The sequence below is a fragment of the Pseudorca crassidens genome, chromosome X (genome assembly GCF_039906515.1).
Source record: "Pseudorca crassidens isolate mPseCra1 chromosome X, mPseCra1.hap1, whole genome shotgun sequence".
NCBI classification, from domain to species: domain Eukaryota; kingdom Metazoa; phylum Chordata; class Mammalia; order Artiodactyla; family Delphinidae; genus Pseudorca; species Pseudorca crassidens.
Window position 1 is genome coordinate 9,572,532 of NC_090317.1, and position 144,179 is coordinate 9,716,710.

General features: G+C 39.4%; 2 pseudogenes; one reads left to right on the forward strand and one right to left on the reverse strand.

Moving 5' to 3' along the window:
- Positions 1-3,383: 3,383 nt before the first annotated feature.
- LOC137217316 (heat shock-related 70 kDa protein 2-like) lies at positions 3,384-78,893 on the forward strand (annotated as a pseudogene).
- Positions 78,894-111,195: 32,302 nt separating this feature from the next.
- LOC137217317 (ubiquitin-ribosomal protein eS31 fusion protein-like) lies at positions 111,196-115,350 on the reverse strand (annotated as a pseudogene).
- Between the last annotated feature and the right edge of the window lie 28,829 nt (positions 115,351-144,179).

Genomic DNA, 144,179 nt, shown 5'->3' on the forward strand with positions numbered 1-144,179 from the left:
ACACTGTGCAGCTAGATAATGAAATTAAAGCTGGAGAAGGTCTCGATTTATTGCAGTGTTTCCCCCACCTCTTGGAACCTTTAACACATGGCTCGCTTCTTTTGTTAAGTATTTTACTGACAGTTTTAACAAAATGTCTTTCCTCCTTGTACATTTGAATTAAGAGTAAAGTGACAAGCAGCATGAAGAATGTAATAGAAATTGCTATCATTCCATCATTCCACCATCTGATGAAACCAAATCTACTTCTTGCCTTACACTCTATTACTGACATAAAAATATATGTACTTTGAAAGTTCTAACATGTCTCTATTACCTCTAAAATTTTGTAGCCTATGTAACATAAATAGAACTTCAAATCCCTATTCTTTAAGAATTTAATTCTCAGGAGAGGAGCAATGATTATTAAATATTTAGCATGGAATTGAATATAAACCATATACATGAGTTACGTACAGAATTTTGTAACTTGCTCCATTGGCATATAGCAATAGTCTTTTTAAATTCACTGTTCCTTTTATTCCTCCACAATTTTTCTATATAACCTTTTCTACATAATCAACAATAATCTGTGTATAATTTAACCGTTGTACTCATTCGGCATATTCTTCGCTCTTATTTCTGTCCTCAGGAAAATGATTTCAGGCAAGGTATGAATGTTGGTATAAAGATATTATTGGCATCTTTTAAAAGTACTTTCCCTGTCGCTAGTGATAATTTTACTATGTACAAACATGGAACAAAACCTGTCATTATTTGTTTTAAAATTCCATATGACTATTATAACACTTTTAAAAACTGTCCCGAGAAAATACTCTCTCCAATCCCCAAGAAAAACATACCCCAAAATGTTATGTGCAGCAATGTTTATCAGGGTCAAAAAATGGATTCAACATAAACGTCTAATCATAGAATCAAGAAAATCGTGTTACATCCACGCTGTGGAATACGCTGTAGCCATTAAAATAAAAATTATGACCATTACATAATTATCTGAAAAAAATAAACATATTAGGGTGTAAAAAGCCAAACATAAATTTGTATCTATATTATGATTACAGGTATGTGAAAACAAGGTATGTATGTATGTATAGATGTATGTATGTACCTACACGAGAACTGGAAAATAGCAAGGCATAGTGAACACAGGTAAGCTGTTTGAGGTGTGGAATAGGAAATTTTTACCTTAAAAATGTTTTCACTGTCACTGTTATGAAAGTGTTTAATTTTTTAATGTATTTTGAAGTTTCAATATAACCACATTTCCCCTAACCAACAGCTGATGATAATAGACTGTAATTAATGCAGTATTTTATCCTATTTAGCCTCTGGTGTTGAACTCGGGCAGCATTCACGGGCTGTTAAGTTTCATGACTCAGTAATGACAGAGCAGCTTCTTAAAGCCTTCGTGACCTCCAAATAGCTAAAAGATATGTTTAGATTCTCTGCTATTAAAGAATAAATAATCCAACCCATTCTTTCAGGAGGGGAATTTATTTAGGCAACTAAAACATGTAAAAGAGGATTATCTACATGTTATTCATTGTTCTATATCACATAGATGGAATGGGAGCTAAATACCTTACATGAGTTTGACAAAATATGTATGTGATTAATTAGAATACATATTGCTTCTGTCACAAAATCCTAACTGAATTCAACTTAATCTCGGGTGGCCTCGTCCAGCAGCGGCTTGAAGGAGGATCTCAGTTCCCCGAACAGAGACTGAAGACAGACCGTGGCAGTGAGAGCACTGGAACCCTAACCACTAGACCACGAGGACCAGTGACAAGTGGCTAGTGACAAGGCCCTGGCTCGTGTGCTTTGTAGAAATGAATTTCAGCAAAGAGATGGAAAGTAGTGAAACAAGTAAAGTGCTTATTAGGAGGAAAAAAAGAGTATGTGTGAATACACACATGGGTGGTCTCAGAGAGAGAGTCAGTCTTCATGGTAGTTTGAATGATTAAATGGGGCATTTCTTCCGGGTTTCCTTTGGCCAATCATCTTGCTATGCCTGGTTCTTTTTTTTTTTTTTTTTAATGAATTTGTTTTATTTATTCATTTGGCCACACTGCATTGCATGCAGGATCTCAGTTCCCCAACCAGGGATCGAACCCACGCCCCCTGCAGTGGAAGTGTGGAATCTTAACCACTGGACGGCCAGGGAAGTCCCATTGCTTTGCCTGGTTCTGAGTCCATATTTGGTTTATCTCAGTGTCCTCCCATGTGTGTGCGTGCATCCCTTAGCCAAGATGGATTCCAGCGCAGAGGCCTATGGGTAAGTTGACATCACCTATTATGGGGTGGCGCCCCCTCCCTTTTGAACTCCGAGGAGCCTTTCTGTACGTGTGTAGTCAGGAAGGTCTCCTTGACCCCGAGAATGAGGAATATGTGGTCTCTTTATCTTTGAACTGGGCAGGGCTCTGCTCATCTCTGCTCCCGCTATTATCTTTGCCTTGGAGTATCTGTCCACAGGGGACAGACTCCAGCTGCTCAGCCTGGGCCCCATCTATCTCCTGCCTCAAGATCATTCAAGTTTAGTCCAATGGAACTTAATGTTTTCAACCTTCTATCTTCTTACATTGGCATTATTCTAAACCTAGTTCATATACAAATATTATCAATTGTTCCTACACTGCAACTCCATGCACAAGGACAGAGAACTTACGAATTAGTTTATTAGTTTACTTTTTTTCTAACTGCTGTAGGAGAGCAAAATATGCCACCCCAAAATGTGTCTCTTTGACATGAGGATTATTTTAAGCTGATTATTGTTAAGAGACAGAAAACTCAGGAATTTTTTTTCTTTATACCCTCTCCTTAACTGCCTAGAAGAATTTAGATAGGGAGCCTGTACCTGGAAGACAGCATCACCAAAGATAACTTTGTTTTACATAAGAAAGACTTCTCCCTTGGCATGGCAAACGTTTGTTTACCAAACATTACTTCTTCCCATCTTCTCCTTGCGAATTGTCTTCCTCCCCTTTGAAGTCTCAAACCCCTACCCCTCCTCCTTAGTTCAGGGTAGCATATAAACCTCAGTTGTCTGACTGCCTATGGGTCTCATATTCTTATGGGGTCCCATTAGAATTCAAAATTAAATTTGATTTTCTCCTACTGATCTTTCTCATGTCAACTTAATTATTAGACCAGCCAGAAGAACCTAGAAGGAAAGAAGAAAAATTTTCCTCCCCAAAACTACATAGAAAATAACATACCACTGTGTATGGTGGGCAGAATAATGACCTTAGAAAGATGTCCACATTCTAATCTAAGGAACCTGTACCTGTGGTACCTTACATGGCACAAGGGACTTTGCAGGTGTGACTAACTTAAGGATCCTGAGATGCGGAGACTATTCTGGTATTTTGCGTATAGGCTGAATGTACACAAAAGTCCTTATAAAACGAAGGCAAGAAGGTCTTAGAAGGAGGTGCAAGGATACAAGCATAGTCAGAGGAGAGAGATTTGAAGCTGCTACATCGTTGGCTTTGAAGACGGAAGAAGGGGTTATGAGAAAAGGAAGGTAGGTGGCTTCGAGAAACTGAATAAGGCAAGGAAATGGATTTCTGCCTAGAGTCTGCAGAAGGAATGCAGCCTGGCTGACAAGCTGATTTTAGCCCAGTGAGACACATTTCAGACTTCTGACCTCGAGAACTGTAAGAGAATACATTTGTGTGTTTTAAGCCCCTCTGTGTGTGCTAATTTATTGCAGCAGCAATTGGAATCTAATACAATGTGTTTCATAATGTGTTCCTGAGAAGCTCATGGAAATTTAAGTTTTGAAGGTTAATTGATAGTTTTTAAGCGTGCTGGGGAAATTCACTATTTCAAGGAAGGTCAAGAATGGATCCAATTTTTTAAAGCAGACTCCTTTCCCATTGTGAAAATCCACCTAATACGTTTTATATACTTACATTGTTCTTTGCCACATTTTTCTAATACAGAAAACATTAAAATACCCCAGATAAAGCAACAGATGTTGCCTAGACAGCATAGAAAACTGTGAGATTCTGGATTTTGAAGCCTAGAATATGGGTTGACTGTTTCAGACCTTCAGGGGTCACTGGGGTATTGCTGGTGGTGGCTGTTGTGAATGTGTTTGTTTCTTGTGTTTCTCCTTCCTGAGGAAATCTTAACCCCTGTGTACAGAAAGCCTTGCCTAGGTTTGCCTCTAGATTCGATGCTTGCCTCTGGCAGTGGAATTCCTAACAACTGAGCAAATCGGAATGAGATGGGGATCTCATATGAATCAGTGCCATTTAGGAACTCACCCACTTACTGAACAAAAGGACCAGACCCCGGGTGGGAACAGAAGTGCTGATTAGGAAGCATAGGTGGCTGTTTCTAGCAGTTAGAATCAAACTCCTTTTTTCAGTGTAGCCTGGGGACATTTTCAACTCTGACCTTCCTCATTACTCTGTAAGGAAACAAAAATGTTTCCATAGCTCTAGGCTTCTACCCCACACTGTAGCAAAGGTCAAAGTTTACTACCACTCTAGCTAATTTCATGAAAATAATTTTTGTTCATTGTGTAGGAAGCAGCCTCAACTTTGTGCCATTGCTGCACTATGAAAGAAAATGCCATGAGAAGACTCTTGGAACATTCAGCAAGTACTTTTTATAGATTCTATTCTACATAAAAAGTGCCAGCATGTAGAGTCAATTAGGAATTAGTACAAGTGGGCAACAAACCAAACAAAGTTGAAAAACATTGAAATATATAACTATTTCAGTTGTTCTGTTTTCTCCCACTGCAGTTTATTAATTGGGTTGTTAAACACATGTCTGCAACTCCTCCTGAGCTGGAATTGATCATTTACCTAACACTATTTTCTAGTATCTCAAAGGATACACGGCCTGTCTCATGATTCTTCAGAAATTCATTTCGAGTTAATTGGCAAGTGAGGAATTCTGGACCATTTGATGAATGTGTACTGTGTGCCAGGCCAGGGATCTGCAGTAGGGACCAGGATTGCTGGACACTGACCTCATGCTGATCAGAGTGTGTACGACTTGTTGAGGCAATTTGGGAGCGTGACTTAGAGGTACAGACTGAGGCAGCAGTATAAACAGACAGATTTGTCTGCTTCTCTGGCACATTCAGCCCCTATAATATAGTCCATTTCTGTCTACAAATGAAGATATGTTGACCCGTCGTTTGCTGCTGGTAGAATATACCTTGGACTAACTATTGTTATAATCTCACATTCTTTCTCATTTTTAAGTGAGCATTTTCTTATTGTAATTTTTAAAACAAGTTTATTGCATTATAATTTATATAATAAAATGTACCCATTTCAAGGGTGCAGTTTAATGAGTTTTGACAAACATATATAGTCATATAACCATCACCAGAGTCAAGATATAAAATATTTCTATGACCCAGAATGTTTTATCCTGCCCCTTTGAAATCAGTTTTTCTTCTCCCACAGTGTTCAAGACCTACCTGCATTTTGTCAACATAGATTAGATTTAACTTTTCCAGAATGTCACATAAATGAAATCAGACAGTATGGGCTATTTGTGTGTGGTTTCTTTCTTTTAGCGTAATGGCTGTGAGATTAATCTATGTTGTGTGTGAATTGAAAGTTCATTCCTTTTTATTGCTGCGTAGTATTCCACTGTATGGATGGACCACAATTTGTTTATTCATTCACCAGCTGAAGGACATTTGGGATGTTTCCAGATTTGGGCTATTGTGAATAATGTTGCTATGAACATTCATATGCAGGTTTTTGTATAGATGTGTTTTTATTTCTCTTGGGTACATGCCTAGGAGTGGAATTTTGGATCATATGGTAAGTATATGTTTAACTTCGTGAGAAACTGTCAAATTGTTTTCCAAAGTGGATGTACCATTTTTCAGTTCCACCAGTAATTATGAGAATTCCAAGTTGTTCCATATTCTCATCAATACTTCCTGTCATCATTCTTGTTCACTTTAACCATTCTAGTGTGAATATAGTGGTGCCTTTTGTGGTTTTAATTGGCATTCCCTGTTGACTAATGACGTTGAGTATCATTTCATATTCTTACTGGCCATTGATATATATTTTTTGTTAACAGTGCACAGATTTTTGTGGTTTTTAATTGAGTTGTTTACCTTTTTATATTCAGTTGGAGATGTAGTTTATATATTCTGGATAACTATCTTTATTAGATATATGTGTTGTAAATATTTTTTTCCCTGTCTGTAGCTTGTCTTTTCATTTTCTTAATGATGAAGAATGACTGATTTTTCTAGGTATTTGTCTGTTACAAACATGTCTAGGTGAAGTGATCAATGTTGCTTTTCAACCTGCCTATGTGATGAAAGACTCAAAAAGTCTAAGACTCTTAAATTTTAGAGTAATAAATTCTAATTGAGTGACATTTTCAGGAACTCATGAAAACAAACAGGAACACAAAGGTAATATTAATATTTTTGACTTGACATAATGAACAAAATCTTCCTTGTTAAAATTCTCCTTGCAAGAGTATGGGATCAGAGATTTATGCCTAGAGTACTATCCTAATGCAATTATTTATTATAGTGTTTGTTTAGATATTTCATTTAAAATTGAAGAGGTACGTTGAGTTCATGTTTTAAGTGTAGAGTTCTCCTTTAACCCCCTTCATCCAGTACAATTCTGCTAGTATTGTGGAAAGACAAAAACAAAGTTTTAACATTAAAGTAACATTTTTGTCACTCAATGCATCATTTTATGATTTGTCCTTCACATATTTTTTTCTCTTTTCATAGAAATTAATAGCCATGTTATAGTTATTCTTTGAGGGATATGAAAATTAATATTGTAAAGGTTTAAGTTTGGGATAAATGTTTCAAGTAGGACATTGATCTTTTCATTTTTGATAAAGATGATCTATATTCTATTAAAATCCACATGCTCTGGATGGGCAGACATGTTTGCATTTTCTCCATTTTTACTGTACATTTCGTTTTCTGTCAAAAGGGAAAGAGAGGTGAAAAAGGAAGAATGATCAACAAGTATATTTCCCTTATAATTTATTTTCATGGCTGATGTTGAAGAAAAAGTTAAATAAAAATTAAGACTCTTCCTCCTCTAAAAAAAATATTAATGAAGTAGTATTCCAATGTCATAAGATAAAAAAAGAAAAATTTAATATCAACTTGTTTTCTGCATATATTTGTGAGTAAAGATGAAATATTGCTTGGAGAGTTGAAATTCTCAACATTGCTGTATTCATAGTTCTGATCATTAATTTCTGAAGAAGAGCATGCATAATTTGTGATACATTTTGCCTAAAGAAGTTTCCCCAAAACTCCACAGGGAAAACCCAAAATAGAGCCAGATTCATCAAACAGGACTGCTATTTTCCATTCGTACCTTTCCATGTTTTATTTTTCAGTGATTCCTAAAGCAGTTTCTCAAACTCCAAAGCAGGCTTAAAATTCTTTGAACATTGGCACAAATTAATATTAACAGTAATGAGTTCATTTGTGTTTCAGTAGTGGATAACTTAATTTCAGTTATTAAAGTACAATCCTGAGGGTAGGAGAAAAGCATCAAGGGGTCACCAGGAAGCAGGACAAGGAAAGGGTATCCAACATTTAGGCTCACTTATCAAACTTTCTCTTAGGCCACCTTTCTTTCCAAGTGTCTCTGACTGTCTATGTTATGTTCACGCAACTTCCTCGGGAATCTTAGCACCGTGCAAGACCATTTAAGTAGGATGTAATGGAGAGGTCCCTGAACTCTGAGTCAAACCCGTCAAAATCTGTATCTTGGCTCTGTGAATGCTACCTTGCTGAGCTTCAGTTTCCTGGTCTGTAAGATGGAGATGGCAAGATGTGCTTCACATAATAGTGAGGACAAAATGAGATAATGTATGTGAGGGTATCCAGCCAATGGCAGGGGGTTATATTACATATAAATTGAACATAAATTTGAATTCAAACATAATGAACTTAATTGAAGTGACAGAATTTTTTTTTTTTTTTTGGCATTGCAGAGATTTGTTTGCTTCAAGTCAGAGTTGGAAGAGACCTCAGAAGTCACGTTGCTTAACCCTTAATTGAAATATGTGTTCTGGCAACGGCCTCCCAGACTGGTGGTAAACTGTGATCTGCTAGGGCATCCCAGTTATGAGAAGCTACTGCCCTCTGAGGCATTCCACTCCATTGTTTAATAGCTCCTCTTAGAAGCAATTCCTACTTCATTCATCATTCAACAGATATTTATTAAGCATCTACTATATGCCAGGCATTATGGATAAAAAGGTAAGACTGACAACCTTTGCTCTTCTGGAGCTCACAGCTTTATGAGGATGACATATAAATGGATAGTTACACAAGTGAGATGAGTATTGTGATGGGCATGAGGGCTGTGCAAATGCAGATAAGGGCATAAGTATGGCCTCGCATGGGGGTTGGATGGTGAGAAAAGGCTCCCTAGAGCAGAGACTTGAAGGATGAGTAAGTTCTCCTTGCAAAGAACAGGGGAATGGGTGCTCTATCCCAGCAACTGAAGCAACAGGAACAAAGGCAAGAGGTGAGAGAGAAGATGGCTTGTGTGGAAAACTGCAGGTATGACTAGAAACCGAATACGAGGGGCATTGTAAGGGCTAAGACTTACAGGTGCCTGGTCACGAAGAGGAAACTTTGGTGTACTAACAAGCTGAGGCTTTATCTTGAGGGCACTGGAGACTCATTAGAGTGTTTTGAGAAGAGGAGTAGAGTGGTCAGGTTTGTGAAGAAAGTATAAATGAGCTCCGCAACTCTTATTGCAAGAAATGGCACAAAATTCAGTTTCAAATAGAATTAAATTAAATCTGGCTTTGAGCACCCTCTCCCCCTTATCAGGATGGCAAGATTCTAATATTGCTCATGTTTTAGGAATTCTCACTTTTTTCTAACTTGCATAGATTCTTCATCTGTTTTTTATTTAAGTTGTTCAGCTACTGTTTCAGGGTGAATTCAGGGTGATTTTTTTACCCTTTTTTTTTTATTATGCTCATAATATCAAATTGTGCTTCACTAATTAATACTGAAGAAAGTTTTATAGGCAACGATAGACCTACAGAGTTCAAAATCTATTGAAAAACCAACTCTAAAGTTTCCAGAAAGAGATAATTTCACATGTGGTTGGTTTTAGAGCTCCATGTGTATGAACTGTACCTTATTTAATATCCTTTATAATGTACTGTGGAGTATGCTATACAAGAGGAAATTGAAAGAATGGTGTGCTGGTCTCCCTGTTCTCTCCAAAAGGCTCACGCTCTCTCTCCCAGGTCAAAGGGCTTTGATCTCCTCAATGCCAGTCCCTCTCAGGGGACACAAACTCCAAAAGGAAAGTCTGTGTACGTGAGTGTCTTCCAGGTATTCTGTAACTTTGGGTTTTGAATCTAGTGGACACAGGGAAAAGATTGTCCTTAGCAAAAGAAGCTGTGGAGAAGGAAAACTAATTTTCCCTCTACCATCTAGATTCTTTGCTGAGACCCCCTTGTAATAAAAAGACAGCTTAACGGAAGAAAAACAAACAGAAGTTTAATAATATGGACACCTCCTGTATACATGACCCAGGAAACCTGAAAAGCTCTTTAATGACCCAAGCCACCACCTTAAATATCATCTTCAGCTAAAGACAAAAGAAAGATGTTGGGGGTCAGGGGAGCCAGTTATGCGAGGTGACCAGGAAGAGCACAGTGAACAAGGGAAGGTTGTTGTAAAGATTTAGCTGTTTGCCTTCTCCATTGATAAATTTCTAGAGATTAGAATCTTCCTCCTCTTTCTGGTATAGACAGAGAGACCTTACAAATGGAGATTTCCCTGACAGATATAAATGTCCCTTACAAAAGGGTAACTTCTACTTGGTTTTCAGAGCTTCTCCTGTGCCTGTAGTTTCTCAAAATATCCTGCCCAAAGTCATCCTTATACCAAAGAGGCATACTTTGGGGTGTCAAATTCTCCCCTTTAAAGCAAACACCCAAAACACAAAGAGTTTGATTGCCTTCTTGTGTTGGGGGAGGAAAGTATATATTTTCCCCTGATATGGAGCAGAATATTATACCCCAAAGTGTGCTACTTTGGCATGTGGATTGTTTTGAGCTGAAGGCAGTTAAGATGCAGCAGACTCAGGGAAAGCTTTACCTCTCCCCTAACTGCCTAAAAGAATTTGGATTAGAGGGCCTGTACCAGAAAGAGACCCATTACCAGAGATAACTTTCTATGTCAGAAAGATTTACCTGCACCTCATTGCCAACATTTGTTTACTAAACTTTTGGTATTCTCAGCTACTTGTGAATTGTATTCCTCCCCTTTGAAACCCCATACCCCATCTCCTTCCCCTTGGTTCCAAATGGAATATAAGTCTTAATTGCCTGACTGCCTTGAGTCTTCATGTTTTTGTGGGTGTCCTGTATACATGTAATTAAATTTATTTTGCTCCTGTTAATCTGTCAATTTGATTATTAGACCAGCCAAAGAACTTGAAAGGGAAGAAGGGGAACGTTTACACCACTACACCCCACTCTTTCAAAAGTACTTCATCAACTGTAACAGAATACAAAGCAAAATCCTAATAAGTTATCTAAGCACAGTTGCTTTGAAGAAAGTTCAGTATCATATTCAAGAGCAGGATTGGGGTAATGTGGTTTGAGACAGACTGGAAACTTTATAAACTAGTCAGGAAATTCACTCAATACAGTGCCTCAGTAAATATTTGTTACTCTGTGCCAAGCACTGTTCTAGGTACTGACGAGACAGAAGTGAATAAGCGAGATACAGATGCTTGCCCTCGTGGAGCTCACATTATTTCTGAGGATGAAATCAAATAAAACAAATTAGTTAAACACATAGTATGGCAGATTGTGATAAGTGCTATGGGCAAAGTGAAGCAGAGAAGGGAGAGTGACACTCGGGAAAGGTGAATTTTGTATAGGGCAGTCAAGAAAGACCTCGCTGAGAAAGTGACGTGTGAGTGAAGACCTGAAGGTGATATGAGAATAAGCTGTGAAGATATCAAAGTGGAGAGAGCCTTCCAGGCAGAGGGAAGAGTACACACGTAAAAGCTTTGAGGTGATAGGGCGTGGGTCTTCTTCTGGGCTTTTACTTTTATGTTCCATGAGCCAATCTCTCTGTCTCCGTCTCTCTCTCTCTCTCTCTGTTTCTCTCTGTCTCCCTCTCTGCCCATACCACATTGCCTTAATAGCTATAGCTTAATAGTAAAGTGTGTACATACCCACCTTATTTTGCTTCTTCAGTAGGTTCTTAAATATTGTTTGACTTTTGTTTTTTCATACAGATTTTAGAATCAGACTGCCAATTTGCTTGAAACGCCTTGTTGGGATTTTAATTGGTATTTAAGAAAATCTATAGGTCAATTTGGGAAGAAAACCTTTATGATATTGAATCTTTTCCTTGAACATGGTAAATGTCTGTAATTATTTAATTCTTATTAATATATTTCAATGCCATTTTACAATTCTCTCTATACAAGTCTTGGTTATCTTTTGATAGATTTATTCTGAGGAAGTTCTGTTTTGTTGATATTATGGAACACATCCTTTAAAAATATATTTTCTAATTCTGCTTCAAGTATATAGCAGTGTAATTGACTATAACATAGTGACTATGAGCTTTGTTACTGGAATTAGCTTACCTAGGTTTGAATCCTGGCTCTACCACTATTATTGTGTAAATTTGTTTGAATTACTACAATCCTCTGTGTTCAGTTTCCTAAAGTTTAAAATAGGAATATCTTGTTGGGTTGTTGTGATTATTAAAGTTAGTTAATGTAAATAGAGTACTTATGGTATCACCTGACTCAGAATAAACACTATATAAATGCATATACTTCTTGTTAATATTATGTATTGATTTTACATAGTGTCGCCATACTAAATTCTCATTATTTCTCATAATTTGAGGTAATTTTTGCTTTTCTCTGTAGATAGTAAACCATATCATTTGCAAATAATGACAGTTTTATTTCTTTCTCTTTAATTCTTATACCTGTGGTTACTGTCTTCCCATGTCTAACTGTACAGGCTGGATCCTGCAGTACAAGTTAGAATAAAAGTGCTGGTAGTGAACCTCTTTGTCTCTTTCTAGATTTTAAGGAAAATGTTTCAGATGTTACATCATTAATAATAATGTTTAGTATAGATTTTTAATAGATAAACTTTTTTCAGATTAGGTCAGTTCTTAAATTTATTTATTTTTGCTGTGTTGGGTCTTCGTTTCTGTGCGAGGGCTTTCTCTAGTTGTGGCAAGCGGGGGCCACTCTTCATCGCGGTGCGCAGGCCTCTCACTATCGCGGCCTCTCTTTTTGCGGAGCACACGCTCCAGACACGCAGGCTCAGTAGTTGTGGCTCACGGGCCTAGTTGCTCCGTGGCATATGGGATCCTCCCAGACCAGGGCTCGAACCCGTGTCCCCTGCATTAGCAGGCAGATTCTCAACCACTGCGCCACCAGGGAAGCCCTAGATCAGTTCTTTTCTATCTGTCTGGATGCTTTGGAAGACCCAGCCCTTCTCTTCATGGAAAATTGGAATCGAATAGGCCAGTTCAACCTCAAGAATTTGTTATTTAGGGAATTCCCTGGAGGTCCAGTGGTTAGGACTCGGTGCTTTCATTGCCGAGAGCCCAGGTTCAACCCCTGGTCAGAGAACTAAGATCCTGCAAGCTGTGCAGCACGGCCAGAAATTAAAAAGAATCTGTTATTCAGTGTTTTCATGAAGTGTGGTGTGAACTGTTTATATAATTTCTGAATTATTAATCTAGCTGTTATAATAGCTAGTTAAACCCTAGAGCTTCAAAATAACAAAACCAGAGTAACACAATTTTTAGACCTGTGCAAGGAGGTTCAGTTAGTGGAGAGAGCGGAAGGTTCTCATTACATCGCAGCTTTTAGCAAGGCTCCTGTGCGGCGTTTAACTGTGAGAATGCACTTGGAGGTACTCAGTGAAGCTGTGTTATGAATTAATAATGTTCTCTGGTGACCAGACATTTCACTACATTTCTGCATAAACTAACCACTCGTAATAGTGGCTCTGCCTGGAACTAAATGCCGTGCACAGTAGAAATAAGATTGGGGAGCATCATTTTAAAGACAAGTTTATAAAAGGAAATTGCTATCATGCTTTCTTGAAATTTTAATTATCCAATATTAGATTCTGAATTTAACAACTGTTTACCTTTAAGAAAATAATGCAGTTATGTTCAGAGCAGTTATTTTACCAGACAATAAAACTATGGGAGACTAAAAAATTCTCTCTCGTAATTCACAGAAAACAAGGATGAGAACATATTCTAAAGGAAAAATGAAAAAACATAGAAGTTAATGCGTTAGAGGCTGCCAAGGGAGTCCAAACAGCATTAAATATCAGCGGAGAACAGACTTGACTTGTTTTCTTTCTAAATTACTTTTCAATTCCCATCCCAAATGTTGCACGTCAATATTTTAGTGGGTTCCATTTTAAAATTCATCAAAGTACATACATATGGCACAGACCCAGTTCATCTGGAATCCACGAAGTTCAAAGGCTTCGTATTATCTTCAGAATGCTGGGATGAATAGAGCAAAAAAATTGGCTTTTGAAAATGTGTCCCTTTACATGAAACACCCCGGGCTCAGGAGTATTAGGGGAGTTGTTTTGAGTTGTTTGCATATAAATTTGCAAAACTTCTTTTCATATGAATTACAATGGAAGGCTAGGATTTTCAGTAGACCCTCATTTGATGAATAAGCATTTACTGGGTACCCATGTGTCAGGCTCAGTGGTGAATCAGTCGAAGTTGATGTCTGGTAGAACTCACAATAGATCAAGAATGACAACAAAACAAACAATTACAGTGTAGTATAAATGTTCATAAAGGTAAGCTCTGAGAGCTGTGAAAATATTGTGGGAGACACAGCTACCTCTGCCTGGAGTGTTTGGAATGGGGGCAGGGAAGCCTTCAGAGAAGCACTGACTTGTGAATTAGAGACTGAAAGAAGCGCCTCTGATTGCCAGAGGAGCAGGGCCAGCTTTATGGGTATGTCACCTGTGTAGTCACACATGGCCCCATGCATAGAGAGATCCCATGCTTGGCTTAAGTTCTGCTGTTGCCATCTTGAATTTCTTATTTTCACATTTTCGTTTTACATGGGGTGTTGAAAATTATGTAGTCAGTCCTGCAGAGGAAATAGGGGACTACAAAATATCTACATATTCTGCATCCTGAAGGGGCTACCAGACTGGGATGGAAGTAAGTGGCTCAGAAGAACAAAAGAAAATAGTATCATACAACAGACTGAATGCTGTAAATATATGGATGAAATGTCAAGGCAAGTCAGAGAAAAGATCAGTTCATTTTTCCTGAGGTGGGGTGGGATGGAGAAGAGAGTACTGAGGTACCTCAGCGAAGAAGAAACAATTGAATTAGGCCTTAAAAAATGCTTTGCCTATTTCACCAAAGGTGAAAAAAGGCATTTTAGTCTGAGAAAATAACATATGCAAAGAAAGTATCCATTCACTGAACAAATATTTATTGATTGCCTGCTGCCTGCTGTGTTCCACGCACTATTCCAGGTACTTGGGGATAGAGCAGTGAACAAAACAAAGTTTCTTCCTTGATAGAGCTTGCATTTTAGTATGGGAACTGGACAGTAAAAAAAAGTGAATAAACTTACACCATCAGATGATAGGAAGAAAAATAAAGCAAGGTTAGAGGGTAGAGAATGGGGGAGGAGGCTTTTAAAATGCGGTTTCTGAGGTGGTGACATTTGAGCAGAAACATGAATGAGGTAAGAGAGCAAACAATGTAGAGTGAACAGCCAGCAAGTCCAAGGTCCTGAGGCAGGAATAGCTTTAAGATCTAAGACAATATGGATGTCAGTGTGAGTGGAGCTCAGTTAGGAAGGGAGAGGGTGGCAGGCAGTGACAGCAGAGATTAGACAGGGATCAGGCCATGACGGCCCTTACAGGCCATGGTAAGGACTTTGGGCTTTATTCAAAGTGAGATGGTTGCTATTAGAGAATTAAGAGCAAGGGAAGACTATTTCTAGGTTGTATTGTGAAAGGTGACCTTGGCCCCGCTGTGGATAACAGGCTGTAGAAGGGCAAGAGGAGTGGAAGCAGACAGGAGATGGTGGTAGTGACGTTGTCTAGAGAGGTCACGGTGGAGGCACTGAGATGTGGTTAGATTTGGGTGTATGCTGAAGGCAGAGGCAACATTATTTGTTGCTGGATTAGATATGGGGTGTGCAAAAAGATGCTTCCAAGGATTATGGATGGCCTGAGAAAATGGAAGAATGGAGTTGCCACTTACTCTGGGAAAGTCTTGTACACATTATGCCCCAAGGTGGGGGGCTGGCTTAGGTCATGAGAAATAGAGTTTAAAATGTGTGTAAGTAAAGGATGGGAAATGTGGCTGAAAAAGATAGGTGGAAACTATCTCAAGTTGGGTCTTATAGATTAGGAGGAGTATGGACATTATCCTAAGGATTTTAAGTCTCAAAATAGCATAATAAATCCTTCATTTCAGAAGGATTATTTTGACTGTCATGTAGAAATTCTTTTGGAGAGGTGGTAGAGGGGTCAATTAGGAGGACATAATAGTCCGCAGGAGAGATGGTGGAAGTGCTGGTAGTTGATTTAGAGAAAAAAGGATGAATTTGAGAGAAAGTCATGGATTCTTTCATACGTTAAATACTTTCGAGCACCTGTTTTCTAGGCATCATTCTTGGGGCTTGATGATATGCCAGTGAATAAAACATAATAATTTTGCCCTCATGAAACTTACATTGTAATGAGAGGAGAAAGACAATAAAATAAACAAGTAACATATGAGGGAGTTAAGATAGTGATAAGTTCTATGGAGAAAAACTGTAGCTGAGAAGGAGGATAGTGTAGGAGAGGGGTTGCAGTTCTAAATATGGAAATCACAGCAGGCTTCACTGAGAAATTGACATTTGAATAAAGATCAAAGGCTTTGATTTTGAATTTCTATAAATCCGTTTATTCCACAGATATTTGTTGAATGTATTCCGTGTCCCCAGACACTTTGTTAGGTACTGTCGTTCAGTAGAGCTTTATTTTTATTTTTCCATAACATCTGGAAGCATAAACAATGCAAATTATATTTTTAAAAGACCTTGATGATGTTTGCATTGCAACTGTCATGGCCCTTTGGGATGTTCGAAAGCTCTCACATATCCTTATGGAATGCTCCCACAGAACAAATGCCACTACTGGAAGAGCAGTTACAGGAACTCAGGGGAGGAATTAAAACATTTGGCCGCTGCAGTGAAAGACTGTTGCAAACTAAATAGGGGTATAAACTGAAGTTTAATCTGATGATACTGTTCTTTGAAAATGCCCGTATAATTGAAATAATGTAGGAAATGACTTTGTAAATTATAAAGCCACATCTCATCAGAGACCTTCCCTAACAACAATATCCAAAAAAAGCAGCAGCCCACAAACGCCACTCTCTCCCTTGCTTTCGTGCTTCATTTTTCTCCATATCACTTATCGCCAGCTGACATATTATCTATTTCACTAAGGTATTTGGGTTTTTCTGTTTCTCTCTCCAACCAGAATGCAAGCTCCACGAGGTCAGGGATTTTCTGTTGTTCACTGCTGAATTCTCAACATTTAGTACAATGCCTGGCAGATACTGTAAACTTTTATTCTTAAAAAAAATTAAATTGTTAAACACATCGATTTTAAGCAAGAAGAAGAAGAAGAAGAGGAGAGGAGAACATCTAAGAGGAAGAAGACTAGGAGGAGGATGTTACGAGCTCCCGACCCAGTAGAAGTTGGCACTGGTAATACACTTTGTGAGGTACATCTGTACAGTCGGGGCCGATCCCCTTTGGTCTGTTGTCATGTGTTTTGGGAATAGCTGGCCAGGTAGGGTGGCCAATCATTCCAGTTTCCCTGGACTGAGTCCCAGGGCATGGGACTTTCAGTGTTAAAACTGAGAACGTTTTGGGCAGCTCAGGAGGGTTGGTCACCCTCTGGTCATGCATATGGGTGCCATTTGAGAATGCAAATGTTACCAAGTTAGCACGATGTGGCCTTCATATTCCAGCTCTTCTACTCATTCATCTTATGCATTTGCTGTTCCTTTCCCACCATGAGGCCTCTATTTTAAACATCTAGGGAATAAAGATTGGGGCTAGCTGGTTTCTAATGGTTCTTCCAGCTCTAACAGTCTAGTTCTTATTGCCATACATAGGAATTGAAGCCATTATGCTGATCTACCACAGTGACCTCAACAACTGAGCTTGCTAGCCAACTGAATCCAAACACTTAATTTAAGAATTGAAATAACATCTCTTGCCACTGAGAAATGGCACCTACGTGTGTTTTTAAATTTTATTCCAGAACACATAGCACCCAATATTCATGTTATGTTCCAAATTCAAGTGATTTGTGTTGGAGCTGACTCCAGTAAGATTTCCCCAGTGCTTTTCATGTGGTCCTTGTTGCCCTTAGGCCGATGCGGGAAGTGGAGAGTAGGCTGTTATTTTAGCGACTCTGAGGAAAGACTTCTTTCTGCCCCAAATCTTCGCATATTTGTCCTTGGGGCCTTAAAGTCTGTTAATGATGGTATAAGGTGTATAAAGGAAATACATCTCTATGTATCATAACACATTCACATTCCCTCATTCAAAATAGAGTATAAGTGTCTGACATTACAATTTTTTCTCAGCATAGATAGGGGAGAACAGGAAGACAGAGGACTAAAAGCCCAGGAATGGGAAGAGTGCAAAGAGCTTACCTTTGAATCGGAAAAGGCTATGGTATCAAACCACCATTTTGCCCAAGATATCCTCAGGGACCATGTGTCCCCAGATGCTTGTAACCCTCTCAGGGCTGGGTGCCTAGATCAGTCAAGTAGTATTTTTACAGTGACAACCTTCTATCTCATGCTCCTTATTTTTTTTTTTTGCTTTTTTCCACCTCAGACTGATTTACTACCTCAGCCCTGACGACACAGACATTGACCTGACCTACAGTCCTCATGAGTTCTCTTAACTCTAATCAATTCCCAGATCATTCGCATCAAATTCGGGCTCGTACATAACTGCAGGTAATATTAGATGTCAGAATGGAGATAAAATATTTACTGTGGGTAGTAGATTTCCATGGAAAGAGTGAATTTTTGTCTGTCTTGCTTTCTTGCCCACTTTTAGTTCAACTTCTACATGTACTTTGCCAATACTCAGTCATACCTTTCTTGACCTTTCCTTCTGGCCCTGCAGTCTATCTGGGTTTTGCTTCGATACCTCTTTTTAATCCATTTCCTCCCTTCAGTATCAAATTGCTTTGCTTATAGCCTTTTCTTAAATAACCCTCGTCTCATATTTTCAACCGCAATTTGGAGATACCATGTTTGGGATACCAGCCTTCAATTTGCCCTTATTTTTCCGAACGTAGTAGTTTTATGTTGGCAGACTATATAACTAAAGGTAACTGTAGTCACATACTCATCAGATTTCTCGTTTTGGCAGTGCCTCAGAGACCATTTATTCCCAATTCCATATATGGTGCTTGAATACCTTTTGGTCCGTGCTTGAATGTCTCGACTCATGGGAGCTCAACACTTTGGGAAGCAGCTTAATGTAACACAGGACAGCTCCGTCTGTTAGAAATATCTGCCTTACTTCTGAACGATGTCTGTTTCCTAAGATGGACAGCTCATGGATTCTAGCTCTACCCAGAACAAATCTCTCCTGTCCACGTAATAGCCCTTTGGAGGGTTGAAGGGAACAGTGTCATTGTGTCCCACCTGAATCTTACCTTCTCCAAATTACATGGTCCTATTCCTTCCCAAGTTCCTCATATGACACAGTCACAAGTCCCTTCTCTATCACTGATTCTCTTCTCTGGCCATGTTGCTGGTTATGGCACTCATTGCACAGATGCCTGCTAGAGCTCATGGAGAATACTTATACTGTTACCTCTTCGTTGCACAAATTTTGCTTCCACCACGTAAACTTGCAGTAACCTGGTTTGAAATTGATATTACACTAGTGATTCTCAAATGGTCACCCCTGGACCAGCCGCATCAATATCAGCTTCGCCCGGGAACTTGTTAGAATACGAATTCTCAGACTGGACCCCAGACGTATTGAATCGGCGACTGTAAGGGAGAAGCCCAGCAAACTGTTTTCACAAGCCCTCCTGGTGCTTCTGATGCATGCTCAAGTTTGGAAACTGCTGTACTCTTGACTGAGAGTCAACCCCCTAAATATCTCTTCCACGTGCTGCTTCTATGTCAGACCTCTGACATATTTGGCTTATGTTTGCCTAATTCTACTGCATTTCATTAGATTCATTCCACTGCCCCATTTTGTCAAATGCTTGTTGGATTCTGATTCTAGGAGTGACATCACCAAATGGTGACGTAGGTTCTTTCTGACTCTGCTCCCCTCACAAGAAGAACAACTAATCATGGACAAGACACCACTGAGAGAATTCTAGAATACAGGAGTGAGGCTGAAGCAGCCCCCTGTACCACACAGACCAGACAGATGGCATTAGGAGGGTAAGAGGGGCGGCTACGTGTGCACTGCGCAGCCCTCCCCAGGCTGGCAGAGCACCACACCCAGAGGATTTGGAGTCTGTTCTGCAACATACTTGCTAACACTCACAAATGTGGCTTTCTGTCAACTGCGATTTCGATAAACTTGAATCAAATATTTATTTTTTAAAAGGTTTCATTTTTCTGTAGACAAAGCTATGTTCATAATTTTCCTCAGAGGAGAGAATATGTTTCTAAGTCACAGCAACTGACAGCTTCTGAGGGGGACTGTGTTCTAAGTAGGCTCTTGTGTTTTGATTTACTTGTGTGGAGAAACTCGAGCTTGAGGCAAGTACTGGAGAAACATGTTAATGGTTCAGAAAGGGGCAGCCCATGGTCCAGAATGGACCTCTAGTCCACGCAGTGAACAGGGAGCAGCTCTGTGGTTCTCAATCAACCCTGACTGCACTGGGGAATCACTTAGGGAGGTTTCGAAAATAGCGTCCCTAAGGATTGGATTCACTTGGTCTGGAGTCAAGCCTGGATATGGATTTTTAAAAAGTAGTTTCTGACAGGAGTCGAATGTGTAGCTGGGGTTGAGTGAGAAACACCGAGATAGAGATTTCTAGGGACTTCAGCATTTAGCTGAGTGAGATGGGAACCACGACAGAGTTTTGAGCAATGGAGTGGCGTGACCTGACTCACGGGATGGTAGAGGAACTGGTTTCCCTGCTGAGAAGAGGATAAGATGTGTGACGCAAAAGAGATGCAGACAAAGTGCTCTGAGCACTCACAGAAATGAGAGCTCGCTGCTCGGGGCTGATTAGGGTGTCTTCATAGAGGAGTAGGCTGTGAAGTAGATTTTGAAGCCTGGCAAAGTAGACACATGAGAGGAATTCCAAGCATATGAAACAGCATGAACAATGTGGGAATATTTGCAGAATGGCAAGGACTCATGGCTATTAACACTGTAAGTCCGAGACAAGAAGACAGGTGCGTTGGGGCTATATCTTTGTAGGTCTTAAGTGCCAGGTTCAGTGTTTTAAAGTTTTTACTACAAGCTAAAAAAAAAAAAGCGGTTGAGAGCTTTTGAGCAGGAAAAGGACACTATGGAAGCTGTTTGACTATTTCCTCCCAGCTATCTCCCCCACATCCAATTGCTTATTAAAAATCACGATTGTGGGCTTCCCTGGTGGCACAGTGGTTAAGAATCTGCCTGCCAATGCAGGGGACATGGGTTCGAGCCCTGGTCCGGGAAGATCCCACATGCCGTGGAGCAACTAAGCCTGTGCACCACAACTACTGAAGCCCGTGCGCCACAACTACTGAAGCCCATGCGCCTAGAGCCCGTGCTCTGCAACAAGAGAAGCCACCGCAGTGAGAAGCCCGCGCACCGCAACGAAGAGTAGACCCCGCTCACCACGACTAGAGAAAGCCCGCACACAGCAACAAAGACCCAACACAGCCAAAAATAAAAAAATATAAATAAATAAATTTATTTTTAAAAATCTAAAAAAAAATCACGATTGTATCTCTGACATTTCTCCCAAATTCATCCTCTCTTGTTCATGACTACTATCACACCTTCTTGGCTGAAGTCCCCGTTCTCCACATGGGCAGTGGCAACAGTCTCCTCACTGGCATGCCTACATATGCTATGGCTTCTAGCTAATCTGTGCTGCCTACAGTATACTTTTAAAGCGTAAGTTTGGAACATGTTATTTGATTTCTTAAAATTTGTACTGGCTTCCTACTCTCCTGACTGTTGCCCTTCTTAAATGGTGTAACTGAGACATTTCTCCCAATGAAAGAGTATGGACACATACTCCCATGAGTTCAGTGGTTGGAAAGGCCTGCTTATCTAAGTGTGAATTTTCTTTGAAGTTTCAAGATTTATCTTTGCGATGTGTGTAGATGTCTGCACTCTACTTTATATGTCAGTTGAATATAAGCATTTTCCTTATACTCTTCGTATAAAATTGATATTTCTGCAAGACACATCAAATTTGCACATGAGCTTCAAATATACCACTGCACTGTCTTCCTTTTGTATCTCATTGCATTCAAGACTCTTTCATTGGTTCTAAGATTCTTCACCAGCTTTTCTCCTGTCCCCCAACACACACACACACACATACACACACGCGCGCGCGCACACACACCCTAACCTTCCTTTTCTCTTTACCCTACCAGCCACACAGAAATTCTTAGTTGCGTTGTATCACAAGAACTCCCTCATGTTGCTATACTTTTCAAAACCATTGTTTTCAACGGCTCTATGATATTTCATTGGCCATCCTCTACTGTTGAACATTTAGGTCTTTACAATTTAGAGAGGTTCTAAATTATCTTCACGTGTGTGTGTGTGTGTGTGTGTGTGTGTGTGTGTGTGTATATATATATATATATATATATGATAAATTTCCAGAAATGCAATTACTAGGTCAAAAGCAATAAAGAACTTTGTGATTATTCATACTTATTTCCAAATTGCTTTCCAAAAGTAATGTAAAAGAGTACTGGCTTCTCTGCCCCTTACCCTTCTCAAAGTTCTTACTAGTACTGTGGATTAGCATATAAATTGACAGATCTTAAGGGCTTCCCTGGCGGTCCAGTGGTTAGGACTCCATGCTTTCACTGCCAAGGGCCTGTGTTCAATCCCTGGGCAGGGAACTAAGATCCTGCAAGCCATACAGCCAGCCAAAAAATAATAACAATAACAGATCATAGCTTGTATCTCATCTTTGTTTTAGTGTATTTTCTGATTCTTTGGGTCATAATATATGTTTGTTTGGTATTTGCTTTTTGCTTTTTAGAAGTTGTTTAATTTCCTTTGCCCATGAGGCAGAGTAAAACGTGTGACCCAAAGTGTGCCATTTTGCCACGTGGATTGTTTTGAGTTGAAGACAATTAAGACCAGCAGACTCAGGAACAGCTCTTTTTTTTTTTTTTTTAATTTTTTAAAATTTGTTTTCTGGTTTTTTTTAAAATTTTTATTGGAGTATAGTTGCTTTACAATGTTGTGTTAGTTTCTACTGTACAGCAAAGTGAATCAGCAATAGATATACATATATCCCCTCTTTTTTTGGATTTCCTTCCCATTTAGGTCACCGCAGAGCACTGAGTAGAGTTCCCTGTGCTATACAGTAGGTTCTCATTAGTTATCTATTTTATACATAGTATCAATAGTGTATATATGTCAATCCCGATCTCCCAATTCATCCCACCACCTGCTTCCCCCATGGTGTCCGTACGTTTGTTCTCTACGTCTGTGTCTTTATTTCTGCCTTGTAAATAAGATTGTCTATACCAATTTTTTCAGATTCCACATATATGCATTAATATATGATATTTGTTCTTCTCTTTCTGACTGACTTCACTCTGTATGACAGTCTCTAGGCCCATCCACATCTCTACAAATGACCTAATTTCATTCCTTTTTATGGCTGAGTAATATTCCACTGCAAAAGCTCTTTACCTCTCCCTTAATTGCCTAAAAGAATTTAGATAGAGGGCCCATACCAGGAAGATAGCAAGTATCAATGATAACAGTTAATATCAGAAAGACTTATCTGCATGGAATGGAAACATCTGTTTACCAGCCTCAGTTGCCTGACTCTTTGGGTCTCCTGTCTTTGGGGATCCCATAAGTACAAAATCTGTTTTTCTCTAGTTAAGCTGTTTTATGTCAATTTGATTATTAGAACAGCCAAAGATCCTATAATGGAAGAATGGAAAACTTTTCCTGTCCTGCAGTTTTGGTGCCCAATGTGGGGCTCTACACTGGCTGGACGCTGCTCACTTTGGGGCTGCTGCAGCTGAGAGATCCTGGGACTGCTGACAGGAACCAACAGAAGGTAAGAATTCTTACCATGACAGTCTCTTGGATCTCTGCCTGCATGGTCTGGAGGAAGTGAGACTGGTAAGAGTCCTTTTCTCTCTCTAAATTTAGATTAGCAGGAGAAAATATTTGTGTGAACTAGTTTCTTAGGTATAGCAACTCTGGTAAAGATTTGTTATGAGTCCTCTTGTTTTCTATTGTTCCCTTTCCTCCCAGAGAAGGTCTTTGTTTTCCTTTGTCTCTGTCTTTTGTGACATTTGTCATACCGTAGGGTAGAACACAGGCATAGGTCCTATAAGCCTGTTGTTCAAGCTGGCCTCAGAAATTGGTAAGTTCATGCTTCCCACCAGATCGACATCTGTTTAGACAAACTTTGGAGTAGATGCCCTGTGTAAAACCAGATGAGATTTTTCTTTCACCTTGTTCTGTGTCCTGAGAGCTTGGCCTTATGACGAGTAAGAATATTGTCTCTGGTTTCCACCAGCCAGAAGATGCAAGTACCAACTTCCATTTTGATGGCCAGTCGAATCCACTGGGATTCTGAGATGCGAAGTCACACAGCATTCTCTTTGTTCGGCTGTGTCAGCTGTCAGGAGAACTTGTCGTAAGGGGTCCTGGTCCACAGGGGACCTTTGTTGTCTCAACCATCATTGCCTTGTAGTACTGGAAAAGTCCCATTCCAGTAGCACCCACCGAATGTCACAGATTAGTGGGTCTGTGATTGGGGGTGTCTCACATTCTCATGGGCAGCTGCAGACACTGCACTACACCATTCTTAGCACGTAACAAAAGTCTTTGCTTTCTTAGGCTAACCTGGGAATGAACTTTCTGGATCTTGTGAGGGCTGTATCTTTTGTACTTTCCTTTGAGATGCCTCTTGGGTCCATGTTAAGCCATATAGAGGCTTATTGATTTGAGTCACTATTGAGATTAATATAAGATCCTAGTTGTCAATGGCCAGACTACGGATGCCTTGAATTGGCTGTATTTGAAAGAAAACAGTTTTTAGAGAGCTCTCATCCTAAGTATCTTATTTGTACCTATGGAAAGGCTGAATTAAAAAGTGGACACATGGGGCTTCCCTGGTGGCGCAGTGGTTGAGAGTCCACTTGCCGATGCAGGGGACACGGGTTCGTGCCCCGGTCTGGGAAGATCCCACATGCCATGGAGCGGCTGGGCCTGTGAGCCATGGCCGCTGAGCCTGCGCGTCCGGAGCCTGTGCTCGGCAACGGGAGAGGCCACAGCAGTGAGAGGCCCGCGTACCGGAAAAAAAAAAAAAAAAAAGTGGACACAGGAATATAATGGCTGGTCTTAGGGACTCCGTTAATAAGATGAAAGAACAGAAATTAGAACAAAAACTAAAGTCCACGTCCAATGCATATCGTCCTTCTTAAAATCCAGCCCCATCTCCTCAGCAAATTCCCTTAGGTCCCAGACTCCTCCACCTTCCCCAGAAAATCCCTTAAAAACCCAGCTGCCTGTTTTAGCTTCCCTTTCCCTACAGGATTTACAGAGAGCACTCCAGCCTAATCTCTAGGCCCAGGGTATACAGTTTACGCATGTAAAGGGTGAAAGCCATTAAGTAAATTTAGCAAAAACATGGGGATGGACAGTAAGACTCACTTTCTCTGCCAGCTTCAGGCCTTCCTGTGCAATGTTCTTTGTGGATGTATCCTGGATTCCCTACGACAAAGAATTCACATCCTCTGGACAGCAATAGATCTTTTAAATTGTACAGCCCTTTTACCTCCACTTTTAGACGATCCTACCACATTTAGAGAGGAATTAGAAATATTAGTGGCCATTCACAACCCCACTCATAAGGACCTTAATTGGCTGCTGAAGGATATTTTTCCCAACCATAATTACACTATAGTTAACAGACAAGCCAGATGGCTTCCTGGGGGAAAACATCTCTCACAGAGGAAACGGATGACCAGAAATTCTCCCAGGCCCTCCTACAAATGATCAGGAAAGGAATCAGCTGGAAACCAATATTCAGGGGCTTATAGGAGCAATAGTAAATACTTCCCCTCATCTAAGGTGGATTGGTCTAAGGTTAAATCGTACACGCAGAAAGAAAGACAGCATCCAAAGGCCTTTGTTGAATGCTTATATAGACTTTTCAATGCATACTGCATTAAACCCCAAAGTTCCAGAACATAGAAATCTTTCCATTTCTGCCTTAGTAGGAAATTTTCTCCCTGAAATAAAAAGGCAAATTCAAAATAGTATAGTTGGGTGGGCTAGTCAACCTCTAAGTATTATAATGGAAGCAGCTGCCCAATTCTTTGAAGGTAGCTTGCAGAAATGAAGGAGGAAAAAAGGAGTTAAAATCAACAATTCTTGGTTTGCAATTTGAAGCTTTAGAGGAACAAAAGCATAACTCTGAGAGGAACTCAAAGACCCCCTCAGATCCTTTCCTATTTGCCTCCAGACATTTGCAGATGTAAAAAATCAGGACATTGGAAGTGCAATTGTTGTGCATGTAAGAAAAAGAAAGAAAAATTTAAACAGTAATTACCCTAGACTTCTGATAGTGGACCAATATACCCCCAAAACGCCTAGGAGAAAACGTGTATTCTTTCTTTGTCCCTTGAAGGTGTAAATCTTACCATGTCTTTGAAATATAAACACCCCAGGCGATATCTAAAACACTGCCCACACTTAACCTGAGACTGCAAAAAAAACGAAAGAGAAGCTTTTTAAAATACAAACTGCTATAAAGGCTCCCTTGCCCAAATCTAGTCCACAGACTCCATAAGATTACTTGTCAAAGGCAAATACAAATCCTAAAAGTCTTCTCTACAAATTGTAAAACGCTTTAGCAATTTGAGCTGGTAAACTTAACCTATTCCAACTGCCAGAAACATAATTTGGATCTAATTGTGGTTTATAAACTAGTGAGTTTTGTATTATTGTACCTGATTCATGGCTAAAATTTTGGAATGGAAGCTATAGGGTCTCTGTGTCTATCTGTGTGTTTACATGTCTACGGATGTATGTTACATGTATGTGATATTTTACTACCTGGGGAAGGTATTCTCAAAATTAATTGGTAAGAGATTGCTACTTAATTGGCTTAACAATAAGCACTTATGAATTAAGTATTCCTAAATCTCAGAAATATAGAAACTAACCCAAATATTTTTCAACTTCATGTAGTATAATCTTTGGTAAATAAAAGCTAGTTTAAGTTTGGTTTAATTAACATAGGTATGCCTCCAGAGTTATCAGCATTAAATATGCAGATAAACAACTTTTATTCTACCTGAGTTTACTAGTGAAATAAGTTTATGTTATCTGTATTATAAAATTTGTCTGCAAGAACGGTAGCTTGGGATGATTGCTGACTTTGACTAGTGTCTAATAAAGTTTTCATGGGTAGTCTAAACATAAATGTAGGGAGGAAGTGATTTTAATAGATGTAAGTGGGATGAGAGTTTTTAGGTGAACTTTTCAACAATAATTATGTTTTCTGATACGTTTACTTAGTTTCTCAAATCTCTTTGGTAACTTACACCCTTAGAGTTTTTCTAAGTTAAGCTAAATGATGGAAATTCATTGAATTTAGATCACTTCCTAATAAGATAAAATGCAGAAACATTAATTACTGAACATAGGTTTATCTACTTTTGGTTTCTTATTACATTATCACAGAGAAACTAAATATATTTGGGTCTCATAGTAAACATGTGTTATGCCACATTGAAAATTTGTACTATGAGGAAGTGTATGCTTCTAGAAATTATGAAACTTAGTCACAGAACTTGCCAATATAAAGAATGCTGGTATAACAGGCAGTTCACAATTGCTTACTTCTTACTTTTCACCAGAAATTAAGGTTTCTAAGGTTTAAAAATTCTAATTCAAAATTTAATTAATGTGTATAATTAAAACGACTAGAAATAATAATGGAAACAAGTTTGTATATGAGGAAGGTAGGATGGTTTTTTTTGTTTTTTTTGCGGTACGCAGGCCTCTCACTGTTGTGGCCTGTCCCGTTGCGGAGCACAGGCTCCGGACGCGCAGGCTCAGCGGCCATGGCTCACGGGCCCAGCCGCTCAGCGGCATGTGGGATCTTCCCGGACCGGGGCACGAACCCGTGTCCCCTGCATTGGCAGGCGGACTCTCAGCCACTGCACCACCAGGGAAGCCCGGTAGGATGTATTTTTGACTAAGAAGGTGTGAGGTATGGCGATGTATTTTTGTTAAGGGAAAATGAAGTTAATTTGTCCTAATGTAAAACTGGTAATTTCAGAGTGGGAAAGAGGATAATAAAGGACAAAATTGTATAGAAAGTTGGGAAGAGAGAGGAAAAGAGAGAATTCTACCTGTGTAGTCAAGTTGGCTAAAACTGAATTGCTATTATAAGGGTTTTTTAAATAAGCTTTAATATCAGTAGTGTGCTTATGTAATTTTCCTTCATATACTAATAGGACAAGGGTATTTTTTTACTACTGGTCTGCTTTTGATAAGAGATTATAAAAGATTGTTTTTACCTTTTAAGTAATCTACCTAGAAAACAGAGATTCTGTGTTTTATCAAAATAATTTTCTGTGTTTCATGTTGCCCTTTTCAGATCTTTGATTACCTAAGAAAACTGAGCCTTCTCTATTAAGAGCTAAAGTTGTTATATATATATATATATATATATGACTATGTAACTTTCTGTATTTGCCTGCAAAATCTTTAATTTTCACTTTGGTTAACTGGATAACTACATATTGTTTCACAGTAACTATGATCCTGTCTAATCAAGTGTTTTAAAACCTTTTTGATATTTTTGACAAACTTCCCCAAACTCAAATTCTAAATGAAGTCTTTTTTACCTCGAAGTGACTTTGGGGTTTTGCAGAGGGCCCCTGGAACGTCTCAAAAGATTTGTTCTCTCTCTTTATTAAAGAATAGAGACGTTATGCTAATTAGGCTTATTTGGTGTATTAAATTACATGGGAATCATTGTCAAACAAGTGATGATAAATCTTCTTAAGTTATATTGTATGAGTGAATGTTGTTAATACAACTGTTCTCAAAATTGTATGAAATTCCTAAAAATCTGATATGTCCTGGTATGTTATCACTTGTAACTCTAGTTATTATCTTAAAACGTTTTGTATCATAGAAATAACCAAATTTCCTTGTCAATCGCATTATAATGAACTCTCATCTGATCTTTAACCATTGCCATTTAAAAACCTTATGTCATTTACAGACAGTTATTATTTTATACTGGTGCTTTTGCAAAAGTATTCCTGCAAAAGAGTTTCATTTTCAGACAAATTCATGGAAAGGACTCTGACAAGTACTCTGAAATACAGTATTCTGATGACTTTCTGATCATACCACTGAATTTGGTAAGAAATTACAGAACTCTAATGAAAAAAAAATGATGGCTTCATAAAACTGCTAACAAAAGATCAAGATCTATACGAGTTAATTATATGGAACTGAATGAACTGATTATAATTTTTATGACTTTTTATTTAAAACATCGTTGGTTCTTTAATGTTTTGTTTTGGTTTTTGTTTTCCAGGTAAAGGAAATATTTCCTCTTAAGCTATCTATAACTTACAGCAATTTAGTGAAATGTATCTTTGTGAACAAAGGTAAAATGTTTATCTTTTTCTCCCTACCTGATCCCTCCAGAATTTGGAAACTCATAATGAGTTTTTTATTTTCATGGCAATACAGTTATTTGCATAAGTTCAATAAGAATCTGTTCTCCTTATGACAGGATACAATTGGAAACATTGGTTATATTACCAAGGATTTGACTGGAATATCGTATTTGAGAGGGATATGCGTAGGCTCACATATGACCTGACAGCTTTAAGGAACTAAGATTGACTTTATGGAGCCAATAAAGCCTTTTGGAAAAATCAGGCCTGGGAACTTGCTACAGGGTTCCCAGCAGCCTTACCAGGTTAGTAAGTAAGGTCACTTCCTGCAAGCCCAGGAACCTCAGGATATTCGGGGGACCTTGTGAAGAGAGGAGTTAACCCAAACTTATAGGTATTTCAGGCCTTAAGTGTGACGGTGAGTGCTTGGTTTGGCTTCCTAGCCTGAGATGATTTTAAGAGTTCAATATGAGATTCCTTATGAAAAGCTCTAGCAAGGCAGATTTAAGAGTCTATAAGGTTAAACACTATTATTGCTGTACTTATGTAAATAATCTGGACAACTTTATTAAAACTAGACTTAATTTGCAAGCAAAATTAGTCTTATTGTGGCTATCTTTGATAGAAATGGGGGTAATTGTAGAGAGAAACATCTTCCTCCCCTTCGAAGCTCCAGATACCTACCCCCTTCTCCTTAGCTCAGAGTAGCATCTAAGCCTCAACTGCGTGTCTTCAGGTCTCATGTCTTTGGGAATCCCATACATATGAAGTTAAATTTGTTTTTCTCCTGTTAATTTGTCTTATGTCAATTTAATTATTAGACCAGCCAAAGAACCTAGAGGGGTTTTCCGCCCCTCTATCACTTATCTACTTGGGTCTTCAATGGTTTGGATAATCTCTATATATATATTTAGGATATTAATCCTTTGCTCTTCGATTTTATAGACTTGTGCATTTGGCCAAAAGAAGTAGCAAAGCTCTAGTCCGTACTTAGAAATGCCAAACATTACAGTTTCCTAGGGAAAGTACTTCTGGGAAAATGGTACTGGTGGGAATGTCTGGTGGTTGGTATATTTTCAGAAACCATACTGTAATTTCACACACAAAAATATTTCTCACTGCAGAGTAGGTTGGTATCAAAATCTGAGCTCACCTTATGTTTAATTTATCATTGTTCCTCCACTGTTCTCTATGCAATGCAAATTTACTCATAATACTATTCTCAAGACTGCTTCTAGCTTGACTACTTTTTCCAAATGAATAACACTAACTCACCCAAACTGTTGAGGTATTTGGCTATTTGTGAACAAAGACCATGTGGTGTACAATTACTCATATGTGTTTTCTGTTCATTCATTAGGATAATGATTATGAATAATGTTTTCGCCCAAAATAGGTTTTTATAAAATTCTCAGAAAGTCATCTTCCATCATTAATTTATGGTTCAGTTTAAGTTAAAAAGTATAATCATAATATCTTTGATTACTAAAGTCACAATAGTATTCCCTTTGGAACAAACACCACAGCATCACTAGACCTGTTGATATACCTTTCTGGAGCCCATAGAAAACTCTTATCTCCAGGGAGCATGGAGGTAGAGGTGGGAGATATTTCAATTTTTTTCTCGAATTGGGCATGTTCTTTTGCTTTGTAGGTGTCTGACATGCAGTTATATCTCAAATTCCCGCCTCTACCTCCCATGCCAACCTAGACAGAACTGGAAATAGTGGTGACTGTGGTTGCAGTGGTGGTGGCTGGGCATAAAAGAGGCTGTTCATCCTCTCAGAGACAATTGTAGTGATGGATCTAGATTCCCCTACCCTGCTTTTACATCCCTTAGAACATTTTTACTGGAAATCCAATAGGAAGTGGAAGGGATTAGATTATCATCACAAATCCTCATGGAAGTTTCATTTTAGAGGGAAGTTTAATTTCTGTAAGATTTACGTGGACAGAAACTGCCACAACCCAATCGATCCTATTTCTGAGGACAATTTCCATGACATTTTTTCTAGTTTAGAACATTAGAATATGGTTATTTTTTTTAATTATGAAAGCAGTAAATGCTTATAAAAATTTTAGCATTTCTAAAATGCTAAAAGGTATAAAGAGATCATCCATAACTCTGTGCTCCAAAAGAATATTATTAACATCTTGGTAAATTTGATTCATGCCACAAATATTTAATGGAACACCTGCCGTGTGCCAGGAACTGATTGGGCAATGGAGGTAGATCAAGGAATAAAACAAACAGAACCCCTGCTCTCCTGGAGCTTACATTTTAGAAGGGGAGAAAAACAATTATTAAATAAAATAAATGAATAAATAAAATAATGGCAAATAATAGTAAGCATTGTGAAGAAAAATGTACAATGTAAGGGCAATAAAGAGTGGTGTTGATACAACTATAAATAAACAGACGGGGAGTCTAAGGACATGATATTTGGTATTGGAGCTGGATGAAAAGAAGGATGCAGCTCTGTGAAGATCAGAGGGAAAAGCATTCCAGGGAAATGGATTGCAAACCCTAGTGAGGTCAAGGTGGCTGCAGCACTGAGAGACAGAGGATGGTGGAGAAATAGGCCAAAAAAAGTTTTTATCTCATTGTAAAAGTGATAGGAAGACATTATAGTGTGTTAATCAGGGGAGAAAAGTGACCTGATTTATACTTAAGGAGATAGAATTGAGTGACATATAAGATGCCATCATGCTGGAACTTTCCGGAGTTGGATTTCCTGTTTGCTGGATCCCATCTTTTTCTTTTTTGGTCTCCTCCCTTATTTTGGTGTAGCAAATTTTCCATAGCTTTACTTTTTAAGGTGAAAGGAAGTTAAATTTGAAGGCACTGCTTATCTGAAAATATATTTACTTTCCTCACACTGTTGATTGATATTTTTTCTCGATGGAGAATTCTAAGTTAATATCATTTTCTGTCATTTCAAAGGCATTGCTCCATTATCAATTAGCTTCCAATAATGCTGTCGAGAAGTTTGATGGCACTATAATTCCAGATTCTTTGTATGTAACTTACTGTTCCAACCCCTCTGTAAACTTTCAGACTTTTCTCTTTATCCCTGGAATTCTGAAATTTCATGCTCTGCCTTGGTATGGTGGCTTTATCATTCAGTGTGCTGGAGAAATGGCAGAACTCTACAAATTATAATCTCTTGTCTTTCAGTTCTAGGAATTGTTATTGTATTTTTAAAATACGTCTGGCCTGCCTCTTTTTTTCTTCCTCCCTCCCTTTCTTTTCTCCCTCTGTCCTTCCCTCCTTCTCTCTCTCTGTAACTCATTATAATTTGGATATCTTAAATCGTTTCTCTAATTTACTTATCTTTTTTTTTTTTTTTGTCTACTATGTTCCCGATCTTTGTTTTAAGCTCCATTTTCTGCATGATATACTGATCCTTTTTTTTTAATTTATTTTTATTTCTTTATTTTCTTTATATTTTTGGCTGCATCGGGTCTTAGTTGCAGTGTGCAGGATCTTTCATTGCTGCACACAGGCTTCTCTAGTTGTGGTGTGTGGGTTTTCTCTCTCTGGCTGTGGCACGCAGGCTCCAGGGCACGTGGGCTCTGTAGTTTGTGGGACGCGGGCTCTGTCGTTGAGGCATGCGGGCTCAGTAGTTGTGGCATGCAGGCTTAGTTGCCCCGCAGCATGTGGGATCTTAGTTCCCCGACCAGGGATCGAACCCTCATGCCCTGCATTGGAAGGTGGATTCTTTACCACTGGACCACCAGGGAAGTCCCAATATACTGATCCTTATTGCCCAGTTTCTACCAAGGTTTTAAAAAATTTGGAATCATATTTTTGTTTTCTAAGACCATTTTCTTTTGGGGGGCAATATTTCTTTTTTAATATTATCTTGCCTAATTTTATAGATTTAATATTTTATCTTATTTATCTGAGATTGTTAATGATGAGTTTTGCTCCTTAAATTATTTCTCTTTCTTCTTTGTTTTTTCTTATGTTAACTTATTAAGGTATCTATCTTGCCTTTGGAGAATTTTCTCAAATGTCTGTTGTCCTTTGGCCGTCTGCATATTTGAGAGTCAGGCGATAAAAATATATTTGGAAATTCTGAGCAAATACATTGTGCTATTCACTGGTAGACTTCAGTGTGGTAGATGCCCACATGTCAGGACCTGTAAGTCATTTATCCAGAAATGGATATTCTAATCTTCCCCCTTGGGATCTAGCCTAGAATCTGAGAACTGTGCTGGTGGAGGGAGATCAGATATATATATTTATCTATGTTTTCTTATGTTCCTTAATGACTTGATGCTTTATGTATAACTCTTTAATCCATTTAGACTGTATGATAATATAACGTATCATACATATCATAACATAATCTAATCTAATCTAACCTAACATAATATAAATCAGTTTCCATGTATGTATAGTCTAGTGGCCTCAGACATAGAGCCTGTGTTTGAATCTTGGCTCTGCCACTCACTAATCACATGACCTTTGGCAAGTTACCTATTCTCTCTTTGTGTCAATTTCCTCTCTGTAAAATGAGGATAATAATAGAATCTATTAGGTAAGGTTGTTGTGAGTATTATAATGTGTTAATACATGTAAAAAACTTAGAACAGTTCCTGGCATACAATAAGCACTATCTAATGATTAGTTATCATTATTAATTACTTTGTATCAGTATCAGAGTGTTGTAATATTACAATCATAGTGTTTTAAAACTTGTGGAAGAAGAATTAGGCTTTTCTCTGTGGCCTCATTGATAAGACTACAACTAAACAAAGGAAACTTTGAGGAGATGAATTTTTATCAAAATAAGGAAAAGAAGGGCTTTTCCAAACATTCTAAGTGCCCAAAGATGGAATAGACCATATCAAGATTTAATGAGGGCTTCCCTGGTGGCGCAGTGGTTGAGAGTCCGCCTGCCGATGCAGGGGACATGGGTTCGTGCCCCGGTCCGGGAAGATCCCACATGCCGCGGAGTGGCTGGGCCCGTGAGCCATGGCCGCTGAGCCTGCGTGTCCGGAGCCTGTGCTCCGCAACGGGAGAGGCCCCAGCAGTGAGAGGCCCGCGTACCGCAAAAAAAAAAAAAAAAAAAAATAATGAGTTTCCTGTCAATGGAAATGTTCAAGAGAATGTTTGTGAACACTTTTGTGGCACTGTTAGAAGGCATTCCTGGTAGTAAAAGACTAAATGCATTGAATGAACATTGAAGCACTTTTTAAAATGTGATATTTTACAATCCCAACACTGTAATCAGAGAACATGAATGCATCAGAAAGGCAGAAAAATCGGTGTCAACTTGACCCTAGTTTTTAATGACTCTACAGTTTCGACCAGGCAAAAATAGAAGGTCTTTGTTAAACTGTGATGGGGTATCGTATAGAACAGAATTGAAATCACATGCCTACAAAGTAAGAATTATGGAAAAGCAAGTTTAAGTATGAAGAAAATATAAGAACTTAGCTAAGTTTTGGGATGTCTAGGCAAAACTGGTTCAGGACCAAAGGAAATTAATTCAGATTCCTCCTACTCAGTTTTGTTTTGTTTTGTTTATTTTTTTAGGTTCTCATTAGTTATGTATTTTATACATAGTAGTGTATATATGTCAATCCCAATTTATATAATTTTAATAAAATGAATAATCAATGTCATTGTAGTAGGTATTAAATATAATGTTATGAGTGGGTGGCCAATGGTTGTGAAAAAGATAGTGTCGGGGAGAGGAACTTTCCCCCTCCCCCCCTCTTGAGTTCTTGTGGCTGGACTAACAAGAAAATTGACACAAGACAGATTAATAGGAGAAAAAGAAACAATTTTTAATTTGGGTACACAGAGGTCTAATAGAAATTGGTCCTACGAAGTGGCCAAAGCAGGCAGTTTTTATACTTTTTAGACAAAGAAACAATAAATTTGAGAGGAATTGAGAGGACAAAGAAATGTAGGTTTGGGGTGCTAAATTAGTGAAGACTCTAAACAGAGTTTGGGCTTAGGGTAGTCAATTAAAGAAGTGACGAAGTTTGTTTCTACAGAGGCTTGTAGAAAGATGTCTCTGGTGCTAAGGGTGTCCTGCTGCTTCCAGATACAGGGAGTGCACCTTTCACATGGAAGGTTTATCTCCTGCTTTCAGGGAGACAGCGAAGAGGGTCAGAATGTCCCTCTTGCGTACGTCTTTTCTTAAGTAACGTTAATTTAAAATAATCAATATGCCATTGAGGCATATTTTGGAGCAGCCTGTCCTGGGCCTCAACAATAGAAATCATTTAAACTTGAAAGCAAAATATCTTTCCTGGCTTAATATGAGCAAGTGTGTTTGCTAATGCTCTGAAATTGAGTTCTTTCCCAATACTTCAGTGTTGAGTTATATTATTTAAAGACACCTTCATCTCTAATTTTATATCTCTTAAATTTCATTTTCCTTTCAAATAATTACAGAGTTCTGTTAACAATAACACTCACAGTGACTGTTCTGTGTATTTTAAAGATCCTAAGTAAATACTGAGGAGATTGAAAGAAAATGACCCGCTGGGTGCCTGTGAGAAAAGTAATTCACTGGGGGGGAGGCATAGGCTTTGTGTTGTTTTCCCAGCCCTAGCTCTTTCTGTGTACCCAAAGACACACATTTATGACGTGCTTTGTTTAGGTACCAGCTGGAATCACAGAACCAGAAAGTCTTGAAATGAACCCGGAGACCTAGGCTAGGAATGAAGGTAGAGGACCTAAGACAAGAACACGGTTTTTGGGATCTGCACATCTTTTTTGGGGGGGGCCGTGCGGTGCAGCTTGTGGGATCTTAGTTCCCTCACACACCAGGGATCCAACCCAGGCCCTCGGCAGTGAAAACGCCGAGTCCTAACCACTGGACCACCAGGGAAGTCCCGGATATGCACATCTTGACTGAGCAATCTTGAGTATGTGCTTAACCTCGCTGAGCATCAGTTATCTTTATCTGTAACATGAGGATAATAATGCTGCCATAGGGCTGATGGAGGATGCTAAGACACGATGTATAAAGAAGCATTTGCATGGAGCCTAGCACATAGTAAGCTCTTAAATATTTGAACCATGAGAAGTCAGGTCAGTCCCTTTAAGACTTGGGAAACGGGATGGGATAGGAGGTCTTGTGCATAAAAGAAAGCACAAACCATATCTCCCTGCCTGGCAGAATTACAGTGGTCTCCCCTTGTCGGTGGGGGACACCTTCCAAGACCCCACCCTCAGTGGATGCCTGAAACCATGGAGAGTACCAAACCCCGTACTCATAGACTATAATTTTTCCTATAAATACATACCTATGCCAAAGTTTAATTTATAAATTAGGCACGGTAAGAGAATATCTGAATTGCACGCATCACTACCTTTGTGCTTTGGGACAAGTAAGTAAAATAAGGGTTACTTGGACACAAGCACTGCTGATGCTGCTCCAGTCAGTGTGATACCTGAGCCAGCTACTAAGTGATTAACGGGCAGGAACCGCTGGACAAAGGGAAAATTCATGTCCCAGGTGGATGGAGCCAGTTGGCATGAGACTTCATGAAGCTACTCAGAATGGCGTGCAATTTAAAACTTACGAATGGTTATTTCTGGAGTTTTCCATTTAATATTTTCAGACCACAGTTGAAACTGAAACCATAGAAAGCGAAATCACGGGTAAGGGGGGGACTACTATACTCTGGCTCTCCAGGTATAAAAATCAGAACCCCAATCATTCTCTCTACTCTCCCTCCAGCTCTCAATATTCCTGCATCTTCCCAGGCCTGCTGGAGGCAACTAAGCCACTCAGTGGCAACCTCCTCATCTAACTTCACTTGCTTCCTGGATGTCCCATGCCTTTTCTGGCTCACATCAGGACCTGGATTGGGCTTTATCCTCCAGGTAAGTATTTTGGGTTGTCCCTCTCTAAACCCTTCCCTACTTGCCCATCTCATGCGCTCTGCTTCTTGATAAACGTGTGCTACACTGGGCCATAGGTACTGAGCTATTAGATAGGGGGGCAAAGCCATCTTGGCACACAGTCTAAACATCAATACTCTCTGTTAAGTGTGGCGATATGGAAGCACACATCTCCCAGTCTGTGAAAATAGATTCATCAGCTTCCACCAATACTGAATTGACCCTGATAGATGTCTCTCATTGTATTATAATTCAGTGCTATAAAAAGTCATTTACAAACAGCCCAGTTGCATAACATCAAGGGGATGGTAACGTAAATTATGGTATACCCACATGATGGACCATTGTGCAGCTATTAAAATGATGTTTACAGAGTTTTTAATGACATGGGAAAGTGCTAATGATACAACGCCTAGTGAAAATAGGCTACAGAAATATTCCACATAATATGGTATAAAACCATCTGAGAAAATATGATAGATATGTCTGTTGCTATATATAAAATAGTATAATTTACAATATTAGGGACACATATACCAAATGTAAAATGTATTTGTTTAAGCATGCATATATGTGTATAAATATATATAATGTATTGGAAATAAACATGATGTTAACAGTGATTATCTATAGGTAAAGGAATTACAGGTGATTTTTTTTTTTAGTCTATAAATATTTTTCTTTTTCCCCTTTATGTTCTACAATATACAAGCAGTGGTTTTATAATCAGTAGAAAATAAGCATTCTTTATTCCAAACAGTTATCATAACCAAACTTAATTATGTTTGAGCTGTGAAATTAGTTCATTACCTAGGTAGTTGAGATCTGAATCTCTGACTGCATTTCATCTTGAGTACAAATGGTTTCCTTAGACTGGTAAGGCCAAATGGAGAAGCTTGATTCTGTAAAATGTGGTTTAAAAATATGCTAAGTAGGGGCTTCCCTGGTGGCGCACTGGTTAAGAATCCGCCTGCCAATGCAGGGGACATGGGTTTGAGCCCTGGTCCAGGAAGATCCCACATGCCGCGGAGCAACTAAGCCCGTGTGCCACAACTACTGAGCCTGCGCTCTAGAGCCCGCGAGCCACAACTACTGAAGCCCGTGCACCTAGAGACCATTTTCTGCAACAAGGGAAGCCACCGCAATGAGAAGCCCGCACACCACAACGAAGAGTAGCCCCTGCTCGCCACAACCAGAGAAAGCCCGCGCACAGCAACGAAGATCCAACACAGCCAAAAATAAATAAATAAATTTACATTAAAAAAATATGCTAAGTAGCCAAACTGGTCTTGAAGTGGGGGTTTCAGTAAGCTGAATAATGACCCCTCCCCAAAGATATTTTCCATGTCCTAATCTCTGGAAACTGTATCACTTTATGTGACCAAAACAAAAAACCCTACTGTGTAGATGAGATTAAGTCAAGTATATTGAAATGGGGTCCTAATTGCAATCATACATATCCTTGTAAGTGGGAATTGAGCGGAGATTAGACACAAACAGAAGAGGAGACGACAATGTGACCACAGGGGCAGAGACTGGAGTGACATGAACACAAGCCAAGTTATGCTGGCAGCAGCAAGGAACGGAAGAGCCTCTGGAAGGAGTAGGGCCAACACTTTGATTTTGGTCCAATGAGACCGAGTTCAGACTTCTGACCTCCAGAACTGTGAGAGAATAAAATTCTGTTGTTTTAAGCTACTAGTTTGTGATAATTTGTTACAACATCCAGAGGAATTGAATACATGGTCTTAGTGACATGCGTGAAACATGGCCCCTGGCTATAAAGATTTCATAGGCTAGGAGGGTAGGGTAAGGTATAAACAGAGAAAATTATACTATGTTGCTAAAGGTGACTAACTGGCCCTGTGAGGTCTGAGAAAGTCATCCTAGAGGAGAGGTGATATTGGAGCTATGTCTTGGAAAATTAGTACGTAAAAGTAACGGATTTGCAAACCAATTTTATGGGATATGAGAACCAGCCCTTTGAGGGAAATGATTTGTGGTTTCAGTCCCATTTGGGTAGCACAGTGCTTAATTGGTGGCAGTAGTGGTTTGGACACAATGAGGAGGCTACATAGCAGGAGATAATGTGTTTTGTCATTGCTAAACAACTAACTGCGAGACTCTGGGCTAGTCGCGTCTTTGATCTGTGCATCAATTTCCATATATATAAAATGCGAAGTTTGGACTAGATTTCTAAGGGTCTCTTGCCATTCTAAATTTCCTTAAGTCTGTGTTTTGACAACACTGTAGAAGTGAAAATTGAGAACTAGTATATATGGACTAGTAAATTTCAAGTATTTATAAGACTGAGATAAGTGTTCATAAAAATTCAAATTACAAATTTAAAGTACAGAGTGTATTGCTCTGAGAATGGATTTATGTGACTGTAACTCCATGTAAGTATTTGCACACTTATGCAACACTCAGACACTCAGAAGACATAGACATTCATTGCATAGTATTGTGTTTGCCAAATTTTCTACGATTAAAATGTTTATGTTAAATTCAAATAGACTCCTGGTCCACATTTAAATACTAGAACTATAGACACTGAATTGGGATCCAGGGGAGGGAAGATAAATGAGAGAAAAAAAAGGTTAGCACTGGGTGAAAAATGTTTTTTCCTCTTCATGTCTCAGTGATGGAGTGTGAGGTGCAGAGGCTGGAATGGTTTAATCAACCCAGCTTCCTAAAAAAAACTTGCTGTGATTCTTTGCTGAAGCCTTAATAAGAAGGCTAAGACTGTCCCCTAGGGTAGCAGGTGAGATGAAACAACCTTTGCTCATGACAGCACTACAGATCATTGGCAGGATTGACTCAGTGTCTCAAAGGAGCAGGCAGGCAGACGGAAATTCAGAGGATATATCCAATTTCTCTTTTCTACTAATCTCAGGAGGAAGCAAGCTCACAGTCTGTTTTCTTCATTGGCATTATGACCAGTCTTCTTCTATTGGACCATCGATGACATTGCATCCAGTGCACATATCGGCACATGAATCTGAAGTCACCTGTAGGGGAAGACTTCCCCGAGGAAATACTCCAAGCAGACTGTCACTTCTGTCAGGGGAAGGGAGAACTGGGTGTTGCACGGTGTGAGCTATCAGGCAAAGACAATGATAAGACTGATGGGCCAGGTGAGAAGCAGCTTGTGAGGAGAGAACTACACCTATTTTCCTGTTGCTGGAACATAAACTGTGGGACAGAGACTGGTGAAAATTGAAGCTGGAGAGCCCACCAATGGCCGGGTCACAGAGCCTTTTGTGTTTCTAGCCAAGAAGCTTGGATTTCAACCTGCAAGCCAACGGAGAACCTTCGAAAGTAATGCTGACATTTGAGTCAGATGGACCACTAGCTGGAGGGATACCCACGGAGTAGGAAACCATTTTGAATTCCACGTGTAGATAGTGCTAGGCATCTTACAAAGCTTACTAAAGCATCAATATAATTGATAAGGGAAATAATAAAAGTACACGTCAAGCAATTGTATAAACGAAGGGCTAGAGCAATGGCTCTGACTTAAGGCAGGGAGTTGAAGGTAGATTTAAGGGGCCGGGATTTCTTCTGGTTAAGGTTTTTGTGCCAGCACTTCTTGCAATTCAGAATTGCCTGAAGACAGGTTCTCTTTGTCGTAAAGGATCATGTCCTGAATTAAGGTGAAGTTCCCTAGTAGGACTTTTTAAAGTCTCTTTCCTTATCGCCTTGCCTTTGGTCTTTCTTCCCTTAATTCCATTTACACTCTTGATCTGATTTATCTATCAAAGCACAACTATGATCATGCCCTTGTTACAAAACCACCATTGACTCACATCACCATTTAACCACCGCCTAAAAATACAAATCTGGATTTTCCTGTCCTCACCTGTCTGATTCCCAGCTAAGGTTCTCACATTATCTCTATTATTCCTTTTCATACATGTTTCATCCAAACTAAACAACTCTTTGCTGTTTTAACATCCTGTGTGCTTCTGACCACGGTTGTCAGGAATGTCCTTGTCATGTGCGCACATTCACCTTCTATCATCTCTCAGGGCCCAGCTCGGGTGTTTGCTCCCCCGTGATGCTTTTCTTGATCCATCGGGTAAAATTCAAGCTGGATGTCTTCTCTCCTTCCTCCACCCTCTTCATGCTATTTTGTCTATGCCTATCTTATATTCCTTGAATTTTCTACCTTGTGTTGTGTGTCGTGATCCCTCATCTAAGCTTATTGACAGAGAGGAAAGGGGATCTTATCATCGTAAACTCTATTTTTTATGTGGTTGCCTCTGCCTGGAATCCTTCTCTTTCATCTGGAGAAGCCCTGTACACCTTTTAAAGCCTATTTCATTTATTATGTCTCCAACGTCTTTTCTGATTTCCTTTTTCCCACCATAGAAAAATTTTCACCCACCCTGGTGCCGCTATAGCATTTTGTTCATTCCATTACTCCTAAAATGTAAGTGTTAATTAAATTGTAGAGTTCAGTTCATGCGTGTTACTCCTTTTTTTTTTTTTTTTTTTACTTCAAGTCAAATTCTGACAATAAAGAACAACAGTATGGAATCTGAAAGCATGGGCTCTTTCCAGACATGCAAAGATACCACAATTGATGTCTTTTGTGAAAGTGTCAGCAAATCCATGAGTGATGCCAATATGCAGGCACATTAAGCCCTGGCCGTTTGATGGTTTGATGGTTATTCCACATCTCTTTCTTCTGATTGGTCATGTCGAAGCTGTCACACCCAGGATCGAGCAGTGCTGCAACTGATCATCCTTCTTTCCTCATCGATGCTCCTGAATGTCGCATACTGACTCTGTAACAATTTCACTGAAATTAGGATTAAATTAATTCCCATAGAGTATGTAGACTCATTTTATCAAGAGGCTTTTTTTCTGGTACGCAGGCCTCTCACTGCTGTGGCCTCTCCCGTTGCGGAGCACAGGCTCCGGACACGCAGGCTCAGCGGCCATGGCTCACGGGCCCAGCCGCTCCGCGGCACGTGGGATCTTCCCGGACCGGGGCACGAACCCGTGTCCCCTGCATCGGCAGGAGGACTCTCAACCACTGTGCCACCAGGGAAGCCCAAGAGGCATTTTTGATGAATATTTTATGCAAGTGCCATATCTATATAGATTAGTGTCAGATGAGGGGAAGGACTTGAGTCTCAGACTTCAGTTTGCATTAGACACTCACTTCAGGCATGATTTGGGGGCTGGAAGCTGGGTGAGGCAAGGGAGGCATTTACCTAAGATGCAGAATTTGAAATGGTGCAGGAGTTGTACCTATATTTAAAAGCTTAGCATTTTTAAACAGTCGTGTTTATGATTAATTTTGATTTTTTAAAATATTACATTAAAATATTGTTTATCTTGCTTACTGAGTTTTGAGGTATCCTCCCTTAATTTTGCATTTAAGGGGAGTGCCTCCCTCACCTTACACTAACCCTGGCCTTTCTTGGTTTATAGCATAGACATACTAAGGCTTACACTCTTTGGTCTGCCTCACCCCTGGACCTTCAAAACCAGGTGACTAAGGCACACATCAGGCCTGATAACACCTCTGCACGGTTTGTCAAGATCAGTGTATTCAATGTATACTTTTACTCATGAGTATCTCTTGATGAGCTACGTCTCATCATGGGTCTCTGGTTGCCATATTAACTTAACTGAGATACCCAAACAGTTCAGATTGGTAGACTGCTTCATTTGTGAAACCCAGAGTGTGTTTCAGCAGATAGTGGGAGCTAAGGGATGGTTATATTTGTGAGAACTTTGTAATTCCTGCGGAGGAAGGGGACTGACTCTAAGTAAGTAAAATAATTTCTACTTTTGGTATAGTCGTCTGTAAGACATGTATTTTGCTTAAGAGATTAATTCCTTATAAGGAATTTATTATCCATCCCTACTTTTTGTTTTATTGATTCATATGCATTCATTGGTATTAGGTAAGGCACACTTTTAATCTCTGAAGACTGTGGCATGTGATGATGGACCTTTTCAACAACCTCTGCTCTACAGCACAGTATCTAGCTACTTAGGAATGAAAATTAATACGAAGCACATGAATTCAAGGGCATCAGTCTAAATTCTCAGGTGAATTTCCCCAGTGCCTTTAAAATCTAATAATATTTCACACAGTACAAGCTCCCACAGAGCTTTCCACTCCAGCTTATTAATCATCAGCAGCCTATGATTTTTCTTACACAGCTTATAACCTAACTCTGATAATGCTGGGAAATGTCATAGCAGCTGATGTTTAATCTTCAAGTACTTTTTTATTTGAATCAGATACAGACTGTAGTTTGCTTTTTTGGAACTTTAAGCATAACCAGAAATTTATATTTTTATATACAGCATTAATGTCAGCAAAAAGACTGAGAACCAGAAATTGTAAGTATCCTTGGAAATTACAAGATGCTTTAATTTCACAGATGGGGAAACTGAGATCACAAAGGTAATACTGTTATTACAACACATTCTTCTTTTTAATATTTATTTATTTTGGCTGCACTGGGTCTTAGCTGCGGCATACGGGATCTTTTAGTTTCAGCATGAGGACTTCTTAGTTGCAACACGAGGGTTTCTTAGTTGTGGCATGCAGACTTTTTAGTTGTGGCATGTGGCTCTTAGTTGCAGCATGCATGTGGGATCTAGTTGCCTGACCAGGGGTCGAACCAAGGCCCCCTGCATTGGGAGCGCAGTCTTACCCACTAGACTACCAGGGAAGTCCCACAACCCATTCTTCTTCTCCTTAGATATACTTAGATATACTTGGGTGTGGCATGTGGCTTTATTTGATAAAAAAAGTATGTGGATGTAAATATATGTGTGTGTGTGTATTTGTTTATACTCATCTACCCGATGCAGTCTTCTTGTCTGTTAAAAATAAGTGTCATCATGTGGTGTTGGGCCAAGTACTATGTACAATGATTTAAATGGACAAGACTTCTCTAGGCTTTTTTCCCCTTGCTCCTTTAAATCACTTTTCATGTCTTCTTCAGTAAATTTTTTTCATTTCTTCTTTCGCATGTAATTATTTCTCCTGATAATTAGGATTATTTGAGTTTTAGAACAAAATATAGGTATTGCAAAGGGGAGAAAGGAGTAAGATAAAGCAGAATGCAAGTTTTTTAGTTAGGCTTTGGGAAACATGTAAAGACATTTGAGTCAAAAACACCAGATTTTTGGAACTGTAATCTTATTCCATTTCTATTTGTTCTACTGGGGAGCACTGAGATATGGGTGAAGGGGCTGGAATCAGATCAGACTATCATTCCAGAATCTGCTATCTTCTAGCCTGAATTTGTCTTGCTTAAGACTTCATTGTTCAAAACCCCCATGCCTTTGGAAGGGTGCCTATTGTTTATGGAGGATTTTCCATTCGTTAGGCTGAATGAAAAATAATTCATTCAATACTACTTACTCAGAATTTGAAGGACTGGTATATAATAGTGTACATGACTCTTAAGGAGTTACATCCTTATGGAATAAGCAACACTCCCTAATAGGGAAGTTCAACCCCTGAGTCTTGGTTTATGGAAAACCCCTGAGTCTTGGTCTATGCTAGCAAGGAGCTATACATAAATGCTTCTCATATCAGACAGCGTGCAATTTTATGGCCTGAAAGTGTAGGAAGAGCAGTGAGCAACAGGAGTATCCTGACAGTTGAAGCCACAGTAGATGAAGGAAGTGATTAATGGTGGCTTGTATAGATGTAGCCTAAAGATACATGAAATCATTAATATCATCACATGAAATTCTCCTTCATGGACACTTTTAAAAGGCTTTGCATCGTTGAAACCATGATAGAGAGATGTAAACAAAGGCAGTAAAGTGCTTTTGGATGGCTCCCCTGTGAATATACTCGACGTGTGAATTAGCACACAATAGATGCACACAGCCAACATCTTTCTTCCAGGCACTGAGGGTGCAGAGCACGTGAAGTGAGGCTCTTTCTATTTTTTTTCTTTTAACACCCCAGCATTTGGTTAGTCTGTTGGTGAGGCCTCCTTGGGCATATTATTAACCACCTACTGCTCGGTTCTCTAGGAACTTAGTAGTCAGGAGGATGAGAATGCAGTTATAAAAACCAGGAAACTTGACAAGATGAGATACTAGCAAAGGCTTCTGGCTCACTCCTACAAAATGTACCTCAGAGAATCCATGGAAGGGAGGGGAAACAGGTGTTTCAACCATGATCAATATGAACTTTTTTTTCTCAAACCCACTGACACGATTTTTCCTTGCAAGACTTTTGGTCCTATCTAAAATGACCATGTTACATTTGGTCCACAAGACATTTGGTCCGTAAGACATTTGGTCCAAGCCAAAAGGTCTTTGATATTTGGTCATATTTGGTCCTGTACAAAACGTCCATGGAGACATTTGGTACACACCAAAAGGTCCTTGATATCTGGTCCTATCCAAAACCTCATGGACGTTTTGGACAGGACCAATGTCTGCTAACTGAATTTTGAATTATGATATACCCTCTCGTGTATTATAAGTTGATATTTTAAATTTATCTTTATGAGTTTACACAGTTGTAAAACGTTTAATTCTTAATATATTGTAAGTATTGTAAATACTTACAATAAAACTGTTATCATGCTTCTAAATGGAATGAAATGGAATCTAAATGTAAGCTCAGTATGTTATAAAGGGGAAACCATTAATCATGGGTAAAGGAGGATGGTTTAGTAAATATTAGGAAAATAAGCTTTTTATATGGAGAAAAATAGAGCTGATTTCTTGTCCACTGCCATATATAATGTGGGACTCTGGATGAATTAATGATCTAAACGTGAAAGGTAATACTACAAAGTTAATAGAAGAATTTATAGATTATTCTTATTATCTAGGGTTGGAGGAGGAATTTGCTATGGGCTGAATGTCTGTGTCCCTTCAAAATTCCCTGTGTCGAAATCTAATCCCCAAAGTGATGATGTTTAGGTGTGGGTTCTTTGGGAGGTGATTAGGTCATGAGAATGAAACCCTCATGAATGGAATTATTGCCCTTATAAGAGAAAACCCAGAGAGCTCTAGCTCTGTTTCTGCTGTGTGAGGCTACAAAAGGAAGTCAGCAGTCTGACTGTGGAAGAGGGCCCTAAGCAGAACCTGATCTCAGACTTCCAGCCTCCAGAACTGTAAGAAATACATTTCTGTTGTTTATAAACCACGAGGCCTATGGTATTTTGTTATAGCAGCCCAAACTGACTAAGACGGAGTTTTTAAACAAAACTCCAAAAGCACCAAGTACAAGGCAAAAACCTGATGAATATAATTATATTAAAATGAAGGATTTCTCTTTAACAAAAGACATCATGGACAATATTAACAAAAATGTGACAGGATGAGTCAATACTTGCAATATCGAAAACAAAGATGAATATATAGATTATTCAAAGAACTATTCCAAACCAACAAGAATATAAAACAGTAACCTTGATTGAAAGATTGGCAAAGGATATGAACTGCCTTTCTACAGAAGTGGAAACACAAAGGCTACCAAGACTATGAATCAGAGAAATGAAAACTAAAAACAATGACATATTTTTCTTCTGTTAGACTGATGAAAGGTATAGAGCGTGATCATACCAAGTGTTTGTGGGAATGTGGGGAGATGGGAACCCCCATGTCCTGCTGGTGGGTGTCCAGACCGGTGCAGTCATCCTGGAAGGCAAACTGTTGGCATTTAGTCAAAGTACAATAGAGATGCACACGGGTCCATGCATGGATGTATACAAAGTTATTTGTTGCAATTTTCATTTTATTGTTTTGCTGAGGGAGGGATTTGGCTGCGACCTTGTTCGTTATGGTGGGTGTGCCAGAGAGACAGAATGGACTAAGTCTGCACAGAGCAAAATGTCAGGTGAAAAATGTCAGAAAGAGGATGAGCTCTATTAACCCAATACCACTTACGTAAATTGAAAAATACATGACGTACACAGAAAGATACACTGTTTACAGGAATAAAGGGATATATGTTAACCCCATTACAATGGCTATCTATGGTGGGAGGAGAACAGGAGGGCAAACTGGGGATAAGAACGAATGAATATGTGTAAAATCGAGAAAGGATTTACAGAGACTAATAATTACAATGTTTCATGAATTGAAAAGTACGATTAATGCTACTCTTTTCATTTGAGATTCCACTAACAGGGATGTGGGGAGTCTCTGAGGAATTTGGGACCTGAGTCTTGCCAGTATGTTCTCTTTCGATCGTGTTGCCCTAGTTGCCTCTGCTACCATGCCATTTGGGGGGGCACTCAAATCAATGCCTCAGTGCAGACACAGCTTGTCGACTAATTTTAATAAAAATGTAAATATGAAGCTGCCATCAGTTCTTTTAAGCTTCAACTATTTTGGGTAGAAAGCATGGCAGAGTGGAAAGAGAATGGACTTCAGAACCGTATACACACACCTAGGTTAGAGCACAGCTCTGCCATTTATACAGGTGTGGTCAGGGGAAAAGCACTTAACCTTTCTGCATCTCATTTTTTCATCTGTAATATAGGGCTAATGATACCTATTTTGTTGAATTACGAGGATCAGGGATAATGCTTCTACAGTGTTTGGCCATCAAGAAATGGGGGGTGATATTTCTGTTGCTGCTGTTGTTAGCAGAGATTATTCTATAAGACCCAGAAATGTGCCAGCAGTAGACTGCCCTGCTTTGTAAAATTTATTATGTGTTTTAAACAGTAATCAAAACAGCAAATAGAATATTTGAGCCCAATAAAAGGGAAGTTCCCCTTAATTCAACATGATGTGCTCTTATGGTACACCTACTACGGCCTCAGTACAGCGCTAGGGACTGGAGTCCGGGGTGGGGTGGGGTGCGGAGCAAGTAAGTAACAGGAAATAGCCGTAGTCTGGATCTTTGTCTTAGTCCAGCGACACTGACAGATACACCGGGTGATGAACGTAATGCAAAATAGACTCTGATTATAAATATTTATGGCTCTTCTTTCTTTTGCTGTTCCTGTGATCTTCTCCAAATGCTGCTTTGCTGTGAGTGGTGGTAAGGCTGCTCGCTGTAGGCAACAAATTCTTTCTCTAAACAAATATTCTGTGAGTGCCTATTCTGTGCTAGTCCCTGGGATAGATTTAATGATGAACAACCGAACATTCTGCCAGAAACAGATATGAAATATCTCGTTCAAGAATCACACTTTGGTGATTTTGGCATCATATTCTTAACTAATGGAAGAAACTTGCATATATCTTGTGTATTGAGTGTTTAATCAAATTGCGGCATTACTGCATTTTGGGAGAAATCCTGTCTAGTATTTTGCATGTCAGTTCGGAGAAGTGTCCATTCCTCTGATAATTTGTGGCAGTTAGAATCCTGTATGCTTGGCATTGATATTGGTTCTCTTGGCTGTTTCTCTCAGTCTCTCTCAGCCCCCCTCTCTCTCTCTGTCTCATCCTATCTCAGTTTCTGTCTTTTATTCCTTCTTTCCTTATCTTTATAAGACTTCTTCCTGCTTAAAGGCATTTATGCAGTTTTTAAAAGCTTCAGGAAAAAAAAGTGTGGTTAATAAAAATAACTAATATTTACCACTGTAATTTACAAAGCATATACATGTCCCTTATCTCATTTGGACCTCAAGATAGCATCATGTTGTTGCGGTTAAAATATGCATCAAGGGGCTCCCCTGGTGGCGCAGTGGTTGAGAGTCCGTCTGCCAATGCAGGGGACACGGGTTCGTGCCCCGGTCCGGGAAGATCCCACATGCCGCGGAGCGGCTGGGCCCGTGAGCCATGGCCGCTGAGCCTGCGCGTCCGGAGCCTGTGCTCTGCAGCGGGAGAGGCCACAACAGTGAGAGGCCCGCGTACCGCAAAATTTAAAAAAATAAAAATAAATTTAAAAAACATGCATCAAAATTTGGACTTGAACTTTAAACCCACTCTTGTGGCGGTTTCTACTTTTCCATAAATGACGCCCAAGATGGGGGAAAAAAGCCCACTTCACATTTTTCCTTATGAATATTCATTAAATTAATTAAAGTGAAAACAGGTTTAGCAGACTATTGAAAACTTCATCAACTATTGAAGTCGAAATTTCCTTTTGCCTTTTCATTTCTCCTTTCCTTCTGTTCTATGATATCTTTACTCCTAGGCTAACCCCAGGACAATATATTTTTGATCCATTCCCTTCTACCTTCTTTGCGCCCTCATTCCACTAAGAATGTCTTCTTTCTCTATTGTACTTTCAATTTTTCTCCATTAACTACTTCTTCTCTGCCATCAAGTATGGTCAGACATTTCCTTTCCCAAGCAGGAAAGATTTCTCGCCCTACATGCATCCTCGTGTATGTCCTTTATTCTTCAAATAGTCTAAGCTACTTGAAATAAATAGCTCAAGTTTATCAAAATATTCTAGTCCTGTTTTCTCAGCTTTTGTCCCTCTTTTCTCCTCAAATCTTTGCAAACTGGTTTCTTTCCCCACCAATCTACTGAAACCACTCTCTGTGAGGTTGGTCTCTTTACCTGCGTTAAGTATGGTCTGTTGCATCAGGCTATGTGATCATTACTGCTCTTATGACTTGCGCACGTAGATGATACAGTGAGTCAGTTGATAGGGTCTACACATTGCGTTCTTTTAGTGTCTCTTTGGTGCCCTAATTAAGCAGGAAGTTTTCTAAATGAAATGAAATAAGCACTCTGACTAGGCAGAATCAAGAAAATAATGTTATCAAGCTGTTTTAAGTGACCTTGAGCAAATAACATTTCCTCTCTGAATTTTGATGTCCTTCACAGGGAAATGTAGTCTAATTCACGGGGTTGCTGTGAAGATTGAATGACAGAATGTGTGTGAAAACGTACTCTAACCTCTAACGTATGGCATATACTTGTGCTTGGACTCCCGGCCCATGTAGCCTAAAGCAGTGCCCACCCATGGTTTGAGTAGTTAGCTACACTTGTATGATGCGCTGTCATAATGACTCTTTGCATGGTTAAACTGAAGAAATTCCTGAGCAAAAGCACATGGAAATGGAAGAAAGACACAGGTATAAACAAGCTTGACCCAGTGGCTTAGCCTTAGTTGTTAGAGGAAAGGAATTGTTTTGGTTTATTTTATTTTATTTATTTTTTTATACGGCAGCTTCTTAATAGTCATCCATTTTATACACAGCAGTGTATACATGTCAATCCCAATCGCCCAATTCTTCACACCACCATCCCCACCCCCCACCGCTTTCCCCCCTTGGTGTCCATACGTTTGTTCTCTACATCTGTGCCTCAATTTCTGCCCTGCAGACTGGTTCATCTGTACCATTTTTCTACGTTCCACTTATAGGCGTTAATATATGATATTTGTTTTTCTCCTTATGACTTACTTCACTCTGTATGACAGTCTCTAGATCCATCCACATCTCTACAAATGACCCAGTTTCGTTCCTTTTTCTGGCTGAGTAATATTCCATTGTATACATGTATCACATCTTCCTTATCCATTCGTCTGTCCATGGGCATTTAGGTTGCTTCCATGACCTGGCTATTGTAAATAGTGCTGCAATGAACATTGGGGTGCATGTGTCATTTTGAATTATGGTTTTGTCTGGGTATATGCCCAGTAGTGGGATTGCTGGGTCATATGGTAATTCTATTTTTAGTTTTTTAAGGAACCTCCATACTGTTCTCCATAGTGGCTGCATCAATTTACATCCCCACCAACAGTGCAAGAGGGTTCTCTTTTCTCCACACCCTCTCCAGCATTAATTGTTTGTAGATTTTCTGATGATGCCCATTCTAACTGGTGTGAAGTGACACCTCATTGTAGTTTTGATTTGCCTTTCTCTAATAATTAGTGATGTTGGGCACCTTTTCATGTGTTTCTTGGCCATGTGTATGTCCTCTTTGGAGAAATGTCTATTTAGGTCTTCTGCCCATTTTGGGATTCAGTTGTTTGTTTTTTTAATATTGAGCTGCATGAGCTGTTTATATATTTTGGAGATTAATCCTTTGTCTGTTGATTCATTTGCAAATATTTTCTCCCATTCTGAGGGTTGACTTTTCGTCTTGTTTGTAGTTTCCTTTGCTTTGCAAAAGCTTTTAAGTTACATTAAGTCCCATTTGTTTATTTTTGTTTTTATTTCCATTATTCTAGGAGGTGGATCAAAAAAGATCTTGCTGTGATTTATGTCAAAGGGTGTTCTTCCTGTGTTTTCCTCTAAGAGCTTTATAGTGTCCGGTCTTACATTTAAGTCTCTAATCCATTTTGAGTTTATTTTTGTGTATGGTGTAGGGAGTGTTCTAATTTCATTCTTTTACATGTACCTGTCCAGTTTTCCCAGCACCACTTATGGAAGAGACTGTCTTTTCTCCATTGTATATCCTTGACTCCTTTGTCATAGATTAGGTGACCATAGGTGCATGGGTTTATCTCTGGGCTTTCTATCCTGTTCCACTGATCTATATTTCTGTTTTTATGCCAGGACCATAGAGTCTTGATTACTGTGGCTTTGTAGTATAGTCTGAAGCCAGGGAGTCTGATTCCCCCAGCTGCGTTTTTTCCCTCAAGTGTGCTTTGGCTATTGGAGGTCTTTTGTGTCTCCATACAGATTTTAAGACTTTTTGTTCTAGTTTTGTAAAAAATGCCATTGGAAATTTGATAGGGATTGCATTGAATCTGTAGATTGCTTTGGGTAGTATAGTCATTTTCACAATATTGATTCTTCCAATCCAAGAACATGGTATATCACTCCATCTCTTTGTATCATCTTTAATGTCTTTCATAACTGTCTTATAGTTTTCTGCATACAGGTCTTTTGATGCCTAGGTAGGTTTATTCCTAAGTATTTTATTGTTTTTTTGCAGTGGTAAATGGGAGTGTTTCCTTAATTTCTCTTTCAGATTTTTCATCATTAGTGTATAAGAAAGAGATCTGTGCATTAATTTTGTATCCTGCAACTTTACCAAATTCATTGATTAGCTCTAGTAGTTTTCTGGTGGCGTCTTTAGGATTCTCTATGTATAGAATCATGTCATCTGAAAACAGTGACAGTTTTACTTCTTCTTTTCCAATTTGTATTCCTTTTATTTCTTTTTCTTCCCTGATTGCTGTGGCTAAGACTTCCAAAACTATGTTGAATAAGAGTGGTGAGAGTGGACATCCTTGTCTTGTTCCTGATCTTAGAGGAAATGCTTTCAGTTTTTCACCATTGAGAATGATATTTGCTGTGGGTTTGTTGTATATGAGCTTTATTATGTTGAGGTAGTTTCCCTCTATGCCCTCTTTCTGGAGAGTTTTTAATTTAAATAGGTGTTGAATTTTGTCAAAAGCTTTTTCTGCATCTATTGAGATGATCATATGGTTTTTATCCTTCAATTTGTTAATATGGTGTATCACATTGATTGATTTGCATATATTGAAGGATCGTTGCATCCCTGGGATAATCCCACTTAATCATGGTGTATGATCCTTTTAATGTGCTGTTGGATTCTGTTTGATAGTACTTTGTTCAGGATTTTTGCATCTATATTCATCAATGATATTGGTCTGTAATTTTCTTTTTTTGTAGTATATTTGTCTGGTTTTGGTATCAGGGTGATGGTGGCTTCATAGAATGAGTTTGGGAGTGTTCCTTCCTCTGCAATTTTTTGGAAGAGTTTGAGAAGGATGGGTGTTAACTCTTCCCTAGAAGTTTGATAGAATTCACCTGTGAAGCCACCTTGTCCTGGACTTTTGTTTGTTGGAAGATTTTTAATCACAGTTTCAATTTCATTACTTGTGATTGGTCTGTTCATATTTTCGATTCCTTCCCGTTTCAGTCTTGGAATGTTATACGTTTCTAAGAATTTGTCCATTTCTTCCAGGTTGTCCATTTTATTGGCATAGGGTTGCTTGTAGTAGTCTCTTAGGATGCTTTGTATTTCTGTGGTGTCTGTTGTAACTTCTCCTTTTTCATTTCTAGTTTATTGATTAGAGTCCTCTCCCTCTTTTTGTTGATCAGTCTGGCTAATGCTTTATCAATTTTGTTTATCTTCTCAAAGAACCAGCTTTTAGTTTTATTGATCTTTGCTACTGTTTTCTTTGTTTCTATTTCATTTATTTCTGTTCTACTCTTTTTGATTTCTTTCCTTCTACTAACTTTGGGGTTTGTTTGTTCTTCTTTCTCGTGTTCCTTTAGGTGTAAGGTTAGATTGTTTATTTGAGATTTTTCTTGTTTCTTGAGGTAGGCTTCTATTGCTATAAACTTCCCTCTTAGAACTGCTTTTGCTGCATCCCATAGGTTTTGGGTCATCATGTTTTCATTATCATTTGTCTATAGAAATTTTTTGATTTCCTCTTTGGTTTCTTCAGTGATCTCTTGGCTACGTAGTAATGTATTGTTTAGCCTCCATGTGTCTGTGTTTTTTACATTTTGTTCCCTGTAATTCATTTCTAATCTCATAGCGTTGTGGTCAGAAAAGATGCTTGATATAATTTCAATTTTCTTAAATTTACTGAGGCTTGATTTGTGAACCAAGATGTGATCTACCCTGGAGAATATTCCATGTGCACTCGAGAGGAAAGTGTAATCTGCTGTTCTTGGATGGAATGTCCTATAAATATCAATTAAATCTATCTGGTCTATTGTGTCATTTAAAGCTTGTGTTTCCTTATTAATTTTCTGTTTGGATGATCTGTCCATTGGTGTAAGTGAGGTGTTAAAGTCCCCCACTGTTATTGAGGTACTGTCAATTTCCTCCTTTATAGCTGTTAGCAGTTGCCTTATGTATTGAGGTGCTCCTATGCTGGGTGCATATATATTTCTAATTGTTATATCCTCTTCTTGGATTGGTCCCTTGATCATTATGTAGTGTCCTTCTTTGTCTCTTGTAACTTTCTTTATTTTAAAGTCTATTTGATCTGATGTGAGTATTGCTACTCCAGCTTTCTTTTGATTTCCGTTTGCATGGAATATCATTTTCCATCCCCTCACTTTCAGTCATATGTGTCCCTAGGTCTGAAGTGGGTCTCTTGTAGACAACCTATATATGGGTCTTGTTTTTGTATCCATTCAGCGAGCCTGTGTCTTTTGGTTGGAGCATTTAATCCATTCACGTTTAAGGTAATTATCGATATGTATGTTCCTATTACCATTTTCTTAATTGTTTTGGGTTTGTTTCTGTAGGTCCTTTTCTTCTCTTGTGTTTCCCACTTAGAGAAGTTCCTTTAGCATTTGTTGTAGAGGTGGTTTGGTGATGCTGAATTCTCTCAGCTTTTGTTTGTGTGTAAATCTTTTGATTTCTCTGTTGAATATGAATGAGATCCTTGCCGGGTAGATTAATCTTGGTTGTAGGTTCTTCCCTTTCATCACCTTAAATATATCATGCCACTTCCTTCTGACTTGCAGAGTTTCTGCTGAGAAATCAGCTGTTAACCTTATGGGAGTTCCCTTGTATGTTATTTGTTGTTTTTCCCTTGTTGCTTTCAATAATTTTTCTGTCTTTAATTTTTGTCAATTTGATTACTGTGTGTCTCGGCATGTTTCTCCTTGGGTTTACCCTGCCTGGGACTCTCTGCGCTCCTGGACTTGGGTGGCTATTTCCTTTCCCATGTTAGGGAAGTTTTCGACTATAATCTCTTCAGATATTTTCTCGGGTCCTTTCTCTCTCTTTTCTCCTTCTGGGACCACTATAACATGAATGTTGTTGCGGTTAATGTTGTCCCAGAGGTCTCTTAGTCTGTCTTCATTTCTTTTCATTCTTTTTTCTTTATTGTGTTCTGCAGCAGTGAATTCCACCATTCTGTCTTCCAGGTCACTTATCTGTTCTTCTGCCTCAGTATTCTGCTATTGATTCTTTCTAGTGTATTTTTCATTTCAGTTATTGTATTGTTCATCTCTGTTTGTTTGTTCTTTAAGTCTTCTAGGTGTTTGTTCTTTAATTCTTCTATGTCTTTCTTAAACATTTCTTGCATCTTCTCGATATTTGCCTCCATTCTTTTTCCGAGGTACTGGATCATCTTCACTATCATTATTCTGAATTCTTTTTCTGGGAGGTTTCTTATCTCTGCTTCAGTTAGTTGTTTTTCTGGGCTTTTATCTTGTTCCTTCATCTGGTAAACAGTCCTCTGCCTTTTCATTTTGTCTATCTTTCTGTGAATGTGATTTTCCTTCCACAGGCTGCAGAATTGTAGTTCTTCTTGCTTCTGCTGTCTGTCCAGAGGAGAGGAATTGTTTTAAGGACACTTTGGAAGCTGTTAGTCACCATTTCCCTGGTCCAGTTCCTTTGGGGGTGATATCAGAGTCCTAGGTAGAGAGAGGACAGTAGATAGAAATGCAAAGGGCTATTTCACTCTTCAGATGCATGTCCTCTCTAACAGAGTGTCATACAAAGAGAAGTCAAACATTCTCTCCCATTCACCACAGACAATTTTGATCATTTAAGGGCTTAGTGCACGCATGGCAGAGCCCAGCAGAAGATGGAGAGAGTGTTTGTGAGAGACTAGTGCCTGGCACAAGTGCTCTTAGTCTTAGTGAGATCTCGCATTTTCTCATGAGCAAGTCCAGCAGGGTAGAGCGGCAGGGCCTTTATGAGGCAGCAATGCAGTGAATATGGCAACAGCTAAGAGCAAATGCTGGTGGGGTCCATAGCTGCTGGGACTTGTTCGTGAGAAAATGTGAGTGCCTTTTTAGGAATTCCCAGAAATACTTGTAAGTATGGGGATCTGGACCAGAGGCTGAGGGTCTTCTGAAGTATGTGGGTAGGGTGAGAAAACAAGAAATATGGGTTGGTATTATTAATGCAACTCAGCTGGTCTTGACAATCTGTTGAGGTCTGGAGAAAATTGAGTTACAGCTATAAGCTACTATTTTATTATCAATCAGTCTATTTATATTTCTGCAGATATATTTTCATTTACTTGCACAAACACAGGGAGCATCATTCACATCATAAACTATGGGAATGACACCCCTTTGAATTATGCAGTCCTGGAGGTGGTCTATTCGCCTTAGGTAATTGGATTTTGCTCTACTCCCTTGTTGCCACCAGACTTTAGCTTGTTTTGGATAGGAACTATAATCGTGAATATTTTATGTGAAATTCAAGCATCTCCACCAAAAAGGAATATCTTGGGAGAAGTGTATTTAAAATTATGCAATAGGGCTTCCTTGGTGGCGCAGTGGTTGAAAGTCCACCTGCCAATGCAGGGGACGCGGGTTCGTGCCCCAGTCTGGGAAGATCCCACATTCTGCGGAGCAGCTAGGCCCGTGAGCCATGGCCGCTGAGCCTGCGCGTCCGGAGCCTGTGCTCCGCAACGGGAGAGGCCACAGCAGTGAGAGGCCCGCGTACAGCCAAAAAAAAAAAAAGAAAAAATTATGCAATAAACATGCAGCCCGACATAGTCACATTCATGGCTTGAATGAAATGCAAACCTTCCAAGGTTTAGGGTCAATAAATGACAATTAGGCTATCTAGCCCCTTATTCTTCAGAGCTTTATCATGAAGGCAGTTTGAGAAGGCAGTTCAGGGTGATATTTTAAGGCCTATTTAGAGTGCTCACCCTCTGCACAAGGAAATCAAGTGAACATGATGCAATCACTTCTTTTCTAATATCTTGATTTATCCATATTTAAAGACACCATTATCAGCTAGAGTTGGAAATATCATTGAATGCAATTCCCTAGCTGTGAACACCATGTGGTCTTCCTTCTAATTCATACTATAACCAAATAAATGGTATGACAAAACACTTGGGATTGCAGGTTGATAAAATTCAAATGAATCTAGGATATATTTCAAGAAGCAAGTCAGTCTTACACAGAAATTAAGCAGCCTACGTGTAGTGGACTATCAGGGCAATACTGTGAAGTGATAAGGCAGTCCACTTTCTGCCAACTGAAATGAAAAAATAAAAACAACTGTCTATTGCATACTGATTCTTGTTGAATAATGTACTGATGATAACACAACTTGGAATTGTGTTCCAGCTTAAAAGAAACATCTTTTGTTGTGGCAGCCTTTGAGAAAATAGGTACCTGCCAAAACTTGCATGTAACCAAACTTGACAAAAATTGTTAAAAATGAATTTACATGTAAATTTAGAACTTTAAATAAATATTTTAAAAAGCCATCTGGGTTTATTTGTGAGGAAGAATTTTAAAACGAGAGCATCTGAATTACATGTTGGAATGGTTCTGAAAAAATATATAACCCTTTTCAATAGCTAATTATCCTAAAATTACTAAAGGAAATGTAAGTGCTATCTTTTCATCTATGGTAAATAGTCACTTACTGAGAATGTGCGGCATTGCTTTTTCAAGTCTTTCTAGAATGATATTTTTAGAAGTATTTGAGTGCCATAGTTAGCTAATTTTCATTAATAAAACATGAACTAAGTGGAAATTTTACCACACAAAGTAGAACTTTTTTTCTGTTTTCAATATCTTCTTGAAGAATATCATCATTCTTAATTTAATATTTCAGAACCTACTCAGGATATGTGATGGTAATATTAAAATAGCAGATCATTTTTGCTAATTACCTTTACTAGTTGGTAACTTTACTGAGTTTTCAAGTACTTAATTCAGTCACTTTAATTCCCGAATATATAGCAGTAAATTTAGAATTTAACATTAGGGGAATTCTGCGCTTAGTGTAACACTTATGTTCAGTTTCTGCTACTTCTTTTGTCTTGAAAATACATTATGCAAAGACACAAAAACGTGTTCTCTGATTCAGTACTTTCTTGAATTAGTCCATGATCCAGTCAGAAGATAGACGTTTTCAGTACCTCTTCTGTAATTTACTAATGAAATGACAACTTCTCTGGGACACAGTTTTTAATTCTGTAAGTTGGGACTGATAATAGCTGCCTAACTTAGAGTGATTTTTTAGGGGCTCACAATCCATGCAGGTGCAAGTACTTGTAAAACTGTGAGATAAAGTGCAATAGAGCTTTGAATTTACAATATGATTGCTATTATTAATATATTGGCCAATTAGTAAAGCTCACAGATCACTTTCACATGCAGTATCTTATTTTTTTAAGCTTACTAAATCCAACAGCAGCCACATCAGTGGTATTTTATGAACTGTTTCTTTGCGACTTCAAAGAAGTTGTTGTACTCTTTTTTTCTTTTAACCAAATTGGTACAAAAATCTATTTATGGAAAAGGTCAGAAACTAAGTATTTCTTCACTCTTCTGAGAACAGTGACCTTCGAACACAAACTTACATCAACCTCTTCTGCCGTCTCCCTTGGCCAACTGCCAACCGTAGAGTGATTTACACATTGTCCTTTGACTAAGCCAATGTCAGAGATCAGTCCATTTCTTGCAAGAGGTGGATTTCATAGGTAGAATATCCTTGGGCTTAAAGCAGAAGCAAACATGATTCTGAAACCAAAACTCATAACAGTAACTTTATTGAGAAAGAGAAAGAAGAGGCAAGATTTCATTGTTTTACTTTTCAAGACCCTGTATCTTTGTTAAGAATGTAGTATTTTTGTATTTTTTAAAATTTATGTAAATTGTACTGTGCTGTAGGTATCATGGTTTCTGATGTTTTCACCCAGTGCTAAGATCTACCCAGATAACTATAAGGAAATCTAGTTTATTGCTTCTACTGCTGCAGACTATTCCATAGTATGTATCCACATTTTCTTTATCCACTCTTTTGGTGATGAACACCTTGGTTGCATCCAACTTCAGCTACCACAAACAACTCTGTGGTGAATATTTTTGTACATACCCTATTACAGTCCTGAAATGAGTTTCTTCAGAATAATATTGCAGGAGTAGGGTTTGCTGGATCATACAGTATCTATATACTTAATTAATTTCACTAAGTCCTGCCAGACTGCTCTCCAAAATGGCTGTACTAGATTACACTTTGATGTACATGAGAATACATGGTTCTCACCAACATCTGCTATCAGATTTTCACATTTTTGACAATAGTATGGAGGACAAGTGTTAGTTCACAGTTTAATTTGCATTTCTTTGATTACTAGTGTTACATATTTGGTTTTCCATTTCTGTGACTTGACTATTCATATTTTTGTCCATTTTTCCTATCAATATCTCTGATTTTCTGTTGCTGGTAATCTAACTTGTGGAGTCTAGATATTAATCCCTTATCAGATTTTAACATTGAACATTTCATCTTCCAATCTGTCACCTATTTGTTAACTTTGTGTATCTTTTGCTGAACGGAAATCTTTGTTTTAAGCCATTTTTGTCAAACAAAAATGCATCACTAGGAACTATTCGAAACACACAGAATAATTTGTTATACTTATGCAAACCATGAAACAACAAAAAATGTACCACATGTGAATCCACCACACAATTTAAGAACAAGAAATTACCAATAGTGTTTAATATATCTTTGTCCTCCACACCAATTCTGCCCCATAGTTACCTCTGCCCCATACCTACCAGAGGTAACCATCATTTAAAATTTCTTTTGTATTCTCTTGCATGCTCAATTTTAACCAGTTTTTGTGTGCATCCCTAAACAATGTATTGTTAATTTTTTCCTGTTTTAAAACTTAATGAAATGGTATCAGTCTGTATATATTCTTCTGACTTTATTTTTTCATTTGACCTCATGTTTCTAAGATTCATCCGTGTCAGTGTGTGAAGCTGCAGCTCATTCATTTTCACAGTTGTGTGGTATTTTTTTTTTTTTTTGGCTGCGTTGGGTCTTCATTGCTGTGCATGGGCTTTCTCTAGTTGTGGTGAGTGGGGGCTACTCTTCGTTGCGGTGCGCAAGCTTCTCATTGCGGTGGCTTCTCTTGTTGCAGAGCACAGGCTCTAGGTGTGAAGGCTTCAGTAGTTGTAGCACGCAGGCTCAGTAGTTGTGGCTTGCGGGCTCTAGAGCACAGGCTCAGTAGTTGTGGTGCATGGGCTTAGTTGCTCCGTGGCATGTGGGATCTTCCCAGACCAGGGATCAAACCCATGTCCCCTGCATTGGCTGACGGATTCTTAACCGCTGTGCCACCAGGGAAGTCCCTGTTTTGTGGTATTTCATTCTGAAAATTTACCACAATTTATTTCTGTATTCTCCCATCAATGGGTATTTGGTTACTTGTAGTTTTTATTGTTATTGTGGGAGGAAGGTAAGGAATAATGTATGATGCTCCTATGAACATACAGTCTTTGCTCCATATCTGTGTGTTCCACATCTTCAAATTCAACTAACTGCAAATAGAAAGTATTCGGGGAAAAAATTCCGGAAAGTCCCCAGAAGCAAAACTTGAATTTGCCTTGCCAGCCACTATTTACATAGCATTTACATTGTAATTATAACTATTGACATGGTATTTACATTGTATTAGGTATTATAAGTAATCTAGAGATGATTTAAAGTGTATGGGAGGATGTGCATTCGTTATATGCAAATACCATGCCATTTTGTATAATGGCTTTGAGCAATATGTTTGAATACCAAGGGACAACTTTATCTTCCATTTTACATATGCAAGACTTTCTCTAGGCTATATCCTATGAGCAAAATTACTAGATTGTTAGGTATTAGCCAATATAATTTTAAAGATAACGCCAGGTTGCTTTTCCACATACTTATACCAATTTCTTGCACCAGCAGTGTAGGAGAGTACATTCACAATCCTCCCTAGAACTTGGAACTGTCAGATTTGTTAACTTTTTCTCAATCTAGTGAATATAAAATGGTGTCTTGTTGTGAATTTATATTTGCATGCCCATAATTCTTAATTATGTTTAGTATAGATGAATATGTCACAAGCAATTTGAATGTTGTCTTATATAAAGTGTCTTCATATTTTTGCTCATTTTTAACTTGGTTGCTATTTTTATTTTTAAGATATAAAAAAAATATTCTGGAAACTAACTTTTTGCCTGTTGTATGTGTAGCAAATATATTATTCCAATTTGTGATTTATCCTTTCAGTTATTTTATGATTTTATTTGGAAAACATAGATTCTTAATTTTAATGTAATTTAATTTAGCAAACTTTCTTTATGAATATTGTGAGGTTTTTTTGGGGGGGTCTGGTTTTAGAAAAATTTCCCTACCCATGTTATAAAATTAATTGGATTTAATTCAAAGATATTTACAGTTTTGCATTTCATATTTAGGCATTTCATATATCTTACGTGGATTTTTATAATATTTAGTTTTGTTCTTTTCCCATTGAACTGCAATGTCACCTTTGTCATCTACCAAATTTTTTATATATCTTTGGGTCTGTGTCTGGACTTGTCTTTTATGTTTCAGTTAAATATTATCATTGTACCAATATCATTCATTCACTTATCATCCCTTCAACGAACATTGAGCATCAGCTATGTGCCAAGCACTTTTCTAGCTTATTAGAATCCATCAATGAACAAAAGAGAAAAACACCTGCCCTTCTAGAGCTTATAGTCTAGTGGGAGGAAGCAGCAATAAAGTTATAAATAATTAAAATATATAAAATATCAAATGTTGAGAAGTTCTATGAAGAAAAATAAAGCAGAGATGGAGGATAGGGCACATACCAGATGGGTTGAGGATTGCTGTTTAAATAAGATAGACAGGGAAGGCCTCACTGATCTTAGCAGAGGCCTGATGGACATCACGGGGTGAGTCACACAGATATCTGAAGGTAACACATACCAGGCAGATGGAAGAGCAAGTACAAAAGTCCAAAGGGGACAATCATGCAAGGAGGCCAGTGTAGCCCGGTGTGGAATGAACAAAGGGGAGACAAAGTCAGAAAGATTACAGTAGGCAAGAACAATTATTATACCACACTGTTTTAATTACTAAAGTTTTATGAAAAGTCTTGGTATTTTGTAGATCAAATCTACCTATTTTCCTAGAGGAGTATGTTGGCAACTTAACTATCCTTGTATCACTGTTTCTCTAAAAAATTTTAAGATTAATTTACCAAGTTCCTAGAAAAGCCTGTAGAAATTTGATTGACATTACATTGAAACTATATATCATTTTGGGAAAATGTGTTATTGTTTTATCTTTCTGATAGTTTCTTGAGGTAGAAAACATGGTACCTCTTTCATTTACTTTGTTCTTTTGTGTGTGTGTTTAAGTGTGCTTTACCATTTTTTTCCATGAAAGTCTTGCACGTACATTGTTCATGTAAAAAGCTGTCTACAAGACCTATTAGTCACTTCCCTCATCCCCTTGTCTACACTATCATCACTATACCGCTCTCCTTGCTGCTCCTCAAGCACACCCCTACCCCAGGACGTTGGCCCTTGCTGGCTCCTCTTCCTGGAATGCCCTTCCTGCAGATAACTGCATGGACCACATCCTCACCTCTTTCAGGTTTCTGATCATGTGTTGCTGTATTAGCGTGGCCTTCCCTGACCACCCAATTTCAGTTAGTCCCATCTCAGCGTCTGCTATCTCACTTTCTTCTTTTAATTTTGTTTTCATGGTATTTTTACTCATCAACATCTATTCAAAATTTATGTTGTTCCCCCATAATTATTAAGTTTGTGAAATAGATACTAAAAGCCCTAGAAATTATCTGAGATGATTTGTGAGATAAAGCCTTCGCTAGCAGTTAAGTGGAGACAGAGGAGTGAATAAATACAGTCCTCAAATCAAGTGGCTTCCAAATCACTGCTCCCCCAAAAATGAATGTGACAAGTTCTTCTTTCTTCTCTAGTCCATTTTAGGGAAGCAAGCAGTTGGTTAGAGGACAGGGAGTCTGAAAATGCAAATTTCCACTACTGCAAGTTGGCTGATTCAAGGTCATAGGTAATCACTAATCCCTGGTGAGGACTTTCATCACTAGGGTTAGAATGCTGGGTCATCAAGTTAACATTAGTTGAGGATGCTACTATGTTGTTATTCAAATATCGGTTTCATTTAGGGGTTGCTTGGAAACCTCACCCTTAAACGTACTGTTTTGTTTATATATAAGTTCACTGGTGTGACACCTATGTGTAATACTGGTCACTGAGATATGAAAAAATTCCTTATTATAAGTGGCAGTCGAAGAAAAAAGGATCTGAAGCAGAGAAATCCCCACCAGATGGAGAAAGTGTGAATCCTGCAGTATCCTCTGATAAATGTTAATATCAAAACAGATTCTCCTGAGCACATGCACCTTAGCTTGAGGCTTGAATCTTGCCATTTAGAGCAGGAAGCATAATTGTCAAATGAGGGCAATAAATATCAATACTGATAACATCACTACTTTTTGTTGAGTGCCCATTGTATGCCAAATATGGTGCTAGGAATTAAGCAGCCTTATCTCATGCAATCGTCAAACAAGTCTGGGAAGTAGGTACCATTTGTATCACCATATTAATAAGTAACTTGCAGCTCAGAAAGCTGAAGTGACACATGATCACATTCTCATGAAAAGAGGTGTAGCTGGGATTCCAACCCAGGGGTCTGGATCCAAAAACTAGGCACTTTCATCTACATCATTGAGACCTAAGGAAACTGAGAACCTTTGGAGCTGTAAAAAAAAAATATAGAATCACAGTTTCACACCTAAAACCCCACATTCTTCCTTGTAGGCCTGATCCATCAGTCCACTGAGGGGCATGTGGAGAAGGTAGCTAGGGAAGCTAAATGTTTTCCCATTTATATTGATCTTTAGTTTCAGAAGCATTTTTTCACATGTTATCTCATTGGATTCTTATTATACTGGCAGGTATAAGTTCCATTTTCCAGTTGGATGAAGTGAGGTTCAGAGAGATTCACTTCTTTGCAGAGAGTCATTTAGAAGCCAGGACTCAAACTCAAATCTTCTGGCTCTAAAAGGCATATATTCTTACTGTCTGGTGCTCACTTCTTCCTTCACCTTTAATATACACACGGTGGTAGCTATATTTAAAAAAAAAAGATTTTTAACCTTATTCTGAATTATTTAAATGGTTAAATCACTTAAAAATATTAAATTGATTTGTGTACATAAAATTGCTGTTTGCCTTTTTAAACTAAATCTATGTGTGTGTATGTATATATATGTGTGCGTGTGTGTGTGTGTACAAATATATGTATGTATTTATCTATTTGCCAAAAGGTCTTTAATCAAAGGGAAAGTGTATACTTTTCTGGTTTAACCTTGTTAAGTTATAGTAGTGGTGGTAGGAGGGGGCATTAGAGTGAAAATACAACATGACGTCTCCCTTACAAGTCTGAAACACATTCCTTATTTTTAAAATGTAGTTATGAAAAGAATAGTTGTAAATCCACAACATATGGCGCCCATTAAGGGTAATACATGTTTGGTGGTTAAAATGGTGCATTTTATTATTCCATTGTGATTTCTATCTTATTATTTATTGTCCGTAGTTAGCAATGTTATCTTATCTTAGGCAATTGCTCTTTGCTATAAGGAGATGAGTTTGCTTTTTGCCATATTCATACACCTTTGGAATAGCTATTTTATATTCATTCATCCTGACATCTAGATCACCATATGTATAATGTAGTATAATATCACTAGAAGCTCTAGAAATAAATGGTTTCTAAGAGTATGAAAATGTAAACCAAATAAAAGATAAACAGGCAAGAGACCATACTAGTGGCAGGTTTCAATGACATATTACTTTTATCATACCTTTTCCCATATTTCATGTTATAAATAGATGTTACAGTTTCCTGAATTCTTGTTTTTCACTGAAATAGGCATAGCAAATAATATGTTTAATCACAGCTAATGTCTCCTTTTAGATTTGATTGTTTTCTACCTAATTCATCATCTTATCTTGCCTGCTACTCCTTTCTGTTCACTTCAGGTTGCAGATGTGGAAAGTGTGAATTCTGCAGTATCCTTGGATAAATATTAATAGCAAAACAAATTCATCTGAGCATATTCACCTTAGGTTATTATTGAGCACTATTCATTATGAAAAACTATCTTGTTAAAATGATAGTAACAGCAAATTATTCTTTGATTGTGTTATATTATGACTAATTAAAACCCAGAACAACTCTGACCTCAGCATGATTTACTGTTCTCCTGCTATTTTCCTGGACTTTCTCTAATGTAATTTTCTGTACTGGGAAAAAAGAGTAATATATTTTTTTCTTGTGGGTATGTATGTCCCAAGATAGAAGGATTGACTTTACATTTTCGGAAATAATTCAAATAAAATGTATAAGCAAAGTTAAATTAAATATAACTATACAGCCAGGCCAAAATGCTTTTCTTCATCAAATGGAGATCCATTCTCAGTGACCAAGATAGTTTTTCAGAGGTATAATCAAATGTGTATGTGAGTGTGAGTGTATGTGTGTGTGTGTGCTTGTGTGTGTGTGTTTGAGGATTACGATTACCTACAGTTCAGTTCTAGGCCCCCTTTTTGTCATCTGCAATGTAACAGATTTGGCCTTTCTAATCATTAATGCTGTTTCCATTTGTGTATTTTATTGGATACCTTAATCTCAATTTCCATAGGTGACTGGAACAGAAAAACAAATAAGACACAGCTTTGCTAGAGAATAGGTTCCAAAAATATCTGTTGACTGCAATAGAAATAAATGTTGAAAATGGAGTGGTTCGCCTAAGTACTCTGCTCACAACTGGTTTGCCAGTAGAGACTTCCAGGTAGGACTGTTAACTTACTGGTGACCAAGTCCCCCCACACTGTCCATTATTTACCCTCTGACTTGGCTTGACAAAACTTTAGTCAGGCTTCTGTCCTCCTCACAGGCCCCTGACATTTGGGTCACCTGAAGCTTAAGCAAGCACCAAGGTGCATAATATCCCCCTTAACAGTTCATTCCAAGAATGGAGAACCGGTTGACCACACAGAGAAACACTTCCTGTTGAAGAGCTCTGATTTTACCAAGCTGCTCACTCCCACCACGTGCCCCTCTCTCCCACAGAGTTCCTGCTAGCCCTGCTTCCCCCTTCACATGTAAGAAAAGCCTTTCTCTGTTTGATTTTGAGGTGCTTGCAGATCCTGAGGTTGGAGTCTTCTCCTTATTGTAACAGTCTTTTTGAATAAAGTTTCTCCTTGGCTAAGTCCAGGTTTGTTCCTATTTGACACTGGGCAGGCAGACTGATCTTCCCAGTTACACTTTGCTGATTCATACAATTAAGCGTAAAGATGAAGCTGTGCCGGGTCTATTCTTCTATTTGAATTTCGCTTTTTGTGGCCTCTATTCTTTGACCTCACTCAAACCCTGCTTTGAATATTTTGTCTTCCTTGTGGTCAAACATAGAATTGAGTCTAAACCCTATGTTCTCTCTATTATATCTAAAACAGTGATACTTCTGAAACTTTCTTCTCATGAGATCCTTTAGCTTATCTTTTCAGGATCTGTTTGCTCATTCTTTTCCCCTCACCTGGTTCTTGTAATTTGAATCATATGTATCTAAGGGCTCTGTTCTAAACTTTTCTTTCTACATTTAGTTACTCCCGTGGCTTAAAGGATGCTTGCAATTATTTCCCATCCCCGAGCAGTATATTTCTATTTTCCCATCTGTCTGGATTTTTCAACTGGATGTACAGGGAGAGAGTTGGGGCTAATAATTGTCCTATAATCGGAAAATGACAAGCCTCAGTGAGATTAGTATGTCCTGTGAGGAAACAATGTGCCTAAAGAAGGATTGGTTAAGAACTTTGAAGTGAGACTTCCTTGGCCCCTCGGTGTTTCCAGAAATTTCTGTAACTGAGTGGTGTGATTGTGGACAACTAATGAGAGGCTCTTGCTAGGCCACACCGTAGCATAAAACATAGTTATTGTCCCTAGATGGGCTAGTCTTCACCCTCATTTCATCTGGACTTGCACAGCCTTGGTTTCACCATTCACCTGCATGGACCAATAACTGGTAAGTTCACCTACCAGCAGGTATCTGAGCACTAGAGGAAACCTTTTCTTACTTAACTCTGTTAGACTTAATAATGATTTTTAAAAATGAGAGGGAGAAGTGTGGCAGAGAAAACTGTGAAAATGTATGTGAGGGAAAAGTGATGGAAAAGAATATGGGAGAGAATGTGAGTAAAAATAGGGAGAGAATGAAAGTTAGTAAAGGAACATAAAGCAAGGAAGGAGAAAATAGAAAATAAATAAAGGAATAAAGTATAATCTGTGATACTGTAGAAAGTAAGAGGGAGTGAAAAAACAAGACTTTGAGAAAATAGAAATTTATAAACATGAGAAAGGGCAAAAGATAATATGTGAAAATGAAAGAATAGGAGAAGAAGTTTAATATGGAAAAGATGAGACACTAAAATGAAATTTGAGAATGAAAAAAATGTGAGAGAATAATACAAATGTAGAGAATATGCTGAAAATATGAGATTAAACATGAGAGGAAAGTGAAATAAAGGACAAGGACATTTATGGGGGTAAAAATGAGGAAATGAGTAGAAGATGAAGTAAAGTAAGAAGCCTGGCAGTGAGAAAATAGTGCCAGATAATAAAAGAATAGGCGCAAGAATGAGAAACTACAATGGAAGAAAAATGGGACAAACATAAAAGAATGAGAAGTTCGACGAAATGAAACATGAAAAACGAGAATGAGAAAATACACAAATCATAACATTTTTTAGAGTTGGCTGAATTGTGAGCATATGAGCCACGTGGGAGAATGGAAGGCGGGACTGAGGCAGAGTTGGGAAACAGCGCAGGCGCAGATACTGACACTGGCAGAACACAGGAATCTACAAGCGGCTGGTGTGCACCTGCCGCGTGGTGACATGAGTAGGGGTCCAAGGCCGAGAGCTGGGACCCCGGAGCCAGGACACCCAGAGCCTGGAGCCGAGAGCGGGGCCAGATGTCAAACTTCCCGGAGTCAGGTCAGAGAGGCAGTGGGGCAGGACGCTGCAGAGGCTCTAGAACATTCAGAATGGAATGGGAGAGGCAAGGCAGAGGGGGTGAAATTGACCACTGCCCTGGAGTTTAGTGATTTTTACCTTTGCGGTACAGGCGAGTGTTTAACCATTTGTTTCCTCTACTCTGAAATTGAATTTATAATTTATTCGGCGAACCTCTAGATCTCGCGATTTGGGCTTTCAGAGCCCCTTGTCTTTTCTTTACCTTTACCTCGAGGTTGGATTTTGTTTGTGCTATTTTGGCTAATCTGGAGGAGAAGAGGCTTTTACTTTGTAATGGTCCGTATGGCCTCATCACTTGCTGTCCTGAAATGGGAAGCACTCTTCCGACATAGAGTTACTTTGGATGCCACAGGTCTACTGTCATTAGGGGAGGGCCCTTCCCTTGAGCACCTAAGGGCTCCAGAAACTCCATATTCGTTGTCTGGTCTGTTGCCTTCCCCATGCTTTGCGCTAGTTTACTGTTGGGTGAAGTCTTTATTTGTCATTGCTTTTAAAAATTTCCTGTTTAGTTTGTTTTCCAGATTTTCAGCAGGCTTATTGTTGAAAATCACCTATAACCCCACTATCAAACGAATGCCTCAATGGTCATTTATTTAAATTCTATTTTAATGGCAAGCAACATTGCTCTTTAGGGAAGGCAACAGAGCTGGTTTGTCTTTGCTGCATGTGCTAAATTAAACAAGTGATTTTGGATCCTGAACTAAGGATAAATGTCTTGTCTAGGAAATGACAGTAATCTTGTGATTTTTGAAATGTGGAACAGCTTATTAAAATTTTATATAAGCTCCTTTTCAAAGAATATTACATATTCTGTTTTTAGAAGCTGTATATGATGAATGAATAAAAGTGAATCAATAGGTTTTAGGAATTAGTTGTGCACCTGAAGTGAACAAGAGAATTTTTTTTTTCCCTAAACAAATGTGTATTCTTGGTGCCAACTAAACTTGGAATTTACGGATGGGAAAAATGCCTCAGGATGATTCCGTAAATCCTTTTACCATGCGGATTTTTCTCCATGGAAATTTCACAGTTTATTTAGAGGGAAAGAAATTTACCTTGGTGGAGAATATATATATATATATATATATATATATATATATATATATTCCTCGCAAAGAATAGAACATTCATTGTGTAGTAATGAGATCTATCAGGAACCGTTACCTCTAGCCGGTGGGTTGATGCTTGGCATTGCTTAGGGACTTGCATCTAAGAGTTGACTTAGCAAGTTAACTTCATTTTTTTCCTACCAAGTGCTTGCTTCTCCCATATAACCTATTCTTTTTTCCTTTCCTATTAAACATTTTTAAAGTTATTGCCAGTATATAGTGTGTTTTCAAAACGAGTCACTTGTCTCACCCCTTGTCTTGGTTTCTAAGATGCACTCTTGAAAGTGTTCTATTAAAAGATTTCAATGCAATTCACATGGAGATTGTAGGGGAGCAGAATTTGGCACCCCAAAATATGTCTCTTTGGGATATTAATTATTTTAACCTGGTTAAGTTCTAAGAAACAGCACACAAGGGAAAAACTTTGAAAACCAAGTAGGAGTCACCCTTTTGAAAGAAGCATTTACATTTACAAGGGAAATCTCTGTTCGTAAGGGTGTTTTCCTCTCTATACCAAGAAGAAAATGGCTAAATCTCTGGAAATTTATCAGTGGAGAAGGCATGGACTTAAATCTGCACAACAACCTTACCCTTGTTTACTGTGCTTTTCCTGGTCACCTCTCATAACTGGCTCCCTCACCCCCAACTTCTTCTTTTGTCTTTAGCTGGAGATGGTATTTAAGGTGGTGGCTTGGGCCATTTTGGCGGGTTACTCAGTTCTCCTGGGTCTTTCCCAAGTATACATGTTGTTAAACTTTGGTTTTCTTATTAATCTGTCTCATGTCAATTTAATTCTTAGACCAGCCAGAAGAGTAGAGGGAGGGAGTAGAGTAGAGTAGAGGGAAATTTCTTCCTCCTCCCCAGCAAAATCTTTCAAGATCTTTGACTACTGTGAGAAATATATATGAAATTCAAGAAAATGCTTAGCCTCTGAATATCTTATGAATCGTTATTTTAAAATAATAATTCCCAAATGAATTCCATGTTTCTAAATTATTATATTTAATAAGCTATTTTTATTTGTACATTTTATCTCATTGTAATTAACTTCTGGATCTACATTTATCTGTTGGTTCCTGTTTGTTTCATTTTTAGTCTTCAGACTTTTTTGGCTTATCAGAGAATGTTTGAATCAGTATTTCCATAAATTAATGGTAGGAGTTTTACAAACTACAGAATGCAAAGAGAGCAAATTATCCTTAAAATTGGACAATCCAAGGATTATTTAAAAGATATTTCCCTTGTAAATGCAAGGAAATAATGTAGCAATTAGAAATGAACCATATAAATGTGTACTCCAGTTGTGAACCCTAGAAAGGTGACAGTGTAATGAGATTTGACAGCATGTAGAAAGGTGAAAACTCATTAACAAGCTAGGATCTGCATTAAAAAAATTGATTAGCATTTTTGTATTATGTAAGAAGATGGCTTAGCATTTCAGGAGGAGAGCAGCAGTTGTGTGGCATTTAAATCTATTCTGAATTAAAAGTGATCAGTTTAAAAAAATTACAGAAAATTCTTATGCAAATGAAATATAATCAAGCCATGCTTCAGACTCATTATGTGTGATTGATATGCACTGTAACTTGCTTACTAATTCAAGGAGCAGAGGAATTCCAGTTACCTATCGTATTGTGGATGCAATACTGTGCCTCACTGCTGGAAGTGATATTAAATTTATTATGATAAACGGGGTAAGCCAACAAGTTGGGTCCTTATCCAACTTGACATTTATGTGAAATGATAAGAATTTCTTATTATCCTGAAAACCTTAGCTTCCTCATAAATGTTAAGATCTTTTGGAGATTCTTAAAGGTATCAACATTAAGAGCATGAGAGAGAATATAGGTAATAGAGAAGAGTACTTTGTAATGCTTTTAGAAGAAGACATATGCTTGTTGACCTAAAAGTTTGTTTATTAGTGATCAGTAAGTAATTAGAGAGTTCTCTAATGTGTTTCTTTAGTGAGTTCATGTCTAGTTGTGAGACAACTTGGTCATGAAATTGCAAATTGGGCTAACCTTGCAAACTATGAAGTTATTAATGTGCCCACATTTCTCCCAGCTTCCAGAGTTTTAACAATTTTTAAGTGTATCACAACCTACAAAATCCATACTGGTCTATTTCAGCAATTCTTCATCTAACTTTAGGATTTTGACAATACTGATTGGTTCAGGAACTGATTGGTTCAGGAACTGATTGGTTCAGGATAAAAGCTAAAGTTGATATATCAAAAGTCAGTGTTTCTTTATTTTTTTAAGTTTTAAGAAGACAGATTTTAAGATGCCCTTTCTGATACTGCTTGTTGGACTTACCTTGGAAATCTATGATGTTAACATCCTCAATTTTCTCAGTTTTCAAAGTTTTTAAAATTAACTTTTTAGTTAATATTTTTTAGGCTCTTCTTTTAGTTAAACACACACACACACACACACACACACACACACACACACACAAACAGTGGTTGGTTCAGGATAAAAGCCAATGTTGGCATACCAAAAGTGTTTCTTTCTTATTTTGTAAGTTTTATGTGACAAATTTTAAGATGTCTTTTTCATATTAATGATATGTAATTTGTAATTTTAAAGGCTTTTGTAATTGGTAGCATTTTTCATTGGTATTTTAAATGATACTTAATTTTTATGATTTTGATAGTAATATATTTTCACAGTAGAAAATTTGGAAGACAGAAACATATGAAGGAAGAAAAATCAAAAAATTACCTTGAAGGGGAGCAGAATATGTCACCCCCAATCCAAAATATGCCTCTTTGGCATAAGGATTATTTTGAGCAGATTATTTTTTAAGAACCAGCAGATTTAGGAAAAGGTCTGAAAATCAGTAGTAGCGGTTACCCTTTGGTAAGGGAATCTTCCATTTATAAGGGAAATCTCCATTTGTAAGGGTGTGTCCCTCTCTACTAGGAAGAAGAGGGTGACTCTGAAATTCTAGAAAGTCTTATCAATGGAGAAGGCTTGAACTTTTCCTGGGTTTCTCCCATGTGTAAGGAGAGATATATGTTATTAAACTTCTGCTTCTTTTTCTCTTGTTAATCTGTCTGTTATTACAGGGGTTGTCTCAGCCAAGAACCTAGAAGGGTAGAAGGAAAATTCGTTTTTCTTCCGTATAATATGTAATATTATAATTCAGAGTTAACCATGGTTAACATTTTGTTATATTTCCTTCCAATCTTTCCAGTACGAGTGTTCTTCAATGTTCATTTAAATCCAGTAGAGGAAATTGGTTCAAGATGGCGGAGTAGAAGGACGTGCTCTCACTCCCTCTTGCGAGAGCACCAGAATCACAACTAACTGCTGAACAATCATCGACAGGAAGACACTGGAACTCACCAAAAAAGATACCTCACATCCAAAGACAAAGGAGAAGCCACAATGAGACGGTAGGAGGGGTGCAATCACAGTAAAATCAAATCCCATAACCGCGGGGTGGGTGACTCACAGGCTGGAGAACACTGATACCACAGAAGTCCACCCACTGGAATGAAGGTTCTGAGCCCCACGTCAGGCTTCCCTCTCTGCCCCCACTATTATCTTCGCCTTGGAGTATCTGTCCACAGGGGACAGACTCCAGCTGCTCAGCCTGGGCCCCATCTATCTCCTGCCTCAAGACCACATCAAATGTGACTTTCCTTTCACTTCTGTGTGTACATAGGCAGCTTCTCCTTTGATTTGGGGCTCCAGGTGAGTGTTCGGTGCAGTGACTGGATGGGCACAAAGGGCCTGCATGCCCACTTCAGCACGTGCTCTGACATAATGGTGTTTCACTTGGCAGAGTGCTCTTGTCTGTGTATTAATAATTATATTCATTATGATATTAATAATTTTCACAGTGGCCCTGTCTACAGATTAAAAATCCCATCTTCGGGCAAGTCAGCTGGACCTCAGCAAAGTTAAGTGACTTGTATAAGCTCAGGCCTCTCAGATGTGGTGGAGCCAAAGCCAGAATTTCAATTTTTCTGATCCCATTACACCACGTGGCGGGGTGTGTGTGTGTGGCTCTGTGTGTGTGTGTGTGTGTGCGTGCGTGCACACATGTGTAGGTGTGCTTGTGTGAAAGTGTGTGTTTATATCCTCTTCTGTAGCTGAACAGCAGTTACAGATATTTTCCTTTTAATTTTTTTCTCTCTTGCAAATACCCATGCAGGTTTAGAATAGAGCATTCTTTGTCTTTAAAATAATATTATCTATTACTTACGAATACCAAACTTAAGGGAAAGGAATAATACAGTGCTGACCTGTGTACATACCACCCAGCTGAAGAAATAAAACATTACAGTTAAAGCCTTTGATGTGCCCTGCCTGATCCCATTTTCTTCTCTGCTCTTATAGGCTATACTGCACTTTCAGTATAGTTTTTCAATGACCACTCTTTTATATAGTAACAGTTTAGTTTGTGTCTAAGACTAATCACACGTATATGTATATTCATATATATGTATGTATGTGCATATATGTATATAAATGTATGCTTGATGCTTCTGAAATTATAATTAAGATCAACAATAATATATTGCATTTCCGTAGCAATTTACATTTCCAAAGTACTTTGAAATGTTTCATCGCATTTTACTTTTATTAATTGACATGTGTGCCTTAGTCTTTGGAACCTGCAGAGTCCCTCTGCAAGTCGGATAGATATACATGTGTGAGGCTGGGTAGTGCAACATAACCGCTTTAGATATTCCCATATCCTAACCCTTGTGCAAATGCTAGAGAATAATGCTTCAGAATTCTCAGTTCTGAGTAGTCATTAATGTGAAGCAGTGGGGTATTATTCCACTTTTGAGTTGTAACCAAATGCACCGTCTATATGCATAAATACATTTTAATTCATGACATTATCATAGACATAAAAAGCTGACGTATATTTGACTTAGGAGCAACACCTGCAGGTTTCTTGGAACCTCTCGACATTCTTTACTGACAGTTCTCACAAATCAGACTTTCTCCTATGGTTCCTTTCCTATTTCTGGTTAGATCAAGCTGGATGACTTATCTCCCTCTGTTTCATTCCTTAGCTTTTCCAGAGCCACATTTTGCTCTGGGAAGGGGAGAGAAGAGTCAACTGATTTTCTTCCTCAGACTCAGAATGGGTGCAGTAATTTTCTGTAATATATTTCAGGCTGTTATTCTCATCTTCCGAAGCAATTTATTATCTTTAACCTGATTTTTATCCCTAAGGCTAAATCATCATTTTTATATTAGGGATAACACAGCTGCTGGGGGATTGCATAAAGGACTGAGGAATAGTGAAATTGGAAGAAAAGCAAAGTTAACCCTTGACCAGCTGGTATATACTCAGTAATGTCAGGAAATGAATGCTATAGGGTTGTAGCCCCAGACTAGCCCCGGGAGGGGGGTGATCCAACCTTATTTATTAGCAAATTCCTGTGGGTCTCACGAGAGAATTCACTCTTGGCAGTATAGGGAGTAATGACAGGTCCCGGATGAAGGCATACAAATAATCTGTTTTTGTTGCATGGGTTTCTTACATTACCCAATGCAATACTTACGGTAATTATGATTTTTTAGAGAACCGGCTATATCCATGAACCTCAAAGAGATGGATCTGTTAGTTAAGAAATACCCAACTGGCAAAAGGAATAATACAGTGACTACCTGTGTGCATGTCAGCCAGCTGAAGAAATAAAACATTCCTTATAGTTCATGGCTTTCGCTCACCATTTCTGCCCTTCGGAAGTCTGAAAATCTTTCTTTTGAACTAAACGCTCTCGGGCAGTGGGGACTATGAAGGAGATGATTTGTTCCACAGTTAGCATGCCGCTTGGGAAGGTGGGGTTTAATCCTCTAGGGATCTCCCAAGTTCCAGAGGAAGTAGAAGGCTCTCAAGAAAGAGGACTGGAGAGCAGTATTCCCAGCCCAGGCTGCTGTGGCTTAGAGACTTCCAAACTTGTGTAGCAACTTACTTGTCAGATTTCAAATTGAGCTTTCCACTTTAGGTTGAATATTGGGCTGAAAGCTAGCTGACATATTAACTTAGAAGATATTTCACTAACAGCTGCCCAAAGAGACTAAATATTTACCACACTTATATTTTTATAATATAAATATAAACTAATAAATATAGACTAATATATTTACCACACAATATAGGATAAGGAAAGCAAATTAAGGAAAGATTATAAATGAAACTAGGTGTCATGTCCTGATTAAGAAAATGTAGTCCCTCCCGCCACCCACCCCCGGCCCAGTAACATGGGATTACTTTGGCGTCATAACCCAACACAATTCTTGACAACATTGCCATGTAATCATTCTGCAGGAAATCGGGCTCCGCTGAGTCTGGACTGACAACATGGTGGCTGGTATAAACTGTAGTTTAGCTGACTACTTAGCCTTGAAAGTAAAAAATAAACATGTAATTCCTGAAAACAAGGGATGGTTTATGAAATAAACATTTTCTGCTTTAGAAAAAAAGCTTTATGCAATTCAAAAGGGTTTTGTTTTTAAAACATTACTCACTAACTGCATTTAAGCATAAAAATAACTCTTAAGGTTTTCTTTCAGTCTGCTCCATACTGTTGCATTACAATATTTAATTAGATGATTCATTAAATTTATGAAAGTTTTCAACTCGTGTTGAATATAACTTATTAAATTTTAATTTTAAATGACGCTGTAATAACCTCTTTGGGAGTCATCCTGCCTAGGCTGGCTGTGACTGCAGACATTCACATATTCTACCGGTGCAGCTAGAGGGGCTGCATACATGGACAACTCAACGGCTTTCCTTCCCTCTACTCTCTACCTGTGTTCAGCCCCGGTATAACTTAGCAACTTTTCTCATCAACTGATCAGTGATCTGCACATAGGAGGTAGTCAGCAAATGCTAAGTGATGCAAATATTTCTGTCTGAGTAGCCAGTGTAATCAAATGAAGCAATTGCAAGATTTTAAAAAGTCAGGTATCCCAGTTCTGTCTATAAGTATCTGTGCAATCTAGGGCCATCCCTTGACCTCTCTGGGTCTCAGTTTTCTTACCTGTCATCCAAATGGCTTAGACCCAGTGGTTTCTGAAGACCAGCCCAGGATTAACCTTCTCTAGTTCCATGTCCCTCCGCTCTCATCCTGCCTACAATCTCAGATCCATCTTTCCCTCCACTGAAGACACTGCTCTATGACTTACCTTAATGTCCTAGAGTTAAGTATTTGCTGTGCTTGCCATTTTTCAGATTTATCACCAACTTCTACATTGCCATTTGGAGAAAAATAAAAATAGCTTTTCCCTGTAAACTGAGAATGTTGCTACATATTTGCGATCTGGATCATCAAGTGAAATATTCTTCTGGTTGGGAGTGGCCCTTGCCTTCCTGCCCTTAAGTTTCCTGGCTGCTTCCATTTAGTGCTTTGATGGGGAGTCATGAGGACCAGCTACCAGATCTCCATCTGCCACCAAATCCCTGTGTCACCAAGGGCCAGTCGCTTCCCAGCTTGCACCTCAGTTTCCCCAGATGTCTAATTAGAGACCTTTATTTGATTATATCTAGAATCCATTATATTCTGATTCTTTATGAATCTGTGTTTTAGGGTTGCCGGTTATTTAAAGACAAGAAACGTCAGAAGAACTTTTAATGAGCACCTACTCTATGCCAAGATGAGAGGTATACTTTAAAGGTAAGGAAAGTGAGGAGCAGAGTGGTTAAAAAGCATGCCTAATCGTTAATAAACCAGCAAAGCTGCAGATGGCACAGTCAGGACTTGAATCTGTGTCTGTCTGATTCCATAAGCCATACTAGCTGGAAAGGTTAGTTGGATGTGTTTTATTTTATTTATTGTATTTGGTAGGTGATAGGGAACAAGTTTTTAAGCAAGGGTTAGTGTGATTAAAGGCATAATTTTAAAAGGTCAGCGTGATGGTGTTCCTAGAGGATAGCAGCCGTATTTAATTTCTCCCTTTACTTTCAGTATCTAACACAGTGTTTAGCAAATGGCAGTTACATAATTGATGTTTATTGAATGGAGAGATGGATGGATGAATGATGGTGATGCATAAGTCATGAAATCAGAGAAAGGAGAAATACTAGTGGTAATGCTACTGTGATAATCTAGAGATGAAGTAATAAAAATTTGAACCAGAGTGGTGGCAGTGGGACAGGACACATGCAAAGAGGAAAAATTGACTGGACCTAGAAACAAATTAAATTTGGGCACGAGAGACACCAAAATGGCTCCAAGGGCTTTTGAAGCCTTGTTGGTTGCCACTGATGGCTTGATATCATCCTCAGAATTCTGGTGGTCATCTTGTAATCAGGCATCTATTGACAAATGCAGGGGAGGGCTGCAAACAATAGAAGACAAGTGGAACACATTACCATCTGAATGAATTATAAAACTGAATGCATTTATATTTGAGTTTGACCCACATAAGGACCGCAATACAGCAGACAGGAGGTGCTGGAGAAAATAGAGGATATAGGTCTCATGGAGAGGTTCATTGCAAGAGGCTATAGTTGACACTGATTTCTTTTAAACTATTTCAGCCTCACTTACCCCCTTCTCTTTCTTTACTCAAGACGTCTCCCTTTGGTATTGAACTGGGTACTGCTTATTCGCGAGTAGGGGTCTTCCAGCATGGAAAAGTAGAGATCATTGCCAATCACCATGGCAAATGTACCAGTCCAAGTCGCTCTCACAAAGTGAACACCTCATAGATGAGGTTGCTAAGAATCAAGAGGCAATGAACCTCACCTGTACCATCTTTGATGCCAAGAAGCTGATTGGATGCAAGTTTGATGATGCCGCAGTTCAGTCAGAAGGAAGCACTGGCCTTTCCAAGTGATTTGTGGAAAGGGAAAGCCCAAAGTAATTGTACAATATAAAGGAAATAATATTTTTTCCCCTAGAGGAGATCTCTTTCATGGTTCTAAGCAAGATGAAAGAATTTGCTGAAGCCTATTTAGGGGAAAAAAGTAGAAATGCAGTAATTACTGTTCCGACCTACTTAAATGATTCACAGTGTCAGGCCATCAAGGATGCAGGGATCATCACTGATCTTAATATCCTGGGAATCATTAATGAGCTTATGTATTGCAGCACCATACTCCAAGGCTTGGATTTAAAAAAAAAAAAAAAATCCCCAAACACCTGAAGCTTTAAAAAAGAGAAACGTGCTGATCTTTGACTTAGGTAATGGCACCTTTGATGTATCTATCCTAAACATCCAGGATGGCATCTTTGAAGGAAACTCCACAGCTGGTGACACACATCTGGCTGGGGAAAATTTTGATAACTGTATGGTGAATCGCCTGGTTGATGACTTCAAATGCAAGCGCAAGAAGCATACAGCCCCCAACAAGCAGGCAATGTGCCACGCCGAGGCTGCGTGTAAGAAGGCAACATGTATTTTGAACTTCTTTGCTCACCCCGGGTTTGAAATTGACTGGTTCTCTAAGGGTGTGGATTTCTACCCTTCCATTTCCTGAGCCCACTTTGAGCAGCTCAGTGCTTATCTCCTCCGTGGTACCTTGAAGCACGTACAGAAATCTCTGAAGGATGTCCAACTTGACAAGAGCCAGGTTAATGGACTTGTGCTAGTGGGTGATTCCACTTGTATTCCAAAGTTCCAGAAATTGCTGAAAGATGTCTTGAATGGAGAGGAGCTCAACAAGACCACCCACCATGATGAGGCCGCGGTGTGTGGCGCAGCTGCACAGGCAGCTCTTCTCACAGGCGACAAATCAGGGTATGTGCAGAGAAGCTCGTTGATGTTACCCATTGCCCAACAGGCACTGAGACAGCAGGGAGGATGTGACATCCCTTATCAAGAGAAACACCTCAATACCTCCAAAGCAGACCCAGATGTTCCCAGCTTACTTTGACAACAAGACCACTGTCTTAGCAAAAGTGTATGAGGGAGAAAGGGCTTTAACGAAAAGAAACTGCTCGGCAAGTTCGTACTTCCTGGGATCCTCTAGCTTACTGTGGTGTTCCTGACATCCAGGTGACCTTTGACAGGGTCACCAATACCATCCTCAGGGTACCTGCTGCAGACAAAAATGCTGGCAGGAAGAACAAAATGCACATTACTAATGACGAAGGCTGTTTCAGTAAAGATGATACTGACCAGATTGTAAAAGAAGCAGAAAACGATGGAGTAGAAGGGGAAGTCAATAAAGATCGGGTAGCGGCCAGAAGCACCGCAGAATTCTGCACCTTCAGTGGCATATGCGGGCATATGACTCCATTTCAGTCAAGAAGATAAAAGGAAGGTTCCTGGAAAGTGCCAGGAACTGTTAAACTGCCTCAAATGTAACCAGAGCTGAGTGTGAGTGTAAGCGGGCTTCGCTCCGCAGTGGGATCTGGCCGCTGGGGCTTCTGCAGCTCAGCTGAGCCTCGGGTTAGTATCAGGGAAGTGGGCTAACAGTCATTCTTTGGAGAAACTTTCCTGGTCTCCACAGTCATTTATACAGTTTCAATATTTCATGCTTAGTTTGCAGCATCAGTGTGTATGTTTGAAAAAGGACAGATTCAAAACTTAATGATCAATATTTGTAAGTTTATTCAACATTTTAATATTAATGCTTCTACATCCTGTAGGTTATGAACTTCATCACATATTTTCACACCTGCAGTTTGTGTCTGGTGACTAGTTTGGGAATTAGCACTTATAAAATATTTAAACACTTAACTTTGGTAGTAAGGAAGAGGTTGTATTACCATATCACAGTCTCACCACTTTAATAACAGTGACCACTTATGAGCAAATATTGTGACTGTAAACTTGTATAAACACTGTGCCCTACTCATCTGTGTACTACAATAGAGTTTACTACTTGTAGTCACATTTTCTGCGTATTTCTTCAAAAGGGCTTCATAACCCACTGGTGAGATCTGTTTCTCACCCTTCATAAACTCAACACAATTTCCATGAAACTGGTTGGAATCACAACTTATCACTGAATCTTATAGTATTTGTGAGTTTTAGAAAAGAAATATCTCTTTGTGTATCACAGTTATGGTACCATAGTTTTACTGTCGTTAAGGGTAGGTCGAGACCTAAGGGAGAAGAATTGTTGTTTTCAGCATTCAGGCCAACTCTGTAGAATTACATGGGATTCAGCGTGACGTGGATTTTTGTCATTGTGACTCACAATGGCCTGCTTGCGTTTTGGGGCTGCCTGACCTCCCCACTTAGTCTCTTCCCCATACACTTGATGGACCGACTTCTGAGATGGAAAGTTGCCTTAACACTGGCTTCAGGAAAGCCAGAGAAGGAGGACAACTGTGTCAATATCATTGTTGGTTTTACATTATAAACATTGTGTTCACTGAGCTCCTAGTTAATAAAGAGTATTGAGCCCTTGTCACTTCCTATAAGTTGAGAACAAATTCCATCAGGAGGTACCAAGGAGGCCTTCTGAAGAGTGAAGTGCCTTTGAGAAGAGGGGACATACCATGAAAGAAGACATCATATGTGGCACATATATACAATGGAATATTACTCAGCCATAAAAGGAAACAAAATTGAGCTATTTATAGTGAGGTGGATGGACCTAGGGTCTGTCATACAGAGTGAAGTAAGTCAGAAAGAGAAAAACAAATACCGTATGCTAACACATATATATGGAATAAAAAAAAATGGTTCTGAAGAACCTAGGGGCAGGACAGGAATAAAGATGCAGACATAGAGAATGAACTTGAGGATGAGGACACGGGAGGGGGAAGGGTAAGCTGGGATGAAGTGAGAGAGTAGCACGGACATATATACACTACCAAATGTAAAATAACTAGTGGGAAGCAGCTGCATAACACAGGGAGCTTGGTGCTTTGTGACCACCTAGAGGGATGGGATAGGGAGGGTGGGAGGGAGGCTCAAGAGGGAGGGGATATGGGGACATAGTTAGTTATGCATATGGCTGATTCACCTTGGTATATTTCAAGGAATTAGCTTATGCAATTGTGGGGGCTGGCAAACCTGAAATCTGAAACTCAGCCTGGAATCTTGAGGCAGAATTTCTTCTTCTTAATGGAAGCCTCAGTTTTACTCTTAAGACCTTTCAACTTATTAGGTGAGGCCCACCTATATTATTGAGGATAGACTCCTTTATTTAAGTCTACTCATCGTAGATGTTAACCACAGCTACAAAATACCTCCATAGCAACACTTAGATTAGTGTTAGATTAGGTAATTGGGCACATCACACTAACCATTACAACATTCTCTGGGGGCCTACACAGACACTCTTGAGTATTCAAGGGAATAGTCCCCGCTCATTTTGTTTTCACTTCTCTTACATACTTATGTAGTTAATCCATTCTTACTTGTGAGGATGAAGTACCAGGCACTGAGTTAGATGTTGAGGATTCAGAAGTGAGTAAGATAACTGTGTTTGCAGTCAAGAAAAGAGACTGCTTCATAGTTCTGAACATCATGTCTTGTATGTAACAGGTATTCCAGTGTTTGAATTAATACAGAACATTTTGGTACCCAAAAGTGTCACTAATATTCATGCTCAAATCATCAACATGTATATTCTAATCCTCTTTTATTCTTTGGGTAAATTTCATGATAGGTATGTTATGAATATAAACCTATAATCAATACAGTACCTTAGTTCAAGCATACTTTGATGCTGATGGAATTAACACAATTTCAGGAAATCTATTCACTTTAGCCAAAAAATCAGTACATTTGTGACAATTCATTGGAATTTGGAAATATTGCCAAATCTGGATATTTCACATAATAAATATAGGCTGTGGTACAACTTTCCCAAAAAACTAATTGATTCAGTGATTCAATGGAGATTCAAAGAGGAAGCATACCTAGGTCCTTAGTATCCTAAAGGTTAACCTTTTGGTCAATTGTAAAGAATTAATAAAGAGAAACCTCAATTAAATAGAGTTGGGAGACCAGAAGGGGGCGCTCTCATGCCCTGTGACCATAGCAGAGCCCAACAAGAAGAAGAGAGAATCCTTTTCTTTCCTGGCAAGTACTGAGCCAGTGAAAAGCTATGGACTCTCTGTTTACTGTAGCCCTCCCAGCATCCTTTTCCTCTGTAAACGCGTTCTTCCCTTGCCCTGCAGGGACTTCCATGTTGCTCGCCAGGGTTGCAGACCTGAATTGCAATTCTCTGCTGACCCCTAATAAACCCATCTTTGCTGGAGAACTATCTGGCAGTCTACTTATTTCAGGTCAACATTTTGCTGGCCCGTATGGAGAACAGAGAAGACTCCCCGTGGCTTCAGGGCTGGTGAGCAAAGAGGTGTGTTACCCACAAATTGAGCCCACTGTGCTAGCGGCTTTTCTCACCAATCCTGGAGTTTGAAGTTATGTCTTTCTCCTGAATCCAAGCTCACAGTCTCTGCATTGAAAGCTCTCCAGGCTTTATTCAGGACCTATTTTAAGGTTTTGTTCTTTCTGGTTAAGGTCTTGTTCTGTATGTGAGTACTCATTTGGCTCTTTTATCTGATTTTGAGATCAGACCATTTCAACCAAAGCTGGCTGAGAAGCCATAGGCCCATTCCTTTGGAATAGGGGCCGTTCTCTGAAAACTGGCTGAACAAGTCTTTGGCTTAGTTCCTCTGGGACCAAGCTGTTTCCATAGAATTGGCTGATATCGGTTTGCAAGCTGTTTGCTTTGAGCTGTTTGAAAATTGTTCCTTTACTCTAGAGAAAAATATCTGAGAAACGGGATCCCAGTTACCTAAATATTTTGAGGGTGCCCCTCCCACACAGGGACTCTGGCCGATTTTATGTTTAAAACCCATGGTTCTTCCTCACTCCCATTTCTAACTGAATGGACTGACCTTACCAAAGGAAATTTAGAGTATCAGTGGCCATTAACTTAATTTCCTTAAAACAAAATTGGGTTATAATAGCTCAAAAGTTTCCAAAACTGAGTGGAATGCCTCTTTTGATTGGTAGATTGGTATCTTGAGGCTTCCAAACACTGTCAGGACCCTGTAGTTGCCTCTCTTCAATATAAGAATTTAAGATTAACTGAGGCAAACAAAGAAAGAGCAAATGGCTGCTGAAGTCTCAGGCTCTGCTTCCTTCTTTGTCTTGGGCTCTGCCTCCAGTGCCACCTTGTCTCTCTCCCTCAGCTCCACGTGGTCAGACTCCACCCCCAACGCCATCTTCCTCTTTCCCTTCTCCACTGCCTGTACCTCCTCTATGCTCTCAATCTCCCCATACTAATTCTCTCACTGAACTTCCTCTTCTCTCTGAAATTTACCCACTGCCTTTTCCTCTGAAATTGTCAGAACCTGTCCCTTTAAAATTAAGCCTTCTGAGGATCCAGAGGCTAAACCCTTAATTTCTTTCATTCCCTGGACTAAAGCTGAACTGTGAACCATAGTTGAAGATTTTCCCAAAGTAACTAAAGAGCCTCACAGACTTACTGAGGAATTTAATATAGTCATTCAAACTTATCAACCTGGTTTCTCTGACTTACATCAGCTAATTCATACACTTGTTGGTGAAGGCCAGGCCCAGCATTAGATGAAAACCACTAACTGGTAAAATCCTAAAGGGTTTTTAGAATTACAACTGAAAGACCAGCCCACTAACTTACTATATCAACTGGCTTAGGCCGTTGCTGGGTGACTTCATTGAGCAATTCTTAGGACTTTTCCAAAGCCTGTTGATTTGAAGAAAATTTATCTTTGCACACGAAGAGAAAATCTGATGAACCAGAGTTTGGGTCTTTTGAGCATGAGCCACCCATTCTCCATGCTTGGCCCTTGCAATAAACCTTTCTCAAAAAAAAAAAAAATCTGGTGAACCTGTTCCTGACTATTGCAGTTGACTTCAGGTTGTTTTTAAGGAAAGGAAAGTTCTGGTCTTCCTTCAGATGTTGATTTCACCCAGGTAGCTTTTAACAGTGTTTATTAATGGGATGAGCCAGGACCTCTCCCTTCTAGTAAAAAGGCCCAGGATGGAATGGGAAACTATGTCCACTCCAGATTTAATTAATCTGGCAAAGCAGCTCTCTTACACTTTTTTTTAAAGATTTTTTATTGAGTATAGTTGCTTTACAATGTTGTGTTAGTTTTTACTGTACAGCAAAGTGAATCAGCTCTACGTATAAATATATCCACTTGGATTTCCCTCCCATTTAGGTCACCATAGAGCACTGAGTAGAGTTCCCTGTGCTATACAGTAGGTTCTCATTAGATATCTATTTTATATATAGTAGTGTATATATGTCAATCCCAATCTCCCAATTCATCCCACCCTTCCCTTCCCCCCTTGGTATGCATATGTTTGTTCTCTGCATCTGTGTCTCTATTTCTGCTTTGTAAATAAGATCATCTATACCAGTTTTTTCAGATTCCGCATATATGCGTTAATATATGATATGTTTTTCTCTTTCTGACTTACTTCACTCTGTATGACAGTCTCTAGGTCTACCCACATGTCTACAAATGACCCAATTTCATTCCCTTTTGTGGCTGAGTAATATTCCATTGTATATATGTACCACATCTTCTTTATCCATTCCTCTGTTGATGGGCATTTAGGTTGTTTCCATGTCCTGGCTATTGTAAATAGTGCTGTAATGAACACTGGGGTGCATGTGTCTTTTTGAATTATGGTTTTCTCTTGGTATATGCCCAGTAGTGGGATTGCTTGGTATATGCCCAGTATGGTTTTCTCTTGGTAAATTGCCTAGTAGTGGTATATGCCTAGTCACATAGTATTTTTAGTTTTTTATGGAACCTCCATACTGTTCTCCATAGTGGCTGTATCAGTTTACATTCCCACCAACAGCGCAGGAGGGTTCCCTTTTCTCCACACCCTCTCCAGCATTTATTGTTTGTAGATTTTGTGATGATGGCTATTCTGACCAGTGTGAGGTGATACCTCATTGTAGTTTTGATTTGCATTTCTCTAATAATTAATGATGTTGAACATCTTTTCATGTGTTTGTTGGCCATCTGTATGTCTTCTTTGGAGAAATGTCTATTTAGGTCTTCTGCCCATTTTTGGATTCGGTTGTTTGTTTTTTTGATACTGAGCTGCATGAGCTGTTTGTATATTTTGGAGATTAATCCTTTGTCCGTTGCTTCATTTGCAAATATTTTCTCCCATTCTGAGGGTTGTCTTTTCATCTTGTCTATAGTATCCTTTGCTGTGCAAAAGCTTTTAAGTTTAATTAGGTCCCATTTGGTTTTTTTTGTTTTTATTTTTATTACTCTAGGAGGTGGGTCAAAAAAGATCTTGCTGTGATTTATGTCAGAGTGTTCTGCCTATGTTTTCCTCTAAGAGTTTGATAGTATCCAGTCTTACATTTAGGTTGTCTTTCACTTTAGATGAGTGTCTTCCATGGAAGACCATCAAAATTCTTAACATTCAACTCCAGCAATTGAAGGCTCCTAAATGAAACCAAACCCCTCCTAGTTTCTGCTATTATTGCAAAGAGCTAAGACATTGGGAAATAGATTGTTACAAATTTAAGCATTTTAGGCATCTCCAACCTTCTAATTGCCTCTCTGATGTCCTCTCAATTCTCAATGACAAGGTTCTGAGGAAATACAAGGGCTCTTTCCCAATCCTCCCTCTTAATTGGCTTGGTGAAACATTTCCCCAAATTGGGGCTGAATCTCTCCCAGTCCTAATTCACACTAGAACCATACCCTTGGTACTCAACCTTACTACTGTGAAGCAGCAGCCACCTCACAGTACTAAAACAGTTGAAATAGTGGGCATCTCTAATGTGTCTCAAGAGGTTCATGTCTCTGAACCTGTTTCCTTTTTTTAGACCTTTTGAGGGATACACACTCTTTTCTTCTTATTCCTCTGACCCTATCCATCTTGTAGGCTGAGACTTCTCAGAGAAATACCGTGCCAGAATTTTTTTCTCCCAAAAGGGGGAAATAATCCTAGAATTTGACAGTAGTCATCAAAGTAACCAAGCAGGTAAATTAAGTAACCCTTTGACATCTCTTATTTGTTCCATCTCTGACGGTACTAGAGCTAATTCCGGAAACACTGGTCATTTGTTCCTGTTGAATCAGCCACCACTTTCCTTATGGCCAAGATCTTCAACTGATACTGGCAAAATTCACAGTGCACCTCCAATCAGGATTCAAATATTGGGTTGGCAAAATAGTTCCTTTGGGTTTTTCCAGCGGTTACAGGAAAACCCAAATGAACTTTTTGGCCAACCCAGTAGCTCCCTCGAAACCTCTTCCCAGAATTAATCAATACCCTGAAAGTAAAGAAGCCCTTCAAGGCATAAAGCCCATAGTAGATTACAAGACTCAAGGCCTCATTATCCCTTGTAGTAGCCCCTGTAACACTCCCCCTTTACTGGTGAAAAAGCTAAGGGCCAAGGGTGGAGGTTTGTCCAGGGCCCCCAAGCAATAGACAACATTGTTATCCCTCAACATCCCTTGTTCCTAATCCTCATACTTTACTAACATCTATTTCTACTGGAAGCAAATTCTTTACTGTAATTGACATATGTAGTGCATTCCAATTGATGAAGCTAGCCAATACTTTTTTGCCTTCACTTGGGAAGAAAAACGATTCACCTGGACAGCAATACCTCAGGGTTTTCTAAGAGTCCTTCTTATTTCTCTCAAACCCTGAAGGCTGATCTGGATGACATAAAGTTCCCTAGAGGTATGACTTTGTTGCACTATGTGGATGATTTGCTTCTTTGCTCTCCTCAAGCCTCCTCACAGGAAGACAGCATCCACTTGCTAAAGCTTTTAGCCTTAAAGGGACAAAAGGTCACCAAAGAAAATTTGCAGTTTGCCCAAATTCAGGATCAGAACATAGATCCAGATATACTTCATGGTGTCCTAAGTTTCCCAAAACCCAAAACTAAGTGCTAACTGTGAGGTTTTCTCAGGCTAATTGGTTATTGCTGAAATAGAATTCCAAATTTGTCTCTTACGGCCAAACCTCTGTATGTTTTACTAAACAATAACAACTTGGACCCAGTTTTATGGGAAGATCTGGACAACCTAGCTTTCAAGAACTTAGGGAAAGTTTGATGAACCTACCTGCCCTTGGACATCCCAGTTATCAGATTCCCTTTTTTCCTTTTGTATATGAAAAGGAAGGGCATGTTCTTGGGGTACTCACCCAAAAACACAGGGACCAATATCAACGCATAAGGTATTATAGCCAGCAACTTGACCCTGTAGTGTGGGGAAATGCGCCTTGCCTTAGAGCCATCATGGTCACTGCCCTTCCATTAGAACCACTGGGAAAGTTTTTGTGGGATCTCCTTCAACCACTTTGGTACCTCATGCAGTAGAAGCTCTCCTGAATTCTCTTCACACTCAACATTTCTCAACCATCTGCCTCACCCCCTATGAAGTCCTTTGGCCAGCTGCCTCTCACATAACTCTTTATGTTGTAATAACCTTAACCCAGCTACTTTTCTCTGCTCCATTGCTGACAAAGTCCCTCGTGACTGCTTAAGGCTGATGGACCACCTCCTGTCTCCTCATAATGATCTACAGGATATTCCATTGGGTAACGTTGACTTCTCGAGGTTCACACTTAAAAGGTAACAATGACAAATATTGTCCTGGGTATGCTATTACAACTCCTTTTGATGTTGAGGCAGCATCTTTACCTATGGGTACTTTGGCCCAACAGGCTGAATTATATGCTCTTACATGGGCTTGTGGTTTAGCTAAAGACAAAAGTGCCAATATTTGTACTGATAGTAGATATGCTTTTGGAGTAGCTCATGATTTTGGAATATTGTGAAAGCCACGTGGCTTCCGTACTTCCGGTGGAAATGAAATTAAAATTGGCTCCTATGTACAGGAATTATTGAATACAATACTTTTATCGGCCACTATAGCTATTATTAAGATTCTGGGGCATTCTAAACTTGATTCTCTGGAAGCTAGGGGAAATCACCTAACTGATATTACTGCAAGGAATGCTGCCCTTAAAGGGACCAACAGTAGCCAAACCTCTGTTATGGTCCAAAGGAGTATTTTTCCAAATGATAATATAGAAAAACTGTCTAGAGACTCCCAACAATTGGCCTTAGAAAAGGAAACGCAAGATTGGAAATTCAACAATTGTTGGTTTTATAAAAAGAGAAAGCTCTGGTTTGTACCAAATAACAACTCTGTCCTACCAGAGACTCCAAAATTCCCACTCCTCACCACTGTATATGCATCAAAACATTGGGCTCCTGACAAAATGATAGCCTTCCTGGATCAATATTGGTGGGGAAACATTAATAAGACTGCAAAAAGTGCCAATCTCACTTGTCCCTGTTGTCCAAAGTACAATCCAGGGAAGCCTGTTTGTACTGCTCCTGGACATTTTTAACTACCTAATGGACCATTTGAGGTCTGGCAAATGCATTCCATACAACTTCCTCTGTCTAACTGATATAAATATTTTTTAGTCATGGTCTTTATGTTTTCACACTGGACTGAAGCCCTCCCTTACAGACAGGCTTCTGCCTCTTCTGTGGCTAAAGTTCTTTTGGAAGGCAACTATGCTTACCAGTATACTACCAATGCTGGTTAAAGTTCTTTTGGAAAAGATTATCCCTACCTAGGGAACTCCTCTTGAACTTCATAGTTATTGAGCAACCCATTTTACTGGTTAGGTTCTTCGACAAGTCTGTGCTGTTTGACTGGTTTTACAACACTTTCGCCATGCTTACCGTCCTCAATCCTCTGTTTAGTCGAATGTACTAACAGCAGTATTAAGACTCAATTGGCAAAATTTGTAGAGGCTCTCCAAATACCTTAGCGAAAAGCATTGCCATTGGTCTTTCTAAATCTCAGATCCACCCCTTTTGGAACTTATAGACTCTCACCCTTTGAGGTAGTGACAGGATGCCTGATACACTTGGGTTCTGCTTCTTCTGACCCACAACTGATAAAAGGAGATATACTACAATATTGCAAAGGCCTAATTGCTTCCTTTAAAAATAATCATGTTTTGGTAGAGCAGTCTTCACAGTGTGCCCTTGGGAGACAAAGACCTTAAGCATCACACCTTACAACCTGGTGATTTCATCTATTGGAAAAGACACCTCCAGAAGAACTCTCTTCACTTCAGCTGGAAAGGCCCCCAACAAGTACTGCCAATCAATCTTTGCGCTGTCAAACTCCAAGAAATAGATCTTGGATTCATGTGACACACCTAAAGAAAGTGGTAAACTCTGACTGGACCTGCACATCACCTGGTGACTTGAAAGTAAAGATTTCCTGGAATTGAAGCTGATGTCATTTGTTGAGACAGCTTTCCCAAGATATTTGGACCAGACCTGTGGAAGTTTCTTGCCAAACATTTGATGATGACATAACGCTTCACATGATTTCCAATGTCTATTATCTTGACGACATATGGACTTTAGATAAAAAGTGCCTAAAAATTCTCCATCCTACCCCTCCTTGTTACTCAAATGTGACCTTGATAGGTTTTCAATATGTGCACTTTCCCTACGACGTGAGATTCTGCACCCAGGAAAGGAAAGACCTCTGACATTGAGGGATAAAAAGCCACTGCAACTAGAAAACCTAACTAGATCAGTGATGGTTTCAAAGAAAGATCTTGATCAAAAGGGGGAAATGTAAAAATTTAATAAACAGAAACCTCAGTTAAATAAAATTGGGAGACCAGAAGAGGGAGGTCTCTTGCCCTGCAATGACAGCAAAGCCCAACAAGAAGAAGAAAGACTCCTCTTCTTTCCTGACAATGACCCAGCCAAGGAAAAGCCATAGATTCCTTGTTTACTATATCCTTGCTAACTTCCTTGTCCTCTCTACCAAAGTATTGTCACTCAGCAAAGAAAAGAATGAAACAATGCCATTTGCAGAAACATGGATAGACCTAGAGATTATCATACTAGGTGAAGTAAGTCAGAAAGAGAAAGACAAATACCCTATGATATCACTTACATGCGGAATCTAAAATATGGCACAAATGAACATATCTACGAAACAGAAACAGACTCACTGACATAGAGAGTAGACTTGTGGTTGCCAAGGGGGAGGGGGGGAGGGATGGATTGGGAGTTTGGGGGTTAGCAGATGCAAACTTATATATAGAATGGATAAACAACAAGGTTCTACTGTATAGTACAGGGAACTATATTCAATATCCTGTGATAAACCATGACGGAAAAGAATATGAAAAGGAATGTATATATATTTACAACTGAATCACTTTGCTGTACAGCAGAAATTAACACAGCATTGAAAATCAACTGCACTTCAATAATAATAAAAAATGTATTCTCCTTCCCTTGCTATGTGGGGTCTTGCATGTGGTTTATCATGATTGCAGACCCCAAATTGTCATTCTCTGCTGACCCCGAATAAACTTCTCTTTGTTAGAGAAATGTCTGGCAGTCTGTTTGTTTCAGGTCAACACAATTCATCAACATTTCAAGTTGCATTTTACTGGGTGGTTGTGGCTGTTGTGAAATAAAACTAGAAATTATAATAAGCTTAATTATTCCATTATCATTGTCTCCCACCAAGAACACCTAGGAGACTATTGAAAACACCATAAGTTACTATATTAAAAAAATTGGTATGAATATTAAAACTTTGTTTTAATTCTGTGCATCTGTACAATACTCTGTGTTTTTGAAAATCAATAAAATAATAGGTATTCACTGAATACTTCCTACGTGCTATATTCTAAGTAAATATAATCTCATTTCTTCTTTTCAGCCACCCTGTTTGTTAGGTACTCTTATTCTATATTTATAGATGAGGAAAGTGGGGCTCAGAGGCCACACAGCTAATAAGTGGCAAAACTGAAATTTAAACCTAAATCTGCTTGACTCTAAGGATGTATTATTTTTATTATGCCACATTATATTATGCCGCTTTATTCATTATTTTGTTGTACAAAAAAATCTCAATTAGTAGCCAAGCTAATATGCTTATCATTTAAAATTACATAACTATAGATTATTTCAAAGTTGTCAAACCCCATCCCTTGTCACGTATTTTGTTAATATTTTTTCCATATGGTGCTCTTTTTAGCTGATAAAATAAATAGTTATTCTCATGTCTGCTTTTAGAAATCTGTATTAAAAATGAATGGTTGGCTTAATCCCTTTCTGGATGTCAGGTACCATTTTTTTCCCTCTCTTGAATAGCACTTTTAATTTTGCAAGTCTGCTAAGTTGTTCAAGGATATGTGGCACATAGTTGCTTGGATTGATCTTGTGAAACCTCTTCCTCATAAGCTCCATCTTTTTCATATTAAGAAGGTAAGTGAGAAATGGTTTTTAAAATAGGAAAATGAACTTTGTAATTTGTCCATTTGAATCTGATGTGTATCAAATGACATCTGACTGGCTATATGATGAGACCAGTGGGGTAAAATGAAAACTAGAGGCAACATTTTGCCAGATCCTGCTATAAATGAGCCTTAAGAAGTATACCTGGGCTAATGATAGAGTAACCATATAATTTACCCTCCTAGATCCTTTTGAGAGTGAAAGCGGTATGTCTTAATAATGATGCTGGAGTAGCAGGCATGAACCTGAACATAGGATCACACTGTCTCGTGGACATCACCATGAAAATACTGTTTGCTATATCAGAATTTTAATGCTAAATTAACATGTACTAGAAATTGCCATTTCTCTTTGTTCTAGTTCAACGAGCATTTATTAACCATCTACCATGTGCTAGGTTCTGTGATGTATGTTGTATACAGTATTGGAGGATGGGTTCAGTACTGGAGGATAAGCACAAAACTGGATGGACAGGGACATCAGTGAGCACTCCTACTATAATTTGGATGGTAGCAACGATATGAGTTCTCTGGGGGTATAGCAGAGGTGAAAAATTGTGATTCCAATTTGGGATGGAGGAGGGAGGATTATGAAAGACTTGAAATGTTTGAGCTAAGCCTTGAAGGATGAAGGTTTGATTGAAAGTAGGACTTTCAAGACAGAGGGTAAAAAGCATACATGATGGCACTTGGGTGTGGAGGTGCATGTGAGTTCGGTGAAAGTAGAGTAGGTTGGTGTGGCTTGAAAAGTCAGTTATGAGCAAGATTGTGAGGGCTTCATCACCTTAAGGGCCTCTCCATAAGAAGGAAAAGCAGAATACTCGTTATATAAATCACTCAAAAAAAGAATCAGATAATACCATGAGTAAATTTCAATGTTTTCCCCAATCAACATATCTTCACATACATTTTTCATTCATTAAACCAGTATTACTCATAGTGTGGTCCTCAGACCAGCAGCATAGGCTTCACTTGGGAGCATGTTAGAAATACAAATTCACACTCCCCAACCTGAACCACTGAATCCAAATTTCTTGTGATGGGATCCAAGAAACTGTTTTAACCGTCTCTCCAAGGGAATTCTTAATGCTCACTAAAGCTTAAGAAGCACTGCATTAAACATTTTTCAGGTGCCTCTTCGCTGTCAGCTTCCGTGTTGGACACTGGAGATACAGAGTTGAGTTGAATGAGGTACAGTTTCAACCCCTGGTGGCCAAACAATAACACCTAAATGAAAACCTCCTGTATGAGAGTCAAGCCACAAGGGGATAAAATTGTCAGCTAGGATGTAATGCTTTACTGCTAGGTGTTCCATGACTCCAATACTAAAAATCAAGATATATTCCAGAATTTTCCAGGGAAACATGGGAATCTTTCCTTAGCATCTAAAGCAAACATTTGTTTCCTAGTGTATAGCTTTTTAATAGAGCTGAATTTGTCTTCAGAAGTAGTTCAAATGCTTGTAATGATTTGGAAGAAAGGTGTACTATTTAGGTTTTATCTTTTTAATAAGTTTGTTTACATTTTCTGCTCTTGTGTTATGTTCATCAGTTCAGAAACATTTAAGCACTTGACAATCCTTAGCCATGGGCAGTTACTCTTTTTTATTATCAAATAGTTCAAATATACTGAAATGCCCATCTACCTATCATGCAGATTTAACCTGCTGTCATTTTGTTATATGAGAGAAATAGTTTAATGTTATCAAATCAAAGACCAAGAAGTATAGGATAAAGAGAAGAGAGGAGTAATTTTTGAGGATTATAAGGCCTGAATATTTTTCAGAACTGATGAAAGTCTAGAATCCTTGAATATAGGAGATACCAGGTATATACAGCAGGAGATATAAAAAGAAATATTCGCATTGTTGTGAACCTGCAGAACCAAAGACAATGAACTCAAAATCAACTACCAAGAAAATGATATGGAATGTTTCTCAGAGAGTTAAAAGAAAATAATCATCAACATAGAATTGTGTATACCTAGCCAAACTGTCTTGAGTGTGGGAAAAATTAAGACATTTAAGATAAACAAAACTGAGAGTACATACTTACAAATGGCCTTCATTGAAGAAACTTCTAAATAAATTATTCAGGAAGAATATAGACTCCTGAAGAAAGATAGACTCCTGAAGAAAGGTCTGAGATGCAGGAAAGAATGGTGAAGAAATAATTAGACAAATAGATAAAACTAACTAAAAGGTATCTGTATAAAATACCATCAAATATTACTATAAAATATTTGATACCTAATAATTTTATTACCATTTAGTCATAAGTTGCATTATGCTTTCTCCTTTATCTCAGTAGTTATTTAGGAGTATGTTTATACATATATATACACTTAACTTTTATTGTTGATTTCTAATCTAATTGTTTTATGAGATATTTTCATCTGTCGATACTAATTTTTTGAAAATTGTGAAAGCTTCCTTTAGGTATCAGTTTCAGTTTGTGTATCAGCTTCAGCAGCACTCAAGGTCTAGGAAAGAGAAGGCACACTCAGTTGGAATTGTGATGAAAATTTATTTACAAATATGTTGGGGGAGGTTACAACAGCTGGGGACTGTCAACAGTGAGAAAGGACTATTACGATCTCCAAGCTTTAAGGAACAAAGGGAGGAAACAGTATTATGGGAACCCAGTGAGATGTAGAGCAATGGAAACAGGGATGCTCTGTATGAAGATGCAGATGCAGAAGCTGAAGTTATAGAAGGGCCCTGCTAATGCCAGAACCATGGCACCCATCCAGCCAGGGAGGGAGCAGGAGGAAACTACCTTGACCTCTCTTTCTTTGTGCTCTCCAGTCTCCTGTAGACCCTCCCATTAGCCATACTTAACTGGAAGGCAGAGTGTAAGGAGTCCAGATAATGCAATTTATAGGGGTTAACCACTTAGGACATGGAACAAAGGAGAGAAAAGCAGAGAATGAATGGTGAGGGGGGGGAAATGGAACAGAACCAGAACATTTTGTGAGACGTGACATGACATAATTTGTATGTGTTCTATTTTTGCTCGAAAAATAATATACTTGTATCAGTCATGGTATAACTAGGAAAACAGAAATCACTTGAAGTCTTTCACAAAGAGCGAATTTAATACAGAGAATTAGTTAACAGGTGATATTAATGACAGGAAACCAAATGGGAAGGTGCAATAGTTGAGATTGGCAGGAGCTGTGTGATCTCTAGGTCTGGAGAGTCACAGAGAAGACGTGATGTTATCAGAAAACAGAGACCAGGCCATCTTTAGGAAACTAGGCTATTCTGTCAGGGACATAAAAATGCATGAATCTATTAATTCTTAGTGAATTGTTCCTTTTATCATTATGTTGTGTCTTTGTTTCTATAAATTATTTGCATTTGGTATTTACATTTTTGCAGCTTTTTTGGTATTTCCTTTTCATACTTTTGCTTTATCTTCAAACTCTGTGTTGTTTTACTTATAACATCTCTTTAAGTAGCCTGTACATTGTTGTTGTTGTTGTTTTAAGTGACTTTATTTTTGTCTTCTACTGGCCCTTTAAACTTCCCATAACCTTATATAAAAACTCCAGCAAGCCGTGAACATTTCTTCTTATTTTTAGAAACAGGTAGGAGAATAGGTGAACTGTGAAAGAGCAGAGAACCGTGTTCCTCTTTCCCACTGCAGGCTTCCAGCTAAAGCAGGTCCAAGTTGAGGGTTGGGAATTGGGTTTTTTTTGGTTTGGGGTTTGGGTTTTTTTGGCTTTTGTTTTTTAACCTAGGTTTGTCTATTCTAAATGCTGAATTGAGACTCTTAATAAACTAAAATTTTGCTGATGCTGGTTGACTGTTTGCCCCCAAAATTCATATGTTGAAATCCTAACCCCCCCAACGTGATGGTGTTAGGAGATGGGGGCCTTTGGGAGGTGATGAGGTCATGATGTGGAGCCCTCATGAATGGGATCAGTGCTTTATAAAAGAAACCCCAGAGAGCTCGCTTGTCCTCTCCACCACGTGAGGACACTTGAGAAAATGGCCATCTGCAACCCAGAAGAGGGCCCTCACAGAATCTGACCTTGCTAGCACCCTGATCTTGGACGTCTAGCCTCCAGAACTGTGAGAAATAAATTTCTGTTGCTAATAAGTCACCCAGTCTCTGGAATTTTTGTTATAGCAGTCGGAACAGACTGAGACACTACTGTAGAAGTGGGAAGGGAGATAGAGGCAGGAAGAAGATAAATCTGTAATGATACTCTTGGCTGTCCAGGCATGGCAGATGGCAAAAGCTGGTGTTCTTGGATGAGTCTGGTATAGAAGGTTAAAATTGGTATTAGCTTGGGGAGTGCTTTTGTGGGCTATTTGGAGGTTTCCTGCTGAGCCCCTCTTTTACAGTTCTTCTTACACCAGCAGATGCACCTCTAGTTCAAATGGTTGCTTGCATCAGTCATCTATTAACACAGACCACCCCAAAACTTAGTGGCTTACAGCAAAACCCATTTATTTTCTCACAGTTTGTGGCTGGCTGTTTGGGTTGGGCTCAGCTGGGCAATTCGATTTTAAGTGATGTCAGCTGGGCTCACTCACCCATGTCTGCAGTCAGTTGACAGGTCAGCTGGGGGGCTAGTTTTGATGGCCTCATTTCTATGACTGGCACTTTGATGCTGACTCTTGGCTGGGCTTACATGACCCATCTGTCATCCTCCAGTAGGCTTCTTTACTTGATGACACAGGCGTGCCAAGAAAGATGAAGTAGGAGATGCAAGTTCTCTCAAGGCCTAGCCTCAGAAGTCTCATGATATCCTTTCTGCTGCAATTATTGGTCCAAAAAATTAAAAGGCTACTTAGATTCAAGGGGCGGGGAAATGTACTCCACCTCATCATGGAAAGAGGAGTAGAGTCACATTGTAAAGGAGAAAGGTGACAGCTGTGATGCATTGGGGGCCATTATTCTAACAAACTACCACTGTTACTTCTCAGCTCCTGGGCATCTAGCCTCTTCCCGCTGTGGTGTTCTCACCTCTCAGGTAACCGTATTGGATAGGATTCAAGACAACGTCATGATAAGGTTTCACCAGGTGAACTTCATGTGCTCCATGGGGAAAATCCTTGCTTTGACAACCTCTGAAAGTGCTAGCCAATCTCAGTGCAATCTCTGGCTTTACCATCGAAGAGGAGTCAGGCACTTTCTTGCCCCCTGGAGTCCCAGGCAGGAGTCAGCCCCCAGGATGAATGTTGGCTTTAACTTTCTCAGGCATGAGTCAGGCACGGGCCATCTCTCTCTCTCTGTCTCTCTCTCTCTGTCTCTGTCTCTCTCTCTCTCTCTCTCTCTCAACTAAAGGAAACACTGTCCAAAGGTGCACTTGAAGTTTTGTCCCCAGGTTGGGGACTCACAGCCCGGCTACCACTCCCTCTAAAGAAACTGTTCGCTACTCTCCTCACAGAAGCTTTCTCTTCTCTGGCCCCATTTTATAACTGGTCTGGCTGAGGAGTCTAGGAGTTATGCAACAGGTTGTCAGCTTCTCTATGGAAGGGTGTGTGTGTTATCCTTACTTTAGTCTCCTGATGTCAATCATAGTAGCATCTCCATCAAAACCAGGCAGTTAGAATCATTTGCATCCTAACACCATGTGTTCACATATGTTACGATGTGTGGCTAGTGTATAGCTAGAGTACGACAGAGGCGGTGAGAACCCTGCCACTAGCTGCTTGGGTGATGTGGGAACACCTGGCAGAGAACATTAAGTGGGACATTACAAGATGAGTAAAAGTTTGCCAAGTCAAGATGGTGGGGACTCCCTCCCAGAGGGTATGACAACACATCCAAATACTGAATTGCAAAGGGTGTGACATTTTTGAGGGGAAAAAAAGTTCGCTGTGACTAGAGATTAGGTAGAGGGAAGTTGTATGAAATGAGACTAGAGAGGTAGTTTGAGATCCATTTGTAGAGGGCCCTAATGCTAGCTCTATGACCTTGGGGCAAAACATTGTCTTTCTGTATGGAAAATGGGGTTAATATACATACTTCACTTTCACATACAGTTGATATCAAATCAGTCAATGTAAGTGAAAAGCCTTTGAAGAAACCATGTGTTGTAGGCATAATAATGGTCCCCAGAAGATGTCCATGTCCCAGTCTTTGGAGCTTGTGACAACCATACCTGGCAAAGGAGGCTTGCAGACGTGATTAAGCTTAAGAGCCTTGAGGTCTGCAGATTATCCTGGATTATCCAGGTGGATCCAATCTCCTCACAAGCGTCCTCAAAAGTGGAAAACCTTGCCTGGCTGTGATCAAAGAAAGAGATGTAACAACAGAAGAAGGGTCAGAGAGATGCTGGTTTTGAAGATGGATGAAGGGAGCCACAAGCCAAGGAATGTGGGCAGCCTCTAGAAGCTGGAAAAGGCAAGGAAACGTGTTCTTCCCTAGAGCCTCCAGAAAGGAATGTAGCCCTGCTGATGCCTTGATTTTAGGACTTCTGACCTTCGGACCGTAAGGTAATAAATCTGTGTTGTTGCTGTTGTTGTTGTTGTTGTTTTGCGGTACGCGGGCCTCCCACTGCTGCGGCTCCTCCTGTTGTAGAGCACAGGCGCCGGACGCGCAGGCTCAGCGGCCACGGCCCACGGGCCCAGCCGCCCCGTGGCACGCGGGACCCTCCTGGACCGGGGCAAGAACCCGCATCCCCTGCATCGGCAGGTGGACTCCCAACCACTGCGCCATCAGGGAAGCCGAATCTGTGTTGTTTTAAGTCACTAAGTTTGTGATAATTTTTTCAGCAGCCACAGAACTAATAGACCATGTCAGCTTTGAAAGACAGCATAATGCAGCACAGGCTCGGAGCTAGACTGCCTGGGTTCAAATCCTAGCTCTGCCACTCACTAGCTGCATGACCCTGTTTACTTAACCTCTCTGTGTCTCAGATTCTTCATCCATAAAATGGGGCTATCGTTGCTATGAGGATCAAATGAGTTCAGTCTTCTGACATACCTAGCACAGTCCCTAGCATATAATATGCAGTCTGTAAATGTTATCATTACTAGTTGACACATCTAAAGTGCCATGCAAATGCAAGTGGCTTGAGACGAAACGTCTTTGAGCCATCTTTGTGTCATACTTGCTGTCCTACTTTCCTTAAGAACTGGATGGCTCTCACCAATTTTTACATAATGACAGGTTAAAATGTGCTCCTGGAATATTTTTCTCACTGCCCACCTCCCACAACCAGATTTTTGTGTTCCCAGTTATAATCAGGGTTGTTAAGATGACTTAGTGTCCAATTCATGATGCAGCCTTCACGTGACACAAATGCTGTTATAATTAGCACTGTAAAACAAAAGAAACAATAAACTTTTACACAAAGGAATTGGAAGCTTATTACATGGAACAGTTTGATTTTAGTTTTTCAGCTTCTAAGTTTGGGATTTTCAAATACATACAAAGTAAACAGAATAATATAATGAGCCCTGGTATATCCATCTCCTAGCTTCAACAATTACTGACATTCTACCATTCTTGTCCCATCTATACTTTCACTCACTCCCAGTCTTCACCTGATTTTTTTCTTTTTCTTTTTTTTTACTTATGAGATTTATTTTATTTAAGGGTGATTTATTTTACTTAAGGGTGGCAGTGGGAATAGTCATAGATTTCTAATACAAACCAAATACAAAAATCAAACAACCTCTTGATGAGTCTGGCTAATGGTTTATCAATTTTGTTTATCTTCTCAAAGAATCAGCTTTTAGTTTTATTGCTTGCTATTGTTTTCTTTGTTTCTATTTCATATATTTCTGCTCTGATTTTTATGATTTCTTTCCTTCTGCTAACTTTGGGTTTTGTTTGTTCTTCTTTCTCTAGTTCCCTTAGGTGTAAGGTTAGATTGTTTACTTGAGATTTTTCTTTTCTCTTGAGGTAGGCTTGTATAGCTATAAACTTCCCTCTTAGAACTGCTTTTGCTGCATCCCATAGGTTTTGGATGATCGTGTTTTCATTGTCATTTGTCTCTAGTTATGTTTTGATTTCCTCTTTGATTTCTTCAGTGATCTCTTGGTTACTCAGTAATGTATATTTTAGCCTCCATGTGTTTGTGTTTTTTACATTTTTTTCCCTGTAATTCATTTCTAATCTTATAGCGTTGTGGTCAGAAAAGATGCTTGATATGATTTCAATGTTCTTAAGTTTACTGAGGCTTGACTTGTGACCCAAGATGTGCTCTATCCTGGAGAATGTTCCATGCGCACTTGAGAAGAAAGTGTAATCTGCGGTTTTTGGATGGAATGTCCTATAAATATCTATGAAATCCCTCTGGTCTATTGTGTCATTTAAAGCTTCTGTTTCCTTATTTATTTTCATTTTGGATGATCTGTCCATTGGTGTAAGTGAGGTGCTAAAGTCCCCCACTATTCTTGTGTTACTGTCGATTTCCTCTTTTAGAGCTGTTAGCAGTTGCCTTATGTATTGAGGTGCTCCTATGTTGGGTGCATATATATTTATAATTGTTATATCTTCTTCTTGGATTGATCCCTTGGTCGTTATGTAGTGTCCTTCCTTGTCTCTTGTAACAGTCGTTATTTTAAAGTCTATTTTATCTGATATGAGTATAGCTATTCCAGCTTTCTTTTGATTTCCATTTGCATGGAATATCATTTTCCATCCCCTCACTTTCAGTCTGTATGTGTCCCTAGGTCTGAAGTGGGTCTCTTGTAGACAGTATATATATAGGTCTTGTTTTTGTATCCATTCAGCAAGCCTGTGCCTTTTGGTTGGAGCTTTTAATCCATTCATGTTTAAGGTAATTATCAATATGTATATTCCTGTGACCATTTTCTTAATTGTTTTGGGTTTGTTTTTGTAGGTCTTTTTCTTCTCTTGTGTTTCCCACTTAGAGAAGTTCCTTTAGCATTTGTTGTAGAGCTGGTTTGGTGATGCTGAATTCTCTTAGCTTTTGCTTGTCTGTAAAGCATTTGATTTCTCCATTGAATCTGAATGAGATCCTTGCCGGGTAGAGTAATCTTGGTTGTAGGTTCTCCCCTTTCATCACTTTAAGTTTATCATGCCACTCCCTTCTGGCTTGTAGAGTTTCTGCTGAGAAATCAGCTGTTAACCTTATGGGAGTTCCCTTGTATGTTATTTTTCATTTTTCCCTTACTGCTTTCAATAATTTTTCTTTGTCTTTAAGTTTTGCCAATTTGATTACCATGTGTCTCGGCATGTTTCTCCTTGGGTTTATCCTGTATGGGACTCACTGAGCTTCCTGGACTTGGGTGGCTATTTCCTTTCCCATGTTAGGGAAGTTTTTGACTAAAATCTCTTCAAATATTTTCTCTGGTCCTTTCCCTCTCTCTTCTCCTTCTGGGGCCCCTATAATGTGAATGTTGTTGCATTTAATGTTGTCCCAGAGGTCTCTTAGTCTGTCTTCATTTCTTTTCATTCTTTTCTCTTTATTCTGTTCCTCAGCAGTGAATTCCGCCATTCTGTCTTCCAGATCACTTATCCGTTCTTCTGCCTCAGTTATTCTGTTATTGATTCCTTCTAGTGTAGTTTTCATTTCAGTTATTGTATTGTTCATCTCTGTTTGTTTGTTCTTTAATTCTTCTAGGTCTTCGTTAAACATTTCTTGCATCTTCTTGATCTTTGCCTCCATTCTTTTTCCGAGGTCCTGGATCGTCTTCACTATCATTATTCTGAATTCTTTTTCTGGAAGGTTGCCTATCTCCACTTCATTTAGTTGTTTTTCTGGGGTTTTATCTTGTTCCTTCATCTGGTACATAGCCCTCTGCCTTTTCATCTTGTCCATCTTTCTGTGGATGTGGTTTTTGTTCCACAGGCTGCAGGATTGTAGTTCTTCTTGCTTCTGCTGTCTGCCCTCTGGTGGATGAGGCTACCTAAGAGGCTTGATGGGAGGGACTGGTGGTGGGTAGAGCTGACTGTTGCTCTGGTGGGCAGAGCTCAGTAAAACTTTAATCCACTTGACTGCTGATGGGTTAGGCTGGTTGTTGGTTGTTTGGCCTGAAGCAACCCAACACTGGAGCCTACCTGGGCTCTTTGCTGGGGCTAATGGCGGACTCTGGGAGAGCTCACACCAAGGAGTACTTCCCAGAACTTCTGCTGCCAGTTTCCTTGTCCCTACAGTGAGCCACAGCCACCCCCTGCCTCTGCAGGAGACCCTCTAACACTAGCAGGTAGGTCTGGTTCAGTCTCCCCTGGCGTCACTGCTCCTTCCCCTGGGTCCAGATGCACACACTACTTTGTGTGTGCCCTCCACGGGTGGAGTCTCTGTTTCCCCCAGTCCTGCCAAAGTCCTACAGTCAATTCCCACTAGTCTTCAAAATCTGATTCTCTAGGAATTCCTCCTCCTGTTGCTGGACCCCCAGGTTGGGAAGCCTGATGTGGGGCTCAGAACATTCACTCCAATGGGTGGACTTCTGTGGTATAAGTGTTCTCCAGTCTGTGAGTCACCCACCCACCAGTTATGGGATTTGATTTTACTGTGATTGCACCCTTCCTACCATTTCATTGTGGCTTCTCCTTTGTCTTTGAATGTGGGGTATCTTTTTTGGTGAGTTCCAGGGTCTTCCTGTTGATGATTGTCCAGCAGTTAGTTGTGATTCTGGTGTTCTCGCAAGAAGGAGTGAGAGCACATCCTTCTACTCCACCATCTTGGTTCCTCTCCCATTGTGTTATTTTTTAAAATTATCTTTTATTGAAGTATAGTTGATGTACAATATTATGTAAGTTACAGGTGTACAATATAGTGATTCACAATTTTTCAAGGTTATACTTCATTTATAGTTACTATACAATATTGGCTATATTCCCTGTGTTGTACAATATATCCTTGTAGCTTATTTTATGCATAATAGTTGATACCTCTTACTCTCCTACCCCTATATTGCCCCCACACACACTTCCCTCTCCCCTTTGGTAACCACTAGTTTGTTCTCTATATCTGTGGATCTATTTCCTTTTTGTTATATTCACTAGTGTGTTGTATTTTTTAGATTCCACATGTAAGTGGTAACATACAGTATTTGTCTTTGTCTGTCTGACTTATTTTACTTAGCATAATGCCCTCCAGGTCCATGCATGTTTTTGCAAATGGCAAATTTTCTTTCTTTTTTATGGCTGAGTAGTTTTCCACTATATGTGTGTGTGTGTGTGTGTGTGTGTGTGTGTGTGTGTGTGTATACACACACATATATATATGCCACATCTTCTTTATCCATTCATCTGTTGATGGACACTTAGGTTGCTTCCATATCTTGGCAATTGTCAATAATGCTGCTATGAACATTGGGATGTGTGTATCTTTTTGAATTAGTGTTTTTGGGTTTTTTTTTGGGGGGGGGGATATATACCCAGGAGTGGAATTGCTGGGTCAAATAGTAATTCTATTTCTAGTTTTTTGAGAAACCTCCATACTGTTTTCCTATGTTGTGTTATTTTAATCTGTTGTGATAGTCCCTATCTTTCAGTGGGTAAATCTAATCCAATTACATTTCTTTTGATTGCTATTCTTTTCAAATTTTTTTTCTTGTCACTAACATTACTTACCCAAATGCAGTGATCAAATGCTTTGCATTTTTGTGTCTGAGAGATTTTTAGTGATGACCTTACCATTCACAGGGCAGGCTATAATTTGCCTTTGGGTAGAGCTGACTTCATTTAGCATTAAAACAAAAGAAGGATCTCTAGATATTTAGTCCTAGGTCCCTGTTATGCTTTGATCTGTTGGGTTGAATGTCTCATGGTGAGTTTGGATTTTACTCCAAGTGTAGTGGGCATCCACTTAGAATAGTTAAGAATGTGGAGATGACGTGTTTTGATTTGAGAGATAAAAGTATCAGTCTGACAGAAGTGTCACTAGACTGTGGAGCTAGAGTGAAAGCAAGGAGACCAGTCACCCAGGTAAGAGATGATGGTGGACTGGGCTCTGATAGCATTGATGGAGGCGGTGAGAAGTGGCCAGTTCTGGATGTATTTTGAAGATAAACCGCTTGTATTTGCTGGTGGAGGAAAAAGATGAATCAAGGCAGGTTCCTAGGTCTTAAGTTTGAGCAGTGAGATTAACGGTGGTACCATTTGCTGAGATATGGGTCAGGGAGAGGAACTTCCTAAGTTTTGTTTTGGATATGCTGAGTTTGATTGATTGATATATTTAGTCAATGGATATTTATTTAGTAGCTACTGTGTGTCAAGTACTATTTTAAATGCTTGGCAAACGGCATGAATGAAAGCAACTGCCCCCAAAATCCTTGCCCTCATAGATCTTTCATTATAATTGTAGGATATAGTGAATAAGCAGTAAACATAATAAATAAGGACATTGGAAAAAAATCAGGATGGGAGTAGTGCCAGTGAAGGGTCGTTAGTGGTAGAGGAGTATATGTGCGTGATAGGCCTCACTGAAAAAGAGGACTTCGGGAAGACTTGATGGAGGTGACAGAATTAGAGAAGAGATCTCCAGGAGGAAGGAACAGTAAGTGCAAAGGCCCAGGGCAGGAATGTGAATAGCAATTTTGAGGCAAAAAAGCAGAGTGATTAATTGGGAAATTGAAAATTTTGGGAAATGAGGTCATAGAGTTAACTGGACTGTACCAAGTATGGCTGTGTAGGAATTTGACTTTGACTCTGAGCCCTGAGTTGGGAAGCGATTGAGGATTCTTTTTCAGCCAGAGGGATAACGTGATCTGATTTGTGTAATAACAGGGTCTTTCTGCCTGCTGTTTTGAGAACAGGCTACAGGGGGAAAGGAGAGAAACAGGGAGAACAGTTAGGAGGCTTTGCAGGGAACCAGACAAGAGATTATAGTGGTTCGACAAGGCAGTGCAAGGTGCTGAAGGATTAGATATGAACTATGAGAGAGGGAGAGAGGAAGAGGGACATATGGAGAAATCAAAGATAACGCCAAACTTTTGGACCCGAGCCACGAGAAGGATGGCGCTTCTGCCTACGGTGTGGGGAAGGATGAGGCTGCAGTAAGTTTTGATAGAACCTCAAAAATGATGTTGTGAACACGCTCATTTTGGGATGTCAATTAGACAACTGATGGAGATGTTGAATAGGAAGTAAAATGTACTAGTATGGAGTTAAGGAAAGAAGTATGGACTGGTGATATGAATTTGGGAGTTATCAATACGTAGATGGTACTTAAAACCAAGAGGAGAGTGTAGATAGAAAAGAGACCCACTCTAAGGACTGAGCCCTGGAGCACAGCAGTGTGAAAAGTGCAAGGGAAGCAACTGGCCAAGGAAGCCTTGAAGGTGCAACCAGTCCGATAGGAGAAAAACCCAGAGAAAAACTCCCTGGAAGGTAAGTGAAGAAGCTTAATAAGAAAAAGGATGGGGGGAAATTCCCTGGTGGTCCAGTGGTTAGGACTCTATGCTTTCACTGCTGGGGGCCTGGGTTCGATCCAAAAAAAAAACAGAAGAGAAAAGGGAGGGAATGTCTCTCATATTCAGTGTTGTCTATAGGTCGACTAGGATGACAGTTGAAAATTGACCCTGGGGTTTATAACGTGAAGGTCATTTCTGAGCAGGGCAAGATCAACTTCGGTGGAGGTAGAGGTGAAAGCTTGTTCATGGTGGTTTTAAGAGGAGAAATCAGGAGATGAATTAGAGGCAGGATGTGTAGAGAACTGTTTCCCAGTGTTTTACTGCAAATGGAAGCATAAAAATGAGGAGATAGCTGACAGGAGGATTAAGGTCTAAGGTAGTTTGTGTGGTTTGTTCTGTAATATCAGAGAAATGACAGTATGTTTGTGTGCTGCTGGGGACAGTGGAATAGAAAGGGGAAAATGCAAGCGTAGTTAGGAGGGAGTTGCTGGAGTGATGTCCTTTAGTAGGTAAGAAGGGATGAGATCTAGGGCACAAGTGGAGGCCTTGGCGTTGTATAGGGGCAAGGATATTTCATCTCTAGCAACAGGGTCTTTTCCACGGAGATGTGACTAAGTGGAGATGTGACTAAACCCATACGTTAATTATAACATTAAAAAGTTCTCAAATGTTTCATCACATGGTCTGTTCTGAAAGTCCCCATCCCTACAATTGACTATGGAGAGAGTAGATTCTAGAGCATGTAGCTGGAGGCCTAATTAGCTCCTAAGGATGTCCTGCGGACATTGTGAGGAGCTGGCTGATTGCAGTGGGCTGATTGAAACCTCCACTTTTAGTCCCCGAACTTCAGCCTCTCCTGATGATTCCTTCTGCCCTAATCGAGACTGACAGTGCAGTTATTTTAGAGCGTAAATCAGTTCAATTGCAGTAAATGTACTTTATGATATATTTAAGAAAATACTTCTAAAGACTAGAGCTTGCATTTTCAAACTAAAGCCAGGAAAGTGTTTTGTGATTTTTATAACAAAACTGTATTCCTTATTCCTAGTGAATGAATGAAATAGCAAGCACAATTTATGTTCATCTGTTTTTGTACTTTCTGTCACAGTATTAGCTCATTTAATTATTCACAAATATAACAAATATATACAGCTATTTTAAACCTTGTAAATTAAACATATAAATGGCCTAAGAGTTATGATCTGACATAGCAATCCTTCTTAGTATAATTTATAATTTGACAGTAATGAAATTCATAAATAGTAATAGCAGTGCTAAAACAGGCAGAAAGAAACCTAACTTATAATGACCAGTTACAAGAAGAAAATAGCTTTTGAAATGTTAAAGTTGATAACAGCTTAATTACAAGCTATTAAATCTGAGAAATAATCTGTCAATCTTTTTAACCTTTAAATTAAATCTTTCTAATACAAATTCTTGCCTGCCTACAGTGGTTTTATAAGAAGAATTCCAATTATTTTATCTTAATAACCCATCTCTACAATAACTGTTTAAATTACCATTGTTTAAACTTTTGGGGGAAACCAGCAATTCCACTCCTAGGTACATAGCTCAGAGAAATGGAATCAGATGTCTACACAGAAACTTGTACATGAATGTTCATTGAAGTGTGATTCATAACAGCCAAAAAGTAGAAACAGCTCCAATTTCCATCAGCTGATAAATGGGTAAGCAAGTATGGCATGTCCACAGTGGAACATTATGACTATAAAAAGGAATGAAGGGCTTCCCTGGTGGCGCAGTGGTTGGGAGTCTGCCTGCCAATGCAGGGGACACGGGTTGGGGCCCTGGTCCGGGAGGATCCCACATGCCGTGGAGCAACTAAGCCTGTGCACCACAACTACTGAGCCTGCGCGCCTGGAGCCTGTGCTCCGCAGCAGGGGAGGCCACTGTAGTGGGAGGTCCGTGCACCACAGCGAGGGATGGCCCCCACTTGCTGCAACTAGAGAGAAGCCCACGTGCAGCAACAAGGACCCAAGGCAGCCAAAAATAAAATAAATAAATTTAAAAAAAGGAATAAAGTACTGATTCATGCTACAATGTGGATGACCCTTGACAACATGATGCTAAATGAAAGAAGCCAGATACAAAAGGCCACATGTCATATGATTCTATTTATATGAAATGTCCAAAATAGGCAAATCTATGCAGACAGAAAGTAGATTAGTGGTTGCTGTTGGGAGAGGGAGGAGAGGGGATTGGGAACGGAACAGTGACTGTTAATAGGTATGAAGTTTCTGTTTGGGGTGATTAAAATGTTCTAACGTTGAGTACTGGTGATGGTTGCACAACTCCATGAGTATATTAAAAGCCACTGAAGATGTACACTTTAAAGGAGTTAATTTTATGATATGTGAATTATATCTTAATAAACTTGCTAAAAAATATTAGCTTAAAAAAGACACCATGGAAGCTACTTTAGATAGTCACTTAAAACCCCCTTCCAAATAAGTTGAGAAATTTTATTTCTGTTCTACTGTAAAAAAAAAAAAAAAAAATACAACCCCTCTATGACTCACTGTGAAAAAAAATAATGAGGTAAAAGAATAGGCATTTTCCAACATTTTTCTGTTATAGCAAATGACAATTGAAAGGTTTATTAAACGTCAAAGGGGCACTGTTTTTCTAGAAATATTTTTTTAAACTGCTTGAAATCCCAGACAATAAGTGTTGATTGTACAAGCAGACAAGCACAGATGGATATGAAAAAGTACCACTGCAGGGCTTCCCTGGTGGCGCAGTGGTTGAGAGTCCGCCTGCCGATGCAGGGGACGCGGATTCGTGCCCCGATCTGGGAAGATCCCACACGCCGCGGAGTGGCTGGGCCCGTGAGCCATGGCTGCTGAGCCTGTGCATCCGGAGCCTGTGCTCCGCAACGAGAGAAGCCACAACAGTGAGAGGCCTGAGTACCACAAAAACAAAACAAAACAAAAAAGTACCACTGCAATGCCAACTTGATATTTGGTAATTTCTGCCTAGAACAGAGTGCTATACTTTCTCTTTTTCTTTTGTTTAGTCTTTTCCCCAACTAGAAACAACTATGAGAGCCATACAGTAAATTCTCTTGTGGGTGAGCTCGTGAAGGCCATCGTGGAATGGGGAACATTGATGTAGTGGCATACAGATCCATCAAGCTGCTACATCCAGCTACAACCAGACTAGTGTATCTGACCAGACAGTTCAACCAAGACATGAAAAAATGTCACATCTATATTTCTTCCCAGGAGAACGTGCATTATTTTTTATAGATTTATTTATTTTTTTAACAAATTTTTGTCTGTGTTGTGTCTTTGTTTCTGCACGTGGGCTTTCTCTAGTTGTAGTGAGCAGGGGCTACTGTTTGTTGTGGTGAGTGAGCTTCTCGTTGTGGTGGCTTCTCTTGCTGTGGAGCATGGGCTCTAGGCACACAGGCTTCAGTAGTTGTGGCTCACAGGCTCAGTAGTTGTGGCTCATGGGCTCTAGGGTGCAGGCTCAGTAGTTGTGACACACAGTCTTAGTTGCTCCACAGCATGTGGGATCTTCCTGGACCAGGGCTTGAACCCATGTCCCCTGCATTGGCAGGCAGATTCTTAACCACTGCACCACAAGGGATCTTCAGATCTTCTGAAGAATTCAGTGTATTGAAAAAATAAAGAAGTTGACTGAATACCTAAGCAGCAATGCTAATGGCTCAAAAAGCCTAATTTTTTTTAGTTTTTTGAGGGATCTCCTATTGTTTTCCACAGTGGCTGCACCAATTTACGTTCCCACCAACAGTGTACAAGGGTTCTGTTTAATCCACATCCTCGCCAACATTTATTTGTGTTCTTTTTGATGATAGCCATTCTGACAAGTGTGAAGTGATATCTCATTGTGGTTTTGATTTGCATTTCCCTTGTGATTAGTGATACGGAGTATCTTTTCATGTGCCTGGTGGCCGTCTGTATGTCTTCTTTGGAAAAATGTCTGTTCAGATCATCTGCCCATTTTTTCATTGGGTTGTTTTTTGTTGTTATTATTGTTGTTGAGTTGTATGAGCTGTTTATATATTTTGGATGTTAACCCGTTATTGGCCATATCATTTGCAAATATTTTCTCCCATTCAGTAGGTTGTTTTTTCATTTTGTTTATGGTTTCCTTTGCTGCATGAAAGCTTTTAAGTTTAATTAGGTCCCATTTGTTTATTTTTGCTTTTATTTCCTTTGCTTTAAGAGACTGATCCAAGAAAATATTGCTATGATTTATGTCAAAGAGTGTTCTACTTATATTTTTTTCCAGGAGCTTTATGGTTTGTGGTCTTACATTAGGTCTTTAATCCATTTTGAGTTTATTTTTGTATCTGGTTTCAGAGAATGTTCTAATTTCATTCCTTTATATGTAGCTATCCAGTTTTCCCAGCTCCACTTATTGAAAACACATCTTTTCTCCATTGTATAGTCTTGCCTCCTTTGTCATAGATTAATTGACTGTAAGTGTGTGGGTTTATTTCTGGGCTTTCTATTCTGTGCCATTGCTATATGTGTCTGTTTTTATTCCAGTACCATGCTGTTTTGGTTACCTTAGCTTTGTAGTATAGTCTGAAGTCAGGGAGCATGATTCCTCCAGCTCTGTTCTTTCTCAAGATTCTTTTGGCTATTCAGGGGCTTTTGTGTTTCCATACAAATTTTTAAATTTTTCTAGTTCTGTGAAAAATGTCATTGGTATTTTGAAGGAATTGCATTGAATCTGTAGATTGCCTTGGGTAGTATGGTCGTTTTAACAATATTGATTCTTCCAATCCAAGAACATGGTATATCTTTCCATCTGTTTGTGTCATCTTCAATTTCTTTCGTCAGCATCTTATAGTTTTGAGGGTACAATTATTTTGCCTCCTTAATTAGGTTTACTCCTAGGTATTTCATTCTTTTTGAGGTATTGGTAAATAGGATTGTTTCCTTAATTCGCTTTCTGATAGTTTATTATTAGTGTATAGAAATGCAACAGATTTCTGTATATTAATTTTGTATCCTGCAATTTTATCAGATTTATTGATGAGCTCTAGTAGTTTTCTGGTGGCATCTTTATGTTCTATGTATAGTATCATGTCACTTGCAAATAGTGACAGTTTTACTTCTTCCTTTCTAATTTGGATTCCTTTTATTTCCTTCTGCCATACGACCCAGCAATTCCACTCCTGGGTATATATCTGAAAAAAACAAAAACACTAATTCGAAAAGATACATGCACCCCAGTGTTCATAGCAGCACTATTTACAGTTGCCAAGATGTGGAAGCAACCTAAGTATCCATCAACAGATGAATAGATGAAGAAGATGTGGTACATATATATATACAATGGAATACTACCCTTTGGTGAGGAAGTTGCTTCTGATCTTCTAAGAACACTTGATTGCAGGTGCTGTTGGAGCCATCACGCCATCAGGTTCCAATGATTCCAATTCCAGCTTTAATCTCATTGCAAAGCATATCATTTCTTCAAATATTTATTGTGTTTCACATTATCACTTCCACTTTTACTATCTCATATCTGCTTAGTACTTCTATCTTATTTCATCCTTCCCCTCCCTATGGGAGACATTAAAGCAGAGTAGTTAAAAGCATTGACTTTGGAGTCAGGTGGGACACAAATTTTATAAGATTATCCTGGTTTTGTCACTTATTAACTTTTGAACTTGTACAAATTACTTAACCTAATGGGGCTCAGTTTTCTTATACAGGCAGACCTCGTTTTATTGTGCTTCACTTTACTGCACTTTGCAGATACCTTTTTTTTTTTTTTTTAACAAGTTGAGGGTTTGTGGCAGCCCTGTGTCCAGGAAGTCTGTTGGCGCCGTTTTTCCAATGGCATTTGCTCACTTCATGTCCCTGTCACATTTTGGTAGTCCTTGCAGTATTTCAAACTTTTTCATTATTATTATATTTGTTATGGTGATGTGTGATTAGTGATCTGTGATGTTAGTGTTGTCATTGTTTTAGGGCCACAAACTGTGCCGATATAAGACAGGGAAGTTAATCGATAAATGTTGTGTGTGTTCTGAGTGCTCCACCCACTGGCCATTTCCTCGACTCTCTCCCTCCCCTCAGGCCTCCCTATTCCCTGAGACACAACAGTATTGAAATTAGGCCAATAAGTAATCCTACAATTACCTCTAAGTGTGAAAGGAAGAGTCACACATTTCTCACTTTAAATCAAAAGCCAGAAATGATTAAGCTTAGTGAAGAAGGTATATTAAAATCCAAGACTGGCCACAAGCTAGGCCTCTTGCACCAAACAGTTAACCAAGTTGCAAATGCAAAGGAGAAGTTCTTGAAGGAAAATAAAAGTGCTACTCCAGTGAACACACAAAAGATAAGAAAGTGAAACAGCCTTATTGCTGATCTGGAGAAAGTTTTAATGGTCTGGATAAAAGGTCAAAGCAGCCACAACATTCCTTTAATCCACAGCCTAATCTAGAGCAAGGCCCTAACTCTTCAATTCTGTGAAGGTTGAGAGAGGTGAACAAGCTGCAGAAGAAGAAAAGTTTGAAGCTAGCAGAGTTTGGTTCATGAGGTTTAAGGAAAGAAGCCGTATGTATAACATAAAAGTGCCAGGCGAAGCAGCAAGTGCTGATGTAGAAGCTGCAGCAAGTTATCCAGAAGATCCAGCTAAGATCATAATGAAGGTGGCAACACTAAACAACAGAATTTCAATAGAGATGAAACAGCCTTCTATTGGAAGAAGATGCCACGTAGGACTTTCATAGCTAGATAGGGGAAGTCAATGCCTAGTTTCAAAGCTTCAAAAGACAGGCTGACTCTCCTGTTAGGGGTCAGTGTAGCTGGTGGCTTTCAGTTGAAGCCAATGTTCAATTACCATTCTGAAACTCCTAGGGCCCTTAAGAATTATGCTAAATCTACTCTGCCTGTGCTCTATAAATGGAACAACAAAGCCTGGATGACAGCACATCTGTTGACAACATGGTTTACTAAATATTTTATTTCCATTAGTTCATGTCTTTTATTAACCAATATACAGTTACTTGTGTCCTGGTTTGTTGAAACAATCGGTCAGGCAACATTTGCCACAGTAATGTCTGCCAATTGGCTGGCCATAAAAACTCCAGCACCATATTCATCTGAAGGGCGCTCCCGACGAAGGCGACTGATTTTGCCATTCTCATCCACCTTATAGTATTTCAGGACAGCCAGCTTAACCTTCTTTCTCTTATTCTTGTTCTTCTTGGGGGTGGTGTAAGACTTCTTTCTCTTCTTAGCACCACCACGAAGTCTCAACACAATATGAAGAGTGGACCCCTTTTGAATGTTGTAGTCAAACAAAGTACGTCCATCTTCCAGTTGCTTGCCAGCAAAGATCAGTCTCTGCTGGTCAGGGGAAATTCCTTCCTTGTCCTGGATCTTAGCCTTTACATTTTCTTTTGTATCCGAGGGTTCAACCTCGAGAGTGATGGTCTTCCTGTCAGGGTCTTCACGAAAATCTGCAAACTGGCAGCAGTGCCACTGCAGATGGCGGATCCAAAAGAAATCTTGGGTGCGGCACCGGCCCACAGGCTACTAAATATTTTAAGCCCACTTAGTGCTCTGAAAAAAAGAATCATTTTAAAACATTACTGCTCACTGACAAAGCACCTGGTCACCCAAGAGCTGTGATGGAGATGTACAGGGAGATTCATGTTGTTTTCCTGCCTGCTAACACATCCATTCTGCAGCTCATGGATCAAGGAGTCATTTCAACATTCAAGTTTTACTATTTAAGGAGCACATTTCCTAAGGCTATAGCTGCCCATAGATAGTGATTCTCTGATGGATCTGGGCAAAGTAAATTGAAAACCTTCTGGAAAGGAAGGGATCACATCTGTGATTCATGTGAAGGGGCCAAAATATCAACAATCACAGGGGTGTGGAAGAAGTTGATTCCAACCCTCATGGATGACTCTGTGGGGTTCAAGACCTCAGTGGAGGAAGTTATTGCGTTTGTGGTGAATAGCAAGAGAACTAGAATTAGAAGTGGAGCGTGAAGATGTGACTGGATTGCTGCAATCTCATGCTAAAACCTTAATGGATGAGAAGTTGCTTCTTATGGATGAGCAAAGAAAGTGTCTTGAGATGGAATCTACTTCTGGTGAAGATGCTGTGAAGATTGTTGAAATGACAACAAAGATTTAGAATATGACATCAACTTAGTTGATAAAGCAGCAGGGTTTGAGAGGATTGACTCCAATTTTGAAAGAAGTTCCACTGTGGGTCAAATGCTATCAGCCAGCATTGCATGCTACAGAGAAATCGTTTGTGAAGGGAAGAGTCAATCAATGCAGCAAACTTCATTGTTGTCTTATTTTAAGAAAGTACCACGGCCACCCCAGCCTTCGGCAACCATCACCCTGATCAGTCAGCAGCCACCAACATCGAGGCAAAAAGCTTACAACTCTCTGAAGGCTTAGATTACGGTTAGCATTTTTTAGCAATAAAGTATTTTTAAATTAAGGTACAAACATCATTTTTTTTAGACAGAAAGGTATTGCACACTTAGTAGACTACAGTACAGTGTAAACATAACTTTTATATGCACTGAGAAACCAAAGAATTCACATGACTTGCTGTATCACCATATTCGCTTTATGGCAGTGGTCTAGAACCAAACTTGCAATATCTCTGAGGCAAGCCTATGTGTAGCATAGAGAGAGGAACCAAATCCCCTTCAAATGTTGTAATATTTGAATGCAAGGTGTCAGTCTAATTCATCATCCGAATAATCAGAGGGCCACAGGTGCACATGGGATTGCTGTGGGCAGCCAGGACCTAGGGCGCCCTTCCTAAACGACACGTGCGTGGAGTGGGACCAGCACACTGTCTGGGTCATAGCAAGGGCTTCACACATGCTGTTCTCTCGGACTCAGACACTCCTCTTCCCACTCTTCCCTGGCCGGCTTCTCCTCATTCTTCAGGTCACAGTTTAAATGCCACCTCTTCATAGATGCCATCCCTCACTATCCTGTCCGGGACATCCTTTTCTTTTCTTTCATAAAACTTATTGCAGGCATGAATGAAATAATGCCATTTGCAGCAACATGGATGGACCTGGAGATTATCATACTAAGTGAAGTAAGTCAGACAGAGAAAGATAAATATCATGTGATATCGCTTATATGCAGAATCTTAAAAAAAAATGATACAAATGAACTTACAAAACAGACTCAGAGACTTACAGAGCAAACTTAAGGTTATGGCGGTGGGGAGGGCAGGGTGCAGGGGGAGGGATAGCTTGGGAGTTTGGGATTGACATGTACACACTGCTATATTTAAAATAGATAACCGACAAGGACCTACTGTAAAAAAAAAAAAAACAAAAGAAACTTATTGCAGGCATGTATTTGTGTACTTGTTGGTTGCCTCTTTCTCTTTTCTGCTGGAAGCTCCATTTCGGCAGAGACCATATCTGTTTCATCCCCCAGTGTATTCCCAGAGGCTTGCTTACTTCTTGGTAGGCATTCAAATAGTTTATAGAATGAATAAATGAATGTATGAATATTCATTCCTTTTCCCTGTACTAGAGGTTCTCAGTTAGGATGGTTTTGCCCCCTAGGGAACATTTGGCGATGTCTGGAGACATTTTTGGATATCACAGTTGGAGTGAGGTTGCTACTAGCATGTAGTGGGTAGAGTCCAGGTATGCTGCTAAACATTCTACAGTGCACGGAGCAGCCCCCTGCAATGAAGAATTACCCAACCCCAATGTCAGTAGTGATGAGGTCTAGGAATCCTGCCCTATACCCAATGATGTAAGAAATTTCGTTACCCTGAGTGGGTGTACTGATAAAGCTTCTTGTGTTTTAATCTTAAGGATGCATATCATTAAAACGGTGAAAGAGATCAACTAGACTCATTCTGTATCTCAAGAAGTAAGCAGTAGATGACACTAGGGGATATCATAATTTACTCTTAAAGTTCTTTGTAGGTGAGTCTTCTTCTTTGTTTACAATTTATCGTGGTTAATTTCATCCTCTTTCTACACATACTTATTTTTGTACTAAACTAGATGTATGAAAATTATATAGCAGTGTTAGACATACAGTCTGGCCTAATATGTGCAAGGTCCTCTAATGTGTACGGAGTTAAGTCCCTCACAGGCTTTGTCCTCAGTAAGCTTACACTCCTTGACTAATCCCACATGCATATCTCATTCTGGCAGCCTCAGACCATCACTTGGAGTGGTTTATCATTATTCAGGATTTCCTAGGTCCTGAGTAGGTACGTCACTAGAGGAGCAGATGCATGGCCTTGTTATGCGTGTATGAAGACAGAATCCTGTTTGGCCTTCAGCCATCTAGAGTTTAAGCCCACGGAATGGAAAACCCCCATTCTTACAACGTTGTAGTAAACAGTGAATCTGTGTTTCAGTTCAGTTAAAGCCCAAAGGATCACAGGGAACATTTCAAATGTTATGGATGATTTTTGCTATGGGAAATCTAGCAGACCATTTCTGCAACTTGCATTTGTCAGGCGCTACTTGTCTATCAGGCACTGTGATAAGCAGTGGGGAGAAGAAGATGAGTGAAACACAGTCCTGCACAGGAGAGAGAGGAGCTCAGGATGTTCCCTGTCTCAGCAGAGTGCGTCTTCATTCACCCGGTTGCCCAGGCTGCAAAACTTGGGATCATTCTTTTTTGTTTTTTAAAGTATTTTTTTAATAAATTTATTTATTTTATTTTTGGCTGCGTTGGGTCTTCGTTGCTGTGCACGGGCTTTCTCTAGTTGTGGCGAGCGGGGGCTGCTCTTCGTTGCGGTGCACGGGCTTCTCATTGCAGTGGCTTATCTTGTTGTGGAGCACAGGTTCTAGGCGCAGGCTTCAGTAGTTGTGGCTTGTGGGCTCTAGAACGCAGGCTCAGTAGTTGTGGCGCACGGGCTTACTTGCTCCGCGGCATGTGGGATCTTCCCGGGCCAGGGCTCGAACCCGTGTCCCCTGCATTGGCAGGCGGATTCTTATCCACTGAGCCACCAGGGAAGCCCTGGATCATTCTTGACTCCTTGCTCTCACCCCTGTATACAGTCCATCAGCAAACTGTGTTGACTCCATCTCAGACATGTCCACTTCCTCCACAGCCCCCTCTACCAAACCATGTAAACCATCGTTAGCTCTCTCCTGGACTGTTACAATCGTCTGATAACTGGTCATGTTTCTTCCACCCTCTGAATTTTGATTTATGTACTTCAGGAGAGTGTGGCTCTTATAAATTACAAGTCAGACTTGCCATTCCTCTACTATCTTCCCATTGCCAGTAGAATAAAATCTAAACGTAGATGGTCAAGCTTATGCCAGTCTCTCTGACCACCTCTCCTCCTACTTCTACTGTCCCCTCTACTAAAGCCCTAATATACCAGTTTCATACCAACTGACCTCATCAACTGATATTAGCTTAGTACACTTGGGAGCAGTTCAGTTAGACGTTGGCTTCACCCTCAAAATGTTGAGCATCTGCGGGGGAGATAGATCAGGTTAACATAGCCATGAGATGTACTGGGTCAGTACATGGTTTCTGATGATACGGGGAAGACTTTCTGGAGGAAAAAATCAAGCTCTGTCTTGGAAAATAAAAGAGGCTACAACAAAGCGGATTTGAGAATAGAAGGGGAAATTAACCTGAATATGAACAGAAGTAAAAGAAAGGGTGACAAATGCAGATTTCATGGCTGCAACCTAGAGATGTACCAAGGCGAGGGTGGCATTTTTCAATATGTGCATAGCTGTTTCTTTCCAGCAAAATAAAGGAAAAATTGCCTAAAATCTGTCTACTGTGTACCTTATATCAGGCATCATTCTAGTTACTTTATGTAGCTAGATGAGGTCTAGGAATCCTGCCCTATACCCAATGGGCAGGGTTGTCTCATTTGATTCTTGTGACACTGATATGGCGTTGGTGGCATAATCCCTTTTGAAAACACAGGAAGCTAAGGCAAAAGAGGCTACATTACATGCCAAATATTAAGAGTGGCAGAAGCGATATTTGAATCTAAGTCTCTCTGCTTCCAAAATCCATTGTTTTCCACGAAGACACACTTATCTCCCTATTATGTTGTTAAACTCTTGAAGAATAGAATTTCCCCCCAGCAACATCATCAGTCTCATGGTGAGATCTCACAGGTGACTAGGGAAATGGAAATGATTTTTCGAAGACTTTGGGTATGTTTTTGAAGCAAGTCAGGTTTACTCAAAGAAGGTCTTTGTTTTGCCTCCATGACTCTTTGGAAGATCATTTTCTACCAATACAAATGCATTTGATCTGTTAAGCCTGTTCCAAATGAATTGCTCATTTGCTTAAACATAAATTTTGTTTGGAAAACACTTGCCAGTGTAGACACAGCTTCAATATGAATTATGGTGCTTGGAGTGTTCAAGATTGATCGTGGCTGGGCTTGGGGTTCATGTCATATTTTTCTGCAGAAGAGCTTCAGGAAGTTTAGTTATGACACCACGTGAAGTCAGCTTAGTCCATTGGGAATTTTAATTAAGTTCTGGGCAGCCACTGAGTAGACCATATTCTGAGGTCAGTTTTTTCCAAGTAGCCATAGAAAGTTGGACGTGTTTACATGAGTGCCGTTCATGGACATAAATTATAGCCAGTGGGAAGGTTCAGAGGGTAGAAAGTTGGCTCAAAGTTCTCTTTGCAGAATCTTGAAGCCAACTTAACCATCAGAGAGGCATGTTTGCTTCTACTTCTTGAAAATAATACTTGAATTTTAAAAAATTTGGTTCTGGAAGGCTATCTTCTCACTTACAGTCAAATCTAACCCAGGAATTAATTTTTTCAGACCATCAGTGAGTATTCCTGATGCCCAAAGCTCACAAAAATTGCTAAGTTTCTTTTTTGGATTCAATTATATACTTGAATTTTGGTTTTCTTTAAGTACATTTCTCCCTACATGAAATCTTTCCTCTTTAAAAATCTTTGCCGTTCTCTGGATGTGGTGGAATAAGAGGTAGTTGATGACAGAGAGTGGCTGGGCTTAGGCCACTAGTTCAGTGTTCGTTATTTGTAGTCCTGACTTTCCTTCTCACACTATGGATGAAACTGCTTATTTCTCTAGTCGAAACGTCAAAATTTTCTATTTTAAATAAGACTTAAAGCTGCACTTCCCATGTACTGCATAAAAAGGCAGGCTTTAAGTTTGAGGAGAAGGTTGTGAAAATTAAGAATGAATATCTATTTTTCAAATTCTTTTCCTCTCTCCTTCTCCCAGAATCTTTGCTTTGGGGAAGAACAGTAAGTACCATCCCTGCAGCCTCCCTGGCTTCAAAGCTCAGTCATCATTTTATTTCTGTCTCTTCCTCAAAACCTTACCAGTTGCCAAGACTTGTAGTCCTGCATCTAAAATATTCCTCAATGGCCCTTTTCTTTCCTTTGCCACTGTGATCACTCTCTTTCGTCCAAAAATCAGGGTGATGGCCTACACTCATCCTTTCTCTCCTCCCTAAAAGTGCTGTAGTTTTTCCCACTTAAACATCTCTCTGACCCTCATCGTTTCTTGCCTAAACAGTGAGAAGAGTCTCCTAGTTGGTCGGCTTGACTCTACTCTTGTCTCCATTGCCGTGCTCTGTTTCCATGTCTGTCTCCCTTTTCTAGATCATTAGCTACGTGACAATGATACTCTCCTACTCTATGCTGTCTCTTCAGGACCTATTACAATGCCTGCCATACAGTGTAGATCATTAACATGTATTCAGCAATAAATGTTAGTGAACACCTACTCTGTGCTAAGAACTGGGACTGCAGAAATGAATAAAGCAGACATGACTCTGCCTTCACGCCACCTAAGATCTAGTGGAGAGAGAAAGACCAAGAACAAGTAAGAAACAAACAAAAATTAAGTTTCATTAAATGGTATGAGTTTAAAAAGCTACGGGATGAGTAGAGAATAACAAAGGAGTTCTTACTTTAGGTATGAGTCACAGAAGCCTGAAAAAGGTAGCAAGCCACATAATGAAAGGGCAAAGAGAATGGCAGACAAAAATCCAGCATGTGCAAAGGTCCTGTGGTAGAAAGAGCTTGGTCTATTTGAGGAACAGAAAGGAGACCAGTATGGCTGAAGCCTAGTGTCATGAAATAAAGCAGAATACCTAGCCCAGGGCCAGGCAGATCAGGGCCACAACCTGAATTTTCATGCAACGGCAAAGGGCTTTAAAGATGAGGATAAGGGCATCAGATAAACATTTGGAAAAGATCAGTCTGGCTGCTATGGGAGGGGCCGGAAGGGGACAGAAAGACTAGTAGGTGCTGTTGTAGGAATCCAGGTATGAGTTATTACATGGATAAATTGTGTCTTGTCTGGATTTCTGTAATTGCTTTCTATCTCTATGTCATCCTAATTCACTTTCCATTCCAGGTTTATTTTTCTAGTGAAGCTTTAATCGCATTTCTCGATTCTACATTTTCGAATACAGAAAAAATTCCAGTTTCAAACTCCTAAGTATGGAATTTAAGACTTCCTGTGACATTCCTCTGTGCAGACTTATCTTGCAGTTTCTTTCTTAGATCGATCCTGTGCTCAAGCCAAACTCTGTTACTCATCACTTCCCAAAGGTTCCCCTCTCTTTCCCACCCCTATGTATTTAATCAGGTGATTCTGCTTGGAAGGCTTTCTTCCTCATTTCTTGCTATTAAGTGTTTGTGCTTCTGATTGGCACTGGCTCAGGCACAGCTGTCCTGTGGTATCTGTGGGGGATTGGTGGCAGGACCCCTGTGGATACCAAACTCCACGGGTGCTCAAGTCCCTTGTACATTGATAAAATGGTGTAGGATTTGCAAGTAACCTACGCACCTCCTCCTGTATACTTTAAATCATCTCTAGATTACTTATAATACTTAATATAATGTACATGCTATGTAAATAGTTCTAAATACAATGTAACTGCTACGCAAATGGTTGCTGAGGTGACAAATTCAAGTTTTGTTTTCTGGAACTTTCTGGAATTTTAAAAAATATTTTCAATCCAGGGCTTCCCTGGTGATGCAGTGGTTAAGAATCCACATGCCAATGCAGGGTACACAGGTTCGAGCCCTGGTCTGGGAAGATCCCACATGCCGCAGAGCTACTAAGCCCGTGCACCACAACTACTGAGCCTGCGCTCTAGAGCCTGTGAGCCACAATTACTGAAGCCCACGAGCCACAACTACTGAAGCCCACGTGCCTAGAGCCCGTGCTCCGCAACAAGAGAAGCCACCGCAACGAGAAGCCTGCACAAGGCAACGAAGAGTAGCCCCTGCTCACCGCAACTAGAGAAAAGCCAACGTGCAGCAACGAAGACCCAATGTAGCCAAAAATAAAATAAATAAATAAATTTATAAAAATATATATATTTTCAATCCAAAGTTGGTTGAATCTGCAGATGTGGAACCCACAGATACGGAAGGCCGACTGTACTGAACTTATATGAAACCTTTTTTTATATCAGTAACCAGGAGTGCCTCCCTCATTTGAATCTCTATTTATAGCATGTTTTTCTCTTTTTCCTACCTTGCTCTGTGTTACCTTAGACTCCTGTCATTCCTTTTCTGAATTAACTAGCACCTTGAACATTGCATGAGCTCAGTTATGTTTTTATTGAAATCAATGCATTTCTGTATATTGTAGTATCTAACAAAATAGTGTGTGAGTGTACCTGCGTGTTTAGTGCCCCATAGCTTAGTACTTACTGCATAATTTTAAGGTTATTTTTAAAAGGCAGGTTTGATTTAGAGCCTTAGATACATATTTAGTTTGAATCTTGGAACATCTGGTTCTCAGATATAACAAGCTCATGTGCATGTGTTTGCTCCAGAAAATCCCCCTACTTCCTAAGAATAGTAAGAGCTTAGCACTTACCTCCAAATCATAATCTTTAAACACTGAGATTTCAGAAGTTAACGTGTATTAGGGGATAACAAGAAGATAGTGGCTATAATAAAGGAACTGTGCAAGGGAGGAAATTATGTTGGGGTTGGTGTTAGCTTAACCAGATGTGCTGGAAAAAAGCTGAGAGCTGATTAGAATCTCAAATATCAAAGAGAAATGACGGCCATCAATAGTAAGAGGCAGGTCATCCTATGAGAGAGGCAGAGGTTTATTTGCCAGAGGGTTGAATGATTCAGGAGAAATGTTCTAACATGTGGCATTTCAAAATTTACAATGTGATGGGTATTGTGGATGAAGCAATAGCCTTGGCCTTAGATAGACTTAGGTTCTATCATGTGCCTCTTTGATAGGAAATAATCTTCTTGAACTGCAGAATCGTTTTCAATGGGATTACAGTATGGTCAGGTATACAATCTCTAGTTCCAGGCAAAAGTGGGTTCGAATCATGGTATTTCCACATTTTAGATTGATGGCTGTTAAATTGGTTTATCTCTGTGAGCTTCAGCTTTCTTATTTGGAAAATGGCAGTAACAATACTCCTTACCACCCAGGGTCGTTGTGAAGATGAAATGAACAATTTCATGCAGAGCATTTAGTATAGAGTCTAGCATATAGTAAAGTGCTGTTAATTTCTTTCTCCCTCTTTTTTCCTTTGTAAGGAATTTAGGCAAGAGGTGATGGTGTCCTAGTCTAAGCTAGTGGCAGTGGGGAAGGCAATCATTTTAAAATTACTTACGAAGTAGAATTGGCAGGATGTAATTATTGGAAATTGGGGAGGACAGAGCTCAGGATGATGCACAGGCTTCTCACTGAGATAAGGAGACATTGGAAAAGCAATAGTGGTGGAGACGGAGAACAGATTTTTCAGTTAGTTTTCAATGCAGCGAGTTTAAGGTGCATGTGGGTAATCCCAGTATAATGTCTAGCAGGAGGATGGCTATAAAATTCTGGAAATCAGGAGACAGAAGTGGACTGGAGATGCGCAACTGGTATTTACTGGCGCGCAGAAGGTGTTAAGGCATGGAAGTTGATCACTTAGTGCCATAGGCTGCATTCGTATATTGAAAACTGTCTTAGCCTGTTCGGGCTCTATAACAAAATGCCAGAGACTGGGTAGCTTATAAACAACAGAAATTTATTTCTCACGGTTTTGGAGGCTGAGAAATCCAAGATCAAAGCACCAGAATGATTATGTTCTGGTGAGGGTCTACTTCCTGGTTCACAGCCAACACTTTTTCACTGTGTCCTCACATGGTGGAAGGGGATACAGATCTCTCTGGAGCCTCTTTCCTAAGGCACTAATCCCATACATGAGGGTTCCACCCTCATGCCCTAAGCACCTCCCAAAGGCCCCACCTACTTATGCCATCACCTTTGGGGGTTATGATTTCAATATATGAATTTGGCGGGGGGCACAATCATTCAGACCATAGCAAAATCTTTGATCCGAGCAGTTCAAACCCAAGTTGTTCAAGGGTCAACTGTACATCATTTTATTTATGTAAAATTTTGGTCTTCTACATTAAAGTTTGGTTCACAAAACCTATACTTTTCTAGAATATTTGAAATCTGGAAGAGAAGGGAGCATTTAAAGCCGGATCTAGGAACCAAGGAAACAAATTATTTTGGCTCCAAAACAAACAAACAAACAGCAGGTAATGGAAGAGTTTTTAATAAAAGTGTTCTAGGAGCAAAGGGAACAAATAGGAAGGGAAATGCTGTAGAGTTAAGCCAGTAGTTAAAAAAGTAAAGAAGTGTGCTTCAAAGATATATAATAATTCCCAGCTCCTAGAGACTGTCATACAGAGTGAAGGAAGTCAGAAAGAGAAAAACAAATATTGTATATTAACGCCTATATGTGGAACCTAGAAAAATGGTACAGATGAACGGGTTTGCAGGGCAGAAATAGAGACACAGATGTAGAGAACAAACGTATGGACACCAAGGAGGGAAAGCGGGGGGCGGGGTGGCAGTGGTGGGATGAATTGGGAGATTGGGATTGACATGTATACACTGATGTGTATAAAATGGATAAGTAATAAGAACCTGCTGTATAAAAAATAAATAAAATTAAAAAATTCCCAGCTCAAGAAGTAAGAATTGAAATGCCTCCATGTGGAGCTGGGGATTCTAATGGCTGGAGGGTTCATTACTGATTGGCACAAGCTTTTCGAGATGAACTGAATGAACCTTTTTCTCCTGCATCTTCGACGGGCAAGGCTGGAAATGACCTTTGCAGAGGAACTGGAGAAGGAGTTACCAAGATAGAGTGTAGGTCATAAGGGCAGGTCCACAAGGGCGACGCAGAGCAATGTGGGAAGCAGCAAAGGCCACAGAGGACCCAACGCGGCCAAAAATAAAATAAATAAATTTATTTTAAAAATACTTTAAAAAACAAAAAAGAATGATCTCAAGTTTTGCAACCTGGGCAACCGGGTGAATGATGACGCAGTCTGCTGAGACAGGGAACATCCTGAGCTCCTCTCCCTCCTGTGCAGGACTGTGTTTCACTCATCTTCTTCTCCCCACTGCTTATCACAGTGCCTGATAGACAAGTAGCGCCTGACAAATGCAGGTTGCAGAAATGGTCTGCTAGATTTCCCATAGCAAAAATCATCCATAACATTTGAAAATCGAGCAGAACAATGTCACCTGGCAGAGGTTAAAACTTAACAGTTTCTGGTGCCAGAGTCCCTGCATTTAGCCATTTTAAGACTTATCCCCATGTTTATGACCTGGAAACAGCTTTGCTGGTGAGGCTGGAGTGTGGGGTAGGATCAATGTCACTCGACAGGGAATCTTGTCTCAAATATTCCCTCTAGCCCTCTCTAGCCCCCTCCCCCTGCTTTATTTTGCTGCATGGCAAGTATCACTGCCTGGTGAATTGTGTGTATTTGTTTATAGATCCCCTCACAAGAATAAGCTCCATTAGAGCAGGGATGTTTCCTGATTTACTCAGTGCCATATTCTTGGCATCAACGTTGCCACTCAGTAGATACAATTTGAGTAAATGAATGAATAAATGCCATTTGGCACCGAAGATGTCAGAGGCCAGTAACTAACTAACCGTAGGAGGTGGCTTGAGGATGGCGACCTCTAATCTCATCTACTTACTGGGAAGGGAGAGAGCTTTCCAAGGAGAAATGGAAAAGGGCAGCTTAGGATAACGTGTCTGAAGAAGGTGACCATACCCAAGAACCTGAAAAAGAAAAATTTGGCAAATAGTTTAATCCAAATATTCCAGACTTTATCAGACCATGACTACAAAATAAGGTCTGTTAGAAATAGTGACGAGATTTGAGGGTAACTGAGTTGTGTCAGGTCAAGAATCCAGGAATGTTCTGATCTCGTTTAATCCAGAACTCCTCCTCCTTGTGAGATTCCCGAGAGACCGGCACGCAAAGGGAAACGGCAAATAGAAGAGCGAAGTGCTGCTTTATGATTATGTGGCTAGTACTGGTGAAATTCCCTCATTAGAGACATCTCTGGTCAGTTACGCTGTGGCTCAGGGCTTACGCTCATGATCTAAGGAATAGCCTTTGTGAGGCCAGCAACGGTTAACTTGCCCCGTTGCCTCATTGAGTTACTGATGAAGTAGGAATAAACTGTTTACACTTGTAAAGGAATAAGCATTCCTGTTTTTAAAAAAATTTTGTGTTATCTGGCCCATTAGAAGGTTAGCTCCACGAGTGTAGGGATCCTCTGTTGCTTTGTTCACAGCTCTGTCCCCATTGCCTAGAACACTGTGGCACATAGCGGGTGGTCCATGAACAGATGCCTAAAGAGTAAGCAACTTTGCATTTTCCATCCCCCAAGGAGACATGAGAGCACTTGGGTTCTCTTGAGAAAGTATTGCCCATGACACAGGTCCCAGCTCTGAAAGCTTGGAGAGTCGGGCATCCTGGCTTGCTGTGCCCAAGCCTCTGTTCAGACATCTTTCAAACCCATCAAATAAATGATGGCTGGACTCTTTTAAAGATTGCTCTCCCAGGGGCACCAGGGCACCTATTTAAAATCAACAAGCAGGTTACTCGTGGTGGACAGGGTTGGGAGACAGGGCTTCTAGTATATACGTAGATACAGGAAAGAGAGTGGTTATAGTTGGAGCGTTTTTGTTGGTGCATATCCCATAACAAACTGACTATAGGTACGTATGCCTAGCAGTTACATGCTTGGGGGTTTGGGTCCTCGAAGGGACTTTTTTCCATATAATTTTTTTAAAAAGAGAAACACATTCTTTGTACAAAGAATCCAGTGGGAATCACGCATTAAATAGGCATAGGTTATACATTCTTTGACATATAAAATTCTTTTATCCCCAAAGTATTTTTTCCTTTTTTCTTAATGAAGAATATGGTGCTGGTTTTCTTAATTCTTTCTTTTTCTGATTCTGTGTATTAAGGGATTCTGGGGGAAAAATTAAGCTTCCAGTAAAACCTGATTTAAAATGTTTAAAAATGGAAAAGCCCTGTTTACTGCATTATTAAATCTTTTCCTGCCTAATACTGGGAAACGACAGAAACAATATTCTGTTTGTTCAGATTTAGAGAGGAAAGAGGTTGAAATTCAAATACTTGCAGTTTCATATAATCTGAAGCTTCAAATTTTCTGTATGTTATGTTTCCATTGTGAGGTACATATGCTTAAAAATGAGGGGAGATGCAATAATAGAAGCTAATCTATACTCAGATGTTACCACTTGTCTTTCATTCATTGCTGACTTAAGATTTTGAAACCTTCAACTTGACATAAAGACAATTATTTTTTCCTGCATTCATTTTCTCCCATGTTTGATTATGAATGGAAGCGGAATTTCCACCTCAAAATATGCCTCTGGCATAAGGATTATTTTGAGCAGATAATTTTTTAAGAAAAAGCAGACACGGGAAAAGCTCTGAAAGCTGAGTAGAAGTTACCTTTTTTGTAAGAGACATTTACATTCACAAGGGAAATCTCCATTTGTAAAGGTGTCTCCCTATCTGTACCAGGAAGAGATTTGGAAGACAAGGGTGACTGTAAATCTCTAGAAAGTCTTATCAGTGGAGCAGGCAGTGACCTAAATCTGCACAACCTTGTTCTCTGTGCTTTGCCTGAAAACCTCCCATAACTGGCTCCCTCCCCCCAGCATCTTTCTTTGGTCTTTAGCTGGGAGCGGTATTGAAGGTGGTGGCTTGGACATTTCTGGGAGTTACTCAGTTTTCCTGGGTCTCTCCCATGTATGCAAGAGGGATCCATGCTATTAAACTTCTGTTGTTTTCATCCTGTTACGGGGGGTTTCGGCCAAGAATCTAGCAGGGTAGAAGGAAAATTATTTTTCTTCTCCTACCATTCTTTGAAACAGTTAAAAAATGCATCTTGGAAAATTGATGTCTTGTTCTTTTGTTGGTTCAGTTTTTCCCCAATTTAAATTACTTCTTTACAGGAATCTCTATGTTTAATATGTAAGGATGGTATTATTTATAACTTTTGCCTTAAATACATAAGTATGGCCCCAAGGGAACCCCATATCCCTTTGCAGATTGCACCCTGTACCACACAGCATCTCCCCCATCCCCAACCCTCTAGGGCTTCAATCACTGGCACCTGTGAGTGCTACTCTTGGAGGGAGTGCGGCGATTTCCTCTGGACTGATCAAATTTTGCAAAACTAAAATGAAAAATGTGTGAATGTGTTAGGACAGGAGATTGGGCCTGTTGACCCCGTGTGTTTCTGTCTTTCTCCATCTCAAGTGGGAAGAACTTTTGTTGTAGGCATGCCTTAAACACCTTAAAATTGGATTACGAGAGGCAGTTGCTCTCGGAGTGAAATACGTTGATCTTGTAATGATCCGCTCTGTGTCGTAAAGGGCGCCACAGTTTACTCGCTGTGTCAGTTTGGGCGAGTCATTTAGTGTCTCTGTGCCTCACTGTTTTTTGTTTTTGTTTTGGCCGTGCAGCGTGTGGGATCTTAGTTCCCTGACCAGGGATGGAACCAGCATCCCCTGCACTGGAAGCACGGAGTCTTAACCACTGGACCACCAGGGAAGTTCCCCTCCATTGTTTTTTAATCTATAAAATGAAGGCGATAATAACTGCAGTTAGCTCCGAGAGTTGCTGTGAGGAACAAATGCATATGTAAAGTAACTGCACACTGCACAGCATGTGGTGAGTGGTAGTTGTGATTCACTGTTTTTTTGAAAGTCCTAAGCTGACCCCGGAGTGGGCGGTGAGGAGCAACGTAGGAAGGAGCCTGATCTCCCAGAAGGAAGCTGTTCTTTGTCTAGTGATAGACCACATCTGGATACACTTCCAGATGTGGAGGGACCTAGCAGGGTGGAGACACCAAAGACCTATGTGTTACTTTTGAGGAGACACATGCTGGTAGAAGTAGTTTGAATACTGGAATAATAAAGATATTTTGATAATTTATGGAAACCATGGGAACAGATATTTGAAACTGAGCCTATACCGCATATCCCCATAAGGAGAGTTCAGCAGACACCCAGATCCACATCTGGTCCCACTGTCTTTGGCTGAGTTACTTTATATGTAGGCACAAAACAGTCACTCTTCTCTCACTTGGCTTCATCATGAGCGCAGGTCAACCTTTATCACTCAGTGTACACCTTTGTGGAAGGTTTATTTAACTCATGAGAATTGTTCTCTTTTAGTCAAGGTGGAATGCTTTGGTGATTTATTAGTGGAGTGTGAGAAAGTTGTCTTGTCGGAAGAAAGATGGCAGGTTTTTAATAGGATGAAACCTGAGAGAACAGTCTGGAAAACAGATTAATTGAAGGATTTCCAGACTCCTTGATATGTTGCTCATTAATGCATGCTTGTATCTTTCATTTCCCACATGAGCGTGAGCTTTGGAATGCTTTATGGAATAGTCGGACGCAAAATAAACGAGTTTAAAATTACGTCCATGTTTGTAAATGTCAAAATAGTACATTGAACAGTTTGGTTAATTAAAAAGTCTACATCGGGACTTCCATGGTGGTGCAGTGGTTCAGAATCCGCCTGCCAATGCAGGAGACAGGGGTTCGAGCCCTGGTCCGGGAAGATCCCACATGCCGCGGAGCAACTAAGCCCGTGCGCCACAGCTACTGAGCCTGAGCTCTAGAGCCCGTGAGCCACAACTACTGAGCCCGCATGCCACAATTACTGAAGCCCACGTGCTTAGAGCCTGTGCTCTGCAACAAGAGAAGCCACCGCAATGAGAAGCCCGCGCACCACAACGAGGAGTAGCCCCCGCTCACCGCAACTAGAGAAAGCCCCGCAGCAAGGAAGACCCAATGCAGCCAAAAATAAATAAATCTATTTTTTTAAAAAAGTCTACATCTTCTAAATGAATATTAAAAGCTGTTTATGAATCGAAAGAGCGAGTTCCTGAGAGCCACAGAAGTAGGTATGACACTTGGAGAAGAACAGGAAGAAATCTGCTTGCGAATCATAGCCTGTTCGAGCCAGACGGAGCATGGAAGGTTCTCCAGTCTAGACTTCTCAATTTACAGATGAAGAACCTGAGGCCCGGGCACTTCCATCATCATGATCACATTCAACACAGCTAATGCCTCTTCCCAGTCGGGACTAGACCCCAGATCTTCCAGTTTTCAGGTAACACACTCTTTCTAGTTCCCCACAGCAGTCAGACCAGTAGTTGGGTGTATGTCTGTGCAAAGCAGGGTTTTAGAACAGAGACCGGACTTGATGGGTTTCCTGCGAGTCTCTTTACGGTAGAGTGTCGCACATGGAGGCTGGCTGTGCCTGGGGCATGTTTCATCTGCCAGCAGGCCTGGTGGCGACTCAGTTTGGGGGCATACTCAAGGGAGTTAGGGGGATGGCAAAGTTTGGCAGCCATGGAAGCAAAAGCTGCTGTTCTGAAACAGACTTTAGAACATTTGCCACTGGAGAGATCTCACGATTTTCCGTTCCATGATTGTCAACCAAGGAATTGCATTGGGGACTTTGTCCCAAAGGCCGAGGGAGGCTGGGCCATGAGGCGTTTGTAATTGTGGGCATATTTCTCAGCACCACCAGAGAATGGCCAGAGTTAGGACCCAGACTTCATCTTGAAAGAGGAAAACACATGTTGCCAAAGGGAAATGGCTATTCTTAAACTGTGGCTGATGGATTCTGGGGGTAGAAGCAGCATCAGCAGGCCTTGAGATGAGCTCCATAAATGGTCCACCAGCTGCTAGCATTCTCGAGCCAGGGGTGGGGAGGCAAATGCAAAAATCAGGTCAGCTTCCAGCATAGACCTTCCTGCTCTGCGACGTGGTTGGACCAACTTTGGGAATCTTCCAGGAAAATTTTGGGTGCTTCTGTTGTTGGAAAATATGGGGATTTTTTAAGGTGATAGAAATCCAAAAACTTCCAACCTCAAGATGGGCTAGCTAGTTAAATATTTTTTCTCCTTACGGAATAAAAAATGCTGAACCAGCAGAATATTTTCCATGCTGGACTATGATTGTTTCAGAAAATCTATTATTGGACAGTTTTGAGAATTGTGATTAGAGAGTGAACGGTTGCTGGTCGGCAGCTGTCTCACCAGTTTCTTCCCTTGGAATTAAAGTCTTTCTGAAAGAGATTTACTTAGGGATAACCAAGTAATCTCGAGGAAGATCACATTCACTTCCTGAGGCATGAAAAACATAGATGAGATGATACGTCATCTTTCTATTTCACTCCATATTTAATGTCCTTTTGTCATTCCCCTTTTCCTATAGGCTGAAATTCAAAATCCTTTGATCATGATTTTCAAGGTCCTTATCAATCCGATCAAAGACTGCCTCTCAGGACCTCTCTTCATTCCATCCCCAAACCTCTATATAATACCAGCAGTCATACAATGTTACTTTCCTCTAACAAACATGCCTTTTTCTCCCTCCATGCCATGTCCCATGCTCTTTTCTCTAACTCAAATACTGTCCCCTTTGTCCCCTCGTATTCCTTTTTCAAGGGCTACGGCAAGTCTTTGACGATTTCTCCGATATTAGTAGTAGCTACTATTATTCCGTACCCCCTCTATGCCAGGCATTGGCCAAGTGATTTTTCTCATTTAAATCTCACTGCTCTGCCTGTTCTACTGATGAGAGCCTTGAGGCTCAGAAATGTTAAGTTTCTTTCCTAACATCACACAGCTTGTAAGGGGAGAAGTCAGAATTCAAACCAAGTTCTGTCTGACTTCAAAGCTCATGGTCTGAATTGGCCTGCCTACTACACACGCATACATACCGCTCTGTCACCCCTCAGCCGAGTGGGTGATTCCCTCCTCTGTGCGTGTACAGCCCTTCAGTCATTCCACACTTATGCCATGTATCTGTTTGGGTTCTTTACATATCTGTCTCCCCTGCTAATCTGTGAGTTCCTTGAGAGCAGTGACCACTTGTATTCATCACGTAGCCCCAGGACCTGAAAGTGCGCTTGGCACTGACTAGATGCTCAGTAAACATTTGATGCTCTGAGGGTTACAAACAAGGCCATATCAAATATCTCCACCCAGAGGAACTCATTATCTATTCAGGGAGACTAAACACACTCATGTGGAACAAAATTGCAAAAGAGGAATTGTGCTCTGTCACTAAATGGGTACAGAGCTCTAGAGAGGGTGTCAGTGTGTCTGTCTAGATTTGTGTCCCTTTTGTCTTGGGCTGAGACAGGTGAGAGGCTCAGGGAAGTGGCCTGAAATCCAAGGGCTGGGTAGGTGATTGGAGCCAGTGATGAAAGCCACGGATGTCACTTCTCCTAAGCGCCAGCATGGCTGCAGTGAACGTGACTGCTCGGGGCTGTGCCTCCAGGATGGGGACCCTGAGAACCACTGAGCTCCTGACTGGTCACCTGCAGACTCTGGAGAGGGAGCCCTGCAAGCTGGCCTGGGCAGAGGGGACCCAGTGTGGGCAGTGGGGACGTGGGCTCTGGAATCAGCTGGCCTCAGTTTGAATACAAGTCTGACTCTTTGGTGACCTTGTGATTTTCACTTTGTCCCTCCGTTTCCTCACCTGTAAAGTTGGAGATAATACTAAAACCTAGCTCACAGACGCGTGGAGGAGGTTAAATAGGTAAATAGATGTAAAACACGTAAAACAGTGCTGGCATGTGTTTGCACTTTATCATTGAGCTTGATTTTTTTTTTTCTCCAACCTCTAGGCTCATGAAGAGTTGTATGTATCAAAGGTATAGAATGAAGCCAGGCTTGCCAAGGGTCAGTAGTACTGCCTTATTACTTTTTTTTTTTAATCTTAGTTTCCCTTAAATTGATATTGACTAAAACGTGAGCAAGTGACACCCACCACAGTGAAATCCCGATACATGGATGTCAATAAACTTTGGAGCTAGAAAGAGCTTAAGAACTCATTTAATAAAATCCCTTCTCTTTAACCATAAGAAAAGCAAGGTCCAGAGAAGTCAAGTGGCTTGCCCAAGGTCACACAGAAAATTAATGGTGGAATTAGGACTAGACCCAGTCTATCATTTATTCAAAGATAGAGGAAATCTTTGCAAAAGAAATTTCTCATCCACAAAGTGACACTAATTTAGACATATTTACAGTAGTCAGGGCAGAGATCTATGGTCATGACAATGAAACAGGACATGCCATTTTCCTGGAACCACCCTCTCTTAGGAGAAGTGTTCAGATTTCATGTCACTTAAGTAACTTTCTTGGGTGATGGTTCAAAATTGAACTATTGTGTCTCAATAGGGGAAGAATCTATATCAAGCAATGTAATTATTATTGTGAGTTGTTCTAAATATGCTGATTTTGTTATTGTTGTTGCTACAGTGGGTTTCAGGATTATTTATTTATTTATTTATTATTTTAAATATTTATTTATTTGGCTGCTCCGGGTCTCAGTTGCGGCATGTGGATCTTTAGCTGTGGCATGCGAACTCTTAGTTGCGGCACACATGTGGGATCCAGTTCCCCGACCAGGGATCGAACCCGTGCCCCCTGTGTTGGGATCACAGAGCCTTAGCCACTGGACCACCAGGGAAGTCCCTACAATTATTTATGAAAACTAGATTGGGGTGATGATATACTTAAATAGAGTAACCTAAAAAAGAGACATTTTAGAAAATTCTAGGTGGAAGATTAAGAACATGTGCATATTATTTGAAAGATCATTTGCTTGTTAAACAGTCAAGTGCTACTGAAAGTAAGGGCTTGGATTTTAAATTACCCACCCTGAAGATACTATTCCGAAGCTTATCATAATGATGCTAAATTCAATATTAAGATAATGTTGCAGCTTTCATTGCCACGGAGATCATGGGACTCCAGCAGACTGCTCTGTTGCTATCAATACAGGAAATACAAACTTACATACGTATCTTATGATGTAAATTGGTTTTTGTAATTATAAAATGATATATGCTGTGGTTTAAAATTTAGAAAATATACACAAATTGTAAAGAAATTAAAATTCATCTAGAATCTCACCACCCAGAGGCAACCATCGCTTATATTTTGGTGTACTTTTCGACAAATACTTTTTAGTACCTCCCATGTATCAGGCAGGTCCTGTTCTAGGTGCTGGAGTTACAGCCACGAACTAGGCCAAGATCCCTGCGTCATGGAGCTTATATTCCAGCGGTAGGAGGCAGACAGTAAAGACAGATGGTTAAGACAAATTCACATGAATACAAGCGCTCTGGATAAAACAGGACAACAGAATAGAGCAGTGGTTCTCAAGTGGAGGGTACCTCAGAATCGCTTGAAGGGTTTGTTAAAACACAGATTGCTGGGGCCCACCCTCAGAGTTTCTAATTCAGGGTTCGGAGTGGGTCCTGAGAATTGGCATTTCTAACCAGGTGTCAGATGATACCCATGCTGCTGGCCCCTGGGGTGGGGAGGAGTGGATATTTTCGACAGAATGGTCAACAAAGGATTCTGAAGACATGAGTTTAGACATGAGAATTTGAGAAAGAAGCCAGACAAATAACAATGAGGAAGAAGAGGCTTTGCTAGAGGGATGGGAAAGTACAAAGATGTGAAGACTGGAAGGGGCTTGTGTGTGCTTGAGGGAAAGAAAGGAGAGAAGGCCAGTATGACTGACACATAGCACATGAATGAATGACTGGTTGAATGGGTAGTTTGGTCTACTTCATGGTTATCTCTTCTGTTCTCTCTAATTGCTCTTTCAATTTTTGAGCAAATGCAGCAATGTTTTATCTCTTTGGGAAAGTCCCTAGTTGTTTTTTACAAATACATGAGTAAGAAATGTGAGGAGCCTATAGTAATAAGTATTTATTTTAATAGCTTTTAGTTCATTTTCTAATTATGATCATAAAATACATGAATAAAATAATTTCTCATCTTCTTTTCTAATAGTTATATTTCTTTTAACCATTTCATGTGTTAATGTCTTGATTATATTTTCAAAGCAATCCTTTTCAAAGCAATCCTCTAAATCTTTCCTGATTTAATTTTCACCACTAATCATAATGTTCAGATCCAAATAGAAAGTATTCTTCTCTATCTTATTCTTTAATAACCATGAAAAATGAACATATAAAAGATGTTTAACCTCATGAATAAATATAGAAATGCAAATGAAAACAATAACAAATACAGTTTTTCACTTATCATTTAGCAAAAATAAACAAGATTGATATACCCAGTTGCTGGCATAGTTTTGGGACAACAGATAGTCGTATTCTGCTATATATATATATATATATATATATTTTTTTTTTTTTTTTTTTTTTTTTTTTTTTTTGCGGTACGCGGGCCTCTCAGTGCTGTGGCCTCTCCCGTTGCGGAGCACAAGCTCCGGATGCACAGGCTCAGCGGCCATGGCTCATGGGCCCAGCCGCTCCGCGGCATGTGGGATCTTCCCGGACCGGGGCACGAACCCATGTCCCCTGCACCGGCAGGCGGACTCTCAACCACTGCGCCACCAGGGAAGCCCTCTGCTGTATTTTAAATATTCTGAATGTTTAAATTTAGTTTTCTTATTAACTCAGTATTTATTCATTAGGGAGTTTTTTTTTTTTTTTTTCCCCAAACATGTAGGTAGGTTCTCTTTTAAATGTGCTGCTTTTATTTTTACTACATTTTGGTCAAAGAATTCCACCTATGCATTCTTCCAGTTTTCCAATTTACTGAGTATTTTTAGTGGGGCCTAGTAAGCATATTTCTGTTCACGTAAATATAATATTTATATCATATTTATATTCTACAAAATAGGTTGACAGTGTTTGTATTGTATTCGTTCATACATATTAATTATATTATTTAGATATTCTGTATCAGAGGTCAGCAAATTAGGGCCCACAGGTGAATCTGGATAGCCACCTGTGTTGTAAATGAAGCTTTATGGGAACCCCGCCATGCCTGTTCGTTCATGCATTACCTTCTGAGTGCTGTCATGCTACAACAGCAGAGTTGCATGATGCCTGCAAAGCCTAGAATATTTTCTATTTATTGGCCTTTTACAGAAACAAATTGCTGACCACTGTTCTCTATCTTTTCTTGTCCCTTTTGATCTGATTATTTATCAGAGTAGAGATGTTTTAAAAAGGCTGTAGAAATTACAGTTTTGTCAATTTCCTCTCATATTTCAACAGATGCCGATTGTATATATTTGCCACATAAAAGCCGTGACTATAAAAATGACCCTCTTTGCCACATTTAATACCTTTTGTCTTGCAAATGATTTTATTACTTCTATATGTAGTTTATGTTTGCTTGGTAAATCTTTGCCAACCTTCTTATTTTTAATCTATCTCCAGTGCCCTGGAAGCAGAACGCGGCTCCCAAGAACAAGGAGAGGAGATTCCACACTGTAGTCCTCAGTTCAGGCTTCCAGCTCTCTGATAGTGGGATGTGCGGTGTGGGTAGGTGAAAGCTTCTTTCCCCACTCCGAGTGTGATCATGTTTCAAAGGGTTAGGCATGAGTTGGCTTCTAATTGTACTATTTCAGTTGGGACCATCTGTTCTAAGAGTAATTCTTTTTGGAGATTAACGTATTATTTATTGATAGCCTTAGCTTACAGACCTGTTTTAACTTTGCAGCTTTTCATGTGTTATTTTGAATTTAATATTTTCAGTGGGAGGATGGATGAAGGAGGTAAATTAGGGACAGTAGATGGTTATATCACAACTCACAATCCCACTTGAATTTTTAGAAATACCTAAATGGTGACTAATTTTGATTAAATCAGTTCGACACTTTTAAGCTGGTATTGCTTTTATATAGCTCTGAACGTGGCATTCATGGCTTCTTTAAGTGTGCGTTCAGCTCTTACTATGTACCAGACACTGCTAGGTGCTGGGATATAACCTTGAACAAGACTAGATCACTACTTAGAGAAGCTCAGAATATAATGTGGGAGACAGACAAGAAATTGACAAGTTCAACAGTATGATTTTGCAGTGCTTACTTATTTAATCTGGACTTCTAAAAAATACATTTTTATTGAAATATTTAATTTATATAATTACTCTCTATAGAAAGGATAGCTTTTTCAACAAATGGTGCTGTAATAACTGGATTTCTACTTGGAAAAAATTCAGCTTTCACAAAAATTAACTCAAAATGGATCACAAACCTAAATGTAAAATGCAAAACTATAAAACTTCTAGAGGATAACACAGGAGAGAATCTAGGTTACCTTGGGTTTGGCGATGGTTTCTTAGATACAGTACCAAAGGCATCACCTGTGAAAGAAAAATTGATAAGTTGGATTTCATTAAAGTTAAAATCAAAAAAATATCTCTACTCTTGGCTCAGATTTTTATACTTAGCTAAAAAATTAACATTTCAAATCATGGCATGGTGGTGTCTCCATTCAGCCAAACATTCAGCTCCTTCTGTGTCATCTTTGCTCTGCAGTGTTTGTGCAATTATTATTTTTAAATATTTAAGTTTATACTTATTTTGTTAGAAAAGTAGAAGCATAGATTTCATCATTTAGTAAAATTGGTAAAAGAAATCATCAAGCATGCTGAAAGCTGTGATTCTTAAGTTTTCATTAGATGCTCATTGTGTTAATTTGAAAAAAAACCCAAATTCATAATGTGAAAACACAATACACAGAAATTAGTACGGAATAAGTCATAGGCTTAAATGTAAAATGCAAAACTATACAACTTCTAGAATAAAATATGAAACTCTGAGTGACCTTGGATTGGATGATGAGTTTTTAAACAGCAAAAGTATGATTCATGAAAGAAAAACTAAATAAATTTAATTTCATTAAAACAAAAACCCTATTCTGTGTGAAAAACACTGCTAAGAGAATGCAAAAACAAGTCACAGAGAGAAAAACATTTGCAAAACACATTTCTAATAATGGACTTGTGTTGAAATTTTGCAAATGATTAAAACTCTACAGTAAGAAAACAAAAAACCCAATTTAAAAAATCACAAAGATCTGAACAGACACCTCACCAAAGACGATATATAGATGGGTACAGATGGCAAATAAGCAGATGAAAATATTTGTCATTAGAAAAATGCACATTAAAACAACAGTGAGAAACCACTACACACCTATGAGAATGGCCAAAACCCAGAACACTGACATAACAAATGCTATGAGGATGTGGAGCGACAGGAACTCTCATTCATTGCTGGTGGGAATGCAAAATGGTGCAGCCACTTTGGAAGACAGTTTGGCAGTGTCTTCCAGAACTAAGCATACTCTTACCTTACAAAACAGCAATCACGCTCTTTGGTATTTACCCGAATGAACTGAAAACTTACGTCCACACAGAAACGTGAACATAAATGTTTATAGCAGCTTTATTTATAATTGCCCCAAACTGGGAGCAATGAAGATGCCCTTCAGTAGGTGAATGGATAAACAAACAGTGGTACATCTATATAATTGAATATTATTCAGTGATAGAAAGAAATGAGTTATTGGGGACTTCCCTGGTGGCCCAGTGCTTAGGACTCTGAGCTTCCAACGAGGGGGTGCAGGTTCGATCATCCTAAGGGAACTAAGGGAACTAAGATCCCACATGCTGTGCGGCATGGCCAAAGTAAAATAAAGTAAAATAAAAATTAAAAAAAAAGAAAAGAAATGAGCTACCAAACCAGGCAAAGACATGGAGGAAACAATGAATATTACCAAGCGAAGAAAGCCAGTCTGAAAAGGTTCACACTATGTGATTCCAACACTAATGACATGCTGGAAGAGATGAAACTATAGAGATAGTAAAAAAATCAGCGATTGCCAGATATGGGGTGCAGTGGGGTGTAGTGGGAGAAGGGATGAAGAGGCGGAGTGCTGGGGATTTCTAGGGCAGAGAAACTGTTCTGTGTGATACCCTCACGGTGGACCATGCATTTGGCAAAACGCTTAGAACTGTGCAACCCAAAGAGTGAACCCTAATGTAAACTATGGACTTTAGTTAGTAATCATGTATCAATATTTTTTCATCAGTTGTAACAAATGTTCCATACCAACGTGACAGGCTGATAAGAAGGGAAATTGTGGGGGGATGGAGTAGGTGGAGAGTGAGTACAGAGCTGGAGAAACTAGACTGGAAAACAGAAAACCGGGGTTCAAGTTTTGGTTCTGCCGTTTAGGTGGTCTTTTGCCTGGGTTAGGCCAAGGCATTTGGATGCAGAAGATGGGTACCACTGTCAACATGTAAGAAAGTTCCACAAGTATTATACATCCCACAGACTCTTTTAAAGTTCCTTTTGATTGCAGAAATAATACATGTTGCTTTCAAAGAATTTCATGAAGACAGACAATTCCAAAGATGAAGATAAAAATGATCTGTTTTTGTACAGCCCAGAGATAACTCCTATATAGTTTTTGGTTCAGCGTTTTATTTTTTGTTTACCCTTAAATATGCATGTATATAATTTAAAGATAAAATCGAGGTCATAATATCCATATTCTTTTGTTTATATGTTTCTTGAGTAACATTTTTAGTTGACTGAAAATTATCTAGTGCATGGATATAATTGACTACCCTCTTATTGTTATGTATTCAAGTTGGTTCCAGTTTTTTGGCTATTGTAGATAATGCTGTGATACATATATCTGTGCTTGCGTATTGTTTGGAATTTAGAATTATATTTTTCAGATTAATTCCTAGCACTGGAAATATGGATAGAGTGGCAAACTTTAACTAAACAGAGGCAAATACTGTCTTTTTAAATATTAACTCGTAAGATTTACATATGGAAAAACAGACATGTTAGCAACACAGCGCCTTCTCTTTGCAGACCCTTGGTTGTCTTTTCCCCTGAGAAGCTGGTTTTTATTTGGCGGACACGGAGAATATTGGACATAATCACATCCCCTCTCCGCATTGGCTGCTCTGAATCTTAGACATCTAGGTTATGGAGTTTCATAATATTTTGGATGTTACCCTCACTCCAGGCTTGGCTTCAACTTGCTTTCCCACACAGTTAATTTTGTCTCAACTTATTTTTACATGTGTTTGATACTGCTATACTATGTGCGTGCATATTCTTAAATGTCCTGAATTCTCTTGGGAACGTGTGAGGAATGAATACATAAAAAATAAATGAATGACAATCTTTATAATTGTAAATCAGTGCAGATTTCATCAGAAAGAATGATGTGTGGAATGAGGATCTCATTAGTAATATAATTTTCTTTCGAATACTCAGACTGTCTTTTATTTGGTACAATTTTTATTGGCTAATTCTCAGCATTATTTCCAGTTTGCCTTATCATTATATTCTTCAAGGGTTCAGGCAGGCCAAGTGGTGTGAATGTCTTGTTCTACTAGGATTTATGGGAATAAATGGCATGCCGTGAGAATATGCTCCAGAAGTAGAAATAGCCAGGCGTGTTCATTTCTCTTTCTATTGGCTGACTGTAGGTAATAAAATATTGAAAAATGTACAAATTTAAGCAGAGAAAAATGTTAACTGCCCAAATGTTAGTAGTTACTGATGAAATGGCATGTGTAATGGTGTCTGTCGAGAGGGTGATTCTGTAAAGGACAATTAGTCTCACCAGAAAACACTTATTGAAATTTATCTCTGGTGAAATGAACCTGAACGTATCACATGAATTGTATTTGACATTTAAATTTGATTGGAAACTGCTGATCTGAAGAACAGGCAGATTATAGGTGTGGACTTAGCAGTACTGATCAGATGTTCACTGGCACTTTCTGGTAACAAAATTCCCTCAGGACAAGAAACACCATATTTATTAAATTTAACAAACGTACAGAGCAAATGAATTAACTTGCACGTCTTATGTACCATATACACGTCAACTGCTAGACTCCTCAGCAGATATGTTTTCTGTTTTGAAAGCATCACTTTTTACTGACTTTCTTCATCAAAGGACTCACGATTAAGGCTTCTGCCTCATTTCCTTCAACCTTGAGCATCAGCTTCCTTGACAGTAAAATAGGAATATAAAAGATTAACTTTGCCCATTTCTCTAAGTAGTTAGGAGGGCAAGAGTTTGACAATGGATTCCTTTCAGAAATGTGAGAAGACAGCCTGTAACATATGTATATATCTATATAGATACAGATCTATATAAAAATAGATATCTACATGTATCCTATTGCTTCTGTCTCTCTGGAGAACACTGACTAGTACAGATGGTACTGTGCTATGTATCTTGTCTTTTGGGGTTTTTTCTTCCTTTTTTTTTTTTGCCTGCACCGTGCAGCTTGTGGGTTATTAGTTCCCCAACCAGGGATCGAACCCGCACGCTCGGCAGTGAAAGCGCCGAGTCCTAACCACTGGACCGCCAGTGAATTCCTTATTTTCTGTTTTTTTTTTTTTTTTATTCAACACTATATTTTTGAGATCCATCCATACTGTGTGTATGTGTAAGTTCACACTTCATCTTTCCCCAGGGGATGGACAGTTGGGTTCATAAATAGCCCAGCTACCACCACCAATGTAGTGATAAACATGCTCATACATGTCCCCTAATGAACACATGTGAAAGGCACGAAAGGTTCTCTAGGACATAAAAGCAGGGATCGCTGAGGTGGTGAGTGCATGCGTATTTAATTTCACCAAACCCTGCTGGCTCGCCCTCCAGCATGGCTGTCCAGGCTTCCGCTCTCTCAGCACTGCATGGCGCTTTGCATTACCCTATGCCCTCTCTAAGACATGACGTTATCTCCCTTTTCATTTTTTCCATTCTGATCGGTGTCACTCAAATGGTATCTTATTGTTTTGATGGTTTTTCCCGAGGTTGAGTGCCTCTCCACATTTCCGTTGCTCCCATCTGTGAATTGTCCTTTATAGTCCTTGCCCATTTTTCTATTAGATTTGATGTCTTTTTCTTATTAATTTGCACAAGTTCCCTGTATACTTTAAATATAATCCGTTGTCAAAATTTGTCTTTGCTCCCTTCATTGACCAGACATCCTCCATTTTGATGTAGTTAAATAGAAGTTTTATTTGCAAAAATTATGGTTAGTGCTTTTGGGGTCTTGGTTCAGAAGACTTTCTTTAATATTAAGGTCAAAAAAGAAAGTCTTCATTTATTTACTTATATTAACTTTACATTTATGTCATTAGTTCATATTACAGGTCAGTTTTCTCAATATCATGTACTAAACATCCTTTTCCCATTTATTTGAGGTGTTACCTTTATCATAAATCTGGTTCTGATCTCTCTTTTCTCTTCCTTTCATCTGTTGTTTTGTGTATCTGTGTCAGAACTACACCATGTTTGTTACTGTGCCATAGTGGTAGTTAAACTAATAAGTTGATATTTAATATGTACCAGGCAACATTCCAAGTACTTTACCTATATAAACCCATTTAATTCTCACAACAATCTGTGAGATAGGTACTGCTATTATCCCCATAAAATAGGATGGAAAATGGAGGCACAGAGAGGTTAAGTAACTTGCACAAGGTCACACAGCTAGGTACAGGTAGAACAGAGTTTTCAGCCCAGGTAGTCTGGTTCAACAGCTAGTGCTCTTAACCCTTTTTGTTTTGTTTGTTTTCTTTTCTTTCAACTTTCTTATTTTGAAATAATTATAGACTCACAGGAATTTGTAGAAAAGATGTACAAGGGGCCCCATGTATTCTTCACCTTCCTCCACCAACATCAGCACCTCACAGATTTGTAACAGGGAAGAGCTAAATCAGACTCCAATGTTCCCTCTGTTTCTTTGACTTTAACCTTTGCTTTTCGTTGCTTTTGTTATTATAATCATACATAATGGCTTGCCTCAGGGAACCCTGCCTGAATGTTAAACTAAAGTGCCTCTGTTCAACTCACAAGAAGACAATCTGACCCCGCCCACCTGTGGATGGCTGTAAGAAAGAAGAAATTAACACATACCCTCCCCGTGGCTGGCCATTACAGGGGATATTTGCAAAACTTATGGCCTTTTCCCTTTACTTCCCCATCTCCTCCCTCTCTCTGTGCTATAAAAGAAACTGGCATCCAAGTCCTGATAAGATGGTTTTTCAGAGACACTAGTCTGCCACCTTCTCAGTCTGCCGGCTTTCCAAATAAAGTCGTATTCGAGCCTCAACACCTCATCTCCGATTCATTGGCCTATCGTGGGGCGAGCAGAGCGAGCTTGGACTCGGTAACAGATCTAGAGTGAAACATCAACACTATGATGTTGACATTGGAACAATCCATAGTTTACTGAGTTTTCACCAGGTATACACACACTTGCACTCTGCGTGTGTGTGTGTGTGTAGTTTTATGCTTTTTAAAATTAATTAAATTTTTTAAATTGGAGTATAGTTGCTTTACAATGTTGTGTTACTTTCTGCTGTACAGCAAAGTGAATCAGCTATATGTAGACATATATCCCCTCTTTTTTGAATTTCCTTCTCATTTAGGTCACCACAGATAGTGCTCTTAACCCTTAATGGCAACTTGTTTTTCCAGTATACCCCAATACCCAATGGGTATTAGTTTAGTATAGTATTAGTATTATATAGTAAATAAGTTCAATATTATGGTTTATAAGGTGTATATATATATATATATATATATTTGGTTATTCAGATGACCAAAATAAATATTTCTTATATATATTTGGTCTTCATCCACTGTTCGGCTCACAGCTCCCAAACATTTGGAATTTCCTGAGTGATTAAGAGCCATGGAAACGTCTTTTGTCATAATATTTGCTCTCTTGTCCTCAGTTCCTGAGACCTTCAAAGCCAGCTTCAGAGCCATCAAGGTGAAATGGGTGCCTTGTAATTCATAACAAGTCCCTTTGCACCAGACTAGGTTTATGTTAATGAGGTGACTTTTGGAAAGCAGCTGAGGATGGGGGATGGGTGCCAGAGGAATAGAGGGTGGAACCTTCCGTCCCACCCCCTGATTTCTGGGCGGGGGAGAGGAGCTAGAGGTGAATCTGCGGCCAGTGGCCAATGATTTAATCAATCCTGAAAAAGGACCTGGTTCAAAGAGCTTCCAGGTTGGGGAAACAGAACGCTTCTGCATGCCACTGTCCATTGTGCAGGTCCCCAAACTCCGTGAGGACAGGAGCCCTCGCCTTATGTGTCTCTGGCTGTTGGTTCGTATCCTTTAATGTCCTTTGTAATAAATTGGTAATCAAGTGAGTAAATGAGTTTTCTGAATTCTGTGAGCTCTTCTAGCGAATTAATTTAACTGAAGGAGCAACCTTTGACTTATAGCCAGTCTGTCAGAAGTACAGGTAACAACCTGGTCTCACGATTGGCATCCTGAGCTGGAGGGGGTTGTTGGAACCTCCAATTTGTAGCTGGTTGGCCAGGAGCACAGTTAACAACCTGGCATCTGAAATGGAGGCTGGTCTTGGGGACTGAACCCTTTTACCCATGGAATCTGATGATATCTCCAGATAGATGGTGTCAGAATTGGCTTGAATTTTTAGACACCCTGCTGCATGCGCACACACACACACACACACACACACATTGGAATTGGGTCCAGGAACCCATTTAATAAGATTTACAAAATATGGAATTAGTGAAGAGAAAGAAATGAGTTTGTTGATTGCTCCATAAATTCTGCTGGAATTCTTATTAGAGTTGAATAGAGTTTATAGATTATTTTCGGGGATAATTGTCATAGTTACAGTGTTAAGTCATCAAATTAGTGAACATTGCATATATCTGCATTTGTTCGTACCATCTTTTTAGGTATTTTTAGAGTTTTACAACTTTCTGAAAATGAGTCTTATGAAGTCGTTGGATTAATTCTCAGATACACTATAACTTTTGTTACCATTATGAACGGTGCCTTAATTTCTTATTACAATTTGTTTATTATTGCTACTGTAAAGGGAGATGATTCAATAGGTTAATATTATATCTGGTAACCCTGCTGAATTCTCTTATTAGTTTTAATAAATCGTGAACTTTTTGAGTGGTGTTTCTGTGTAGGTTATGAAAGTTTTGTCACTTCATTTAAAATACATAAACATTTATTTATCATACTGTGATGGCTAGGAACTACAGTGCTATGTTTAAAAGGAGCATTGACAGTGTTTTTCTTGTTTTAGATCCTAAAGTTAATGGCTAGTAGTTTCTCTATTAAATAAAATGTTTATTGGAGGACTTCGAGAGAGGTTTTTTTTCCCAATCAAGTTTAAGAAAGTCCTTTTTTACTTTAACTTTCTGAGTTTTTTGTTTTCATTCACAAGTACTGAATTTTGTCAAATGTTACCTTTAGTATAACTTGAAATAATCCTGTAGTTTTTTTCTCCTTTAGTCTTTAGGATTTTAAATATATTGCTATATTGTATTCTGACTTCATTTTTTTTCAGATGAGAATGATTCATTTCAATCATTGTTTCCCCGTATGTCTCTTTATTCTGCTTGCTTTTAAGATTTGCCTTTTATCTTTGCTTTTAAGCGGTTTGATTATGATGTGCTTTTCTTGTGTGCTTTTTGAAATATTTTTCCTGCTTGGACTGAGCTTCTTGGATCTTTAAATGATATAGATAGCTTGATTTTTTCCTCTTTCCATTTCAGAAATACTTTTCAATTCTTATTTTGACATTTAGTGATGACTATTCCAATTCAAGAATTTTGTAATTGCCCTCTGGTTGCCTCTCACATGGGGAATGCTGGTCAACTTTTGCCCCAACCTAGTTGTGCAGGCTGATTGCAATTCAGAACATTTCCCTAGCTCTGCCACCAAAGCAGTTAGCTCACTGCTTAGATCTAAGCAGTTAGCTCACCCCTTTAGATTTCCAAGAACAGCAGTTAGATCCCTGTCCCAGTAGTCCTCAACAGCAGGACACACATGGCAAGCTTGCCAACTGTCTTTAGACTTGAGCTGAAGAACATGGTATAGTCTTACCAAGGCGAGAGCAGAGAAATCTCAGTAGGGCGAGACCTGTCGCCAAAGAAGTGTCTTCGTTATAAGAAGCCCAAGCTATCTCTAGTTACATTGTCTGACTTGATAGCCCATTCCTTTTTATTGCTGAATAATATTTCGTTATATAGTTGTACTATAGTTTATCTTTTCATCTAGTGAAGGACATTTTGGTTGCTTCCAGTTATTGGTGATTATGAAGAAAGCTGATATAAACATTGTGCAGGTTTTTGTGTGGACATAGTTTTCAACTCATTTGGGTAAATACCTAGGAGCGCAAATGCTGGATTGTATGATAAGACTATGTTTAGCTTTTTTTTTTTTTTTTGCTGTACGTGGGCCTCTCACTGTTGTGGCCTCTCCCGCCGTGGAGCACGGGCTCCAGACGCGCAGGCTCAGCGGCCACGGCAGCTCAGCAGCCATGGCTCACGGGCCCAGACGCTCCACGGCATGTGGGATCCTCCCGGACCGGGGCACGAACCCGTGTCCCCCGCATCGGCAGGCGGACTCTCAACCACTGCGCCACCAGGGAAGCCCCTATGTTTAGCTTTTTAAGAATCTGCCAAACTGTCTTCCAAAGTGACTCTTCCATTTTACATTCCCATGAGCAATAAATGGAAGTTCCAGTTGCTCCACAGACTCTACAGTAATTGGTATTGTTAGTTGCTCTGAGGTTTAGTCATTCTAACAGGTGTGTAGTGGTATCTCATTATTGTTTGAATTTGTATTTCTCTAATGCAAATGGTGTTGAGCATATTTCCATATGTTTACTTGCCATTTGTATATCTTATTTGGTGAGGTGTCTGTTAAGGTTTTTGCCCTTTTAAAATTGAGTTATTATTGTAGAGTTTTAGGAGGTCTTTATATATTTTTG